At 32.6% G+C, this 142623-nt stretch overlaps 12 protein-coding genes, 1 non-coding gene and 2 pseudogenes across 26 annotated transcripts in view; 4 read left to right on the top strand and 11 right to left on the bottom strand.

Moving 5' to 3' along the window:
• LOC137820175 (zinc finger CCCH domain-containing protein 38) overlaps nt 1-5213 on the top strand; it is a 9121-nt gene extending 3908 nt beyond the window's left edge. Inside the window, exons 2-5 of one of the 4 annotated variants that reach the window (XM_068624079.2) lie at nt 1-1074; nt 1930-3038; nt 3207-4282; nt 4860-5213. The exon at nt 1-1074 is cut by the window's left edge and continues 2542 nt beyond it. In XM_068624079.2, the coding sequence (XP_068480180.1) occupies nt 698-1074; nt 1930-3038; nt 3207-4282; nt 4860-4889 (2592 nt within the window). In that variant the 5' untranslated portion in view covers nt 1-697 and the 3' untranslated portion in view covers nt 4890-5213. The remainder of the gene's footprint in view (nt 1075-1929; nt 3039-3206; nt 4283-4859) is intronic. The other 3 variants (XM_068624081.2, XM_068624080.2, XM_068624082.2) reach the window with 3 other exon arrangements.
• Nucleotides 5214-12952: 7739 nt separating this feature from the next.
• On the top strand, nt 12953-14002 carry LOC137821783 (transcription factor HEC2). Its single transcript, XM_068626536.2, has 2 exons — nt 12953-13675; nt 13763-14002. Exon 1 carries the CDS (start codon nt 12993-12995, stop codon nt 13647-13649), a length of 657 nt encoding a protein of 218 aa, XP_068482637.1. The 5' UTR covers nt 12953-12992; the 3' UTR covers nt 13650-13675; nt 13763-14002.
• Nucleotides 14003-26172: 12170 nt separating this feature from the next.
• Nucleotides 26173-28244, bottom strand: LOC137821737 (SKP1-like protein 14). Its single transcript, XM_068626473.2, has 2 exons — nt 27534-28244; nt 26173-26441 (listed from the first exon to the last, which is right to left on the bottom strand). Exons 1-2 carry the CDS (start codon nt 28177-28179, stop codon nt 26437-26439), a joined length of 651 nt encoding a protein of 216 aa, XP_068482574.1. The 5' UTR covers nt 28180-28244; the 3' UTR covers nt 26173-26436.
• An 8688-nt stretch (nt 28245-36932) lies between these two features.
• Nucleotides 36933-37930, bottom strand: C/VIF2 (cell wall / vacuolar inhibitor of fructosidase 2). Its single transcript, XM_068626685.1, has one exon. The coding sequence runs from the start codon at nt 37612-37614 to the stop codon at nt 37078-37080; it is 537 nt and encodes a 178-aa protein (XP_068482786.1). The 5' UTR covers nt 37615-37930; the 3' UTR covers nt 36933-37077.
• A 409-nt stretch (nt 37931-38339) lies between these two features.
• Nucleotides 38340-42095, bottom strand: LOC137821890 (alcohol dehydrogenase). The gene is made up of 10 exons (XM_068626684.2): nt 41669-42095; nt 41000-41136; nt 40865-40911; nt 40437-40762; nt 40271-40353; nt 40106-40181; nt 39731-39792; nt 39553-39648; nt 39263-39424; nt 38340-38686 (listed from the first exon to the last, which is right to left on the bottom strand). The coding sequence occupies exons 1-10, from the start codon at nt 41706-41708 to the stop codon at nt 38570-38572; spliced, it is 1146 nt and encodes a 381-aa protein (XP_068482785.1). The 5' UTR covers nt 41709-42095; the 3' UTR covers nt 38340-38569.
• Nucleotides 42096-43440: 1345 nt separating this feature from the next.
• On the bottom strand, nt 43441-54492 carry EMB3144 (AAA-type ATPase family protein). The gene is made up of 17 exons (XM_068624786.2): nt 54063-54492; nt 53630-53885; nt 52252-52624; nt 50219-50477; nt 48883-49014; nt 46949-47023; nt 46758-46883; nt 46547-46656; nt 46389-46467; nt 46139-46276; nt 45941-46052; nt 45468-45631; nt 45253-45358; nt 44990-45066; nt 44511-44654; nt 44252-44419; nt 43441-44119 (listed from the first exon to the last, which is right to left on the bottom strand). Exons 1-16 carry the CDS (start codon nt 54300-54302, stop codon nt 44276-44278), a joined length of 2535 nt encoding a protein of 844 aa, XP_068480887.1. The 5' UTR covers nt 54303-54492; the 3' UTR covers nt 43441-44119; nt 44252-44275.
• Nucleotides 54493-57500: 3008 nt separating this feature from the next.
• Nucleotides 57501-63361, bottom strand: LOC137822927 (O-fucosyltransferase family protein). Of its 6 annotated transcripts, none has more exons than XR_016515835.1 (12): nt 63211-63356; nt 62871-63121; nt 62224-62320; nt 61944-62011; nt 61400-61488; nt 61138-61315; nt 60418-60546; nt 59506-59673; nt 59178-59391; nt 58887-59071; nt 58219-58314; nt 57501-57931 (listed from the first exon to the last, which is right to left on the bottom strand). XR_016515835.1 is itself a non-coding variant. In XM_068627950.2 (12 exons), exons 1-12 carry the CDS (start codon nt 63215-63217, stop codon nt 57793-57795), a joined length of 1590 nt encoding a protein of 529 aa, XP_068484051.1. In that variant the 5' UTR covers nt 63218-63361; the 3' UTR covers nt 57501-57792. The 6 variants fall into 6 exon arrangements, 3 of the variants coding, with proteins under 3 accessions (XP_068484051.1, XP_068484053.1, XP_090151991.1); XR_016515837.1 differs by having other exon boundaries at nt 63185-63309; XM_068627950.2 differs by having other exon boundaries at nt 59506-59642; nt 63211-63361.
• A 10227-nt stretch (nt 63362-73588) lies between these two features.
• LOC137820097 (phosphatidylinositol 4-kinase beta 1) lies at nt 73589-89718 on the top strand. 4 transcript variants are annotated; one of them, XM_068623906.2, is made up of 17 exons: nt 73589-73691; nt 73799-75762; nt 76232-76420; nt 76507-76555; nt 78192-78324; nt 78431-78902; nt 79717-79800; nt 79883-80002; nt 81542-81611; nt 82542-82639; nt 82725-82829; nt 83635-83688; nt 83843-83986; nt 84103-84156; nt 84402-84476; nt 88742-88825; nt 88907-89718. In XM_068623906.2, the coding sequence occupies exons 2-17, from the start codon at nt 74290-74292 to the stop codon at nt 89006-89008; spliced, it is 3306 nt and encodes a 1101-aa protein (XP_068480007.1). In that variant the 5' UTR covers nt 73589-73691; nt 73799-74289; the 3' UTR covers nt 89009-89718. The 4 variants fall into 4 exon arrangements, with proteins under 4 accessions (XP_068480007.1, XP_068480005.1, XP_068480006.1 ...); XM_068623904.2 differs by having other exon boundaries at nt 88742-89718; XM_068623905.2 differs by lacking the exon at nt 73589-73691 and having other exon boundaries at nt 73695-75762.
• Nucleotides 89719-90578: 860 nt separating this feature from the next.
• On the bottom strand, nt 90579-97729 carry LOC137822928 (succinate dehydrogenase subunit 7B, mitochondrial). Of its 2 annotated transcripts, none has more exons than XM_068627953.1 (4): nt 97489-97729; nt 97316-97384; nt 96776-96878; nt 90579-90953 (listed from the first exon to the last, which is right to left on the bottom strand). In XM_068627953.1, the coding sequence occupies exons 1-4, from the start codon at nt 97543-97545 to the stop codon at nt 90895-90897; spliced, it is 288 nt and encodes a 95-aa protein (XP_068484054.1). In that variant the 5' UTR covers nt 97546-97729; the 3' UTR covers nt 90579-90894. The 2 variants fall into 2 exon arrangements, with proteins under 2 accessions (XP_068484054.1, XP_090151992.1); XM_090295866.1 differs by having other exon boundaries at nt 97316-97381; nt 97489-97671.
• LOC150025220 (uncharacterized) lies at nt 93166-94302 on the bottom strand (annotated as a pseudogene).
• A 3677-nt stretch (nt 97730-101406) lies between the features above and the next one.
• Nucleotides 101407-106852, top strand: LOC137820549 (uncharacterized). Of its 2 annotated transcripts, XM_090295163.1 has the most exons (7): nt 101509-101648; nt 101750-101891; nt 102069-102214; nt 102298-102575; nt 104406-105137; nt 105822-106102; nt 106418-106852. In XM_090295163.1, exons 4-6 carry the CDS (start codon nt 102459-102461, stop codon nt 106098-106100), a joined length of 1128 nt encoding a protein of 375 aa, XP_090151289.1. In that variant the 5' UTR covers nt 101509-101648; nt 101750-101891; nt 102069-102214; nt 102298-102458; the 3' UTR covers nt 106101-106102; nt 106418-106852. The 2 variants fall into 2 exon arrangements, with proteins under 2 accessions (XP_068480791.1, XP_090151289.1); XM_068624690.1 differs by having other exon boundaries at nt 101407-101648; nt 101750-102214.
• A 924-nt stretch (nt 106853-107776) lies between these two features.
• Nucleotides 107777-110612, bottom strand: LOC137821254 (BTB/POZ domain-containing protein At2g13690). The gene is made up of 2 exons (XM_068625759.2): nt 109651-110612; nt 107777-109115 (listed from the first exon to the last, which is right to left on the bottom strand). The coding sequence occupies exons 1-2, from the start codon at nt 110251-110253 to the stop codon at nt 108171-108173; spliced, it is 1548 nt and encodes a 515-aa protein (XP_068481860.1). The 5' UTR covers nt 110254-110612; the 3' UTR covers nt 107777-108170.
• Nucleotides 110613-114716: 4104 nt separating this feature from the next.
• Nucleotides 114717-129462, bottom strand: LOC137822558 (callose synthase 5). Its single transcript, XM_090295421.1, has 42 exons — nt 129228-129462; nt 128887-128987; nt 126374-126495; nt 126182-126278; nt 125954-126064; nt 125739-125867; nt 125536-125628; nt 125273-125364; nt 125030-125156; nt 124764-124901; nt 124601-124677; nt 124443-124515; nt 124239-124364; nt 124043-124157; nt 123561-123895; nt 123291-123343; nt 123130-123190; nt 122963-123044; nt 122836-122885; nt 122645-122731; nt 122275-122397; nt 122097-122188; nt 121881-121968; nt 121646-121806; nt 121205-121328; nt 121003-121097; nt 120786-120903; nt 120539-120690; nt 119922-120031; nt 119714-119839; nt 119560-119628; nt 119150-119339; nt 118927-119038; nt 118730-118849; nt 118537-118652; nt 118372-118455; nt 117850-117962; nt 117489-117718; nt 116332-117129; nt 115814-115864; nt 115545-115730; nt 114717-115203 (listed from the first exon to the last, which is right to left on the bottom strand). The coding sequence occupies exons 1-42, from the start codon at nt 129406-129408 to the stop codon at nt 114967-114969; spliced, it is 5745 nt and encodes a 1914-aa protein (XP_090151547.1). The 5' UTR covers nt 129409-129462; the 3' UTR covers nt 114717-114966.
• LOC137823240 (small nucleolar RNA J33) lies at nt 119553-119631 on the bottom strand. Its single transcript, XR_011083093.1, has one exon. It is a non-coding gene; the product is annotated as a small nucleolar RNA J33 (small nucleolar RNA).
• An 11268-nt stretch (nt 129463-140730) lies between the features above and the next one.
• On the bottom strand, nt 140731-141480 carry LOC150025221 (uncharacterized; annotated as a pseudogene).
• Between the last annotated feature and the right edge of the window lie 1143 nt (nt 141481-142623).

Raw genomic sequence — 142623 nt, forward strand, 5'->3', positions numbered from 1 at the left:
TAAAGCAACTTGTGGAGAATTTCCATATCCAAGTCAGATCAAGTGGATTTGACTGTACAACTGAATTGTTTCTGTAGTCAATTATATCGAGATGAAGTGCTGAGATTTTCAGAAATTGGTTATGCCTCTAAAACTTTTTTGGGATAGATAGTTTTGCTTCTTTTCTGCTCATGTTTCTTTGGATTGATGCTTCTCACATCTCCTTTTTCCTTGTTTGTTGGAGGATTTGGATCCTCCTTTCTTCAACTTTTCTATTGATTCATTTCTGTTGAAAAGGTCACTTATACATGTCTTTAACGTTTGAAGTTAGATTAGGACTCTTATTAAATCTTCCCACCACTTAGATGGACCTATGGGAACCCCAAGGGGCATGGGGTAGATGGAAGAGAGTTAGAATTAGAAGTGCATTGGGAAGGGATTAAATCCTTCCAACTGAGCACATTGGTACAATATATGCTTTGTCAACTGAACTAACACGCTCTAGCTTGATACTTATTGTTTTACATACAATGGAAGTCTTTCATTTACTTTATAATTTCTGTCTTTCATGTCTCCTAGCATGTTGTAGTACTTTAATGAAGAAAAAAATAGTAGAAGATTCGGGATATAATCTTAGGATTCTTGTGATTTATATGTTTTGTTAATTCAGAGAACACCGCATTTGTCAAAGTGAAGCCTTACAGTTTTGGCAAGTGAGATGAGTGGAAGTGGCAAAAAGCGCTCTTCAAAGTGGGATTTGAGAGTTGATCCTGAATTTTCACCTGATAATAGTAAGCAATTACGGTCTGGGTGGTCCAATGCAGATGTTGCTGGTAGCAATAGTTCAAAGTGGTCATATTTGGAAGGAAGTGATAAATTAAAGCCTGCTATGGGATTTTCATCCAAGGAACCTTTTTCCGGAGGCAGAGGTTCACATAAAGATGATGTTATGAATAAAGAGTATGGAGGTTTGGATGCAACAATGGAATGGGATGAGGATGGAAGCTACAGCAAAAAAATTTCTCCTGGATCTGAGGAATGGAAACCTAAGAGACATAGTCAATCTCCTAAAAATGGTTGGAGCAGGTCAGTCAGGTTTGTTTCTGTTCTTGGTGTGTCTCTGCTGATCCTGTTTGCTGAATATTGATTGAAACTTTATATTTAAGTGTTCATCTCATGTTTTGTTGTGAGAGCATACTGTAAATAAACTTGGTTGTGTATATTATAAATTGCAAATGTTCAAAAGGTCCTACAGTATATGTTTGTTGTGTCCTCTGAAGCACTGTGCTTTAATGTAGGAGCTGTATGCACTCAGGAGAATGCTGTGACACCTCTGAGCCCTCCTCAGCAGTGTTGTTGGGACAAATAATATTTCTGTTCTTAGCTATCAAAGATATTTATTTATTGTCTTAATACTCATTTTCCCCATATACTCTGTTTTCTTTGTCAGACACATGGTGAAAGAAATAAGGCCCACTTAGTTTAGTATTATTGGCCGTTTTATGACATCTAGTTTTTCTTTAATCCCAACCATTTATATGCAATATCTAATAGTCTTTTATGTATTTATTTTCTTATCGACTAATGTTCAGAATGTGCAGTCTTAAGATTTTACAGAAGAGTTTTTTGTACTAAAGTCACTCTTGCCTTGTTCTTATACCATTTTCTGCCCCTTTCTTTAAGATGGGGCCAATGTTTGTATTTCTGAAGAGCTTGTTTCTTATTATTTGCTTTAATTTTTAGCGCATCCTAGAACTTTCTGATTGCATTCTATTTTAGATCTTTACAAAAAAAGTAGTCTTTATTTTCAAATGTTCACTCTTTGCCTAATAAATTTCATGTTAAAAGATATTAGTGGTAATACTATGGTCATTGTTTTTGTGGTGCATAATATTTCTAGCTTCTGTTTGTTTTGTTAATTGTCTACCTTTGGATTTTGCCAATTACTAGGAGTCGAAGCAGGAGCCCTCCTCATAGTTTTAGGTGGGATTCAGGAGTCAATGACAGAAATAGAATGCGGTCTGGAGGATCGACACAACCATGTAGAGACTTTGCTGCTGGTAAATGTAGAAGAGGCAGCCATTGCCACTTTCTTCATGATAGTCAAAATCATGAGGATAGTTGGGAAAATAAGAGCAGGGAAGATGGAGCTCCAAGATATTCTGTTCCCCATGAGGGTAGAGACTATTCTCTTAAGAGTGGCAGATCTAATGAAGCTTGTACTAATTTTGCAAAGGGCAGGTGTAGAATGGGAGCATCATGCAAGTTTGTGCATCATGACATTTCTGATGGACATGTTAAAGTTTCTGTGGATGAATTAACTAGAGAGAGGGAAATTGATAGAAGGCACAGAGATAGTTCTTTTGAGCAGGGAGGCGGGCATGGACCAAACCGTAGTAGTGATACTCTTTGCAAATTTTTTGCTAATGGAAATTGTCGTAATGGTAAATATTGTAGGTTTTCTCATGATAGGCAAGCATGCAGGAGCCCTAATAGAAGATTAAGAGATGATAGGTGGGCAAGTAATCCTGGTGGGGATCACCATAGGCTGGATAGACCGAAATTGAGTGATTCAGATAGTCCTAATAGAAGGCCAAGGGATGATAGGTGGGGTTCAGATGGTAACAAGGCTGATGCAGATAAAGTTTGGGACAGTCCAAAGTGGAATGATACAGTTGCTGTCTCTGATTCAGCAAAGCTGGTTGAGGACAAAAGTGAAAATGTTGGTGCCGCAGAGCCAGGATTCACTCCTTTACCTACAAGGTATGGATGGAGTCATAATTTGGATAAGAGCAGAGTGCATGGTGAGCAACCTTTTTCAAGTGAAAGAAAGGAAGTTGACAGTTGGGTATCAGGAAATACTGCTACCAACGTTCATGTTTCCCAGTCAATAGGTACAGACATATGGTTGGGTGATACAAAAATGTCTCCTGATTGGCATTACAGGGTGGGATCTTCCAACAGCATTGAAGAAAAGCATGAACAAAATAAGCGTGGGGTAAAACAAGGTGGTACGTATTTAGCCACCTCTGAACGTGACAGAATACAAATTGCTGCAGGTACTCATCTATTTGATGTTCATTTGATTGTCATTCCTTGTTAATTGAAAAATCTTTTATCCTGCTAGTGTAACCCAAAATATTTAATTGTCATGCAATGATAAATGTGACAAACAAATCTACTGATTCATGCATAGATTTAAACTTTTCAACTTATGTTTCCTCCAGGACAAGGCATTAATCAGAATGCAGAGAGTTTGAATCCTTTGCATTCTTCAGGCTTGCAAGCAGTTGGGCAAAGTCAGGTACCAGTTCCGATTCTACCTTCAAAGGGAGGAATCATTGATGGTATGCCAAACCAGGAAGTCTCTACTGAGAAAAAGTACACTGCTGAACCAAATATCATGGATGCAGGCTTATCACAAGTTAGTTCGAGAAATCCTCCTCCCACTGAGAATCTGGTAGGCCAAGAACAGCTTGCTCAGCTGACCAATCTCTCAGCCTCTCTGGCCCATATCCTTGGGACAGGACAACAGCTGCCACAACTTTATGCTGCTTTAAATTCTCACTATGCCAAGGACGCATCCTCCCTAGCAAAAGCTGAGGTGTCTGCTATGCCTGTTTCCAATACATTCATCCGCCCTGATCCTGCTGTGCCTGCTTCGAATACATTCATCCACCCTGATCCTGCTGTTGGACTCCCGAAGCCGTATGATCCAATGTGTGATAGTGTTGAGCAAAAGAGTGCTGTTGCAAGTGGGATACCCCCATCCATTCCTCCAAGCAAAAGAGTTGCAGAAGATGTACTGGAAATTCCATTACAGTTGTCCAACACATCAAGACAAAATCGTGGTGATTCTTCTAAGGCCGCTGGCTCAGAAGAACTAGTCAAGAGTGATACTCTAATCCAGTTGCAACCAGGTCAAAACACAGGAGTTGATAAGGATAATAACAAGGAAGTGTTACCTGAGGAAAGACACAAATCTCGAGATGATCCTAAAAGTACCAAAGAGAATGGTCCTTTGGAAAATATGGAGCAAACTGGAGGTCCTGACGACGCCAAGAAAACAAAGGATTTGAAGGGGATTCGTGCATTTAAATTTGCACTGGTTGAGTTTGTTAAGGAGCTTTTGAAACCAACATGGAAAGAAGGTCAAATCACCAAAGATGATTATAAAACAATCGTGAAGAAAGTTGTTGATAAAGTAACTGGTTCCATGCAGGGGGCCAATATTCCTCAGACACAAGAGAAAATTGACAACTATTTGTCATTTTCAAAACCAAAGCTTAACAAACTTGTACAGGTTAGTGGTGGTTAGCTTACACATTCCGTTATTTGCTGAAGAATTCAAGTCATCTCCTCCCATTTTACTTCTGTTGATGAACACAAATATTGATGAAGCTAATCATTGAATTTTTCTGATAGGCTTGGATGTTTATCCGAAGTTGCTAAAAATATGGGATTTTTACCTGAGAAATTTGCTTCCAGAAGATTTTTACGTGTGGGGAAATTTCATCACTAAGAATACTGTCTAATCTTTAACAAAACTTAATCTGAGGACCTGTTTTGAAATTGTTTTTTTGTCGTCAATCTAACAATTTACTGGTATTTTATTTTGTCTATTAAGAGTGAACAAGTATTTCAAATTAACCTTTTACGTCTATCCGTCAAAACCTTCCTGAATTCATCAGACTGGTGCAACTTAACTGATCTCTGTACGATTCTGAACTCTGTTTGATCACGATTGTTGCTGATGGTCTAGTTATGCTATTATGCGCGACGAAGATCTATGTTGGCCTGAGTCTACATCTGCCTCATGGCAATCTGTTTAGCTGTGTTTTTTACAACTGGTCTCACAATTCTTCTCTTTCTGTTTGCAGGCGTATGTGGAAAAGGTTCAGAAGGCTTAGTGCAATTATTTTAATTTGACTGCCAACTCTATCGTTTATATTTGACTCAGAATTGTTGTCTTCAATATGTATACTGCTTCTCTACCTCTGGATTTTTTCTCTTGGCCATTTGTTTTCTTACTTTAGCTCCTTTGCAGCTCTCCCGTACACGCAATCTGGGAGCATTGCCTTTAATTTTATTTTCCCGTTTCTTTGGGAAAAAATTATTTGGTGTTTGTTCCATGAGACGATTGTTCGTAACTCAATAGTTAGACAGTTATGTGGGATTCAATTTATTTTACTGGTTTAATGTAATTACATGAGACAGTTGTATGGTTTTCAGAAGAGTAGTGAGATAGACGTGGAACCGTAAGATGCTGAAGTCCAATTGTTGATTATTTCAAACTGGACTATAAATTCTGATATATGTAGTTTGCGTGCGTTCATAGTAGTTATTCACCCAAAATTACAACCAAAATGACTAGGTACTCTAAATTTATGAAGATAAAGTAAGGCATTTTGTCTTTATTCAACTGGTGTTATCATCAAATCTGCATACTTCTCATTTACTGCCCTTGCATTGCTTAAATTTAATGTAAATATACAGTTGAATTGAATGTAGTAACTATCATTAATGATTAACTAGCTTCGGCAAGATCAAACTATTCACTTTTGCAAGCTCTATTAATTTGTGCTAGATCCTAACAATCCAAAGAGAGATTATTTTACTGGTTGAAGAATTTTTTCTTCTTCACATTTTGCTCTCACCAACATTCAACTAATAGACCTGATCTCAAAAAGAGAGAACTAAATATATGCAAAACTAGATAATAGCAAGTGATTTAAATTATATCAAATTAGAATATATAAATTTTCATTGTCCTCATTAGAGACTTCTCTTTTGTCATTTTGCAGGATCAACTAAAATTATCTTGACAATTTGTGAAAATAATTCTCTCTATTTTAAGGGCTGTCCTACTTTTATCGATATATTTCATATAAACACACATACTTGAATTATTTTAGTCGGAAAATATGTTCCTATCTATCTGTACTTTTATTATAAAATGGTAGTTTTAAAAAATAATTTTTGTAATTTTAAAAAATATCTGGTTGTTATGTTTTAAGTGGAAATTTATGTAATTACTTTCGAGTACAAAAGTTGTGAGTACCTATTTTATTAAATAAAAAATTTATTTTATTTATTAAAGAGATGTCTAATAAAACATACATTAAATTTTTTAAAAAAAAAATGTGTTTCTTTTATATAATAATGGTGATATAGATTCATAATGTTCGAATATCAAACCTTAACATCCAACACTAATTAATTTTATATATACCAGAAACTAATCTGTCTTTGTTTAACAAATGTTCATGAACATATGCTATTATTATTATTTTTTATATGCATAATATATTATCCTTAGAGCAATAGATTTAAGGAAAGTTATAAATAAGTGATTATTACTTGATAATCCCAGACAGTTGGTCAGCTACCTCAACACACAGCACTTCCCTTACCTATAAATAAATATACTTCAAACAGATATGTAAATTTGGTTCCAATATCTTGAATGACAACTTTCCTCTCAAGATGAATATATAAATACAGCAAAGGTGGATCATAGGTTTTCCATTCTCCATTATGTAAATGAATAGGGAAAAAAAAGAAAGAAAGGAACATTAGTATGTTAAGGTATGGTGATATTATGCTACATATTTTTTAATAAAATCTTTTACTTATTTTTTTTAGCTAAAAAGTAAAGGAACACACCAATCTTTCTGAAAAATACATTTTGGAACGTTCAGAAAGTTTATTTTGAAAATTCTGTTGTAGAAAATGTTTATTGTAAAGAAAGAAACATGCATTTAGATTCCCAACACAAATCATGTAACTATCGAAAGCCTGAAGAAAAATTGTTGGGATAGAAGTGTATATTACTCCAAGGAAGAGCTTTCCAGTGGCCATTCTAAGATCCAACAAGAGTAGAAACACTTTTCCCCAACTTTTACCGGAAATAGAAGTTTGGAATTCGTCACTGTTGTCCTGACTCTGAGGAGGCCATTTGAAGAGATGGAGTTGAATTTTGATGACATCCTTTTAACTCTCTTTAGCATGGTGGTGGGAAAGTGAATGCATGTGTTGGTGTCAGATCTCACCCAATATTATCCTCCTCGTAAATATGTTCTTCCATACACAATACTCATTATTCAAACTTTCATTACTAACTTGCTTTCTCTTGTTTTCCAAAAATCCCTTTCATTAACTCTTCAATCATATACAAATTACTCTCAGTTTCACTACTATAGTTTTCCTTCAAATATTTTTTTTCTTCTCCCTACATATAGCCACCTATAGTCTAAACTTCCCTAATTGTTCATGAAGAAGAAGAGCAATAAAATTGTTTAACGTGTATGGTAGGTCCAATGTCATTGTAGCGTTTTAGTTTTTCATACAATTTTTCGGAGGAGTACGTTAATGGATATATTGGTATTTGATTTGTCACAGCCCGTAAAAAATTTAAAACACCACCCAACATGAATCTGCTTGAATATATGTTCAATTCTTACCAATAAAAAAATAATTTACTATAGAAACACACCATAAGAAGTAGGACTGTAAAATTATTCAATGGGATCAAAATGCGCCATATCATTGTGCAATGTGTATTGATGAAGGAAATTATACATAAATTTTATTGGTGGAGGCTATAGACGATTATTTTTTAATATGGTTTATTTCTTCATATTAAAAGTGTCACTGACCAAATTTAAATTGTGAATCACTTTTATATTGTTATGACATTGATGTTAGCAGTTGATTTAAATTATGAATCACTTTCATATTTTTACTAATCGATTTGATGTTTGGTTATGGATGAAGTATTAAATTAATGAGTCCCTTCCCATTTAATTGAAATGCTTAGATACTGATTCATGATAATTTCTAAAGTTACACCATCATTATTAACACCAATTCCCCATTTAAAGAGGTTTTGTAAAAACCTGATGTGGTTGGATGAATGATGAAGTAGTCAAAATATAACTTCAAATATCAATTGTGAGGGACTATCAAGAAACAAATACTAGAAACTTTTGTGGTTTAGCTCACCCCACTCCCCAATTTTGAATAAAAAGAGCCCTTAACATGGATACTATTAGTAGATGGTGCATCCAACCTTAGTGGAAATGAAATGGAAATAATTTTAGAAGAACTCGATGAAGTCCTCAGTGAGCAACTCCTTCATTTTTTTTTTTTTGTTTAAGGCTAGCAATATCCATGCCAAATATGAAACATTTATCCTAGGAATGCCACAGGGAAATGGGATGAGGTCCCTCATGGTGATAAGTGATTTGCAACTTGTCAAATGTCAAGTCTCAGGTAGCTTCCAAGCAAGGAAACCTCACTTGTCACGATATTTAACCTATGTTAAATCTTTAGCTCAATTGTTTTGTATTTTTTAAGTTGATGTATGTCGCAAAAAGATGTATGTTAGGGTTGACCTCTTCTCCAAGTTGTCTAACACAAAACAACAAGAAATCATCGTTCTGGTATCCAAGAGTATTGTCAATGCCTTTAATTTTGTTAGAGGAAATTTTGATCCTACACCTAGAAAACACTCACTCTTGGATGACCCTTATATTAGGTATTCAACTGATGATATTGAACCAACTAATCCAGATCAAGCTAAGATTATAAAAATAAATGCTTCTCATTTTACTATGATTTACGTTTATTTGTTTTCGTGTGGTTTCTCTTTGTCACTACTAAGGTATCTCATCAAGCAACAACTGCATAGGGTGGTACAAGAAATCTATGAAAGGGTTTGTCATTGTTACATCTACAACTGTTTTTTGGCTAATAAAATCATCTTAGCCACATGTGTAGAATTTATGAATGATAAGACACTTTGTGTATCTGCCATTAAATACCTCATTCTTCTTATGGGATGTTCTCAAATGTTTGAGATGTGATAACTTTTCACTTAAGTCTCTTTAGCTTAACACTAAGGGGTTATGTACCTGTAGTAGGTTATGATTGACCTACATCAACCTGAATGGTTAGTCATGAGATGAAGTATCTACCACTTTTATAGGTAGTTTGTGTACTCTTATATAGATTGTGTGAACAAATATAAGATATAAGATGAAATATCTCAAACCAATTTACTATAATTTGCTATTAAGATTTTTTTTTTTAATTTTAAGATTAACCAAAACATGTTACCTATAGATTCAACTACTAACAACTTTCTCTAATTACAACTTCTTTTCCAGTTTAACTACCATATACTTAAATATTGTTGAATAGCACGAAGAAGTATACGAATATGATAACAAATAAATGAACTTGATTATGAGAATATAAAGAACCATTGAAAAACTAGGAAATACATTTTTCTTATAAATAAGCTTTGGAGAGATATACCCACTTGAGTTATTTAATCCATTGCCAAGAAAATAGAATAGAACAACTTCATTAAATAATACAAAATGTTGTTATTTTATATGCCTAGAGAAAAGTTTTGAATTTTGGTCTATCTTTCACGAATAACAATGTACGTATATTTTCCACAATGCGTCACGTATGTAAGTTGAATTATTATGTTTTATTAGATTAACACAAAAAAATTATTAAATAAAAAATAATTTTAAAAATAAAAAATAACTAATTATGATTAAATTATATATTATTTTTAGAGATTAAAAAAAATTGGTATTTAAAATAATTTTTATTATTAGTTTTTAAATTATATTAATAATAGAAATTGTTTTCTAATATCAGATTTTTTTTAAATAATATTTAATTTAATCAATATAATAATTAATTATCTTTTTTTATTTTTTTTAATGTAAGTTATGAGCGTCTCCATATTGAAATTTTAGTTATTTTTTTCTCATATATCTTACTTTTCCTAATATTATCATATGATGAATATGGAAAATATGTGCAGCCAATACTTTTAATTATAGAGAGGAAGATGAAATGAATTTTGCTTCCACTTTTTTAATGTTATTATTTCTTTCCCAACAAAATATCACAATGAACCGATTACCGTGAACGATTATGACCTTTATGTTCTATTTTATTCATTGAGAAAAAAAACATTTTAACGAAGAATCTCTTTCAATTTGTATTAGTTCTTGACACCCACATTTCATATTGTTGCACATTATTTACGATCTTGACTTAATTATTGGTTGTAAATTATGATGATGATCAATTTCTTAACAATTCTTCTAACCAAATTCTTACTTTTAATCTCCACATATTTCTGATTGTTGTGGTTTGTTTATGATTCTAATTTGATTCTATACATAAGATCTTTATAATTTTTTGTTTTGCTTTATGGAAAAATTATCATCTTTTCTCATGTTTGATGTTTCTAATGTTTCTTTTCTGAACCCACACACCTCATCTTCTCTATTAAGTATGCTACTGTTTCTTTCTTAATAAGACAATAAAAGTTAGATAATGAACTAACATTTGATATATATAGTATTTCTTACTTTCAATTTTGAATACACACAACGCTTTTTAAAATATACAAAATGTCTCTCAGATAATTCTTTTGTTAACTTTTGGATTTATTCACTGCCTCTGTTTACTTGTTCGAAGAATTAAACACAGTACTTTTTTTTAGAACGAAGAATAATTTATTATTTCAATTATGTGTCCTTAATTATGAGAAAATAAATCGATATATAAAATTTCAAAGTAATAAATAAGAGAGATAAACAGCTTACTAGAAAATTATAAATAATTTTAATAAAGAGAAAATGTTATTTATTATAACTCTAAATAATATAAATAAAAGAAACGGAAAAAAGAGTATTAAATAGTGACTTAAGTTTTTGTTCCTATAGATGACAGACTAACTTTAACATATATGGTTATTTCTACTCGAATGTTAGAGATGTTCATGAGATTGTTGTGATTTCAAAGTCTGATATTTTTTTCACACAAGTTGCTTAAAAGTTGGTTGAAAGTTGAAAATTAATTAATAACTAAAATTAGTAGTTTGTAGGTAAAAATTATTAAGCTAATTCATTAAAATATAAACTTTTGACAAAATTACGAGTAAAGTAATCAATATAATTTAATACATAGAGTTATTTTCTAATTAAAATTAAAGTTTTATCTTAGTAATTATTAATATTTAATAAAAATGATGTATTGTACTAACTATAGGTTCTGATTATTAGATAATAACACCAAAAATATTATTTGTAAAACTATACGTAAGTTTGGTGCTAAATTATATAATTTCAATTTTATTTTATTAAAAATATATTTTGTTGTATTTATACTTTTAGCTTTTAGTTTTTTTTTTTTTTGAAACTTTATTTACATACCGGTCAGTAGAACATTTTTTTATTTTTAATTATTATATTTTTCATACTGTGTATTTAATATTCATCTTAGAATAAAAATTCAAAATTTTCCAATCAAATTTAAAATAAATTAGAAATAACATACTTTTTCTAAGTGTAACATATATAATATACACTGTGCTAATTACTGTAATGGATAAAAATGAATAATAAAAAAATACCATTACTAATATCAATGTATGAAGTCTAATATAAAAGTAATAAAAAATATTAAGAGTACAATGGTTAAAATAAATAGTGTATTTTAAAATAATAAAAATTAATTATAAAATAAAAAATTATTATATATAACTATAAATGTATTTTTTTAATAGACAAGTAAAAATAAGAAAGTCTTATTATATAAATAAACATATATAAAAAATCGTTATATCAAGTGGCATTTTAAAAAAAATATATTAGAAGTTAGTAAAAGAATCTTATTTTCTGAATATATATATATATATATATATATATATATAGAGAGAGAGAGAGAGAGAGAGAGAGAGAGAGAGAGATTATTAAAAAAAATTATTTTCTACACATTATTAACATTTAATATTCTCATTTGTCTAAAACAATATTAATTACACTTGATGAAAAATATAGTAATTAAAACTTTTAAAGAAGTCTTATCTCTTCATACGTTTTTAATATTTTAGTGTAAAATGATATTTGAGATCCTAAGTTGAAAACAATTTTAATATAAATACTAATATTAATTAATTCAAAATATGTCTTTAATTTCCTATAAAATATGGTCTTATATTTTTTTTAATAATAATATAAAACGATTACTATTCTTATTATGATTTTTATTCCTACAAAATTAAAAATTGTCATAAAACAAAATTATCTCATAATATAGTAAGTTTATTTTGTTACTAACTTTTTAGTTATAATCGAAATGATAAATACATATAATTTATTTATAGTACATAATTAAGCTTATCAACAATATTTCATAGTTTATTTACAATAAAAAAAAATTCATGAAATAGAAACCATTTTTAAAAAACAAAAAATAATTAGTTGCTATAGTGATTAAAACAATTTTGATTTTGGTTTCTAAATTAGTTTCTATTATTGTTAAATGATTTCTAAATTGGTGTTTAATTAGTAACCAATGTTTTTGCTACCAATTATTTAGATTCTAAATTTAGTAGTAAAAACCTTGGTTGCTAATTAGATATCAATTTAAAACTATTTAACAATAATAAAAATTAATTTAAAAATAAAAAATTTATTAGTTTCTAAAATAGTATCTAATTTAGTCACTATAGCAACTAATTATTTTTTGTCTCTAAACATTGATTTCTATTTCATGATTTTCGTATATTCGTATAGTGTTATTGTTCTTTTAAATACATAAAAAAAAGGAAATATTTTTGGTAGATGGATAAATGTTAGAAGAGAGATATGTAACCCTAGCTTAGGTAGCAAGGATTATTGCCCATAAGAACAAATTAGAGAGAGAATCTTCTATTTTTTTTATTCATTATTTTTCATCTCTTTTCTTTTTGCAGGCTTGTGAGTGAGGGACGAGAAGAGAAGAAGCTACCAAGTTAACCCATTAACTAGAAAGCTTCCTTGTTACAAAGCACCCTTTTATGCGGCGAGATATGGTTAGGTTATTTATAACTGTTCTACTTTTCTACCCATTTTCTCATTCCTTTTATAAACCCTTTTAGACTTTTACTCCTCTTAACCTTAAAAACACCAACACAACACATTCTGCATGTTCACATGGATACCAACCTAAACACTACATTCACCAACGTTAACACCACTTACAATCACCAGACCATGCCCACAGATCAACATAACATCACCCTCCACGATCATCATCATCATCAGCAGCATCACCAAATTCCAATGGGTGTTGGAATTTGGTCCAATCACCACCACCCTTTTCACACACACCCCTCTTCCTCTTCTTCAACCAATTTCCTAACGGAGGTGTTGGGAGTCCAGTTTGAAGAAGACGAAGAGGAAGAGCTGGGAGCGATGAAGGAGATGATGTACCAGATGGCAGCGATGCAACCGGTGGACATAGACCCTGCCACCGTCAGAAAACCAAAGAGGCGAAACGTCCGCATAAGCGATGACCCTCAGAGTGTGGCTGCACGCCACAGAAGAGAGAAGATCAGTGAGAAAATCCGCATCCTCCAGAGACTTGTCCCCGGTGGAACCAAAATGGACACTGCTTCCATGCTTGACGAAGCCATTCGCTATGTCAAGTTCTTGAAGAGACAAATCAGGTTGCTTCAATCAACGCCACAAATTGATCCTAACTCTGATTGCCCTTTTGCACCAATTACATCGCACGCTTCCACCTCCATCAACAACCTGCCTCTTGGAATGGATTTCAACGCCACAGTTCATGCCCATGCCGCTGATTGATTCGCTCCACCTTCAACATTCATCAGGTAATTACCAATTAGTGACCATTTAGTGGCTAATTAAGAAAGGTACGTGCATGATGTTATGTGTCTTAATGATTATTAATGTACCAGGGGACAAACAAAACGAGAAAAGGATTCAACTGTTAAGAGGCTGATGATGATGCAGTATTATATATTTTTCGTGAAACGCACCCGTTCCTTATTATACACTTTCAATGTTATTATTCAACTTAGTTTTAGAAGAAAAAGGTACCTAGTTCCAGTGTAACTAAAGAGACTCATGGAATCTGTGTAGTTAAAAACCATATTTTCCATTTTCCAATGTCGTAATAAAGTGTAGTGCTGTTTCAGTTACATTCAACCTAACTTCCCACTCGTTAAATATTTTTCTTCATTTCATTTCTGTTTGTTTATCATAAAGTGTAGTGTGGTGTTCATTTCATTCGTGGGATTTTTTTAATTATTAAGTATTTTCTGTTCTATTATTTACCTCAAATTGTTATCCACATTTTTTAATTTTATAATAATTATTTAAAAAATTATACGTAAAATTATTTTTTATTGACTGACATTATAGCAACTTTCATTACAAAAATACCAAGATATGAGTTCTACAGTTGATTATATTAACTTATCTTTATCTTTAGTTTTTAAGAAAGTATGTGTACTTTAGAGCTGTATTGATTGGTACTTGAATACGGAGTATGATATTTGTTTGTATTAATGCAGTATAGCGTGAGGGAAAAGGTTTGTTTTTGGGTATTCTTCACTAAGTGGCTGAGGAATAAATCATATATAACGCTTGGTTTGGATTACGTACACATCATATATATATAGTAGGAGTTGGCAGAAAAGTTTGTTTGGTCAAAAGACTATCTTCATTGAATAAAACGTTATATTCTATGCTCAGAAATCCTCACTTCTTCCTTAAATCCATATCAGTTTTGCTTAAAAAAAATTATTTATAATATATATGTTAACTTAGCTCTTGTATCTCTGATAAATTCAATATTTTCTGTTCGTTAAACGAGGCGAAGTTGAGTTATATAACTGATGTCTTACTTGAACAAAATCACCAACTCCAACCCCCTGAATACATAAGGTGACAAACACAATTAGATTTTGAAATATGTTATTTTTTTTATGAAAACACTTATCTTCATGATGTACTACTCCCTTGTGATATAACTATTTAATCTAAGAACTCATTTGATATAACTATTTATAGCTCAAGAACTCACCTAGAAAGGAGAAAGATGAAGAACCGAATACAACTATTTATAATAATAGATTTAAAGCCTTTTCTGAAAACACTATCCAGACCTAGTTAAGAGATTAGGTTAGATCAAAATTAGAATGGGTAAATAAATAAAAGTAAGTAAAATGAAATTTGTTTTGATAATCACTAAATTAAATTTAATAAACTACAGAACTTATCCTTTTGAATATAAAAGAACACAATAAACTCGATGCAGTTTTAAGTAAAATACAAGCAAAATAGTATATCAAAGTCGTATAGCGAAGCATATATCGTATTACCTATATCGTATAGCGAAGCATATATATATATATATATATATATATATATATATATATGATCTGATTCGTCATCTCTAGTAGTCTAAATTGGTCAGAATTAAGACTAATGATAATAATTATGTCTTTAAATATAGTTTAATTATCCGTAAACACTAAAAAAAATCATTAAATAGAAATCAATAGACAAAAAATAATTAGTTACTATATTAACTAAATTATATACTATTTTAGAAACTAAAAAAAATATTGCTTTCTAAATTAGTATATAATTAGTTATCAATGTTTTTGCTACCAAATTTAGAATCTAAATAATTGGTAGTTAAAATTTTGTTAGCTAATTAGATACCAATTTAGATACTATTTATTAATAATAGAAACTAATTTAGAAACTACTAATTTTTTTAGTTTCTAAAATAATATCTAATTTAGTTAATATAATAATTAATTATTCTTAATCTCTAAATTTGGTTTCTATTTAATAATTGTTTAGTAGTGAAAAAAAGGTAAAAGTGATGTTGTTTTGGATTTTGATTACCCATCACACCATAGTGTCGATCATAAATCTAATCTTATTAGAGTCGGTCAAGTCATTGGTAAGAAAAGGAAATAAAATTTGGTCAAGTCGATTTTAACATGACACAAAATTTACATTAAGTCGGTCAAAGAACTCTAAAATTATACTACTCTAACTTATTTTGGAAATGCAAAGGTGAACACTAACTAGCATTTAACTCTATATTAAATAATTAAATTGTAGCGTCATAAATTAAATTTGAAAATAATAATTAAATAAAATACAAAAAAGTGTTGTGTGAACTTAATCGATGAATTTTTATTTTATTTTGTTAGTGTCGGCTAAATTCACGCTTTAGTTATTTATAAGGTAATGTTGGCTTGGTGAAACTTATGATATTGGTATAATAAGGAAAATATAACTTAAGTGATTCCATACTAGTATAAAAGTTTCTCTCTCGTATTTTCCTCTCTCTCTTGTTTCGTTGTTTTTTTCTAGTTTTTCTTTTTTCCTAAAATTGATTCGTAGGTAAGTGTCATCCCTTAGATTGAAAAAGTTTAGTCATGTTAAGAACCTTACTTATTGTTTTTTTTTTTTTGTTGAGTAGTATTAACAAACCTTAATATATAGAGAAGGCATTCAAAATCGGGTTGTGGTGAGAGGCAAAGAGCAATTCTTGTTTGGGTAAAGGTTTTTGGGTGGAGCTACAAACCCTTTATTTTCATTTTCCTAAAGATAAGTTCTATGTTGCGATTTTGATTTTGATAGTGTTTTGTATCCTGTTAATTCATGTTTTATGGTTAGAGGTTGCAGCTTCAAATTTGTGTTTGAGCATTAGATATGTGATTAGAAGCACAACTTCGTTGTTCTAGTTTATTGGAATCTTTATGCTTGGTTAACTTTGTTTACAAATCTCAACACATGTGAGCGAAGTGTTGTTGTCACAATAATAAAATCATTTTTAATTGAGTCAAGTGATATAAGAACCAAAAAAACTTGTCTTACAAAAATAAAATAAAAAGTTATGCGAATAAAATTGGTCAATTATAAATATGATTGAGAATTGAAAAATGGCAAGATACAAAAGGAAACATAATAGGGTTCCTTCTTTAATAGTAATCTGCTGGAAACTCTGGTAAACTGCAAGATTATGTTTCTTTTCATTGTCAAATACACACTTCAACTTCGATTTTCTAACAATTCTCACACTTTCCAAACTTACTCGCTCTTGGTCTAACACTAAAAAGTTAGAGAATATATATTCCAAATTGTCGCATTCTTCAATATAAAAAAATTCTTAATTTTGGGAGGCTCACTAAAGAATGATTTTGGGTGCTTGAAAGAACATCATTCCCTTCTTCTATTATATGTCTTAATGCGTTATACTAATTTTTTTTTTTATCAGCAATAAATTAATGAAATAAAAGAAAACATTTTAGGGGTGTTATAATTCGTATAGAGAGACATTCCTAATTAAGCATGCGTTGTAGTAAGATATTTTATAACCTTTAACAATATTAGAGTTTGGAAAATGGATGACATGAAGAGAGAAGTTAGCAAAGGACATCTTGATATTCTAAGGACCTTAAGATTTCATAGTTTTGAGGTCCTTGAAAAGGATATGCGCTCTTCAATTTACTACAATATTTTATTAAAAACTCTTCCAAATTTTTAAAGAACATCACGAAGAGGTATCGCAAAACATCTCTCGAGGGCTATGTAAACCTTCCATCCTTAACTAAAAAAGGGTGGAGAATACAGCTTAAGTTTGAAGCAAACCAACATTGGTGTTGATATTAATATTGTTATCAATAAGACATTATATCTTTGAACACTTTTCAGTGACACGACAATGAATTGATCCATACCTTATGGATCCATGGATGAAATTATATTTTTGTAATATCCCATAAGACCCCTCAAACCAAGGTACGTACTATGCTCTTATAAAGAGATCCTTGATTTATAATGATATTAAATCAAATGGGTCAGGCCAATTTATCAATAATATCTAGATGATGTATGTTATTCCATAATTTTGGTATTCAAAAATTCATTGCTAAGACTTTGACTCCAACAAAGGTAAAAAAAACTCCATACTCGTCTAAATTTAAGATTGCAAAGATTTTAAGATTTTCCAAGCTTTGAAGACACACATCTAATACCGGAGAATCTCAAGTGTTACACAATTTATTTTATAATCGAAAAGATGATATTTTCTTTTTAAAATTCTATAAGGCTATTGTATGCATATCTTTCATGATTTCATCATCTTCCAACACTCTTGATTAAATTCGTGTCCAGTGAGAATCTTTTATATATTGTTAATCTCAAAACTCATAAACAAAAGAGTAATCCAAAAAATATGCAATTCTAAAATCAACTTACATCACATTTAAACCTCCATCTCGAGCTAATTGTTCCTATATGTACAAGACAACTATTTTTATACATAATTATTTAATTATATTAGTTAAAATACCATTATTATATTCTTTCAAACTAATAAATTAAAGTAAAAATTAACATGTAACATGTATATAAATATAGGCAAATCTCACTTTACAATTGCATCATCTAAGTTGATCCTAAATAGAACAACATTTTATTATTATTATTCTATTTTAGCATCATTTTAACTAACTCTACAATGTAACTTTTGTTAAAATTTTTGTCAAGCATGATAGTTTATTACTTTAATTATTTTTTTTAATTAAAGCGCATGGTTTTTACAACTCTAAACTCAATTTTTTATTTATTTATTTTACATAAGCTAAACCGACAGTAATTTTTAATAAATATTTAATTTCTTTTCTTATACGTTTGTTAAGCCGCGCTAACATTCAATAATTAATTAATATTTACTATTAATTTTATTTAACTAACTAGTAGTGTTCTATATTATGTAGCACAAACACTAACACAACACTATAAGATATGTACTGGTTCAAAATGATTTGTTCCTTATTTTTATAATCATAATAAAAATTTATACAATAAATCTAAATTTTTAAAAAGATCGTACTAGAATTGTCAGAAATTCAACAAATATTTTTTGAATTAGATACTTTTTTTTATCAACAAAATGAATTAATAAATATGAATCACTCCAGGGGTGATCCAACACTTATACAATTGCAATTTAATCTCTTCCGCCCTCCTAAGAAATCCCTGGCAAACAGACACAAAAACAGACAAATCCACAAAAACTAAGGAACACAGTCTACACAGTAACTACGAAGAACATCAACGATCCAACCGCATGCAAGCCAAGGGATTCAAACACCAATTAGGATAAGAGAACGACCTAAAACGAGACTCAGAGAAAATTCAGGACCAAACCTTAACTTGGACCATTGTAATAACTTCTGACGCATCAACCTTACCCTTATTAAAAATTATGTTATTCCTGTGCTTCCAGATTTCACTCACCACTCCAACCCAAATTACGTCCCAAAACTCGTTAACCAAACCTGAAGTATTACACAACCCGAACTGAGACAAATTTGACACCGGATCAATGTGAATCACAGTCGTCACTCCAAGCCATTCGAAACAAAGATACCAAACAAGCCAAACAAGACTTTACTTCTCCACAACTTACTGAACACTGAAGACGACTCCTCATCACAATCTTGCCTTAACAAAACATAGAAGGAATTAACTGAATATGTTTGAATTAGACACTCTACCGATATATATCCTACAAGTATCGTACGAGTGTTAATATCGAATACGTATATCATTTAAGAGGAGTGTCTCGGCCTCCTCGATACAATGCCGATGTTAATCATGATTTAACGTCGACTTTTCTATGTTCTTTCAGTTTTTGATCAATGCTAAAACCGGTTTTTTTTAGTAGTGTGTTCTCTACGTGTGAATACAAATTGCATTTATTTAAGTGTATGATCTCTAATTAAATTGTATGACGTTGATCCATTTTAGTAAACTACTGAATCACATGGCCACCAGACAAAGACAACAGTTTGAGTCATTGAGAGTACATAAATACAAAAGTGCCTGTTACAGGTTATCAGCTACTTCTTTATATTGATACTGCTGCATGTGCTTGCAGTCTTTCAATTAGGGTGTATACGTATATATACAAATTCAATAATATTAATTACGGTATTAGTGAATTATTACTCTCAATGAACTCAATTAATATGTTGAAATTTTAAATTTTTAATAATAATAAATAATTTTAAAATTATATCTAATTAGCTCTTAAGATTATAATCTTGATAACTAATTAAATATTAATTTAAAAATTATTTATTAATAATACAAATTAATTTAAATATTAATATTTTTTTAATTTTTAAAATAATATATAATTTAATTAATAGAATATTTTTTTTTCTAAAATTATTTTTTATTATTTTCCAAATTTTCTGATTTAACTAACCCTAAAGTGATTCTTACAATAAATTTAACTACTATTAAGATGGCGGATTCCTGCATCAACATTCTAGACACGTATTCCTTGTCCTGCCTGGGCTTCGTTTTTGGATTAACATATGTAAGTAAAAAGTCCTTGATTTCCTAACTATGAACTTCCTTCAACATAACTATATAAATCAAATAGAGAAATATTAATAATGTGATCTTAAATAATTTAATTGTCAATAAAAAGATAATATTTAAGTAACATTACAAAAAAAAATCAGTATTATTTATGAATTTTTATCCACGGATCTGAATCCGTAGGTAAATTCAACATTACCTACGGATATTATCCACGAACAACATTACTTACGAATATTATCCACGAACAATATTACCTACAAATATTACCCACGGATTCATAATTCGTAGATAATTCAGCATTATCTACCAACTATTATCACAGATCTTATTACCTATAACTTTTACTCACAGATCTTTATTACCTACCAAATATTACCCACGAATCTCAATTACCTACGAATTATCACCCACGAATCTCTATTACCTACCAACTATTATCATAATAATTATATATATAATATTAAAAATATTATTATAATATGAATAATTATAAAATCATAAATAATAATAATAATAATAATCATAACTAATAAGCACACATATTATTAATATTATAAAATTAATAATATTAATATAATTAGTATTATATTAATAATATGAATAATATTATTAATAATAGTATTAGTAATATTAATAATATAAATACTATTAATAAAAATATTAAAAAAATTAATATTATTTCTAATATTAACACTATTTATAATTATTAATAATATTATTTATGAAGATTATATCTATTAGACGACTTTCCACTTAAAGATCTCGTTGAACTTGAGGGAACTCCTTTATCCTCCATAATCTTATCCTTCCAATTGAAATTATTATTATGGTTAGAACTCCTCCTCATGATTCCTTTCCTCTTGAGTTGTTGTTCTACTTGGTTAGCCTTGTGTAACAAGTTCTCCATGTCAACATACTCTTGCAACTCCACAACATCCCTAATGTTGTGGTTCAATCCATTCAAAAATCTAACCATGGTTGCTTCATTTTCTTCATTCATTCCAGCTCTAATCATGGTTACCTTCATCTCTTTAAAATACTCTTCCACACTTCTATTTCCTTGAGTCATTCTTTGAAGTTTGAGTTGCAAATTCCTATTGTAACTTACTGGAATATATCTCTTCCTCATAATCCTTTTCATTTATGTCCAAGATTCTACCATGGGTTCTTCATACCATGCTCCACGTTAATTTCCCACTCCAAGTAAGCATCAGGATCACTCTTCCCTTTGAATGTGAGAATATTTAATTTTATCCCATCAAATCTCAGTTGTATTTCGGCCTTCATAAGGTTAGTCATGTCTTATCTGTCTCGTCCTACCTCTTCTTCTTCTTCAGCCACCCATTATCTTCGTCTCGTGTGTCCCTCTTCCTCTTCGTCTTCATCTTTGTCTTCATCTTCGTTTTCTATTTCTGACTGCCTCTATCGGTCGGTGCAATCCAAGTGTTGCACCATGTAGAGGAGGTGGCTAGAGGGGATGAACCGGGCAGTGGTCAGATTTCCTTGAGGTGGATCCTAAAGTAACCAGAATCACCTCTGTCTTTACGACCGAGAGCTCTATCGATGATTTTTTGGACAGGTTCTAGTTTTGAAGGCAGATGCTAGCCTTAGCTTCTTTAGGGTTGAGTCGTGCTTGCCGACCGAGACCATATGTCTAGGTCGGTCTCCCACCGAGTTACCTTTCTTCTATATGTATTCTTGTCTTTTTTCAGAATTACATGTTTCTTTACCATTCGATAACTTCATGATGGGCGCCCTTAAGGCGCTCAACGTGGCTCTTACCCAACTTCATCCCAATACCTGGGTGTCTATCCAGGCCTTCCACCTGATATGCGATGTTCTTTGTTTGCATCCTACCCCTTCATGTTTTTTAAGCTATTACACCTCCCACCCAACCGAGCCTATTCAGTGGCATTCACTGATCATTCAGTCGGGTAATATCCTCTTCAGCTCCTACACCACTTCGTACAAAAATTTTAAAGAAAGATTTTTCAAAGTGTTCATCCGACCGAAGTCCATGCCATATTTCTTTGACGAAGTTGGTCGGTCAAGGTTTCCTATGTCTTGGACTAGGAAACCTCAAAAGTTTAAGGAGTATGTCCGACCATGGATGCCGAGGAATTAGAGATTCTTTCTCTGTTTGATAAGCTCTCGAGGAAACTACCTACACGGAAGCTGATAACCATGTATGTGAAAGCATCTCGTTGGGTAGCCTTTAAGGGTATGTTGGTTTTCTCTAGTCTCGGTCGATTTCTTTGTTTTTAACTAACACTTTGCTTCTTATTGTTGTAGAAATCATGAACCAAAATACTCCTCAGGCAAAGGGCTTGCTTGACGCCTTTTAAGGAAAGGGTCGCCCAGCGAAAGGGTAAGCCAAGCATTGAGGCCTTGGCGGTCGGGTAAGGGTCGGCCGGTGGTGTTACCCTTCAGAAAAGAGCAAGAAGAAGTCGAGAGAGGGGGCAACAAAGCCACGACCACCCGTTCTCTCAGGGTAATGCCAACACGACACCCTCATCGGCACTCTCCAATCGACGTTGACTCGCCACCAACAAACGACTTCAATCGCCCGATCCCCCTCATGCGACCGAGCGTATAATGGAGGTCTCCATGTCACCCCTATCGATGTTGGGGGTGACTTACAATTTGTGAGGGGGTGAAGATTGGCCTGCTCGAGCCGACCTGAGAGCTCATCTAGGGGTCCCTTCGGAGGACTTTCTCCAAGGTAGCATCGAAATGATGTGTTGAGCACTCGTCCTGGCCCGCCTGGGTTTTGAGCACCATGGTAATCACAACGAGGAGATCTCTCGGCTCGAGCATGAGATTTTGAAGGCTTCGAGGAACCTAAAACAGTCTCTCACGGCTAACACCAAGTATGCGGAGAAGCTTGTTCGAGAGGGCGCCAAACGCGAGATTGCCGAGGGTTGAGCAACTGAGCTCGAGCAATGGGTTGCAGAGATGGTGGCCGAGAATGCACGCATGAAGAAGGTCGTGGAGGAGGCGAATAACAAGATCTCAATGCTTGCCGAGAACTCCGAGTTAGAGGCCGAGAATGGAGCGATCGAGGCGAAGCCGGATAGGAACATTGATGAGACTTTAGAGCTGCTCAACCAAAGTTTTTTCCAAGCCGTTCGATAGGCTCACGTCCTCTACAATGGTTCTCTACTGTTTGGTGAGTTCGATCCCGAAAACGAGGTGTTTGAGGGTCGGATCTTGCTGAGGGCGGAGATTAGGGCATTGAAGAGCGCAACTCAACCTGCAAAGACCAGTAAGTCTCAGACTTTAGTTTTTTCTTCCTGCGGTCGGGATGTGGCATGTTATCACTTTACCTTCGAGGCCGAAGTTTGGCCTCCTCCTATCTTTCTTCATTAATGAAATGGTCGTTTCTTCGCATATTGTATCTTTATTTAAACAAGTTAGGTTCCTCAGTCAGATAATGAATTGAACAAAGAAAAATTGAACAAGTTGTGTTCATCTAACTTAATTGAACAAAGAAAATTTAACGAGTAGAGTAATCAGTCTGATTATTTGTTTTAAGGTGTCGGCAGGGTATGCCGGTTAAGGCTTCATCCAGACTGAACCAAATTTTTAGGTATCGACAAGGTATGCCTGTTAAGGCTCCATCCAGACCTAAACGAATTTTTAGGTATCGACAGGGTATGTCTGTTAAGGCTACATCCAAACCGAACCATTTTTAGGTATCAATAAGGTATGGCTATTAAGGCTCCATCTAGACCGAATCGAGGTTTTGCAGTATCAACAAGGTATGTTGGTTAGGGCTTCATCCAGACTAAACCTTTAAAGCTCTCTACCATACTGAAATTCAACAAGTTGAGTCTAAACAACCTCAATGAACGGAGGAGAATATGTAGGTTGAGGTATTCGAACTAGTTCAAGATTAAATGCTTATTAGATTGTGACATCTCGGCTAACATTGAGAAAAGTGTAGTTTTCATATTTCCTGACACACCTCTTCTTGAAAGTTTGAGTATTGGGAGCTGAAGTGGTAGACTGAGCCTTTGCCCTTTTTTTTTGGCTTACAAGGTTTCTACAATTTTGATATACATGATTGTGAAGGCCTAGATTGAAATCATATTGGCGGGTGGATTGACATACAAAGAGTCAAAAAAATATCTATGGATGAAGTGCTACAAATAGAGAATGTGTGGTCAAGGTCGGATGCAAATCGGGAATACTAGTGGATGCCTTGGCAAACCATCTTATATTGTTGTAGGGACTTGACATCTCCTTGAATGACGTGTTGGAGTGAGACTGAGCATGCGAACATCGGCTTGCAACCAACAAACCAAGTTGAGAACCTCGCACAAAAAGTATCAAATGTGTCTATGGAATTTTAAGGTAGACAATAATATCATTTGATGATTGGTCCTTTGAGATTAGTAGGAAAGAATTGACTATGTACTCCTAAAAGTCTAAATAAAAAAATGTTTGCCTAGATGAGGTCAGCCTTGACATGTCCCTCAGTATCTGAGGATTCGTTGTACTTTTCAACACACAATCACTTCCATTTGTTTCAAAGTCGAGCTTTCATGGCCTTGGGTGCGAAGAGGTGAAAACCAGCTAAGTTGGCTCGTTTTAAGGCACTAGATGGTTTAATCACTATTAGATGGTCTAATACCCCACTAGATGATCTTATAAGGATAATTACGTCTATGAATGTTTTGATGAAAACAAACACTATATGTTGTGCTAAATTTTATAAAAAAGTTGCCTCATGTGCAAAACTTAAAATAAACACATTAAACGGTCTATTGGGATTAAACCTCTCAGACGGTCCTATAATACACCTATTAGATGGTCTCTCACAGTTAAACTCATTAGACGATCTCATTACGTTCAAAAGAGTTAAACAAGTTAGACAATCTCTTATATTTAAATTCATTATACAGTCTCGTTATGTTCAAAAAAAGTTAGACAAGCTAGTTAGTCTTTTAGAGTTAAACTCATTAGATGGTCTCGTTGTGTTCAAAAAGAGTTAGACAAGTCTACAACTTTAATATGCTAGATAATCTCACAATGATTAACCTGTTAGATGGTCTCACTATGTAAAGCATGCTAGACGGTCTCACAGTGTTAAACATGTTAAATGGTCCCTTTATGTTGGACTTACTAGAGGGTCTAAGTGAAGCTCAACTCACTAGACAATCTCAAAGAAATTGTGCTACAAGCCAACGATATTGTTTTAGACATTGATTTCATTCCTCTATAGAATACTCTCCACATGAGCTTTGAGAGCATCCAGGGAAGATGAATCCATCTCACGATATGATGATGTTGATGTGATAGTCTGACTTTTAGTGAGTACTAAGATTTGTGGTCTGGAAATAGTGTTACCTAGATCCCACAGTGGGTGTCAAATGTTCTTATCGAAGTTGAACTAGAACCACTCGAGGTGGATTGGGAAAAACTTAGAGGAAACCGATCTTTAGTCAACATGATTCCTCTTCAAAATGGTTGTCAAACTTTGTTGATGAAACATATTAAGTGGAGATCCATATGCATAAAATTCTATAATGCTCAAGTGAATAAATAATAAAATTATATTTATATGCTTTTTGGACCTAGATTAATATCTAAATACAAATACAAGTATAACTTTTCAATTTGATATAACATATATCAATTTTCAATTCAAATTATTCAAATTTACATGTACTTTTACTCAACTCTCGTAAATACGTAATATAATCTCATTAAGTTTCAATAATGGAAGGTACGTTCGTTATTCAATATTTATTTATTTAAAAAATACTAATTATTTATATTTTTTACATTTTGATTTTATTATTTCTTAAAATATAAGTTTTAATTATGTTTTAATTACATAAAAAAAAAAATCAACTACCTATTCCTTATATTTTTGACTTATTTGTTTCAACAAATTAGTTATAAACTAAATTATAACTTTAGGCTCCCTTAAATTCTTATCTGTAATTGCAAACCATAAAATACTGGGCATGCTTGCATTGTCCAGAAGGGTAAATTTGTTAATACATATATATTTGAGGCCATAATGCAGAGCTTGATAACAGAGTACAAGATAACCCTCGTTTTATATAATCATTCACAAGATTCATAATATGCTGAAGGGTAATGTTGTGTGAAACCAGCTCTTATGATTTATTCCTTAGCGACTTTAGTCCACTTTAGTCAAGAATATCCTAACAAACATTTTCCCCGCACGCTACACTGCATCAATACAAACAAATATCATACTATAGTTACAATTGTATAATTAGCAATGAAGTGCATGCACTATAATATGTTCCAAGTCTCATAATTAATATATATGCACATTATATATTTGTTTGATATAGTGCCATTTGTGATAATAATTATAATACCATTGTATAGTGCTCGTTTCAATATTGATTGTATTATAATATATTTCCCCTTATTGTATATGCCACAGGGAAATAAAGATAAAAAGTATTTTGTGTGCTATGTATGTGTGGATCAAAAGATTAATCAATTAACCATTTGCTTTTTACCTGCATGATAGCATGTCAAGTGTGGAACATGTGAAATAAGTGGTTTAGAGAAAGTACATCCTATTATAATCAAGCAAAACATCACTTTCAACAATTTATTTCACTGAAACTTAACAGGAAATGGAACAAGTTATGGAAAACTATGTGAGATGGGAGATTAGATGCAAAGGAAGTTTTAGTTTTCAACAAACTCAACTATGGGGAGTGACACAGGCTTGGGAGGCAAAACTGAATAAGGAAAATAAATCAAAACTGCAGCATATAGAAATGAAAAACCTGAAAGCAGTTATGGAGTGGGAGTTTCCTTTGGTAGTGAGAGTGGTGTAATCTAAGTCTATTATTTGTTCTTTTGCTGATAAAAGAAAGAAATTGTATTTCAACTACAATATGTCACAGGCAAGGAGTAGATGCAACGGATTGGTGCCCAACTCAAAACTAGAATCAACTACAATATCTTGTGAGTGGAAAAGCATCATGCAAATGTAACACTAATTTCGTTCACCACCATAAATAACCAGAGAAAAATAAAGATAGGATTGAAGAAGAATACGTAACTATTTTTTTAAAATATTTTCTGTTTTGTATATGTTTTTGAGAACTTCTAATACTTTGTTTATATATAATTCTTTTTCTTTCGATAATAAAATCTTGGAGCTATAATAACCCCAGTATTTTCACCTAGCAACCCTAATTCTTAAGTCATAAAGTAGCATTTGCACAATTGTTAAGAACACTAACTTCAATTTAACCTAGCATCTGAGTAATTTTCAGAACGGAAAGGGTAATTTACCTGACTCTTTGTCTAAGTTTTTGAATGCCCATGCGTTGGCCTGACGATACGCCGCCTCCTCCTCCGGCGTATAATCGCTAACGACGCCGAAGAAATCCCGCGCAAACTCAGCGCTCTTGTGCTTGATGAAGTTTGCAATTGCCCTGGATATCACATCCATTAAATGACTCATGTTGAGATAGTTAGCAGTGAGGTACAGTTCCTTCATCTGGTCAGGGGTCAGCTTCGCCATGAACTTTTCGTCGAACTTTCTCAATGCAATCGGGTTGCTGCCAACACGGCTCCGCTTCGCCCGGAATTCGAGGATCCTGCCCAGTTCACAGCTGGTTAGGTTTTGCAGAGGAATGGTGACGCCGGGGCTGGCTCCAGTGGCATCGATCACAGACTGCACCGTTTCCATCTCCTTCACGACGGAGGCTTCCACATAGTAGATGATGCCTTCAGAAGTTTTTAGCTTAACCGTCGGTTCTTCTTCTTCTTCCTTCATGATTGTAAGCTTCTTGAGTTCTTCAATGGGAGGCTCACTCGCTTCTCCTTTGCTCATTTTGTGCGTTTCCAATTCCTCTGCGCTCTTCACCGTTGCCGTCGTGGATGATTCATTTTTTTCAGCCATTTCCGTCTTGGATAATTCAGTTTTTTCTGCCATTGTCACATAGAAAAACAAACATGAGAAAGATCTTCTTTATAGGAGTCGAAAGTACAAGAAAATGACAGAAATTTTTACCTCTGAAATTGAACCGAACAAATGCATTTTTATAGGAGGAGAAACCGGACACACTATTCATTATTTCAATTGAATTTAAATTTTATTTAATCATTTAATGCTTAAATTTAAATTTTTTAATATATTAATTACAAGTTCCTTTAATTATTTTCAAGTTTATTTAATTTTTTATATTTCTGTACTATTTTAATATTTTTAATATTTTATCTATTTTTATATATTTTTAGTTTTATAGATATAATTTCTGCACTATTTTATTATTTGTTAGGTTACATTTAAATTTTTTATATACTAAAAATTAAAAAAATAAAAGTATAAATTTTTCATATATATAAAAATTATATCATTAAAAAAAATTATTTAATAAAAATTAATTTAAAAAAATAGTAATTAATTATTATATTAACTAAATCCGATACTATTTTATAAGCTATAAAAACATTGGTATTTAAAGTAGTTTTTATTATAAATAAAAAATTATAAACTGATTTTTAAATTGGTATCTAATTAATTACCTAGGTTTTATCTACCAACTATATTTAGTTACCAATTACTTTAGATTTTATACTTTGTATGTAAAATATTGATAGCTAATTAAATATCAATTTAGAATAGAAACTGTATTAAATATTAATAATATTTTATTTTATAAAATAGTATCTAATTTAAAAATATAGTAATTAATTTTTTTTATATTTAAAATTAACTTTTATTTAATGTTTTTCTAGTACATTATAAAAATTGTAAAAAAGCATTCATATGGTAGATAAAAAATAATTAGTTTAAATTGACAAATAAAATGTAATTTATGAAATAAATAAAAATTTAAATTTATTAATACTCATTAAATAAAATAGTTTTCATAAAATGACTAATTCAAATTAAAAAAAAAAAACATATACAACTTTAAAAAATAAATATAACATTAAATTTTTAAAAAAAAGTTATAAGTACATAATAATATATTTTTACATAGAATTTTTTTTTATTTGTATGATAAGTTTATATAATTAGATGTTATTTTATATTTATCAATTAGATTACCAAGTTTTATATACTATAAAAAAAATTATTAAATAGCAATTAATTTAAAGATATAAAATAATTAGTGATCAATATTGATTAAGTTAGATATTATTTTATAAACTTAAAACTTATTTGGTATCTAAAATAGTTTCTATTATTAATATAAATTTAAAAAATAACCTTTAAATTGATATCAAGCATTAAACTACTCAGATTTTAGTTACTAATTACTTTAGATTCTAAATTAGTCTTTAATTATAAACAAGTGATTAATTTCCAATCTTGCAGTCTAATGACAATTGGTAATTTTTAATCCAAATAAAGTCCAAATTGCAATCCATAAATTAATAAAAAAAAACATATAAAAATTAAAAATACCAAACATAAGAAGTAATAATTAAAATATAATAGCAGTCAATGTGTTAATGAAAGAAGGTACAAATATTATGTGAATATTACATAATTGGGAAAAAAAGTTTTCAATTTAATAGATATAATGTTTTCCAAAGTATAAGACTAAGTGAGCAATGGGAAGTATATGTAAGAAAAAATAAGAATAGTTAAAATGAAATGAAAGTTATATTTACATAACAATATAAGGAAATAAAAATATAGAACACAATGAGCAAGTAATTTAACTTACACTGGTCATCAAGGAAGGGAGTGATCACCAAAGTCTTCGGCATACTACTGGGGTGAACTTGACTAGTACCTGATGAAATGTCTGCAACATGTCTTTTCGTCATCATGACTAATTGTTGTTACATCAACCTCATTATGTCCTCCAACTCTTTGATTATGGCATTTTCTCAAAAGGGTTTTGAATGTAGACTCGTTTAGTCCTTGCCTGAATGTAGACATATCATATTTGAATTTAATAAATCAAGAGAGTGGAAAAAAACCTATTTATGAATTTCTCCTCAATATCATTCCAATTATTCAAGATTTAATTAAGGTAGGATTTAAGTCACTATTTTGCCTTGCAAGCTAATGAGAAAGGGGATAATCTTAATTACACTGATTCCATATCCCTTTCTTCAAATCCCATGGTACCTATCAATTCATAGAAAGTGGATAAATGGGTATAGGTATATCCTCATGATCCATTCCTGTCGATTTATGACTACTTATTAAGCTTTAAAATGTTGGTTTCATCTTTAATGATCTTGTTGCAGTGGACATGGCTATGCTTAAAAATATTTTGGTCCTTGTTGAATAGCCTAGTCTACCAACTTCATTTTTTCTATTTTCAGTCATTTCTTCAATTTGGATTATGTGGGATTGAGAGTTAGGTGAGGTTGGGGAGGTTGGATCTGATCTTTTTTCTGAATCTCCTTTCTTTGTTTGAGCTTCTTTCTTTCAAATCTCAAAAATTTCTCAATGTTCTACTCAAACAACAAATCTTTTGAAAAGGAGTTGCCTCTTGTTACCATGCAAGTGCAATTAAAGTGATTCTTTTCCACACAAAAAAAACTGAAAATTAATAAAAAAAAAATGAAAAGGGTTAGTGGTTAGAAAAGTTAGTATAATCTAAGAAAAGTAATATGTGATTTGGAGATGATTTACATGTAATATTTATAAATAGCAACTATAAATAATAATAATAATAATAATAATAATAATAATAATAATAATTAGATGGAGAGGTGAAGTCTTAGACAAATCATTGAAACAAGGAAATAACAATAGAGCACAAATGTTGGGAAAGACATAGCTTTGTGCTTTTTTCTTTGTTATTGTTATTTATAAATGCAATGTTTTATTCAAAATCCATGTTCCTTGGTTAGCCAAACCAAGTCGATTCCTCGTGCAAGGTTATATAGAGCAATAAGTCACTTTTATGACTTATCTCCGCATTAGTATGAAATAATTCACCATAGTCTCAGCTCCACGCTCTACGACCATTGAATCATATGACTGGCTAGATAGGATCCATAAACATGAAATCACCATGCCCTATGGACAATCAATGGTCATTCCTCACCATTGAGCATTAAGTACACTACCAGACCCAAAGAATTTGAATATAAAAGAGAAACATGCATCTATAAACAACAATAATTTTGAAATATCACATAGTCATTCAATCTCAACAATATAGATTTAGCAACTCATGATAAGATCTTACAATAATAGTTTAGGATGAGAAGCGAAACACAACAAACACGGATCCTTGAATGTTGTTGATAGCTTGGGTTCAAGTTTTCCTTCTCTAAAGATTGGCCTTCACTTCTTTTGAGGTTTTGGCCTTGTATATTGATTGATTCAGAAGTTTAGACTCTTTGAGTCTAATCCGACAGAACCTCTATATATAAACCTCTTTTCGAATCTCACTTGATCCTCTTATCCTTTGTGTTTCTCCATCTCTTAATACCTCTCTTAATGTCTCTCGATTTCTCGAGACCTCTCGATGTTTTGAACGTTACTCCAAGGTCCCTATTTATAGATTTTAAAATAAAAATTTAGTCAAAAGGATAAATAATTGTTCAGTGAAATGTCCTTCTCAAAATTTTAGCTATTTTAATTTATTAGATGTTTTTTGGAAAAGAATAAAAAAATTGGGAAAATATTTTCAAAATAACTACATGTAGAAATGACTTAAAAAGGCATTAAATCATAAGTGACAAACTACATGATTCTCATATTTAACAAAATTTCCTTTAAAAACTAAAATTAAAAATGCTTAACCTTGTGCTTGGATAGCGCACTCATATTTAACAAAATTTCCTTTAAAAACTAAAATTAAAAATGCTTAACCTTGTGCTTGGATAGCGCATTAGGAAATTGAAATCCTAGAATTTCATTAGAGTAATTGGATTACTTACAATAAAAGAATTTCAAATTTTATCTAAAAGTAAGAATTTAAAACTCTTCATATTCTTAAATTCATATTTTGGTCTATGTAGTTTGGGTTGACTTGGGCCTAGGTAGACTTGGTCCAACCTAATGTGAGATCAACCTAACTTAGTTTGACATTGCCCCAGCCCGAGACCTTGGCCCAACACAAAACCAATTTGACTTGGTTAAACCTAGCCTAATTTGTCTCGATCCCACCTAGGTTGAATCCCAACCTAAACAATGGCTCGAGTTGGACCCAACCGAACTTGACTCAGCATGGGCCTAAGCAAACTCAACTGAACATGATCTCGCCCTAACTTGGCTTGACTAGGACTTGGTTCAGCTCCACCTGACTTGAACCACGCCAACTCAGCTTAACCAAGCATAAGTCGACTAGCCTCGATCGGACCCAAGACAACTCGTCTTGACTGTGCCCAAGCTGACTCGACTCGATTGGGCCAAGGCTGACTCGACTAGACCAAGTTCAGACCGACTTGGCTTAATCGGAGCTTGACTTAACCTGGTCTTGATCAGCCTAGGCATGCCCTGGTCTTAATCAAACTAGGACACGCCTAGGCCTAGTCCAACTCAGCTGAACATGGGTCAATCCCAACTCAGATGAACGTGGACCCACCCTTACTGAGTGAATGTGGGTTTTTCCTTACTCAGCTCAACCTGAGCCTATGCTAACTCACCTCCACCTTGGCCTAGGTTGACTTGACTCAACTAGGCTCGGGCTGACACAACTCGACCGGGCTCGGGTTGACTTAACTCTACATGTGCTTCGGTAGGCTCGACTTAACCTTGTCTTTATCGGGCTAGGCCTAACCTAGTCTTGATCAGACTAGGACCAACCTCAACTAGCCCAACTCGACTGAACATGGGTCACCCCGACTCAGATGAACATGGATCCCCTCCAACTCAACTGAATGTAGGCTTGCCTGACTCGACTCAACCGAGCATGGGTTGACTTGGCTCAACTTGGGTCCAAGAGGAGTCGACTCAATCTTGTCTTGACCGGACTAGGACCGACCTAGGCCTAGCCCAACTCGGCTGAACGTGGAACGACACAAATGAACATTGACCTGCCCCAACCTGATTAAATGTGGGCTTTCCTCGATTGGGCTCAACCTGAGGTGGCTCAACCTAAACTGGCTCGACCTAGACTCAGGCTGACTCAATTCAACCTAGACTCGAGCCAACTCAGCTCGACCTTGGCTCGGGACGACTCAACTCAACCTTGGCTCAGTCCACTCAATTTTACCTTGATTAGGTTTGAATCAGCTCAACTTGGGTCCAGTCAGCTTGACCTGGCCTGGACCAACCCAGATCAACCTAGTATGGGCCTACTCGACTCAACTTGGTCCAAACGAACTCGAAACCTAAGCTTAGGTCAATTAGGCTTGACTCTGACCCGAGCTGACTCAACTCAACCTTGTATTAATCTAACCTGATGTTATCCTACCTAGGTCTGACCCGATCTAACATATCAAAACTTGAAAATAATTTGGTTAACATAAATTGAGAAAAAGTTTTGCAAATATAAAATTAAAAAAAAAACTTGAAGCACTTTGAAATATAACATCAATCAAGATCTATTACAAAATATTATCAATATTGATATTATTTGAATTTTTAACAATTATTTAATATTTAAATGATTTTTTTGAAGTTGGTGGTAACTTAAATATTTTTTTATCTAAACAAAAGAATTAAAATTCACTAAATTTAAATTATATTTTTCAAATAAGACATTTAAAAAATGAAAAAAAATGAGATCAATCCGAATTCAATTAATTTGAATGTCTTAAAAATGGTAAAATTTCCTATCTAAGTTAAAGAAATTATTTTACTTAATGACTTTCTTGTGAAACATATGTTAACTAACATTCAGAGAACAAAACTTCTAGGTTTCAGGAATTGGTTGGTGTTGGAATCTATTGGTGGGACGTAGGTATTGAAATCTACTTTGGCTATGCTTGATAAAGGTAACAAACTTTTAGCGTATTCAACAATGTTTATTGATTGAGGATGTCACTAAAAATCAGGTTGGAGGGACTAATTTGATTGATGGACTACAATTTCAAAGACACTATTTTCCATATTTTAAAAACCTAGTTGACAATATCTCACATACTTTCATAAATGAATTCGATGGTTTAATTAAGATATCTTTCTAAAGGCATAGTTAAAAGGCAAATTGAGCTAAAATATCGTAAATCAACTTTTAATAAATATTTCAATCAACTTTGTTTAAGATCTTTAGATTCTTTATAAGGAGAATAGAGGCAAAACTTCCACAAGCTTCCACAGGGATATCTATTGTGGTACAGTAACTTGAAACAATGATTAAACCTTTTTCATAATTTCTTTAGTTGACTATGACCTAGCACTATTATCTCTCAAATAATTCATACACTTTCATTAGTGGGAAATGAATTATTTGAACAATCCTTATCTACCTTTTTGGCAGCATTAAACAGCTGCAAAACAAGTGGGCAAGCGCTATATAAAGCATGCAAAATTAACCCAATCACTTAATTATTTATCTATTATTATAGTAAATAAAAGTTGAGGCATGAATTTTTTAACTTTTATCATTTATACAGATAACTAAATTTAATACACTTTTACTCTTTAGTTCAATGTTCTTTTAGCATTCCTTTTAACAGTGCTTAAGTTTATACGTAAATGTAAATGAACAACTTCAACCACTCCCAACTTTATCTTTATGTCAGATTTAATAGCTTTTACTTTGTTACCATTGTTACAATAAAACATATTAACAATGGGACAGAGAAAATATGGGAAATGCATGTTCAAAAGGACAGAGAAAAACAAGAAAATATAACAGTGACACTGGTCTTTGGGTTGAAAGTAGTCTGTTTTTTATAGAAATGCTACATATTAGAAAATATTTTGAAGACAAAGCCAAACACAGTTATCCAAAGTTACAACTCAAGAAGAAAATCAACCCTCACTAGAGTTGCTTACAAGTACTTTGCATCTTAATTTGGGAGAGCTGAAATTGTAGAAATATATATGCTTGACAATTAACTTTTGTTCTTATAAGAGTAATTTTGTTGAGTACACATTTTTGAAAAAGATTCGCTTTTGCATAGCTTTACTCAATATATACAGTCTTTTAGTAAATGGATTTGGATACCCCAACTACCCCATTATTAATATTTTTTTTATTAAAACTAATAATAAAACATATTAACTTTTTAATAAGTTAAAAAACTATAACTTAGTACCTTTTATATTATTACTGTAAAAGCTTTAAATCATAATTAAATGTATGACTTTTAAGATAACAACTACAAAAAACTAAAAAAATTAACATATATAACAATTAAAATAATAGCATTTTTTATATTATCATGCATATATTATGCTCTAAAAACTATATGATAATCAAAGTTTCAAGAAGATCAATGGAAATCATGTCATTGAAGAAGGTCTTCCAAAGGTTGTGATGCTTCTTTCATGTATATTGTACCTATTTTCAGACATTGATGTTAAACTTTAGATCATTTATATTTATTTCTCTTATTCAAAAAAATTATTCTGAGTATAAAAATAATGTTTGATCAAGTGGATGTAGATTTAATGCATAAAACTAGAAGGAAGACATCAATTTCGAAAAAAAAAAACATTAATAATTATTTTTTAAAATCTTCCACGTTACTAATATGTACAATTTATAACAGGGTATAGATGTAAGTATATCTATAAAAGGCAATATTAATTTAGAATGCATGAGTTAGCATATATATTGCAAAATTCAATATATATGTAACAATATCCTTTATTTAAAATAAGGTAAGGAAATGAATGAATAAATGTTTGCCATATATTTTAACCTTTATTAGAGAAATTCCTTATTATATTTGTTTGGTTTTAAACTTAAAAAGGATGAGGAAAGTTTATTTCCATTTTTACCAAAAGAAAGGATGAGGAGACATATTAGAAATGTAGTGTGAGATCTTTTATTTCTTTTTGAAAATTATATTCTAACAATAAAGTCAAAGAAAAAGTTTTGTGCTTTCAGGTTATTTAAATCATTTAATCATTCAGTGTTGTTATTAAACTTTATTTAATTTCACTTGAGTCTCAAATTCTTTTTATCACAAAAAACATATCAAGCAATCCACAAACTACGGTTTTTTATATTATTGAGATCCAAAGGACACTACATTTTAGTATTTCTTTGTGTGAGAAGTGGAAAATGTGTATTAATACTAATTTTGATTATATAGCTATTGCATGTAAAGTTTTCAATTTTCAATTTTTTGTTTTTAGTAAAAAAAAAAAGGATTGACGAAAAAGTTTACAACCTTACCTAGTATAAGAAAGCCAAAAATATAAATAGATTTCATAGGGTGTAAGCTAGCTTTCTTCTAACTTTTATCTTTTATTATGTCCTGTATACATCAACTGTCAAGTCTTCAACATACACAATTGACATGAAAGAACTAGATATTCTGATTGCATATTCCATTTTCAAGGGTGGAAAAAGTTATTTTGACTAATTATATGTGGATACTATTTTATTTTTATAGTGATGTTCATATGTAAATAAAATATATGATGCTCATAATTTGTATGTAAAAACTTTAAAATATATACACATATAACATAACATGTTTGAAAGATTGTTTTGTTTGTGTAGTGTGTGCATTGCAACGGTTTTGATACTAAAAGAATGTTAAACTTTGTAAACATGAGTATATAAGTATGAATGTGGATTTTTTCTAATATTTTCTCAAATTTTGGTACTCCGTATATAAATACATTAAGATGGTTAGTTAAATTCAAGTAGACTAATCCTTTTATGTCTAATATATTATACCAAGAACATAACAAGATACAAAGTTGTCAAACTTAACACCAGAGACAGGATATAACTAACATGGTTTTGCATAACAAAGTGCTATACTGAAATGTATACACCTACCAATCAAGATTATCTATAATCCCCATTGCCACATCACAGATATGCTTCAAACCATCTTCTCTACGAGCAAGATCCAGAGGATAAGTCAAACCAGGGTACAGTTTGAAAGCGTTGTGACAAGCATTTGGGTAGTCTTTGGCAGCAGTTATGTGCATGTAAGCATAGTCATAAGCCTCATTAAGCAAATCCTGCACTGAAGCTTGGAGAGCATCACCAGCATATGTGTACTTATCTGCACACTCCTTGATGACCCTTTTCAAGGTTGTGTTGTTGGAGGGGCTAAGCAACTTGGAAGACAAATAGGAAGAAGTGGAAGTGGCATTGGTCATTCCAATCCCGATCATAATGACAGCTAGGCCCTTAGGATCTGCGTTTGGACTACTTGGATCGGATTTGAGGGAAGAGAAGCATAGATTGTAGTACTTGGTGTTCTTGCAAGTTCTCTTGATCAGAGTGGCATCTCCATTCACACAAGCATGTTGATGAGGGTATGCTAGAAAGAGGAGAAACAGGAAGAAGATCTTAGAAGCCATATAGAGTATGGAAGGGTCTTGCTATCTTGAGATTTTCTGAGGGGGAGGGGTGAAAAGAGAGGAGACAATTCATATACAGAAAAGTGGGGCAATAAAGTCAAGAAGTAGAGTTATATGATTCCTTTCTTCTTAAGATCTTATTTAGATCTGCTTTGTCTTGTGTTTTCATGATTACATGTATACTTTACTTTAATCTTTAGGTTTGTAAGGGTAAGGGTATGTGAAATTATCACAATATTTTATATATTGCATATAACAGATGTACAGGGTTTGATCAAGAGTCACGTGATAAGCTCTGTTCGTGAAAGAATCTCTTTGGAAATTATTTTTTGCTTTTAAGTATTTTTTGGGGGGATAGCCTTAAGTTGTCAAAACTAGTTGGTTTTTTCTTCTTGTATTTACTAAACTCTTGATAGATTCAAGGCTTTATTTGGAAGGTAGAAAGTATGGTACTCATAATGTTATGTTGTCTGCTAGCAAACATTTTATAGCCTAGAGTCACGGGTCATAAACCAACAAGAAATTTAGACTCTCAATCCAATATAAGCATGGTCTCAAATGTTCCTGCTCTGGCAATTCATAGTGGATTGGTCACTGCAGAAGCTTTAGCTTCCAATTATTGGGTTCTTTTTACAGAAGTAAAAAGTAACAACTTTTGTGTTTAGTGACTCAACTTTATTGAAAGTTAAATTTTCAATCCTGCATTGTTATTAGCATTCTAGAGATTTTTAGTAGACTGTTCCAACTTAAGATTATCAACTTCAATCCCAGCAATACATCAGTAGTTTGTTTTATTCTGTATAAACACGATATTTACATGAGTACTGAACTTCCCCCATGAAATTTAAAGCAAACTTATGAAGATTGTTTCGTTACAATGACCACAGCTAAAGACATAATCAATTATATTTTATTTACTTATTTTCCGACTATCAAAGTAGTTGTTTGAATAATTCTATGCAGTCATGCGGATTATGCAACGCAGGCCCTCCCCTTTAAGCATATATTCAAAGGCTTTGTTGATTTCCGAAAAAGGTACTTCATGGGTGATAAATTTCTCCAGTTCAAGTTCCTGTCACATTTGAAACAATAAAGAAGAAAAGGAGTAAGTTTCCAAGTCAGGAGCAGTTACAAAAGGTTGACATGAAGTATCAGAAGAAAAACAAACGGAAGTTTCCCACTGAAAAGCTATGAGAAAAGGTTGACAATACATATATTTTAGTGTCTAAATCCAACAACAGTGCCATTTAGTCAACGAAAGCTACTTTTCACAAAGAAATTGCTATGCACTGTTTTTCCAGCATGCTTTGACTAAAGAAACTCTCATGTGTAGTCATTAACCACAATGACAAGGTATGAAGAAAAGGTTGAAATTACCGAGATTGATCAGGTGACAGTGTGGCATGTAACATGTTCACATGATTAAGATGGTTTCCAATCACAGAAAAACCAATAACCATAACAATCTCGAATCTCAACTAATGTGTGGATGCATATTAAATATAAGTGAGTCACTAGTTTCAAATTCAAACAAACAATGATAAAACATATAAGTGAACTCATCTTATCTTATAAGTTACTAGTTTTATAAGGTTGAGTTTTAACTTAAATTCTACTAAGAATCTTCCTAAATGATGTACCCACTGACCTTATTCATGTACATCTCCACCACTGATGGGAGGTCAGAACGTGGTTTATAGTTGCCAAAGAAAGTACCCTTGAGAGTCTTTTCGTTTAGGATATTAATTGGATGAGTTCTGAAAGCATCGTCTTTATTTGGCACACCAACAAGTACAGCTATACCCCATCCCTAAAGAGTTATACAGAGGAAGTCAGAATGAGAATTTAGGACTTAGCATTTGAAGACATCCATTGATACACTGCAGTTAAAATCATGGAAAAATCAAATGACTTGAGAAGAAGCTTGAGGAACATTACATCGTGCACACATTCAAATGCTGAGATCATAGCACCGACACTGCCAGTACACTCAACACTTCGGTCCACTCCCCCGTCAGTTATTTCAGCAATCACCTGAAATGAATTAAAGAGATTCAAGTAAGCGTAAAAGATGTGTATAATTTCATGACTGGTCAGTTAATAGTTGGTGACAAACCTCTTGAACTGGCTTGTCATAATCTTTTGGATTCACAAACTCAGTAACTCCAAACTTCTTAGCTGTAGACCAGAATAAGCACATTCAGAACAGAATCAATGCAGAGTTATTTAAAGTTCTTGATGTATCAGGATCCTGAATAGCAAGCTGATTAAGGTGTTTATGAACATATCTGGAGAAATAGTTTAACTACGCATATATTTAACAAATTCTTATTAAAAGTGATGTGAGTCTATCAAGCTTATCAGAATAAGCTAAAAGGAGATTTCAGAAATATGATGAGCATCTTCCATGAGTTCAAATAAACTCTTCCTAGTGCGTATGTAATGTAAGCGCATGTGTGTGCGGGTACAAGGTTTTTTAACTGTTACTCACCTTCAGTAAATCTCTTGGAATTCAAGTCAACCCCAATTATCCTGGAAGCTCCAGCAAGTCTAGCTCCCTCGGCAGCCTACAGAAAATGTAAAAGCAAAAACAGTTACTGAGCAGTGATAGATGCACCAAAATTTCCTTTTATTGGGAAGAGGCAAGGCAACTCACAGCAAGCCCCACTGCTCCCAATCCAAATATAGCTACTGATGAACCTTTTCTTGGTTTTGCAACATTCAGTGTAGCACCAAGACCTTCAATAACAAAACCAATGATATACTTAATTGAAAGAGAAAGTCTACAATTGACTAAAAGAGCAGAATGTAGTTATTCTAACCTGTTGAGATTCCACAGCTCAGAACACAAACTTTGTCAAGTGGGGCAGTGGGGTTGATCTTGGCAACACAGCCAACATGGACTACAGTGTATTCACTGAAAGTGGAGGTTCCAACAAAGTGGTATATTGGTTGTCCTTTGATTGAAAACCTTGACTTGCCATCATTCAGCATCACTCCACGGTCAGTATTAATCCTAAGGAGGTCACACATGTTACTTTCCTCTGATTTGCAGTGATCACACTCCTTGCACTCCCCTGTGAAGACTGGAAGCACATGATCACCAGGCTTGAGATCTATCACACCCTCACCAACACTTTCCACGATTCTGAAAGCAAAGAAAAAAACAAGGTTTAAAACATAAGATATATACAATCAAATTTGAGATTAAGAAAGATGCTGTTGTTTTATAAATGGAAATTGTGCATACCCTCCTGCTTCATGACCAAATATCCGTGGAAATAGAGGTGTCTGTCCCTGTAAAACATCCAATCTAACAATTTCAGCATATGTTCAGTTATACTTACAGAACTACTATGATTTAGAAATTAGAACCATTGATTACCTTGGCTTCCCAGAAGTAGACATCAGTATGGCAGAGTGAGGTGAACAAGATCTTCAGACGAACTTCATTAGCCTGTGGTGGAGCTACCTCAACTTCCTCTATCACCAGCGGTTTTCCGGCTTCCCATGCCACCGCAGCTGCAATGTAGTACTATTAATCAACTCATGTATGATCAAGGTTATAAGTTAAAGTCTTAGGGATGAGTAGCCTTTTTAAGTAACCACTTATGTGAGAGCGCTACCACTTTGCCATAAGAGAGGAAAACATATTATTTAATCACTAAAAGTTACAAAAAAGGAACATATTATGTGTATTAAGAAGAAGCAGATAAGACAAATGCATGCAACGCAATTAAAGAAAGTTGATGGTTGCATGGCTCAACACGAACAACTGGGCAAGCATATGAGGAAAACACATTGGAAGACTCATAATTAGGGAAAAAAGTGGAAAAAGAAAATCACAAGACTCATAAGATTTTTAATTGTTGGTTATACTCTTCACTGTAGTATCTAAAGTAAACACTCCACAAATAACTCTTAGTATAGGCATGCAATCTGGGAAAGCAATGAATGGATATCTTAGTTAGACCATTTGCGCAGTAAAAACTAAAGCAATAAATAAAATAAAACAATTGCAATGCAACAGGTACAGTTGTAAATATGCAGTTACCTTTGCACTTTATGACCTTTCCAGCAGTACTTGAAGCCATTTTCTTTGCTTTTAAACTCCTTGATTGACTTTTTGATCAGTAATCACTTGCACAGAACACACAAGTACTTTTCTTTTTCAATGTACAGAAACGGGTTGGTTTCTGTGGAATATATATAGTGCACCAATGAAGAAGAATTGTCATCTCCGAGGTTTAAAATTATCAAAACAGTAGGAGAAAGAAAAACCATGGAATCCACTGGTTTTGGTTCCCTTGACTAACAACAAAAGTTTACAAACAGCGGCGCCTTTGGTCTTTCTAATTCTAATGTCTGGTTTCTGGTGGTTGAACTTATGTATGATATAATAACAAACCAAATTGCAGATATCCTACAACTTGTGAAACCTCACTTCTAAAGGCTTCAATTCAATAGGAACTGAACAAGTCAAGCAGGTTGAGGCCTAACAGACTACATAACATTAGACGCAACTTGTAAGGTTCTTAATTAAAATATTGACACAAACACACTTCGTCCAATCTCCAAAATGTAGGACGGTGACATATTCATATAGTATATCATTATGAACAAGATTAATCAAATATAACAAAAAATAATCTAATTCATCTATCTAAAATTCAAATATAACAAAAATAAATCTAATTTATCGGTCTAAAATCTAAAAAGTGAAAAAAACAATATGATTTATTTAAGTCATTTCATCCCTTTCTTTCATTGAAAATAATATTTTAGTTTAAATTTATTTAAAGACAAATTAACAATTTTAAAAAATTTCACATTATATGAAGATATAATAAGAGCTTAAATAAAAAAATTCTGGATAATACATATATAATCTAAATAAGTTTCAATTTTTTTGAAATTGTTACTTATTTCTATAATAATAGAAACTTATACAATAAATTTTAATTTTTAAAAGATTATTATATTTATTCTCTTAAATATTATATTTATCCTTTTAAATATTGTTTTTAAATGAATTTAAACTAAAATGGTTTTTTATGATTCTTAAACCTAAATCCTAAATCATAAAAGAAATGATGAAATTAACAAATCATATTTTTATTTTTATTTTTGGAAGTTAGATTTATTTTTGTTATATTTGAATTTTAGATAGATGTAAGAGTAACACTGATAAACGCCTCAGAGATATGAATCTCACTATAAGCATTCTTTGTAAAGAAATTAACACGTTGACGGACAGTTCTAGGCCTCGTAAACGTCTCACTAATCAATCATGAAATTGATTTTTAACAACTGGTAATTAATCACTTACTGAGGCAACAGTTGAATAAAAAATGAATTTACAGTCATTAAAGGTAATTATTTTACAGTCATGTTAAGATTTTGTAATTATTTTGAAAATCATAGAATAATTTTTAATTACTAAACAGTATAAAGTAGAAATGTAATAATAAAACTCTGCTTCAGCACCCGTTCTCATTTCTATGCTATAAATAATAATAACTTTCAGAAAAAATTTAAAAAAGAACATTGTTTTTCTTACCAAGAGTTCTAACAAGTGATTCATCTTTAATCGTTAAATTTAATGAAAATAAAAGATGAAGATAAAGAGTAATTTTTAACTTGATCTTCTTTTAATAATTGTTGATGTTACTATTATAAGTGTAAATTATAGAGTCCAAACAGTGAATACATCTAGGATTCAGAAATGCAAGGCCCTAACTCCAGAATGGAGTAAATAATACAATGCTAAAGAGGAGGGGCTGCATGGTATTGCATAGAATCAAAGATGTGTATACAAGACAATCCTCAACTCAACAAAGTGATTGGTATATATCAATATTAAGAATTGTTTTACATGAAGGCTACTGGATTAATAAAATTTAGTGTACTAATGTTGGCACACCACTATTGGTAAACATCACTACACTTTTACATCAGATCTAAAGCGGGAGATCTACATGAGTTAACTGTTGTCTGCGGAGCAGGGTTGGTGATTCAAAAAAGCATGTAAAGGAAAAGTGGTGCAACAATTTTTCCACTTTAATTTACCATTAAAGAGTACGATCGATTACAATGAAACTATTGAAACAATTTGATAAATTTACAATTCTCTCAAAAATCCCCGTGAGAAATTACAATGTGGGTAGTAATGCATTTCACATAACAGCTCACACCAAAACCCTCAGAGCTCCATCTGTGGCAAAAAAGGTATCGCGTACACAAAATTGAATTATTTGAACATTTTTCAGTACCCTTCAGCTTGTTCAAGAATATATCAATCTTCCTTTTCATAATATGCATCCCAAGTTGATATTCATATTGAAAAGGAACAGTGGGCAAGGGCAGCTTCTCAAAGAACAGGGCAGCACGAAGTTTAACCGTGCAAATTAGATCAGATGAGAGAAAACAAGCTTAATTAGGTTAACCCATTGTTGCTATTTCTGGACAAGATTGATTGTGTTCTTTTCCCAATAAATAGATGCATCTGTAAATGACAATTGATGTTAAATAAAGCATGCTCCAATTGTCACCTTATTCAATTACTCACCACAACCAAAACCAAAATTATGAACACTAAAGATAATTGAAGTTGGAATATAACCAAACGCTAACAAACCTGAATGTCAAGTTTAAGTCCCTCTCAAAGAAAATGGCTCGCCATTAAAAGTTGTGGGTTTTCCTTCTCCTCTTCGATCACCTTCGTAGCTTCATCTTTAATGTTTTGAACCTTTTTATCCCAGATATCATCAACTAGTTTCCAAGTTTCATCACTAACCATTTGTGTCTGCAGTAAAACGAAGGAAAAATGAAAGAGCACAAATCAGTTGTATGACAAACTATGGCACCTTAATATAAAACAAGGTTTCGACTTGTACCTCTGTAGGGCGAGGTGCCCCAAAGGTCGAAAATCCAACGTTGCCTGGGGCAAATGTAACCCTTCCAGGAAGACTGATCCCATGGATTCCCCATCGTCCAGCATAAATCAGTGCTCCATATTCATCAACTGGACTGACAGGAGGCTAAACAAGACTCGGAAAAAAATTGAATCTCAAAAGAGTATCATTTATTCAACCAAGAAGATAGATATTAGAAAAAGAAAGAAAGAAAAATTGAGGATAGGCCTGCTATACAAAAGCTTTGTAATGCGTAAAAAATCCAACAAATGACACAAGTAATAAATATATGCCAAATCACTTGTTGAAATGCGAGAATACTTCCAAATCGTGCATTAAATACCAAAAATGTGTCATTAGAAAATCTCAATCCCACAGACAAGCACAAGTATAACAATGGTAATGGCCGGCAAATGATAAAACAGGACAACGTGCTGCTTTACTTTAGTTTAAGATCTAACCTGAGCTACACGAGGAGCGCTCTTATAGATGTCCCAAATCTCCTCAGCTTGGATTTTACCCTTTTCAAGCAAAATATCTGCAAAACAAGTAAGCATGTAGCAATTTTTGCTGTGCACCTCTTCATGTGAAATTATCAAAAATTGCTAACTAATGCAACACAGTAAAAGTTAAATTCTAAAAGCAGGTATAAATTATCATGAACTAAATAAATCCCCCAAGATATGGTTCATTCGTTAACAAAAAACTCACAAGAGAACCAGACCTGTGATTGTTTCAACTGCCAAATGGTATTCTTGTAGCACCGATGAACACTTCTCTGTAGCATAACGCATATACTCATCTCGAAGTGCTTCAAGCTTCATTGCAAGCTGTATAAAATGTTCAACATAAGTTGTGATACAACTATACTCATCAAACACTTCTGTTAAGCGAAAGAAAGTGTATTAAAGCACAATCTGTTAGATCCCATAGACATACATTGGGCACAAGATCACTATAGTTTTTGTAATATGCTTTCCCAAAGGCAGTCATTCCTGTCTGCAGAATTAAAAACTCTGCACGCCTTGAAGCTTCTAATGTTGCCTTTGCAGAGATCCAACACATGTTGTCAATCCCAAACATCTCCTCCTCAATTACTCTTGCTACAAACAAATTTTAATAAGCAAAAAAGATCAATAAAAGTACCAATCTTAGATAATCATCTTGTGGCTAGCTACATGAAGTTCTTTGTATCCTTCTGTTAAAGTGTATATGAAATACAAATTTAAGTTTACATTAAGAACCTGGACTTCGGTGGTTTTTATTTAATCTACTATAATTATTATTAAAAGAAACAGAATTTGAAATGTTTTAAAGAACAATATCTAAATGATGAAAGTCACATAAATCAAATTACGATCAGATTGCAAATAAGACTTTCCAAAATGACCTGAAACTCAAAAACAACTTACGAGCACAAGCACGCACTATAGAGTTTATGTAATCTGATTTCCTTGCAAAAACCTGACCAGAAATTTCAGTATAACGCATATTTGGCTGGCTACGGATGGAACTTATATCAGTCTGTAAAAGATAAACACCCAGTGACAAGGTTGAAATAATAATATATCCACACACATGGAACTTGCTATAAAACAGAGATCAATGACCTCTACAAAAGGACGGTGGGGCTCAGGAAAATAACATGCAAGAACAGCAACAGCTGCTTCTCTGTATGCCAATCTCAGTTTTAATTCTTCTGGAATATCAGTACTATCCTCTTGCCCAGTTTCAAATGTTCCTTTTTGCTGTAAATCCATAAGATTTATCAGACGGTATAAAATTGAACCAAAGATGATTCAAAATGTCATAAGAAATAATATTATTGCCCAACTACAACGAAGCTAAGAAAACACCTACCCTTTTTAATGCCTCAAGCAGTTCATCTCGTCCAATGTAATCCAAATCCTTCCTAGCTGTCAAAATTCCAGCTTCATTCCTATCAATTAGTTCAAGATAATATCAGCCTATATTCTCATGACAGACTAGTAAAGCAATATCCCAAAAAGATTACTTACAGTATATTTTGTAGCTCTGCCCCAGTAAAATCTTCGGTCTGCTCGGAAATTTCCTTCAGTAATGTATGTTTTTCCTCCTCTGAGCGAAAAAATTTATTCCTAGCATGCACCTAGTGTGCATTATAAAAATATGAGAAAAAAGAAATTAAAGATGATGAAATACTAGAGGAAAACAAGATCTCGGCAAATAACAATTGCAGTGGTAAAATACCTTCAAAATGGCATATCTTCCATCCTCGGATGGCAAACCTACTCTGATGATCTTGTCAAAACGACCCTTCCTCAATAGAGCAGGATCAAGAATATCCAACCTATTTGTGGCTCCTATAACGAGCACCTGAAATTCCAATTCAGTGTATCAAATAACAACTATATGATCCCAGCAACGAATTAAAAACTTACTTGTGCTGTGGAAACTTTGAATCCATCCATCTCAGTCAGTATCTGAAGTAAACCTTGCTCCCTTTCAGCACCTCCCTACATAATGCAATTCCAGATGTTTCATTAGAAAAGTCAAGAGAACTGGAGAAGTAAGAAAAGAATAAGCCATGTCCTAGCCTAGAAAAAATGTACAGGTTCTGCCGGGAACATTTATCAACAACCTTGCATGACATAAAATCATCAGAATAGCCCCAAAAGTACCAAGAAAAGGTCTTCAAATTACATTGGATTAAATTCCAACATCACTCTACTTCATAAAGCTGATAGCTAATAAGAAAATTTTAGTACCTTCTAAAGATGTCTATATTCAAAATCCATTGAACTACAGACAATAAATGTCACAAATCTGAAGACACGGAAATATGTAGTTTTCTTTGCTTTGTTACTTACCATGCTGATGATTCCTAGACGTAGTTTTTATACTGTTAGAATAAATTGTTAATATTAAACACCTGTTTAATGTGTTGTATTATTGTATTAGTTGTAACTGACTCATCGATGATTAGTACTTAATACTTAGCTGTAACTTAGGACATGATTTCTCTTGTGATTAATGTAGTAGAATAAATGTGTACCTGCAAGGACTGATTAACATATAGTTTTCCCTCAAATCCTCTTCTAACTCTATATGGTATCAGTGGTTTAATAATGATCCTTTATACCAGTGGTTTCGTGTTCCACTTTCCGAAGATCACTTTACAACAATAATCATGTGATCATAACCCAGTAACTGAACTGAATGGCATAGCCAAACGAAAATCAACATCTAGTTGAAATACCTTATACCTTGCTCTTTCCCTTCAACATACCATAATTTTGGGGGTATGCCATACTCACTACATGCTATCTGATCAATTGTATGCCACCACCCATCCTCCAAAACCAGGTGAGCCAGTTTCTATTGTTCACAAAGCAGGACTTCTATTTTCTTCTTCTTTACCTCTCCATTCACACTTGTTTTGTTCATGCCTTAACTCCGATAAAAAAAAAACTGGCCATGAAATCCCATGTCATTTCTTGGATAGTCTCAATTGCAAATAGGTTAAAAGTGCTACTATTAAGATCACAACAGATATATTGATTTTGCGGTTATTAGACTTTTTTAGGCTTGTCCTTTCTTCCTATTCACTCCAGATGTGTTTCATGACATTGGTAGTATGCTCCTAGTTGGTCATGGTTTCTTTTTGAATTATTTCCACACATTTCTCTACACTGAACCCCTTTGTTGTTTACAAATGATACCTACTACTTCTGACCCAATTGTTTCCCATCTTCCTAGAGACACATCTCCTACACCATCAGACTCTCTCCCTTTGCCTCCTTCATTGGGATTGTCCATAGCATTACACAAAGGTATCAACTTTGCTACGCTCAATATCCTGTCCACTTTATGTCTTCCCTTTAATAATTATCATTTTTCCTATTAACTTGATACACGCTGCATAGGTGGAGAGTAACTTTAGCATTTATTAGTATATATCTTTAGTAAAGCTGCTTTGTAGGAAAAGAATATGCATTTGGCCTCCATGTAGGAGCACAATGTCATTTTAAAAGGGCATAAATTGCAAGTACGTTAAGGGATTGGATAGTTTTCCTATATTGATGCCTTTTGTTCCTTCTAGGTTTCTTTTTCACTTCTTTTATTTTAACAGGTACTCTTATCCTTCTTTCTATATGTATTCTCCTTCTGCCTTAATTTCTTCTTTTATCCAAAAAGACAAGCCTTACGAAAATTGATAATATCTTATAGGACACTAGAACTTTGACAATTTTAAGTCGATTCAAGATTATTGCTACAGAAACATAAAATCTGTAGTTCCCTTATTCCCACACAAACTTCTATATATCGATTTGGGAGTACAAAAAAAGCAAAGTAAAAGTAGTTCATATCTTACTCCACCAATATCAGGTCCTCCACGTTTGCTACCAATAGCATCTATCTCATCAATAAAGATTATAGAAGGTGAAAATGATCTTGCATTTCCAAAGAGGTCCTTAACACGGGATGCAGCAACCCCTACAAACATCTGGGGAGAAAAGACAGATTAAATGTGTCAATTTCGTTTAGCTGTAAAGTTCCAAAGAAATAAGATATAAACAAAAATTAGGACAAGCCTTATCGAATGCAACACTTCGCATTCCATGGGGGCATACCATCATGAAGTCCATTCATTTAGACAAAAAGAATATTGTGAAGCACATGATGTAGATACAAATAGTTCGCACTTAGCACACTCTAATAAGTGTCAAATTTATCTCATTATCTGTGTATAACTGATTGAAAGAGGAATACTATATTCCATATTATTAGTTAATGATTAATATGTTGATGTCACCATTTAACCTTGTTAATTTAAATAAAAAAAAACAAATAATGGTCCTTTAATAATAATAAGTCAAAATGGCATCACTTTGGTCCTTTAATAATAATAAGTCAAAATGGCCCTTTAATGTTAATTTCTGATATAGTCCAATTTGAAGGACCAAATGATGTAAAAATAGACAATGAATTATCATCAGACGTTTTTTTTAAACTAGTACTCAGCCTGGAATGTCACCCCAACTTAACATCTCTTAGATTGAGGTAACCCTTATGGTTCTTGTTCTTGAGAAAATTTAAAAAAAGGATACAAAAGGAAAACTTGTTTCTTTATTTGTTTGAAAAATGAAGTTTATTTTTTTTTTGTGTTTGCTATTGTGTTGGGTGTGGGTACAAGTTGGGGAGGGGGGAAGAGGAAGGGGTTAAGTGTAGTTGCAAGTGGGGTAGTTTACAGTGCGGTGATACAAATGAAGATGCAACCTAGGATTGCATCAGGTGGGGTAGGGGGAAAAAGAGATTGGATGGGGAAAAAGAGATTGGATGTGGTGAGAAAGGGAGGAAGTGCAGTTGAGAAGTTGAGGAAGAAGAGGGGGGCAGGGAGGAGGGAGATGGAGGTTGGGATGGTGGGTTAATTTTAAATGTCAATAGAGTTAAGTTTAAGCTGAAGGAAGGACCATTTTAAAAACATAAAGGACTAAATTAAAAATTTTAAAAGATAAGGGACTAAACTGAATAAAACGTAAAACATAAAGGACCATTTGTATAATTTAGCCTAAATTTTATCTACAATCTCTTTCTTCAAAAATATAATGACTATGTTTGGATTTGGACAGTGAACCAAATAAATTCCAAAGTTCTACTTGCAAATTTCAATTCAATGCATATGAACATCTTTGGAGAAGAGGCAGCACCTCTACAAAATCTGTGCCATTGGCTGCAAAGAAAGGCAATCCTGCTTCACCTGCAATGGCTTTGGCCAGTAGGGTTTTACCAGTTCCAGGAGGCCCATGAAGAAGTACACCTTTTGGACAATAAATTCCTTTGTCTTGAAACTCATCGTCATTCTTTAAAATTCGAACAATCTCTTGTAGTTCTTTTTTTATATATTCCTGGCCAGCAAAATCATCAAATGTAACACCAGTTCTTTCTTCTGCGGATATAAATTTAGCCCTGAGGGGAAAACATAATAATGAGATTCTGGGTGTAAAGAAATTGGCTGTCAAAACCTAATGCTTTTTTCTTTTTATTTGAAGAAGTTGCACTAAAAATTTCCCAACAACATTTGAAACTTAACTCATTTCATGAGCCAGACACCACAAAACCACATTTCTTATAATGTACAAGGTTTACAAATATAGCTGCCTCAGTGTGTACCCCTCAACATGACCTAAATATCATCATAAAGATAAAGGAAAACAAAGACCCAACACATAGCAGCAACAGTAGCTGTCCATATATCAAGCAAGAAAGAAATAATAAATAATAATGGTTGGGCAAATTCAATCCTCGAAAGTTTAATTGAAAAGTACATATCGTCTAAGTTCTAAATAATTTATGCAGTGAGTAGAGCTAATACCCACATGTTTACAGTCAAGCAAATGCAAAGCATTTAGGATGTGAACAGTAAGTGGCCATATCCAGTAGCCTAGACTATTCCAAAGTTGGATAAAGATTTATGAAACAAAAATAATAATAGTAGATAATTTTCTGACAGCAGTGATAAGTAGTCTAGCCACCATTTAGCTAGAAAAACTTAAAAGGCAAAGGGCATTACCCATAGATTCTACTACAATGTCAATTTCATATTTCCCTTCCCCACAATTTAATTCTAAATCTCAAATAAAAAACTGTCCAGCCCAAAAGCAGTAGCTATTTGAGTAAGGCCAAATAATGATAAATATTCTCTAGCAAATCTTACAATAGAGATTTTTGTAGATCGTGGTTATAGATGTTTGTGGCTAGAATGTGACTCTGCCTTGGTTTGTCAAGCTTTTTCTTCTCCTCAGAGTGTACCTTGTGTTCTTAGAGGAAGATGGATTAAGTGTCTTAAAGTTGTGATGCTTGGACTTTAAGATTTCTCACATTTATCGCGAAGGCAAGCGTTTTGTTGACAATAGACTTGGGTTAATGATTTTCCTTATAGTCTTAGTTTAGATTTTTTTCGTAATAGGTATCAGCTCCTAGATTTTTGTTTTGCTTAGTTGTATACTTTGTGGGAGTGTAGCATGGGTTTGGTTTGGTTCCCCATGTTTTTGTATCTTTTTTCTCCCTTTTGTGATGCTTTCCATGGGATGGCACATGATTGTTGAATATTTGGGTATTAGCCAGTTGGGGCTATTGTTCATAATAATACATGTGAACCTTTTTATAAAAAAAAAAAATTAAAAGTTGAATGACAAGTATCAATGTCACTATTAGGAAGTTGATTTTAAGTCTAATTGGGCTTCACAAAACCTGATTAGTAAGGTGAGGTCTACACTCGCCTATATATTATATTTTGGTCATAACCCTAGTCGTTATGGGATCTCTAACACATGCCCTCATGCCGAGGACATTGAACATGGGAATAAAATCTAATATGTCCTAATATCAGCTTAAAAAGTGGATTTTAAGGATCTCAATTCGATGTGAGATCTCCAACGGTTACAAACCAGAATTATTCTATTTAAGTAGAGTAAAAAGAAGGAGGAACAAGTGATCAATCTCTCCTCCAAGGGTTTCTTACTCACAAAGAGCTAATGCTCAATTTACAAATGACACCCCAAAGAATGAAATCATTTCCATCCTCCTACTTATTAGCCCCTAACTAATTGATATCCTGATTGTCTTAACTAACTCCTCCTTTCCCATAGTCCTAACAATCAGCCAGCTAAAAACCTGTCATAAATGACATAACTGAAATTCTAACAACCAACAGGAAACATACAAAAATTTATCCACTTACCGACTCTGTCCTAGAGATCCAAGAGCACGACTTCGGAGTGGCTGGCTAGTCGTTTGGCTAGGAGTTCCCAAATCACAAGGTATCAACTTTGCATATATTGGTCTCATCAAATTATCGATCCACACATAAAAACCAACAGCCAGAGCAAGACGCATAGACCATATGACAGCAACTGCAACAGTTGAGTATATTTCAGCAGGCACAGCATCCACATTAATGACATCAACATTTACAATTTGCTGATGTAATTTTCTCCATACGTCATTCCAACTATCAATTGGCATTCGATTGACTGGATGACGCCGAAAAATAATATCCTCAGGATTCCCTTCAGTTCCTATCACTGTCCCATTTTTGTAATATGGTAGAACAACTGCAGAAACATGGGAACAAATATGAGCAAAACAACATTTCAACCAGCATACAGCTTTACATAGCTGGGCTGAAAGCAATAGCATGGACCACAGTGCAGCGCACCAATACAATAATTTGTAAAATACACAGCAATACAAATTGTAAAATTATAAAATGCCAGATAGCACATGCTTTCAGAAGTTTACATTGCCTGATGTGAAGCTTACGAAACCTTCAAACTCAACAAAACAGAAATTTAACAAACCTAAATGCAGAAGTGCAGATTGAAGGACCATTGATATTATTATGCCATTCTGCGGTTAATTCTGCTGACTCTTCTTTGTTCTACCTTCTTTTTCTTTTCTTTTCTTTTTTAATCGGCAAATGTTAGTTGTCAATATGTTAGTTTTTGCTAGTGAGGGGATTTGAACCAATGCCCTATCCTTCTCTCCCTTCAAATTCTACCACCAAGCCAACCTTGTATCTCCACCTTTTCTTTTCAGGAGAAGAAATGAAAAAATGACATCCCTTCATCTTCATTACTTAATAGGCAATAAACAAAAACAAGATTGTCTCAAACCGACAGCAAATAAACGGCAATAAACACAAACTAATTTCATCGACCAACTAACATGTTCAACCCAACACTAAGAACTTCTCATAATGCACCGAATTAAACTCAGGAGTGACAAAAATGCAAAAACAATATAAAACAGAGTCTTCTCTAATCTCTTTCAGCTAAACTTCTAAACACAATCACATTTTCCGCATTAACTATCATAAGATCCTCATTCAACATATTCAAATCACCAAGCCAAAAATCAAACTAATAATACCCACTAAACATCTTCCTCACAACTAGCAAAATAGTTTCGTGTCCGGCAAGCACAAATTTCTCCACAAGCACTTACGAGAAAAGAAAATAAAAACTTAAAATCAACTATGCAATTAATTTTTATAGAAACTTTTTCATTTAACTATTTTTTCTACTCCTGAAAAAGAAAAGGAAAGGAAAAAACCCCACCTGATACTGTTTGACCGTAATTAGAGTACTCCATAAACTGTACATTATTAGAGTCAAGAAGTCTCAAAAAATCGCTGAACTCTATCCCGTGTGAGTTTTCAGGATCCCACTCAGTCCCCTTGAGTTTTCCACGCATAGTCAACAGAGCTCTGCTCCACGAAGAAGCCATCACAAGCTGCCTCTCTAACTGCACGTTCGCCTTCTTGTCAAGCTCTTCCAACTCATCCATTCTCTTCCTTTCCGCCTCCTTCAGTTTCTGTGCACAGTTCACTTTTCTCATCAACACACAAGTTCCAAATGAAATAAGCACACGTGCATAAATATCAAAAATTGCATATTTGCATTGCAGCATAGTGCCCACAATCTAGATAACGCTGAATTCTCAATTTCCAGAATTTCCTAAAATCGTTCTCTTTTTCCTTCTGTGACAAACCTCGAATAGTTGCGCGGATTCAGCGTCTTGTTCTTGCTCTTGCTCTTTGTTGGGTGTGTCGGAAAGAGAATTGGAAGCGTTGATTCTGAGTTTGCATCGATTTGTGAAGTTGCGAGGGGGGAATGCATTAGTGAGAAAGCGAGGTGAATAGATGGAAAATTGGGGGAAATGGGTTTTGGAAGGGAAGAAGGGCTTTGGGAGTTGGAGCCAATCGATGGTGTTTGCGATTGAAGAATTCATGTTCTGCGATTATCAAATAAGCAAAAAGAGTTTCAGCTTTTGGCTATGTTCATATCTTCTTATCACCACACTTCGCTTCAGCTCACTCAACAATGTCTCCCAATTGCAGAGTGGTTATCAAGTTTCTGCATTTTGAAGTTCATGTTGGGGTTTAGGGGAAAGAAGATTATCGTTTTATTTATTTATTTATTTATTTATTTATTTTACATATAATCTTATTTTGCTTACTGAATAACATAATAGCAAAAAAATAAGGAAAATGGTAAATAAATAATATTTTCTTATTTAATATTCTTCTTATATATTTTTATTTTTATTTTATCTTTTATTAGAAGAGCTCTTCACCTTTATGAACACCCAGTGTCCAAAGAATTTTATTTATACACCATGGACTCAATCTCACTCTAGTTAATTTACATATAAAGTATAAATATATATTTTTAGTTAATTTTAGTTCTGTAAAATTAATTATTTTGACCTTGGTTATTATCAAAAAATTATATATTTTTTGGTCCTTTTAAAATAAAAAATTATTTTATAAGTTTTTATATGTTATAGCATTCATTAGTTATATAGATTAGATTATTATTTGATTTGATTTTATGTGATACCTTTAAACACTTTTTTAAATTTATAAAATAAGTATAATTTATTATTTCGAAATGAATATTGAAAAAATGATTTCAAAATTTGAAGACAACAAAAAAAATTATTTATAAAAAAAAATTATAAGGAATAAAAACAATCATTTTGAATAATGAAAGTCATATTTTAATTTGGATCTCATAAATTTAATTTTTTATAATTGAAGTAATTACGTTGACTATATCTAATATTATTTACCAAATTAATTCTTATTAGAAACACTTTTACACAGCAAACTCACTTAAAGAGCACATTTCTAAAATTCACCTTAAATCTCATTTTTATTAATAAAGACTAGATAGGAAAATCCTTTCTATTAATAAGACAATAAAAAATCTTTAAATTCTTATATTTATTATTATATTGATAAAAGAGATTGTATTTGAGAAAAATGAGTGTCTTATTTTAAATGTAATTATTTGCAACCCAGCAGTTGTGCAGCTTTTGTAATATAATTATATAATAAAAAATGTATATTATCATATGTTAATTTTATAAATAAATTAAATTTATTATCTTAGTTTATATTTTTTTTTTTGTCTAATTAAGATGTGCTATAGGGTGAGTTTTAATATAAAATGACGTTTTATTAATAGTCAATGAGTGATAGAATCGTAACACTTATTTAGTAACCAAAATAAATAAATAAACAACAAACATATAATTAATACTTTACAAATATAAGCACACTAAAATTATAAAAAGAAAGTCACGGATTTAACTAAAAATATTAAGCAAATATGATCAAATCTAATGAAAATATATCTGAAACATTTAAATTTGTATCTTTCAAAATTAAGTTTTTCTCATCTTTCATAAGAAATGAGAAGTAGAGAGTATATTATTGGAAAATTTATTAAAATAGGTCTATTCTTTAAAAAATTTACTGAAATTGATAAATTTTTAAAAAATTATCAACATGGTAAATTGTGTTAGTGTGACAACTTCATCATAAACAACTTGTGTTTAGATAATATGACTTTCTGAAGAAGGCTCATTCTCAAGTGATTAGCCTAATTCATTTTTGTTTTATATTATTTATCTTACAGTGAAGAGTTTTTGCAAGGGGCATAACTACACTTCAGCAGTCATTTGAACTAAAGTTGCAAGGGACATGACTTCAGTTGGCAATGTTTGTGTTGAATTAGTTGATGATAATATTCAACAAATTTTAGAAGCTTATTTGGTAATATTTTGTAATATCTATAGATACAAAAGTGATTTGTTAGGATTAGTATAGAAATTAAATTGTAATATTTATTTAGTTATTTTGTTGCAATTTTAATTTTTTACTTTTTTTTCATTTAAAGTTTGCTTTAATTTCAAAATATTTGACAAACTCACCATGTTATAAACTTCTCAAAATTACCAAATAAAACTTCTATTTTTAAAAAAAAATATTACCATCACTTAATTTAACACAAATATTATCAAATACATATTTATATTTATAGATAAAAAAATTATTTCTATAATTATAATTTTCTTTGAAAACGTTCTTACAAAAGTATATCTTAAACATAAAATTATAAAAAAAAATCTAACAGATTATAAAATTCAAAAAATATCCTAAAACTAAGAAGTCGTGAGCTTAAAACACGACTTCTGCTTTACAAATACATATTGAAACCATGTCTCACTTGCTTGACTTCACCTTAGATCACAATACTAAAATTGTGTCCCCTCATGCACTAGTTTAGTTTAAATGGTATTGAATTGAAGTCGTGTCTCTTTACATGATTTTATTGTAAATAAAAAAATAAAACAAAAACAACTCAAGTTAATTAAATTTGTATTTGTGCCACACGATTTTTTCTGCAACACTTAAGTCATTTTGGCCCATGACTTCACTTATGCTCTATTTGTTTCTGCGGATGAGGTTGGAGTGAGGATTGGTGAGCGGGTGACTACCTTGTTTGTTTCCACTGTTTTGGATGTACCTGTGTGAATGGAGGAGCGAGTAGATAGCAAATTGTCATATTCACAAAAATGCGCAGATTTGAGAGGATTAAATGTAGGAGCATACGTTTTTACGTTGATACCCTTGCAAACATACATTTTACACCTTTAAAAAAATTTATAAATTCCTTCCAACTATCATATATTTCACAAATTTCAATAAATCATCCTTACAAATTTACTCTATCATCCCTCAATCCAAACAACCTCACATTCTCACACATCCTCTTTAATCTTCATAAATCTACTCCCTCCCATCCTCACAAATCTCAACCAATCCAAACATAGCCTTAAAGAATCAACTATTATGCTACCTAAACGGAACTTCTTTATAATAAGGAAGTGACATATAAATACAATTTACTCATATTGGTAATTTAAAAAAATATTTGTTCATTTTGGTAAAATTGAAAAGAAACTGCACCAATTTGATAAATTTTCCTATATTCTTAGATATTTTGAAAATCACTATTTTTTTATCAGTTATGATGCTTTTATATTTATTCAATTTTGACCCCTACTTTCGGATCATATCTTTTTCCGTCCCTGTTCTCTCTTTTCCCTGGGCTCACCTTGGGTCCTACAGTTCATATGTAAGCAGCAAAGACAATATATTATATATCTACGAATATATAATGTCTTATAAAACCTGCGTGATCCAACTACAAAGTATTCGTTTCTTGGGTTCTAAAATTAATAAATGCTAAATAAAGATAATTGTTGGCCAAGCTGCCAACATCACGTGTTCGTGATCATGGGTATAGATAGGGCACAGACAAATCAGGCAGACCAGATATGTCTAATTAGAATTACTGTTCGTCAAAACTAAATTTACATATTAACCTGTCTCTCAAAAAATAAAAGATAACTGCAGTTTGGTTTGTCGTCATGTTATTTGTAGTTTGCTTATAGAACCACATATACACTCAGGATATGGATTTTCATAAAAGGACTCTTCAGTCCTAAATCTTGCTCGGCCTTTGACTCCTGGTAGAGAACCATGCCTTTTCCTTGGAGCTCCTTGCCTACGAGTATAACATTGCAAAATATGTAAATTCTTTTATTTTAATTACAGGGGAAATGAAATCAACTAAGGTTGCAAGGGGAAAGAACTAGTAAAGCATGTTAGATGGAACGGAGAATAATTGCATATTAAAAGGACAAAAGGAAATATAATTCTAAAATAAAAGAAAAATGAAGTTTGTAACCAATTTTAACTTCTAATCATCATGTCATCTTGATAATTGGATAATAACGTCATAGAGGCACCAAAGGGGATTGGAATCTAAAGAATGGTATGCAAGAACGTTACCTGTTCTTGTGCAATCGCTGTACCATATGCGACAGTTCCCTTCCTTCTTCAAGCACTCCAGTTTCCAGCTTATCAAAAATTCCAACCAGACCTTTCCTGAAGATCAAATGAACAAGAAATTAGAAAGGGGTAAAAAAGAGGAATAGAAGGTATAAATTCAAGTATGTTTCTACATAAGTGAAATCCAGAATGAGATATTAGATCATTAAAACTTCTATGGCATAACAAACATTATCGTTAAGCATGGTGCACTAGCCTGATACAAATTAACATGTATCAAATGACAGTGTAAGAAACAGGGACAATAACAATGACCAAGCGTCTTCTCACTAGGGGAGTAGCTACCTGAATCAAATGATGCCATAATATTCTATTATGAATCATTCTATATGCAAATAATTAACATCTAAATCCTTCTAGATGGTTTTCCTTGTTACACATGTCCAATGCTGAGATTCTATCAATTTTTTACAACAAATACTATCCAGCATTGTCTCCAATGCATCCATTCCCAACCCCATATTGTCCAGTATGTCCACTCATCCAATGCGAATAGATGTAAATCATGTAATTATCAGAAAAAAAAGAAAGAAAAACAAGAATGGATACCTACAGATGGTTAAAATGTATCCACGGGCCACAGAATTTTAGTTCCATGAATTCAGTACCTGTCTGGATTGATTGTCTTGCGGTGACCTAAGAATCTGCGGTGTCCCTCAACAGCTCTTGCCATATTTCCTGAATATGACGGAACAAATACATCACTCTCCACACATATTATGTAATCAAGTGCAGCAGATTGGGAAGCGTGATTAGTGAAATCTTTCAGCTCTTCAGGAGTTGCAAGGGATTCCTGTTGCCATTAACCAAAAATTAACCAAGTCATCATTACACCTCACTCGCAAATTATGTGGCGTTGGATTACATGTTAACACAGAAAAACATTGATTTTTACAAACCTTAAAGATTAGATTAGGGAAGCGGGATGAGAGCTCCGAAAGAAGAGTATTACCACCATAGATCTCTCCAGCTGCTATGTATATTGGTGTAGATGGGGGGTATCCAAGAGCACGAAGAAAAATGCCCACCTCTTTTGGTGTCAGTGGACAAAATCCTCCAATTCTCTGTTCTGTCGAATTTATCTTTTTTACTTTCCAATAATTTGTATTCTCCCTAGAAGAATTGAAACATTTTTTGAAAACTGATTGGTTATTCTAGAGTTTTACACAAAAACGTACATTTTTTTTCAACACATAGTAGCAGATACACAATAACTATTCACTCTACCTCAAAATTCTAAGCTCTTCAGATTCTGCATCTGTCAGACCATAAGCACAACCCGTAAAAGACAGCATATCTTTCTCATATCTCAGATGGAGAGCGATATATCTTCCTCCATGTGTTCTCAGCCGATCCACCAACCTCTGTTTTGTAATCGTCATGTATGCTCAGAACCTAATTTAACACGAAGCCCCATGTAGACATCTTAAATGCATCAAAAGTGAAAAGGACATCTCAAACCTGGGACCATATGCATCATTTTCTAGCATGATGTACAAAAATACTGGACTTAAATCGTCAAAATGTTTAACCTAACAACTAATGGACATTCAAAATACTTAAAAAATTCAATTTTATATTCCAATACTTCTAATACTATATTACTAAAAGATGAGACATCTATGTCAGTCAGCCCTATATACCCCTACTAAAAGATGAGACAACTACGTCAGTCAGCCCTATATACCAAATTTCCCAAAAAATCCTAAACTAACAATATTTAATTAGTCAATACTCTTTGTGCCAGCAAATCCTCTAAAATCAACACTTTTCCATTTGTGCACTGTTACACTCCGGATTTGTAACATTTTATTATAAATATGAAACCAATAATAGACCAAAGAATGATATGTCTTTCCTTCACTTTTTAATGTCCAACCATTTCGCCTTTAAAATCTCAGATATTTAGGCACAAAATAAAGAAAAACTCAATTGATTTCAATTTGTATCCTTGCCAATGCATTCTTTTCTTCAATCTCTCTAAATTGCTTCTTTAAATAAAGAAAAAAATCAAAATGAAAATTGAATCACTGATTACATCATCATTTTATCAATTACTAAATGCAATATGACAACGTACACATAATATTTTTGCAAGATGTTTAGGATGCTAACTACACCACTGAAAAAAAGCCAAACCTTTCCTAAATTCTCTATAGGAGGAGAAAATTGAAGTGCCTGATACATTGCACGGCATCTCAACCTCTGTATGTCCAGAGGAAGATCATTGTTTGCAAGTCGAGAATCTGATTTTGCAACATGTATCACCTGGAAGATCAAATCATTATTTGTTCAATACATTTTAATTATAAACAAGGTCCACAACCAAAAAGTGAATTTTAATGATCATGGAACAATGACAAATACGATGATCACTTCCCAATCATGAACATAAAATAGAAATTCCCTTCACTGAGGAGAAGAGGCATTGAGTTTGTACACACTCCACAAATAAGTAATCATCAAATAGAGAGTAAATTTAATGTGGTCGTTGATCAGAAATTTAGTATGATCATTCTATATTCTTCAATAAAATATGAATCACAGCTTTCTTTGACTGTTTCTTTTATATGTTATACTAAAATTTGCTCGAGTATAACTATGAATTCTTGTAAGAACATTGCATTTTTCTACTTCTCTGGTGATTAACTACATTGAATACTTCTAGAATATAACAATCCCCGAGGGCTATACCTACAATTCATTTTCTAATTACACCTAATTTTTTTCACATGTTCAAATTTGAGATTTAGATCTAAACAAAAAATCTATTTAAGGGAATTAGAAGTTTTACAATGAAGCCACTCCAGAAATGAGAACCACAAAGAAATTGAAGTCATATAGGAAAAGCTTGATTACCTGATAGTCACTCCATAACCTTGTCAAATCTGTATAGTAACCGACTCCAGCCCAGGAAGTAAAGTGTTTCCTGGCACGGGGGATACCTTCCAAGTTTTTGGGAAGCTCATTAACAATCCTGATATCACCTTTGAGGGATTCAATGAAATGAATCTCGTCAAATATATCTGAAAATACACTGTGCACACATCCAACCCAATGAGAAGATTAAGTTGGAAAATGATACAACACACATCTTAGAATAGTGTATAACAAGAGATACCTTGAGTCTTTCCAGAATGAACGTTTATCCAATTGAGGTATGACTAAAGTTGCATTCATCATATGTGCCACAGCCACCATGTCTGATATCTATAGACAACTTAATTATTACTTATAATGCAAATAAATTATAGAAGTAAAACAACAATTGGTTTCACTCAATGACTACCAATCTTAGAGTAGGCGCCATCAGTGCAAACAAACTGTAACCCTTGTACATAAAAGACAAAAACAAAACTTGAACTGCATTCCACCATAACAACCCATCCTATTTAACAAATACAATGAACTGCTGAAGTATTGAAGGAAAAGAATAATGAATAAAGACAACAAATAAACATTAAATTCCAGCCTCTGATAACAAAAAAGTAACTCAAACAGCTAGACAGATACAAGAAAACTAAAATAGTAACTCTTCAGTACTGAAGTTGGAAACTGTAATTGGATCTAAATATTTGCTATACATGCAATTACGAGTATAAGGGCATGATTAAGCTATTAAATCCGAGTTACAAGACGGTGCAAGAGAGGAAAAAGTGACTTACACCGGTCCGCATTTGATTTAGTCCTCCATTACTTCTCACAGTTAGATAGCGATCAAACCCTTTGGCAGCTGACGAAGTAGAAATGTGGAAACATGTTTTAGAGAAAGGAAGAGAGACAAAAATGCAAAAAACAATAACAACACTGTTCCGGTTGCCAAACAGCCAACTATAGAAGTGGCTGAAAAAAAAAACACTTAACTGAAACAAATGGAACCAAGTGAAAGAAAAAAAAAACTAAACAAAAAAGACTATTACAAGAACAGATGTCAGCATCTCAAACCTTTATATTTAGTTGTTGGCTCGACACACTGGTGTAAGCTATGATTGAACGGAGAATCCCAAAGTTGCTTCGCATAGTGCGCATGTAACTCTGGTACCTGTAGCGATTTGAAACAAATGCAGCACTTATGGAGTGTGAATAAGGGAGGAAAAAGAAAAGTGAAGCCTGAATTGACAGTGTGCTAGTTAATATATAGCTAGAACCAACAAACCTAATGACAAACATAAAAATCGATACTCTTAAATACGTAAGCAAACAATCACTTTGCGCACACATATTACTACCTGCAATGGTTCTGAGAAAGATAAATATTGGAAGACGTGTATGAAGAAAAAAGATGACAAGCACACATGCTGCCTATCAATTATCAAAACGGTCACAATCCACAACTGCAAAAACGCGCCTCTCTTAACAGAATTTTATTTTTCGTTTGTTGGATGTAGAAATTCACTTAAGACAATTTGACAGAGCCAGTTCAATTTACACAAATCAATATCTGATTTGAATCTATAATAACAGCAATGCAAATCAAGATAAAAGGATCGAATAGATTGAGGAAAGCCAGGAATTCCTTCCAGATTCTTAAATGAGATTCAATTTAATAGAATTGAAAAACAACGCAGAGAATAGATGAGATAGCAGAGTACCTGATGAGGATTAGATTGTCGAGAAAGCAAAGGGCGTCGTGGATCTTGATCAAGAGTGACGTTCCTCGCGTAGAACAAAAAGAAGAAGATGGAGAAAGCAAACATGATGATGGTATAGAAAGTGATGACGCTTGGGGTTAGCTTTCTAGCATGGAACCTACCAGAGAAGAGGCCGCCAGAGCCATGGGAGCCTCTGTTTACCATCTCTGCCCTAACCTTTCTCTTCTTTACCCAAAGTGATGAACCCAAATCTGCATGAATCAAATCTGACAGGGTTATTACTGTCCAGAAAAAACAACAAACAAAAACTATACCATGCTTCAAAGTCTATGGCGATCACCAATCATGGATGACGAGTTTTTCCAGTAATATGAAAGAGTAAATGATTATTTTGCCCCCAATATGACACGGTAGATGTTGTTGTGACTTTTAAACTTTTTAGGTTTATTTTAGAAATTTTTCTATGTGAACCTACACGCACTCCCAAATACACTATTCCCATAACATCAAATGATCTTATCACCTCAAATCCCATTACTTCAAATTAGTGAAGACCCACTCGCTAAATTGTTTTTTAACTAATAATAATAATACATATCTTAAAAGTCATGTTAAAAATTAATAATTAGTTTAATTATAAAAAATGGTCTTTATCTATGGGACCAATGAAAACACATATGCATATTTTTATTATATTAAAACAATATAATTTTATAAATTTATTATTTTTATGATTAATTAATTGAATAATACGAGAATTAAAAAAAAATTAAATATATATATATATATATATTTATATTTTGTAAGAGAAGTATTAAAATATTTATGTATTAATGATTATTTTTAAAATAAAAATTTATTTTATTATTTTAAAATGTAGATGAGTTATTCAATTATTTAATAAATAAATTACTTCTTATTTATTAAATGATAAAATTGTCTAATTAAAAAATTAACAAATCTTGTTACCAAATGGTTTTAAAAGCATAAACTTTGTTAAATCTATAGATTCGCAAAAAGCTTCAAGAAGAACTTAGAGAGGTTACTCACTATATTGAAAGATACAATCATCTCCTAAAGACCAAAGAAAATTATTTGAATTAAGATAAAGAATATAAATCTTACACTCTTCAACACAAACCTTATTCAGAAGTCAAACTCTGCGATCTGATGATCATTCAAACCCACAATCTTCATATCTTAACCATAAATGACTGTTTGGAAAATAATACTCATTAAGTCAAGAGTGAGTTTGATGGAGTTCCTTCTTCATGATTTGAAAACTAACACCAATTGAAGTGTAGATAGAGACGAAAACAATGAAAGAGAGAAGTCAAGGAAGAACTCAAAGAGTTCTCATGGAGCTTGGAGTGTCGTGAGGTGTTTTGGAGAGTAATAAGTGAGGCCTAATCACTTGAAGAGGGAGAGACGATCAACAAAGGTGTCTAACCTAAAGAGAGGCAAGACAAGGAGAGCTTTTGCTGCAATGTTGGCAGCATAACTTTGATATTTTTTATCTAAATTTCAATGAGCCAAACACCTTCATTTATAGGTGAAAAGTCTGGCCAAGGCAAAGGAAAAAAAGTGGAGGTAGTTTTAAATTCAATCTAGGCGGCATTTACAAGTCACACTTGTTATGTGAATGCAAGGTGTTTCATGTGCGCCAATTAGTTTACCATGATCGACCTAAGGTTTAAGATGAGCCATAATTGAGCCCAATTAAATCCTATGTGGGTTTATAAACCCTAATTTTAATCCTAGTCTAATTAAGGCAAACTACAAGCCAAAACCTACTTGAACAAATTTATTTTGCAAGGAATTAAAATCCTATTCTAATTTTTACAACTAGGTCATGGCTTTTCAAAAATGTATAAAAGTATGTCTTTACTTGAGTAACTAGGTCTCACTCTTCTTGTATTATTCTAGCCATTGCCCTGGTGGTTGGTCCTTTGTTATGGGCTCTGCAATCAGACTTGGTAAAGAATACTCAAGGAAGTAGTCAGGAGTGGCTGGTGTCCAAAGAATACTCAGTTAGCCAATAGTGACTTGGTAAAGAATACTTTGTTGAGTCAAAAATGACTTGAGAAATCATACTCCTTAACAGGGTTAGTCAAGAATGATTGTGATCCGGAAGAATACTTGTTGAGCCAATATTGGTTTGGGAAAGAACACGCAACAAGGTCAACCAATAGTGGTTGTGAACCGAAATAATACTCAGTTAAATTAGGAGTGACTTGTGTCGAGAATACTCAAGGGATTGACAAGAGTGACTATGAGTTCAAAGAATACTCGAAACGTATTTTGCAACATTAGTCTGCCTAGTGGAACTCAATTTGTTGATTGATAATTTAATGTACTCTATTACGATAGATGAACCAATAAAAAATATTGTGTGTATTTCTCTCTTTTGTATTATTTTTTCATTATATGTTATTATCATTTGTACTAATCAAGTACAAAGAGTTATTGTGAAAACACATTTGAGAATTATTTTTATTCAATCGTTATACCTATGGTTTTAAGTTGCATCAGTCCTCATCTATCAAATGCAAGAAATACAATTTGACAATTTTTTAAAGCAAACTATAAAAATATCTTGGGCAAGTGTTCGATTGAGTTACCTAAGTGCATTTGATATGATCCATCAAATCAAAGAATTATAATCTGATCACTTGATGAATTAAATAATCGTCTAAATATTTTTAATCAGACAATGTTTACGAAAAATATTTAAATTTGATAAAAATAGAATTCAATCATCAATTTTTGTGTTTGTCCTAATTTTAACAATTATCGTGTCTATTAGATAATAAAGTATTGATAAAGATGACTAAAATGATTGAGAGGTTATAGGGTGAGGATGAAGTGATAAAAACTCATAGTGGTGGATCTTATAATAATAAAAAGAGATATGGCTAAAAGAGTCTTACACTAAGTCCTAACTTCACCAAGGTGATGATGTATTCATCTGGATGAATTCACATACTTTGTGTGATCCTATTTTGTATCTAAAGTCCATTAAGATGATTTGCACTTATTGTCTAGTACCAATAATTATATATCCACCTTTGAGTAATGTTTTTAAGATTCAACTATCATTTCTTAGGTTGATTAATTTTGTACTTCAACAATGGTCACATTGTGTCTTTCTTAGAAAGGACAATGAAACACTACAAGAAAAATTCATTTTAGCTGCCAAAAAAATGTGAGGGTTATAAAAAAAGGCTAATATGAAGGGTGAAATCTACTCAAGTTAGACACAAAAATAAATGTCAAATATTGTGTCCACAATGGACCTTTAACTCACTAAAAATTATTAAAATAATAATAAGTTAGCGTTTAGAATGGGGAAACAAAGTAGATGCAATGAAAAAAATTAAGTGACATAATAATATTGAGTCTAGATTGGGGACACAAAGTAGATGCAAGTTAATTTTCTATTACATTTAGCGTAGGTATAGGCGACACTAATATTTGTTTCTCGGGTAGTGTCTCCAATGATGACAATTTACTCACATTTGTTTTCTCATGTCCTCAACGGTGACGCTAAGTTTAATTATTGTTAGAGATCTCACATCGACTAGAAATCCCACATCGACTAGAGATTATGACATTTCATAGTATATAAATGGATGTAAACCTCACCTTATAAGCTGGTTTTATGAGGTTGAGTTAGGCTTAAAGTTCACTTCTTAATATGATATCAGAGTCATTTCGAGTATATCCTAGCGATTGTTTGTTGGGCTTATTGTGTCCCATTGAAGGTCGTGTCTAATGCATAACCACCAAAATATTAGCTTTCATTTCTATTGAGACACTAAGCTCACACTAACCTCATGTTGTGTTTCTCTTTTCCTCTTTTTGGAATTCTACCATCATTATTTCTTGTAGTGAAAGTATTTACATGTTAAACTCATAAATAATTTAGCATTCACATATCTTAATGATCGATTATTTTACAAGGATTAAATTAAAAATAAAAAACAATCACTAGTTAAATTGTTATATATGTAAAATTAAAAAATTAATTAAAGATGTGAGATCCACATAATCATTCTCGTACCACAAATAGAAAACACATAATTGATTAAAAAATAATAATAACTAGTTTTTTGTTAAAATTGCATTGCTTAAGTCAAATATAATAAATACATTAGGAATTATAAAAAATATACGTAATAAATATCTTTGAAGTCATACCAACAAAATCGTGTTCTAGGAGTAGAAAATGGAAAATTGTCACTCTTAAGCATAACATGTAATATATTGAAAATTTAAAAGAATATTTCTATATATTTTTTAAAAAATAAACACTTGTACATTCGGATAAATACATTTTTTAAGTAAGAAAAAAAATCCTAAAACACCCCATAAATTTAAAAGTTATTCCTTTTTTGTCATTAAATTTTTCCATGGATATACTTATCCTTATCAAATAATGTTATTTCAAACAATACATTGTGTATTAAGAAAATAAAATACTTATTTGCAATGGAAATATCATTCCTTTTATTGATCACTTACTTTTTGTTGATAGCTTATGATGATTGTTTTTGTTGATGGGTTACTATGATTCATTTTTGTTGATAGCTTATGATGACTCATTGTTGACAACTAAGTCATAAAGTAATAAGTTTATGAAACATTTATAATTTTTTTTTTAATTTTTATTTTTTAAATTACAAACACTATGAGAAAGTATTGATCATTTAGATGTCTTTCTACACTAATAAATAATTGTCCACAAATAATTGTCCACCTAACTTGGTCTTAAGGTGACAATCATAAAAACAAATTAAGGGATGACATCTTATTTTGAATGCTAAATTTGCTCTTATAGGCATATGTAGAAACTTCTAAATCTTATAGGCACATGTAGAAAACTTTTAAATCTTATGCTTTTTTTTTCTCTAGTCTTGGCATTCTTAGTAACTTTAGTCTCTTTAACATTTAACATTGAGTGTTCAAGGATAAATTCTTTGAATTCTTTCACATGAGTGAACTTCATGCTCAACTTTGAACTTAAATTTTTTATATAGTAGTTTCTTCTTGAGTCTTTTTCTTAGGCCTAACACATTCTGAATCTCTACTTTCCAAAATCATCCACATTATAAAGGACAAATGTACTTGGACTAGATCCTCATATACCAACATGGCCACCATTATAAATTTCACCCCTTTCACTACTTGACACACATATTCCACCAATATATTTCCACCAACAACACCTACACCACCATGAATAAAAATAACAACATCACTTGTTTGAATATCATCTTTAGGTGTATCCTTCCCACTATCAAGTTGCATTCACCATCTTCTAAACATGCACTTTTTATATGCATACTAACATACAATGTGAAATGCGCATCACCATGTAATTGAAATTTAGTTTGGTGCACATTCTGCACTTTGGGAATCAATTAGAGTCAAATGCATTGCTCCTTTCTACTCACCAAATTCATGGATACCACTATTATGTTAAAAAACATCATCGAATTTGTTTTTCCTTTATTCTTTAGACTTATCTAACTACACATCCTTCATGGATTCACCATCCATGTTACCATCCTTTTTGCCATATAGTTTAATAAAATTATCTTAATCATTATGATCTTCACACTTCATGTATAAGTCAATGATTGTTAAATTAGTCATTGCATAATTTAACATCTCTAATGCATGATTTTTTTTTATGTAAACTCCTTGAAATGACCATTTTTAGCTCCCACCATAATTTCGTAAGGTTGGTGTATGCAAAATTCACTTTCATAATACCACAGCCTAAATAATGATCGCTTGTTAATAACTTGTTTCAATTTTAACAAAAAAAATCCTAATATGGAACCACAAAATCCTAATGCTCAAAGAATAGGTTTTATAAGTCAAAGTTTTCAATAATTCGAAACATTAAAAGATAAAACAAAAGTCATTACACCATACTACCAAATATAAACTAGGTTAATAGGGACCACTATTACAATACAAATGATCACAAAATGACAACAAATACAAGTTAAATAAATGAAAAAAAGGAAAAAGGAGATTACTTACTACCTTGGAATGCACGAAACCAATTCACATGGCTTCTTTAAATGCCCTTTACTTTATGGATACAATGAATCTACCATGTGTACATACCATCTCTAACAACATAATACACTTCGGACTCTATTGAACATAACCAACAAGGTCTTCAACCACTTACTAATGGATATTGTCATTACAAAATTGAGGAAGCCAAAAGAAAAGGGGGAACTCATAGGAGTAAATAAATGAGCCTTTTTTTTACCTTGTCAAACATCAACAATATTTATTTCAAAAAGTAAAAAAATATATTAAATAAGAATGAATAAAAAATAATATATGTGACATTTGTGTGGATAGGTGACTCATTCTCTCTATAAATACATGAAATTGACATCCTAAAACTACCATATCAACACTTAACAATTGACTAATGGTGAAAGCTCAATTTAAAAATTATATACATAAAATAAAAAACATTTCAAGACAAACAAAAATCAATATATTTTGAAACTAAAAAATTAATTAAAATAAATTAGGAGTGACAAAACGAGTCAATCTCTCGTTTTGACCCAATTCGCTGCCAAAAGCGGGAGTAGACCAGACTAGCCCATCTCTAGGTTATATGAGTTGTAATTGGTAACCCGCTCCATCATAGGATGTGTTGACGGGTTAACGGTTTGACCCGTCACTTTTCAATTTTTTAAAAATTCTCTGTTTTTATAGTTTTTTTTTTTGTTTTTTTTTTTGGACCTATTTATCTGGTTGTAGTAATTGATATTATTTTTTTACAATAAAAATACAAGGAACAACAATAAAACTTTAATATTCTAATAAAACAAAATTTTAATGCCTAACAAAAAAGTAAATAATGAATAAATGATAAATAAAGAAATTAATGTAAATAAAATTTCATATAAAATATTGGCAACCACTAATTTTTTATTCTAAAAATATGACATCCTTCCTAAAAAACACCATAAATAAATGCGGATGGACTAATGTCTGACCTGTCTTGCCCCGCTTGTGGCCAAACGGGTTGACGGGTTAGGCAAGATGAACCAATATAGGTTCACAAGTTCAAAATGATGACCTATTCCACCTAAGTGGCGATGAGTTAACGGATCGGTCCACTGAGTTTGATCCACTTCGTCACCCCTAAAATAAAGTTGTATTGCTCCTCCGTTTGATAAACTATAATTTGATTCAAAAAGTTAATTTCAAATGATAATGTATGAATAAGTTAATAAAGGTATATTTAATTTTAAACTATAGTAAAATCATAGAATAATAAGTTTATGAACAATTTATAATTCTCTTTAAATTTTATTTTTGAAATTGCAAACACTATGAGAAAGTATTCATCATTCAAATGTCTTTCTACAACAAAAAATAATTGTCCACCTAATTTGGTCTTAAGGTGGCAGCCATAAACACAAACTAAGGGATGACATCTTATTTTGAATGTTAAATTTGCTCTTATAGGTACAAGTAGAAACTTCTAAATCTTATAGGAACATATAGAATCTTCTAAATATTAGGCGTGTAGTAGGTGAAGACCTTCCTAACTAAAGAAAATAATAGCAACTTCTTATCTTTGTGCATATGACCATAGTTGTGCATTTCATTTTATAATCATCCTCTTCGATGTCAGTTGTAATTTTTTTAACCTTCCAAGTCTTTCACATTCCTCTTTTCAAATACTAATTGGAAATCTTTATTTCACTTAAGTTATCCTTCAAGTTAATGTTAGGAGTAGTCGCCTATATTTTTTTTAATCAAATCTTTAGCCATACTTGAAGTTGCATTTCTATTATCAAACACCCTTCTTCCACATGTGTGTTTTGCTTTTAAAATGTTGAACACGTAAGTTTTGTTGAACCAAGTGGTGTTCATGCTTTGAAGAATCCAAACCCTTTGAAGGATGATGAAGCCTTTGCAGTGCTTGGTGTTGTTGTGCTGGTTTAGTATAGTTCTGGGGTAGTTTGAATATTGTAATCCACCCATTGATCGAATCTAAAGCATAAGCATCTCAATCTTTGTGAAAGTAAAATGTTTTCAAACTAAGTTAAAACAACCGATTATTTTGTCGAAACAACCGATTGTTTATACTTAGATGTTTTTAGAAAAGATTGAAAATTGTTTTTTAAAATGGTTGAATTGTTAAGAACCAAAACAATCGATTGATTCGAAGAAACAACCGATTGTTTGTTTTGGGACCATAACAGAAAAATTGTTTTATGTTTGACTGAGCATTAAATGATTTGACCAATCTTTTAATGCAATTTAAGTGTTTGTTAAGATTTGATAACTAACTACATCTTTGAATAAATTCAGAAAAACAGATTTTGACAGAAAATCTTTGACAAGTTTTTGCTAAGAGTTTTTGAGTTTTTCAAAGAAGTTGAGATTGTTAAAAGTTTGTGATTGATCAAAGTTGTGGAATAGGATTCTGCTTGTATTGATTTCAGATTATCTTCTGTAACAAGTTTAATCCTTGTACTCTGTGAAACAAATTTCGTTTTTGTGTTTGCTGAGATTGGCTGTGTGTTCTTGAGGGGATCAAGATCAGCAATCTTAGTGTTGGTGTGTTGGCCAAGGAGAGTGTGTGTCTTGAGGTGTTCAAGGTCATTCTCTTGGTTGTTGTGTAAGTGATCAAGTTGTGATTGCTTAGTGGATTTCCTCAGGGTTTCTGAGAAGACTGGATGTAGCTCTGGGTTTGGAGTGAACCAGTATAAACATTTGTGTACAATCTCTCTATCCCTATCTCTTTAAATTCAGTTTTGTTTGTTGTTTACTGGTATAAACAACCGATTGTTTATGTGAAACAACTGATTGTTTTTCTGGTACTGCTGTTTTGTTTGTTGTTTTTGGTAAACTGAATTTCTTATCAATTGTTTCCTGAGATAAATTCATTTTTGTTTCCAAAGTTTGCGAAAATCTTCTTTAAATAATTCACCCCCCCTCTAGTTTAAAGTCATCCATTCTAACAAGTTTAAGTACCAAAATATGACATCCCTCCTAAAAAAACACCATAAATAAAGGTGGGTGGACTGGTGGACTGACCTGTCCCACCCCACTTTTGTGGCCCAACGGGTTGGCGAGTTAGGCTTGAGGAACCAATACAGGTTGACAAGTTCAAAATGTGGCAATTTCTCCCTAAACTATATCATTTTTTACATGCACCCAACATAAGTTTTTAAACCCAACTTTGCCCTTGTAACATATTTGCGTATGAATGTCAATATCCAGAAGTCACATATTTGCCTACGGATATTGGCATCCGAAAGTGATAGTTTTGCCTACGAATATTGGTACACGGAAGTGTCATGCTTGCCTACAGATACTGTCATCCGAAATTGTACTATTTGACTGTGGATATCCATATCCAGAGCAAAAAATTAACTATAACCTTCCGGACATAAGCATATGGTACAACCTCGAATATGCACGTCCAGAATAGAAAAAACAGTTTCGGATATAGATATCCAGAAGTCACAAAATTTGTGAAAATTTATTGCACTGCATATCAGTTCCCGCAACCACAACTCTTCTCCTCCTTCGTGAACGACAACTCTTCTCCTCCTCTCCGTCGTCATGCCTTAGGAACTCAGTGGTGTGTGTTGGATGTCGTTGTGCCTTAGGTAGTTAGTGAATGTTGAGTGCATAAGGTTGAGTATAGGGGATGCATTGTTGTAGTGGAAACCTAGCTTTCATTTCATTAATGATACAATAGACATTTCACATAGTTCATTAAGGCACACAACCATTTTACATAGTGCGATTGGGTGTAGGTCAAAAGTGGTATGGTGTAGGGAGAATCTGCCTCAAAATGTTAACCTATTTCACCTAAGTGATGATGAGTTGGCGGATCATTCCGTCAAGTTCGATCCACTTCATCACTTCTAAAATAAAGTTGTATTGTTCATCCACTTAATAAACAATATAATTTGATTAAAAAAGTTCATTTAAAATGATAATGTAATGCATAAGTTAATAACATTAAATTTAATTTTAAACTATAGTAAGAAATTATACTTAAATTAAAATCATAAATAAATATATATTGGCTAATTTATTTAAAAGCATATTCACTTATTTTTTTTAAATCAATTCAAAATTTAACATGCAAATAACAAAGAAAGTATGACACGAGAACTTTTAAACTTAAAAAAATCCTATAAACATGTTTATTTTTATAACAATTTTAGAAAAAGGTTGACATAAAATCTGTAAGTTAAATTCTCACATAAAAAAACATTGTTATGGATAAAAGGAAAGCTTTTGTAAGTTTGTTGTCTAGAATAAAATTATCGCGCTTGAAGAATACACGTGATATAAATAAATACGCTATAATAATTTGTCTTGGCGTGTAGTGAAAAAAATGACAAATATTTCCACTTCTTTTGTTTTTCCTTACATCACCAAAGATGAACACGTCACAGCTTTTTTCTTTTTCTAATTCGTATATTCACAATCACATAGTAAGTAATAAAAAATAGAAACTTATTTTAAATAAAATAAAATATCATTTAAGCACACAAAAAAAAAATACTATTAATAACATTTATTTTTTAAGTAATTTAAATATAACAAAATGTATATCCGACGCTTTCAATTTTGAGTACCAATAAATAATTTGAAGCTTTGTTTTAACTTATTAGGAAATAAATGGTTTCACACTTAGTATATGAACATAGAGCTCCTTGTTTTTCGTAAACTTCACTTTAATTGGGAATGGAGGGAAATAAGTTAGTGCCCCACGATCTTAGGACTAGGACTGTGCATGTTACAGTTAAGCGCAACTTATTATTTTATTTTTTCTTTTTTTTTTGGTTTTCATTTTTATTCTTTTAGTAATTAACTTGCACCTCCCTTTTGTCGTTCTCTCTCGAACAAAGACACGACGACAACCACCACCACCACCGCACCATTGCCACCGATCAAAACGCCGTCGTTTTGGACGTGGTGTGGAGATTCATTGCGGCATTTGATTCAATTTCACGTTCTCGTGCGGTTAGTGCCAGATTCACATTTCACGCAACTTAGGTACCTTCATTTCTTCCAATTGAAGTTCCGTTGCAATTTCGGGGGGAAGATTCCACGATTGTACCTGCTACAGCTTCAATTTTCGATGCCTTGATTAAATTTTATCACGAAAATACGTGGATTGTGTTGCAGTTTCGTTTTCACGATTGATGCAAGGGTTTCTCGGAATTTGCAGTAGACGCCCGAATCGGATAACCGACGAGGGTGGTGGTTTTGATTCGTGTGTGGATTAGGGTTTTCGGGGAAGGTTTTAGCATTTGTAGGGTTTAAGTATGCTTTAGCTGGAGATCTACTTCAAATCAGCGCGTTTCCCCTTGGGGGGAATGATTATGGTAGGTTGAGAATGGTGAGGCTCTTAGGATTGACTCGTGGGGAGGTTGAAGAACCCAGGGAAATTGTGTCGAGGTCTAATTTGACAAGTGAGTCCAGTGAAAATGGATGGCTCATCAGGTTCTTTGACTCATCGTTCTTCTGTGAGTGGATTGCTGTTAGCTATCTGTACAAGCATGACCACTCCGGGGTGCGTGATTACCTCTGTAATAGAATGTACACACTTCCCTTGCACGGAATTGAGAGTTATTTGTTCCAAGTATGTTACATGATGATACATAAGCCAAGTCCATCTTTGGATAAGTTTGTCATAGACGTGTGCTGCAAGTCGCTTAAGATTGCTTTGAAGGTGCATTGGTTCTTATTGGCGGAGCTTGAGGACTCCGATGATAATGAAGGAATTAGTAGGATTCAGGAAAAGTGCCAAATTGCAGCCACCTTAATGGGTGAGTGGCCGCCCTTGATACGGCCTCACACTGCTTCTACAACTCCTGCTGGCAGGAACCAAGTTTTGAATAAGATATTCTCATCAAAACAGCGATTGTTGTCACTAACATCTTCACCGCCTACTCAGAGGTCTCTCTCATTCTCACCTTCATCAGGGAACCATTTTCAGGAGGATGGTAGTGTGCAATCTCCTGAGGAAAACAAGTTATTTAAGAAATTTATACCAGGTCCAAAAGTTAGAGATGCTTTGCTCTTTAGAAAGTCAGTGGAGAAAGATGACGATGAGTCTGAAAAAGATGGTTTTTTCAAGAGGCTTTTAAGAGATAGCAAGGGTGAAGAAGAGTTGGGTCAGAAGATTCGTGATGCTTTTCTCTTCCGTAAGTCTTCTGAGAAGTGTGACGAAGATTCTGAAAAGGATAATTTCTTTAAAAGGTTCTTAAGGGATGGTAGAGGGGATGATGAAGAATCTGAAAGGGATGGTTTCTTTAGAAGGCTCTTAAGAGACAGTAAAGGTGAGGATGAGGATTTGCCCTCTAGTTCAGATGGATTCTTTAAGAGATTGTTTCGTGATAGCAAGAATGATTCTGAGGATAGAACACCCAATAAGGTAATGGAGGATGAAGAAAAAGAGGGTTTTTTCCGAAAGTTTTTCAAAGAGAAATCTGAGGATAAGAAGGATGGGAATGATGAAGTAGATATTGCAAATTCTGAAGAGAAGTGTGCAAAGCCTGCTGAAGATGATGAAAAAGAAGGGTTTTTCAGGAAATTCTTTAAGGATAAATTTGATGACAAGAAAGATACTAGTGACAAAATTGAAGATGGTACAACCAATGTTGAGGAAGAACCTTCTGAATTTTCTTTGTTCAAAAGAATTTTCCGTGTGCATCCTGAAGACGGTAAAAGTAGTTCAGCCAGTGAAAACAATGGTGGGTTGTATGAAAGTAGTCCAGGTACAGAGAATTTTTTCCGCAAATTGTTTAGAGACCGTGACCGATCAATTGAAGACTCTGAGCTATTGGGGTCAAAAAAGCAGAAAGAGGTGTGTTGAACGTACATTAACCATTAACATTTAGTTTATCTGTGTATTAGTTTAATGTAAAACCAAAATCTGTTAATTGAACACATCTTAAGGCACCCCAAATAACTTTTTTTAGGCTATACAAATTGCTTAATGCCAATATGACATCTGATACAAATCATTTTACAGTATCCATTTCAATTTGAACATCCATTACATTTTTAGCAACCCCATTATTGGCTACCTGCACACCTTATCAATAACAGTCATATTGTGGGCAGGGGTGCACAACATTGCATTCATGATGGGTGCTTAAGAGATGATTGTAATTGTGGGTTAGGTTTAGAACCTAGAAGTGTAATATTAGTACTAATGCATCCTGAACTCTGTTTTCACATTCTTCATACTTTTGGTGTTTTTAATATTAGACACATGGTAATTTCCATATAAATTTTATTCCTTCACTGAAATTTTTATATTACTTTGGCAGAAGCATCCTGGATCGCCAAAGCATCAAAATGAGAAATCAAGAATGAAACCCCCGCTTCCAATTAATCCATCACAGTTCCGGAAAGGAGCTTACCATGAATCATTGGATTTTGTGCTAACATTATGTGAGACATCATTTGGGCTAGTAGATGTATTTCCAGTAGAAGACCGCAAAGATGCCCTGCACGAGGTTATCTCCTTACATTTTCCTTTAATGTTTTTTTTTATCTAATGCTACTGACACGTACATATTCTTTGTTATTCCTGTCTTTCAAGTCACTTGCAGAGATCAATTTACATTTAATAGATGCTCACAATACTGGAGGTACTTCTTAACTCTTAATGGTAGTATTTAGTGATGTTAATTGAACTAAACGGATTCCACCAATATTTTGTCATGCCTTTCATCTTAGCATATTACATGTTATTGCCAAAGAGTTTGAAAATTTTCAGAGGCAGTATTTTAGTCCCAAAGAAGATATATTGATACACTTAGCTCAGGGTAAATGAGAGATTGCACTAGGTAGTCAAGGAGAGTTGGTTACAGGGAATGAAGAAATATAGGAAGTTTGCTTGCATCATGGGGGAGGGGGATTGATTACAATTTTGTTTTTATCTTTTTAGCTATAACCGGGCTGAGGTATTAGTCACCCCTGAAGGAGCTATGCTCTGGGGATTATAGGAGGATACTCTTGTAATTGGTCATAGTCAGTAAATAGTACATCATTTCATACCAATTTGTCTTTTGCTTCCGAACACAGTGATGCCACCTTTCGAGGTGAAAGATCGAAAGAGCTTTTATGTTTTTGTCTTCTTCTTTGATTAGAATATAACCGTGATAAATCAAGCAGATTGGCAGTGTTTTTCTTTTTGTGTGGTGGAGAAAATGGTGAAAATTTCCATACATGATCACTTTTTGTGTTTCATATCTCTATGAGTTAATGTACAAAAGCTAATGTGATATATATTTTTCGTAGAGGAACCAGTGTTTATTAGGAGTCCATTTCTTAGAGGAACCAGTGATATATAATTTTATATTATGTACTGGAAATAATTGTCTCGTATAGTTTTTACTTGTTATGCTTGGACTTTGGATTGGTGCAAAGGAGTCAAATGTGATACTAGTTTCCATTGTTAGAATTTCTTAAAATATAATGGAATACATTCCATCTCATTCCATCCAACACCCTTTTTTTTTTTCTCTCTCTCCATTTTGGGGGATATATGGTGAAAGCATTTTCTGGCTCACCATAAAAGTATCCTAAAAATGGACTGGTAACTTTTTTTCCATTTTGTTCCTCTGCCTTCGAGGATGTAAACACTCCTTAGGAGGCTTAAAAAATCCTTTTTATAACTTTTCTTTTACTAGTCGGATTCACAACTTTACTGCAGTTGCACTGGATTCCCATGCTCTAGTAAATTTCGTGCTCAGTTTCCAGTGCTCCAGCATCTTGCAATTGAATATTTAAAGACTATCCTAGGCTTCAACATCAAATTTTCAATATGATATGACATCAAGTCTTCATTGTCATGGCCTATGGCACTGGATCATGCTTCCTTCCTTTTCTTTGATAATTAGCTTTCTTGAACATAAGTATGAAATTCAAAAGCATAAAATATCTAAACTTAAGTTATGATGAAGAAAATACTAACAAAATAACCAAAAAATAAAAATCAATGGAAGCAAACAAATACAATAACTATTGAAAACTGGGACAAGAGCTAATTACTAAGCATGAAGTATCATCTTTGAACCTAATTGTTATATGTAAAATGACCAAAGTTTCTAATCTAAACATATTCCATTCCACTCAGTCGCTCACCAGTAGATAACCTAACATTACCTAAAAGTATGCAATTTTGATGTATCATTTCTGTTTTGTATTCCCTTTGCTGGTTTGCTTTCAGCTTTCATTTATCCTCTTGCTTGTATATGAGTCTTGTTTTTCCAATATTCCTAGGAGTTTGCTTTCCATTAGGAAAGGGCATGTATCGTGTGCTTCATATACCTGAAGATGAAGCTGTTCTCTTGAATTCTAGGGAGAAGGCACCTTACATGATCTGTGTTGAAGTTTTGAGATGTGAAATGCCAAGGTAATACTTGGATAATATTCCTCATGCCTTGTGGAAAATGTTGCGCTTTGTAAAATACAAACCATATTTCTGATACACTGCCCTTCCTGCAAAACACTTGTTATAGCAATTCCAAGGAGACATCTAGTTCTCAGAAACTTTCAAAAGGGGGGATTCCTTTGGCAAATGGAGATGCTTTCTTTCAAAAACCACCCCCTTGGGCATATCCATTATGGACAGCTCAAGAAGCATATCGCAATAGCAATGATAGAATGTCCAGATCAACTGCTGAGGCTATTGACCAGGCAATGACCCATATGCCTGATGCAAAAGTCAAATTTGTTAGTGTGAATCTTTTTGTGGAAGCACCATTTCGTAGTCGGTCAGAGAATACTGAAGCAGATCTCTGTGGTCCTTCAGTTTACAGAGACCGTATACAAGAAGTGGCAAAGTCAGGTCATGACAGTGATATGGAGTGGGTACAAGTAGTGTTGAAAGCTGATCCTGGGATAAAAATGGAAGATATTGGGGATCAAACCCCAAAACGGAGGAAGGAACATCGACGTGTTCCAAGTACAGTGGCAATAGAAGAAATAAAGGTGAGTCTTTAAGTGTAATTTAGGGATATTGGTGATGATATCCCATTACATGATAATTTAATCAAGAACATGATAAATTAAACTATGCATGCATGCAAGACACAAATTCTTAGTAATATAGTAACCAAAAGTATGGATTATGTAAAGTCATTCTGTTCAGTGAAAGATTCTGCTTTTCACACCATGACGTGTAGTGTATGTTTGGATTGGATTATGTTTAGTGGTTATTTCAGTAACCCATTATAAATATAATTGATTATATGAAATAAGTTTAGGTTTAAATATATTGGTGAAAAGTAAATCTATATAATCTATTTTGTTTGGGTTGTCTAAAATAATTGTTTTTTAATAGTAAAATTACAGGAAGGGGTAAGAAGTTAGTTGTATGTATTTAAATTAATCAATTAATCAATTGTTGATAAAATGGGAAAGCAAAAGTTAATTAGAAAATAATCCCTTATCTTTTAGTCTTAATCTCCCAAATCTTGCTTATTTGAGTTAACATTTTTCTTTGTAATAGGAATAATCTAAGATTAATTATATAATTTTCACCAATGGTACCAAACAAAACAGAATACGATTATAAACAGTTTACATATATGTGTGTGTGTATAAACACATACATACACAATATAAATATATGATAGATTTGACACGCACATATAGAGAGAGAGTGTATAATCTCTGAAACTAATCAAATCCAAACTTATACAATATAAATATGATATATTTGAAATACAAATTGATTGTTCATGTCTTTATTTGGCATTTCCCATTTCAAATTACTATTTTTTTAACATTTTAAATTTGCTAGGCTGCGGCAGCAAAGGGAGAAGCACCCCTTGGACTCCCTTTGAAAGGTGCTGGTCAAGAAGATTCATCAGATGCACCAGCAGGGGTAGGACAATATTGTTGTAAGTTTTTTTTGTTTAGCCATAGAAGTACGAAGTTGTTATGCATAACATGATTCCTCTAAACAGGCTAATGGAATTATCCCTAAAGCTAGTGATGCATTGTCTGGTGAACTTTGGGAGGTAAAGAAAGAGAGGATCCGTAATGCTTCTGTCCATGGCAATGTACCTGGTTGGGACTTGCGATCTGTATGTATATTCATCAATCCAAAGAATTTGCTTTATTTCTCATTATTTTGTAATGTCATGAAGACCTGAATTTAATAAAATAGAAATGAAATGCATGGCCACACACATCACCCAAAGAAAAGTGTTTTCTTTATTTACTAGTTTTCTATTGGAACTGTTATCCAAGTCAGAAAATAATGTTTTGCAATTGTAATTGTGTATGAATTATAGTTTCTAGCAAGGTTGGTTACAGTGTTGCTAAATAGCCACTATTGCTGCTTTTGCATTGTGGAATTCCGCGGTTCTGTGATTGCAACTCTGTCCACTATTGTTGGCTGTGACATTCATTCTGCATCCTATTGTCATCTCTGGCGAACCTCTCTCCCATTGAACTTGAGTTAATATTTGCCTGTTTTTATGCATTTTATTTTTATTTGCATAAAACAAAATCTGTTTTAACATATGTAATTGATATATATATATATATATATATAATTTATTTAATTTGCTTTGACTTCTGCTATTTGCCTGAGGTAACATGTATTGGCTTTCCACCATTTCCGTGATTCACATTTGATAATATTGGCTGAGAACTTTGTACTGCTATACATTATATTTTTTAACCTAGTGTAGTGCATTTAATCCTTTTCTGAAAAATATTTCAATCAAATAAATTTCTAAAATAACGAACCCTTTCTCTCAAAATTATGGATTTCCCTTAAGCAAAGTATTGGGTTTACTCTTGTGTAACAAGTAATCTATGCTTGGAGAGCTAACTGCCATCATGCTGCAAATGTTCACACCTTGAACATGATAGCTTACTGTGGAAGATACTTGCGGTCCTATACCAAATAAATGGTTTGTAAAATTGGATTTAATATTATCAATGAAAGAATAATCTAAATGAATATCTATGGATGTGCAATGCAACTATAACAAAGTTCAACAACTTCTTGACAAGTTATCTTTTTGTAAACATAATTTTTTGAGTGGGAATTTGGCTTCTCTGCAGTAAAATCATGCAGTATCCATTGTGATAAACCATTTATATTGGTCCCCATAAGAAAATAATCATGTATCACACCAAATTCAACCTTGCTATGAAATTTTCTTTATCAATTTTCTGTGATAAGGTTAATGATTAACTGTACCAAATTCTGCATGGTTTCTCAACAAAAAAATTAGTCTGGCACTGAAGACTCTTGTTGGGACAATGGGCTAGCCATGGAAATGTCTATACATTTGGCAATAAAGAAATATTTCCTTCATTCTTTGTGTATTGTTAGAGATTGTGAAATCTGTTTTATGCATATTATGACAGAATTCACATTCGAAGCAAGTAGGAGAGTATATATTTATATAGCAATAAAAACTTTGATTTTTCCAATTTGTTGAAGGCTACGCTATTACATTCGTGTCTTTATATATCAACATTGTTTTGTAGAGTAAATTGTGATCAGCTTTTTTCAAGATGAGTTATTTGATTATTCGATTTGAGGATGTGTGCTTTAAGATCACAAAACTTTTGAATATGATAGCAAAATTTCCACTTTATCTTAGGTTATTGTAAAGAGCGGGGATGATTGTAGGCAGGAGCATCTGGCAGTTCAACTTATTTCACACTTCTATGGTAGGTGGTCTCTTTCAGACTTTTCCTATGCCCCCTCATATTCTGAACTCACCATTCCTGTTCCACTGTTGTTCGCTGTGCTGCATGACAAGTACTTTTGCCTTTTGTAACTATTTTGTCTTTTGGTGTTTGTTTTCCATGACAAGAATATTATTTATGAATATGGTTTTAGAATGTATCTTATATTTCCCTGCACCCTGCATACCGATTCTTTATAGCATGGCTTCCTTTTTTGGATAAAATTTCATTTTTAATATCTGTTGATTTATAATTTGCCTATGCTTTCGTGTATTGAGTGTGCTCTGAATGACAGAAATAGGGATCTTTGTTTAGCATGTGTAAATTCTTCTGACTAATAACCTGTTATTTCATTGGTTATGCTTTCTGCATTTGCTATGAGCATGTCATGAGTAAAATGACCTTGCGATGTAAGGAGGAGAGAGGGGAATGTGAAAATACCTAAACTATAAAACTCATTTTGAGTTACTCCTTTGTTTCCTTTCTATTCACACTCCTTTCTGGATCCAAAGCAAGCCTTTAAGCAGCTGAACCTGCTTTACTTCAGAACTTTCGTTCTCTTTCCATTTGACTGTTATATAGGAAATCAAGCTAAAACCAAGTCATGGAAGATCCTATTCTTCTACAAACAAATGTATGTCATTGTGATCTCTGTTTAAGTTCCATTTTCAATGTGAACCTTGAGACATGTTAAATGCACTTGATTATAGTTGTCAATGCAGTAGTTGCGAATTGATGTGGAAATATGTAAAATCAAGAATGGTATTTTGTAGTTGCACCTAAGATTTGTTGATGATGCATTATTGAATCTTATTTTACTATATTCTTATACCAGGTTACTTCAGAATGATGCAGCAGTTTCTTCACTGTGTTTCTTGTTATGTTGCTTACTATCATTACATTTTATGCCAGATATTTTCCAAGAAGCTGGCCTACCTCTCTGGCTGCGCCCATATGAAGTATTATGTACTTCTTCTTACACTGCTCTAATTGAAACAATTCCAGATACGGTGATTCCATGGTTACATACTTCATATATATTAAACTTTTACACTTTTTGTCTTCACTAATTATTAAATGTATGTGATTTTTTAGGCTTCTCTACATTCTATAAAGAGTAGATATCCCAACATCTCAAGTTTACGTGATTTTTTCATTGCCAAGTATCAAGATGATTCTCCAAGTTTTAAACTTGCCCAGGTAATGTAGAGATTCAAAGATTCACTGTATTATTGCGGATGATCTTGTTCATCTTATAAGTTGCAATACTTAATTGAGCTTGTGTTCCACTTTCTAAAATACCGTTTGTCATTTAATTCCATGTTTTCTTAAGTAGACAGATAAAACTTTCACATAAAGAAAATAGCTTAATTGAAATATGTATATCCTGGTTATTCATTTTCCTATTAGTTTATCTGGGGAGGATTTTTATCCTTCTTTGTCACAAGATCCCAATCCACCTCATGATCCATGACTAATGCATACGCTAGGTATTAAATTCCAAGTCAACCTAACTAACCTGGTCACCTAAAAATTCCAAAATACTAACTTTGCACAAATATTTAGTTTACCATATGTACATCTGTCTTAAGAAAAGGATTCTATTGACAAACATCCCAAAACAAAATCACAGTCATGTTATTAACCAGTGGTGTTCCTTTTTTTCTTTTCTTCTCCTAGGTAATCCTGTCTTGGATGTACTATAGTAAGTTTTCTTTCAGTACATTCACTTACAAAATGCATTGTACCGTTATTTGTTACTTCTTCTGTCCCATCTACCCTTTTTCCTCCGGCATAATTTTCTAGTGCAATTTAGGGTTTAGGGTTTAGGGTATTTAATTTAAAGGGTTATCCCCGTACTCCCCTTTTTCTTTTGAATGTTGTTCCTTTCATCATTTAATAAGCCTGTTATATAGTGACAACACCTCTATTTTATGTTAAAAATACAGGAGACAATATCATTTGATTCAATCTTCAATGATTTATTTACGTGTTTTTGTTTCAGAGGAACTTTGTAGAAAGTATGGCTGGATATTCCCTGGTTTGCTACCTTCTGCAGGTCTGAAACTTTTTATTATGCACATGCATACATTTTTTAAAACTGGTGTATTTCCTGGTTAATTGCAATTCAAATCATATTATTTTACTTTTTGTTGTTATTGAAGATTTTGTACCCACTTCTCATCTTTTGCTGTTTTTTTAATTTAAACCAGGTGAAGGATAGGCACAATGGGAACCTCTTAATGGATGAAGAAGGTCATATTATACATATTGATTTTGGCTTCATGCTTTCTAATTCACCTGGTGGTGTTAATTTTGAAAGTGCACCTTTCAAATTGACCCGAGAGCTTCTTGAGGTAAAAGTGAAATTGTTTGCTGGTTATCTACACCTATACTTGAGTGTCAATTTGATTATTTAGACACTTGCTAGCTTTCCTCTATGCACCTAACAGAAATAATATAACTGTGCTAGGTCATGGATTCTGATGCTGAGGGAATTCCCAGCGAGTTCTTTGATTATTTCAAGGTAAGGCACGCGCCCACACACACACACAACACACAGAGTATATAATGCATATGTATATTATATTGTGTGTGTGTGTGTATATACAGATAGAGAGAGTTAAGTGTTAATTTTGGCATTAAAAGCATACATGGATTGTTAAGATTATATGGGTTAAATCTGTCCATTTTAATTGTGGTCAAGATTTATGGTTTTTTAGTTGCACTGGCTCTTAATTTTGTCTGGTTCTGTTTCGTGATGTAATCCAGGTTTTATGCATTCAAGGCTTCCTTACCTGCCGTAAGCATGCTGAGCGTGTTATTCTTCTTGTTGAGATGTTGCAGGTAATGTAAATATTAGCTCCATGTGGCCAATTGTTGTCCAATATTTACCATGCCTGTGTTCATTGACAAAGTTCCAATTTCTCGTAAGGGAACAACTGGCTGTTATATTCTATTGTAGTAATTAAGAAATAAGACACACCTTTAGAATTACAGATATCAAGATCGTATCTTTATAATTAGAAATATCAAGATCATATCTATATATTTATTATTAGAGGATAGCAAATATCCTCTATTTATTTTATAATTTTCTTTTTCTCAATATTAATAAACCATTTGTGCTGTCAAAGAGACACACGGTTTTAGTCCAATGATTCTATTTATCTTTACAGTTTAACATGGCATTTAGAGCCTTTTGGAACCTGTGTTTTCCTCGTGGATCACTATCCTTATAGGAGATTTCTTGGGCAAACCCTTAGTTCGCTCACTATCCCTTAATGTCTCCCAGGTTGCATCGTCCCTATCTGCCCAACCATACAAAGCATGACACGAAGTACCCATCCAACTCCCTCACGTGCTAAAACTCAATGCAGTATGCTAGCCTTGCTGGCAGATGTGGTGTCTAACATTTGTCCACCTCTCTCCTAGTTCGCCTTCTTTGTGCGCCCTCACCCTTGTAATGGTGGCTCCATCGAAGTTGATTTGGTGGTTCTCCCTTATTTTTCTCTCTCCTGTGATTATTTTGACTTTTTGTTCGTATCTGATGAAAAAAAATATAGATTGGAAAAATCTCTTCTAATACCATGCGTCCAACAAATTCTCCCATTTTTTTAACCATATTGTCTTCTAACTCAACTGTGCAGTGTTCTCAAATCCAATATCCAGACCTCATTCAAACCTATCTAACGTTCTCATGAGGCATGTGCATCAGTTAAGAGTGAGGTCCATGCCCTCTATACCAATGACACCCAACACCTATATTGTGTTTGCCAAAACCTCCTAACACTACTTGCATCATTATTCCGAATGGAAATGCAGATTGACCCTCCCCGCATTTAGCCTACAAAAAGTAGGTTGGGCAGCCTGCATAAACAAACCTTAAGAAGAATCTATATGCAATAATAATTTTGTTTTAATGTTTTACATCTTTGTTGCACCCATGAGTTTATCATTGACAATAAAATTTAAATAAGCTAAATAAACATAAGATTAACATCTACGTCAAATAAATATGTCAAAGTTAAATCTTTCATGAACAAGGAAATGTAGAAGGAAATATTATTGTCTAAGCTACTAAAAAACTATAGTTATTAATTATCACCGTGTATTGATTTCAAAAGCATCATTGTTGTTGTTCCATTTTAATAATATTGAAATATTACTGCGGGTTATGCGGGCTAACGTACCCCGTCCTGCAGGTTATGCAAAACGGGCCTAAGCGGGCCATTGAGTTAAAATACTAAGTCCACCTTGCACTTTTTTCTACATGATGGCGGAGTGATCCGTATGATCCAACCCGCATTGTCATTCCTAATAATCATGATTTGATGGCCTATGTTTGTTTACCTTGGATGGGTTCATGTTGCATTACATGATTTTAATGAGCTCCTACCACCCTTTGTTTACCATGGACGAGTTCATGTTGCATTACACGATTTAATGAGCTCCTACCACCCTTCACAAATTTAAAGAAGGAACATGAGAATAAAAGTACTTCTTTATGACTTTAGGTTTGTATGACTTGTCTCTCAAGAGTATGTTGCTACACATGATCAAATTTTGGGATCACCAATAGTTCCTACTGTGGCTTCTGCCCATCTGCACTTCTTGGTATTCCTCTAAAGGCTAACATGAAGACTCATAACTCTTTTGTTGGGGACACCTCTACATTTTCTCACAAAGCAATAGTCATGGGCACTTTCCTCCAATATACTAACCTAAGCTATCATTGTCTCTCCCAATTCCTAAGTCCCTAGCTGAAGATTTTTCTCACTCAGAGTGGCAACAAGCTATCAATGAGATATGAGCCCTCCAAAGTAGTGAAACTTGAGAGTTGGTTTCTCTTCAAGTTGATAAAGCAATTGTTGTGTCAATGGTTGTACAATCTTAAAATTGGTCTTGATAAGAACATTGATCACTACAAAGCTCATCTGCTTGCCATAGGATATACGCAGATCTACGAACAAGATTACACTGAGACATTCTCCGTTGTTACTAAAATGGCATCTATTTGCCTTCTCTTTTCCATGATAACTAATAGTCATTAGACTTTATTCAACTTGGTATCACAAATGTGTTTCTCCATGTAGATCTTAATGAGTAAGCAACCTCCTAGATTTGTTGTTCACGGTGAGGCGCCTAAAAAGGTGTGTTGTCTTTGCAGGTCCCTTTATGGCCTTAAATAATTGTCTTGTGCCTGGTTAGATGTTTTTCTAATTGTCATTCAAAACTTTGGAATGATACAGAGTGAAGCTAATCATTCATTATTGTACCATCATTCTCCCTAAGAATGTATCTACTTAATTGTATATGTAGATGACATTGATATCACAAGTATTGTATCTTGCTCAATTTCAGACAAAATGCCTTCGTCAAATGTGGTATTTCCTTGGCATTGATGTTGCTTAGTCCAAGGGTGGTTTGGTCATATCACAGGAAATATGCTTTGAATATTTTAGAAGAAACAAGGATGTTAAATGCTAAGTCGGTAGACACACCCATAGATCAATATCGAGTCGTATCGTATCGAATGTGACTCATCCTGACATTTTCTTTGCAAGGTGCGTAACAAGTCAATTTGTCAAAACCATTGGGATATAGTTTTACAAATCCAAATATTATTAATAATGTTCTTCACAAAGGCCTTACTTATGAAAATGAGGGGAATACTCAAATTGTTGGGTATTTTGATGTTGATTGGGTAGGCTCACCTAGTGATATATGCCCTACTTATGGGTATTTTGCTCTTGTTGGGGATAATTTAATATCTTGGAAAAACAAGAAACAAAATGTTGTGCAAGATCAAGTGTAGAAGCAAAATAAATGACAACGACTTTAGTCACATGTGAACTCATGGCTAAAGCAACTTCTCAAAGAACTTTTATTTGAAAAAAATTCCGAAATGCATCTTGTAAGTGACTTCCATGCATCATCACACACTGTCTCTAATTCTGTCATTTATGAAAGAACTAAATACATAGAGGTAAATTGTAATTTCATAAGAGAAAAACTAGAGTGAGATATCACTAGTAGACTTGTCAACTTTAGTGAACATTTGACCTACATATTCACCAAATCTCTAAGATGACCTAGGATTAATCACATTTGCAGCCAGTTGATCACATGAATTTTATGCCCCAACTGGAGGAAGAATGTTATAAAAACAGAAATAAGGATCGTATCTTTATAATTAGAAGTATCAAGATCATATTTGCATTATTCTATGATCATATCTTCATTATTAGAGGGTATCAAATCTTCTCTATTTATTGGGGTTTAGGGTTTAGAGTAGAGCTTTGTGATAGAGGATGAGAATCAATCTAGCAATTCTCTGTAGATGGTGTATGTTCTAAATTTTTGGGTTAAGGAATGGTGGATCAGTAATATCCAGCATGACTGTTAGCTCATTTGAATAAACCATATAGTTATTAGGCTGTGTATGCAAGATTTATGAGGTCACAGTTTAATCTAGAAAAAAAATTTAAAAGAAAAAGTTTGCTGTATCCTCGGGAATGTTCTTCCCTCCAACCCAAACATTCTGGAAATGAAAAACAGCCTATTTCTAATAAAATATTGTGCAAAAGGCTACACCTTTGACCCATTACATTGTGCTTTTCTTTTTTTAAAAGAAAAGTTATTTTTAATTAAAGAACATGTTCAAAATTATAACATTAAATAATTTTTTCATGAAAAAAACTAGAGCATAGTTGCTTTAGTGTTTTTCTAGAAGTTAAAAATAGTAATAGCTAAAAGTAGCTATTTCTGAACAGTGCCTCCTAAAGTTGTTGCATCAGATAAACACTTTTTGTGGCAGCTTAAACAACGGCTCCTACATTTATTTGATCTAAGGTTAGAGAGATAGAGGTTCGAGGTTCCATATGTCCTTGCCTTTGTAGCCGGATGTAGCCTTATTTATTAATCTTAAATCATGATCCCGGATTTCACCTATATTGTAGCCGATCTTTTTCTAGTCTTGGGATTCAATTATGTGTACATTTTTTGTTGTTATTATGAACGTGGATGGGCATGCGAGGAGAAAATCAGGAAAATGCTTTCCCATTCATGCTTGATTTTCTAAGCTAATAGCTTTCTAATGTTGTTATCAGGACTCTGATTTTCCCTGCTTTAAAGGTGGTCCACGGACAATACAGAACCTACGAAAGCGTTTCCATCTCAATTTAACCGAAGAGGTTTTAATATTAATATTAGTTGCTCTCTTGACTAATAAGTGTTTTTGCCGGTTTGCTATATCTTTTTCTTTCTCCTGGCAGCAATGTGTATCTTTGGTGCTTTCCCTCATTAGCAGCAGCCTGGATGCATGGCGGACAAGGCAGTATGACTATTACCAGAGGGTTTTGAACGGGATTTTGTGAAATAGTTTGTCAATGGTGATCGTTTGCTTGTTCCCTTTTGACTAAAGCTCGCACGGTGATTGTTCATCAATTAAGTATTTGCTTTTATAAGTCATTGGAGGATGGTTGGTTCACTTATGGCTTTAGAGTTTCTGAGAAGTAAGAATTAATAGGTGGCAGAGTGCGGCTTCTATTTTCCTTGTGAGGGTGGGAGGAAGATTCTGACGCGCAAAACTTTCCAGTCTTATGCTAAATTTACTTGAGCAGAATCTTTTTGATTTTTTCATCCTTGTTTCTTGTGAATGAAGCTCTACTGCCTGGAGAAATTGCATAAGCCCCTTAAATACTGAGATGGTGCAAATTGTACAGATATTTTAGCGGGAAAACGGACCAGATTTATATTGGATGTGGATATGAGTTCTTTGTAAACTGTTTGATTGATTCATCAAGGTCTTGGGGTTGCGTTGAGCTGCTCAGCATATACTAACCTGTTATCATTTTGGATATCTGTTAACATGGGCAGACCATCAGTAGGCAAACTGCTGTTATCTTTTCTGATCTCAGCTGATCTATGACGTCTGTCTTCCCAGAGTTGATTCTTCAATGCTTAAACTGGAAAATTGTTCTCAAAATTCTTTAATGATATTTGATTGTATCATGTGTAATCGATCCTGTTTACTATCACGGTGAAATTTGTTCACCTCCATATCTATCATAAAGTTTTCGTGGCATACTGTCTCTGGAGCTACTTTTCACTTTTCCTTTATCATAATAAACTATATTTACAACTTTTGATTTCACAAAGCACACTGTTTTGGAATTATATTTGTTGTTTATGCACACTTGGCAAATCAATCATTATTTAGAAACAAAGTTCCGTAACAGGTTCAAGGACATTCAAAAAATTGCTTATGATGCCTCAATTCGATATATTTGGTTTTGGAATATTTTATTTAGAAATTCAACAAAAATATCTACAATATAATAAAGAGGACTATTACATAATAGAATTTTAATGATGATATATAAAGAAAATAATGCTTGATGATAGAAATATCTAACCTTCAATCTTGGGTATTAGGAGAAGGTAGTCATTATTCTAGAAATATCTATCTGACACCCTAAATCCTAGATAAAGGGTACACAAATGCTTAATTACTGTAGTTAAGTCAGTCTTAAACTCTAATTTTAAAATTTAAATCTTAAAATTCTAAAAAGAATCTTGTTTAATCATTCAAATTTATTGTTTGAAGATTAAAACAATAGCTAGAGATTAAAATCATAATTAAACCTAATAATAACCATATCCAACAAACAGTATGTTTTTTGTTGAACGGAGTTTTCTGGTAAAAGAAAAATCAGTTGTTTTAGTAAAGCTCTGAATTTTTCTATTTCTCTTTTCACTTAAAATTAATTAATAATTAATTTTTAAAAAAAACATTTTTACAATATTAAAAAGGAAAACTTGCTTTAAACCTGAAAAATGGCTAGGCAGAAATCCAGCCTTTCCTAACAATGATGGGCAAATGCTAAAATATATTGGTCAAGCACCAGTTTGCAGTCCCATTAATACGATTTGACCAACACCAGATTCAATTCCAATTGATATGATTATCAGATTCATTAACATTTCAGGAAAAGCTTCATCACACCGGACACCTCAAATAATTGCTCGCCCTCAAACTTGGTTGAAGGAATCCTATCTGTTTCTCAGAATGAAGCCATCAAATTATAATCACTAGACAGTACTTAAAATAGTGAAAAAACTACTGATGCACAGATAATTTTAGTTCAAATACTTTTCTGCTTATTCTAAAATGGCTAATAATAGCCCAAATTGTTGCCACAAACATCCAACAAAATACAACTAACTCCCAATATTTGCTTTGTCAAGAACTTTCAGAATGTTACTGCTTTTGTGCTTCCTCTCGTGTAACAGCTCTAACATAAATTTCGTAACAGCATCCTGAAACATCATAAATAAGCAAACAAGAACATTGAAAAGATGGAACACGAAGAGAAATTAGTAAGATTGTTTCAAGAGAAATAACATACTACAAACTAGCATATATTCAAATACACATGGATATAGGTAATGCAAAATATTAGTGTGCGCAGAATCGTCAATTAATGAGTGCTCTCATTATATTATTATTCACACATGTTCCTAGTTGTGAACAATGCCAAAACACAGTAAAAGGTGTCCATGAAAAGAAACTGAGAAATTAAGATTTCAATAAGCTAAAAAAATTTAAGAAAATCTGAAACATCTTAACAGATAGCAAATAATAGAATATTTTGACATGGCTGAAAGTGATTATATATGTTGAAATGTAAAGTTTTCTGATTCAACTCCAGTCCCAAAACATTTGCATAATCATTTGGATCACCCTAGTTCATCAAAATTGAAGATAAGTTTTAGATACTGAATCTTGTCTTGTAGGAAAACATGTTAGATCTTCTTTTCCCAAAAAGTGTCAAACATGATGTAGTTCTGGTTTTTCTAATATTTATTTTGAGTACATGTTAGATCTTCTTTTCCCAAAAAGTGTCAAACATGATGTAATTCTGGTTTTCTAATATTTATTTTGATATTCGGGGATCAAGTCGTGTCACTTCTTTTGGTTTCATAACCTTTATTGATGAATTCTCTCAATGTACTTAGGTTTATTTAATGAAAGACAAATATGAACTTTTATCCATATTTATGTCTTTCTTCAATGAAATTAAAAACCAATTTGAAAAGATAAATAAAGTTCTCAAAAGAGATAATAATAAGGAATATTTTTCTATTGTGTTTTCTTCATTCTTATCTTCCGGGGAAATTAGATTAATCAACATGTTCTAGTGTTATCGACATTGAATAACGGAAAATATCGAGGACCCCACAAATCTTTTATGAAATTATAACAATAACAATAACCATAACGAGTTATGGTGGAAACATTGTGATCAAAAGAAATACAATGCAATATATATATATATATATGTGTGTGTGAATTTAAAAAATATACAAAAATATATTTGTAACGCAAAAGTAATGAAAAAGACAACCATAATTAATGATAATATTATGTTTAGAAATTCAAATCATGATAACATCAAATCAAAACACCACAAATTTCAAGTTCAAAACTTAAAATAACAACAAAACATAAAATAAGTCTCTTAAAATCTTTAATTATTTGATTCTTCTTCAATCCCAACATAATTGTCTTCAATATTATCCAATAGGATACATCTCTCCTCCTCTTCCCTTCTAGATAAACTCTTGTCAAAGTTAAGTAATTTTTCAAACTTAGAATAAGAACTATCATGCAACCCATTCAAAACCCCAACTTGAATCTTCTCTTTACATTGGGTTGAAGTTGCACTCCACCTGAACCTTTCTTAGAAGTATCGTAATATTCAATAACAATACCACCACTTGATGGTTGCTTTCTTTTATTGGTTGCTTGTCTCCTTGTATAAATTATTGTTTCTCCAACACTAACTTCATAAACAGTTGCCCAATTAAGAGTGGGATCATCATCAAAAACCAACTTATTTCCCTCATCTTCATTATCTACTTGTCCCAGTAACCACTCATTACATCACCAATGTCATTTAGTACAATAGATTCTATTTCATCCTTAATATTGTATCTTTGAGCAAGTTGTTAGTTATACTTTATGTAAACCAAATCATGCAACATTTTGTGATCCAACCTATTCCCGTTTTTTTTAATGAAGTTGCATTATGAATAAGTAAAATGTGAATTACTTTCTTTTTACATTCTACCAAAAAGATAATATTAACATGAGTCATATCATGAACAATAATTAGAACTTGCTTAAATACACTCCAGTTGCGCTCACATCACATCTCAATGAACTACACGTCAAACTTAAAATCTTGATTGCTAGCTTTTATGAGGTGGAGTTGCGTGCCTATAATCACCATTGAACTATAAAAGCAAAGAAAATAACATAGAATGTAACCATTAAAGGATATAATTTATATCTTAATACAATTTAAAAAGTATTTAAGTGTCTCCCTTGGGACTGTGATCTTCCTTGATTATTTGGCAAAGTCATCACCAAAGAGTCCACTTCCATTCTTATAAAGAGGCAACTCAGTTAAATTTTTTTGTTGTACAACTTTATTTGACACTAACCTCTTGATGCAATCATACAATCTATTGGTAACTTCCAAATCATATTCAAAAAGTGCCCAACCGCATGCAAGGGGCAATGAAGTTGGCATGTTCATCTATTATCAATTATTGTAAACACATCCTTGTATTTACTTCCATTGTTATTGAATGACTTCATTTTTGTTTCCTTGACTTTCTTCATTGCTTCATATATATAGCCCATAGTTGTTTTTCTTTTCCCATCTACCAAACAAAATACATGAACAAGAAGAGTCATGATTTTGAAAGTAAATACATGATTCCAAAATGAAGGCATAAGAACAATTTTTGTAGCTTCCCTCCCCTTAGCTTCCTTAGACAACTTGTTCTTGCTTTATTCATTTGATGAAGTAAAAATCTTTCTCAAATTTTCCTTCTCTTAATGCAACTTTTGTAATGATAAATAAGAGGTAACAAACCTTGTAACTGGGTGTCTTACCAATTCTCTTATTTGTAAATTGTCTCAACAAACTCAAGGAACTACAATGACTATAGATAAAATCAACAAGACCAACCCTTCTTTTGTATTGTCTTCTTTATCAAATGAAGTTTTCCAATGTCTTCAAGCATCAAACTTATACAATGGATAACACAAGGAGTCCAATAGAGATGAAGTTTTTTCTCTTCCAATAATTTACCAACCCACACATAATTGTTTCCATTATGTGATAACTTAAACAACATTTTCTTCTCCAATCTCCTCCACAAGAATATCAAGCATCTCAAAGACTTTTTCCCATGTCTTCACAAATTTAGAACCATCAATGGACTGGAACAAACATTGTCCCTACAATGGAGCTAACCAAAAAGTTAATCAAACATTGTTGCTTTCGGTCAGTCTATGCATCTGACATAATAGAACAACCATATTTGCTCCATTATTATTTATGATCTCTCAACAACTTTTCAATGTAGTCAACCTCCTTGTTGAAAAGTGGAACTATAATTTCATAATAAGTAGGAGATGGCAAATTAGGTCCATAAGCACCTATAGCATCAATCATATCTTGAAAACTTTTCAATCTTACAAGGTTGAATGACAAGCCTGCTTTTTACCAAAATCAAGCAACATATTGATTAACTCATACATTTAAATTTGTCACATGCTTCTTTGATATTAGATTTTCTTTTTTCTCTTCTCTATTGCAACACTTGGACTTCTACAAAACATATATATTGGTCCTTTTTTCCACCACTAATTCTCCCCTTATAATTAGTAGATGAGGAAATCTCAAATTTATCTTCACTCTCATAATTATAATAAGCCGCACTATATACATGATTGATGGAAGGGGTGGTTGTTTTTTCTTTAAATAATTTCCAAAGTTCTTCTCTCACATTTTTTTGGAATCTTGGTGCAAGCAACAACATTACCCTTCTTTGCCATCAAATGTTCTTTCGCTCTAGTAATTCCTCCTTTCATAACTTCCCAACAGTAATTACATAAAATATATTTATGTTTGATTCATCCATCGGATGACCATGTTTCAAGCCTAAGTCATTTTTATGGGATGTTCTGGAAGTGTCATAGTCATTGACATTATTGTATACTTTTCAGAAAATAATTATACTGGAAGTGGAAAAAAAGAAGAAAAAAATTAGGAACTGAACAAAAATAATTTGAAACAAGAAAAACACTTGCAATCAGCAGTGGCGATGGTGGTGGCGGCAACAATAGGGACAACAGTGACAGAGGTGTCAACAATAGTGTTAGTGGTGGCAATAGCCGGACCGTTTGCTGCAGCAAGCGACCGTGAATGGCAACGACATTGGCAAGCAGTAACCAGAGTGAACAAGAAATAGGGAGAGGTTGTTTTGATGTGGGTAAAGTATTAGGTTAAATTATAATATTTGAATTAGGTCATCCCAACTCCTTTTAACAAAATGAATAATAGAAGATTAAGAGAATAGGGTTTAGGGTTTCTATTGCTATTGCACATTAGGGTCTCATGTGCACAACCTCCTTCGTTTTTGGATGGGTCTCGCGTTGTTGCACCCTCCTTCATTTTCATATAGGTTTCGCACCTCATACTTCTTTTGGGAAGTGTGTTTATCTTATGGTATATTTTGAAGAAATTGTTATTAAGGAAATGATATCACTAGAGTTGCTCAATTAAAAAAGCATTTATTTACTTTTAGATTAAAGATTTGGGCTATCTAAAACATATTTTTGGTATTGAAGTGGCACAATCAAAAGGTGTCATCATTTCACAAAAAATATGCTCTTTGATATTTTGGAGATTACAAGCCTGACAAATTTCAAGCCGATTGATAGTCCTATGGACTCAAATATATATATTGAGTGTGTATACACATTTACTGATGTGTATATATATGAGTGTGTGTGTGTGTGTGTGTGTGTATATACATCAATAAAAGCACAGCAGTGTAGGTTCAATACACTGTATTTTATCATCTTATTTATTGAAACATATAAATAGACCTTTAAACAACTATGCAAGTAGCCCATATTGCTCAATGCTACAGTTGCTAACACTTGAGGAAATGATCAGCATGGAAGGAACATGTACATAGATCTCAGGAGAAATATGTCCTATTGGCTCTAACTCAAACAAGCCCTGCAACTATGACAATATCCTAAAGCCAAAAGTTACACACTCAAGGGAATAAAGAGTACTACGTCCTCTTTTCCAAAGTTGCTATTTCAGAAAAAAAAAATCATAATGTACTTCTGATAATCTATCATATTCACTAATCCAAATTTACTTGTGAAGTAATCATCTTTCAGTAATCAAACTGCAAAGGTAATGAGGCATGCTGTATTTCCAAATCACTGAGGACTAATCCTAAGCCAAACAACAAATCTGGCTCAGACCATTTCCAACTAAGTTGTTCATAGGTTTGACCTCAGAGAAACCAATTTTAAACACAGATTTGAACAATTTATTTCTTTATTGAAGCTTATTAAAAGAAAGACTCCCTTATGTGCGTTTAGCTGGTTAGTTTGGTTTGGAAAACACCACCAAGACCACTTCACCTCACACACGCCCTCCTCAAAAAACGAGGTAAGATTCAATCATAAAAGAACTTGCAATATCTTATCAGATAAAATTTAATCAAATTCTCAACTTATGCAATTACATGGATTTTTTTTCTGAACTTGTGCAAACTTAGAATCAACAGAAGCTATTGATTTTGGAACAAAATTCACATGTCAGGTACCTGCTTTGAGAACTTAAAAGAAAGAATTGAAAAACCATAATCTAAGTTTTGTTTAAAAAAATTTATGGTTTTCAAAGTTAGTTTATTGGGACTACAAGGATAAACTTCACATTTAGAATGATGTGTGAACGACAATAAGCCAACAAATTTGAAATGAAACAAAAACAATATTCAAAGATAAATCATGAGTCCGGTTCAAATGATTTAGAAACTACCAGACTTGATATTCCAGACTGCTTCACAAACACATAAACTGTCACAACAAAGTCCAGCTCATTAACAAACGACTTCAATCCTTAAGAGCTAATAATAAAGAACTACTCACAGTTTCATTTTTCAAATCAAAGTCTTTCAACTTCCATTCCCAAATTACAATACCACAAACAAACACTCACTCCTTCAATTAAAATCAGAGTTAAAAGCCAACATACCTGCAACAACAACAACTGTGAGAACATCCCCGATTCTTTTGAGCTGTTTTACACTCTTCTTATACGATTTGAATGGTTTCAGAACTGAATCTTTTGCTAAGAGCTGCAACAAAATGCAAGCAGTAAAGATGAATGCACAGGCAAACAAATGTGTGCCAAAACCGTTGAGCATGTTATGTTCTACAACAAATTCGCAAAAAGCTAAAAGAAAATATATTAAAAAAATACAAAATACTTTCTCTATTTCTTTCAAGGACACGACAAATAGCAAATGACAAATTCGTGGAGACACGACCAAAATCATATTTCAGAAATTTGCCTAACACCGAATGCCAATATTTGTTTACAAAATGAATCCATCAAAAGAAAACCCTCCATTTTTATTGACTAAGTCGAGAATGAGGTTTTCTTAAACCCCAATTCTATTGTCAAATTAAATCCAATTAATTATAAGTAGAAAATATGTGATCTAGATGCACGAAATTACTTGAATCATGAAAGGCAATAACAAATCTAATAATAATAAAAATTAAGCCTTACAGCTTTTTCACGATGCCCAGGTTCAACGTGGAATCGACGGCGCGGAAAAGAAGCGGAATCTTCAGTCTTCTGATTTCTCAAAAGGGATTTCAGTATAAGATAAAGCAAAACCCAAACGTTAAACGAAATTAACAACATATTCAATATGCGATAGAAATGAAGTATGGGAATACCTGGGAGTGAGATACAAAACGGGAAGCAATGGTTGCTTTGTTCAAGAAGAACGCCATTTTCTTGAAGCGCTTTGAAGTAAAACGACGTTGGTGAAGTTCAGAGCTCTGGGAAGCAAATTAAAACGAAGCAAGGTGAAGAGAACTACCCCCACTCAGATTCCAACTCCTCTCTATTGGATCAATACTTGGAACTATACTTTAATATTTTATTTCTTTATTGTAATTTTAATTTTGTTAATATGACTTAGTTATGTTTTTAGCTTTGAATTATATTTTTAATGACTTCATTTTCTTTTTAATTCTTTTTGTTTAGTAGAGGTACATAAACCATGATATTTGATATTATTTAACTTTGATACAAATCTATTAAAAAAATTGTCTATTCAAACATTTAATACAAATGCTACAATAAATCATGTTAACCTGTTTAAAAACTAGGTAGAGTTCACATCTTTATTTATTTTTTATTGTTTAATTACTAAATATTTTTAAAATTATCATCAAATTTACAAATGTCCGTTAAATTAGGTTAAATTAATCCAATCAGACATAATTTAACCTAATTGATTGAATTGTGTTTTATTTATAATTGAATTAAATTTAATATAAACTAACTCTATCTTATACAAGTTAGGTGATAAATTTAATATAGAAAATATATTTTGATTTAATAATTTATATTATATTTTTCTTTTCATCTCTTTAATTAGTTTGTATAAATTTATTATGAATTAACTTAGTTAAAGTCTTGAATAAAATTTTATAATAATTATGTCATTTTTAGATTAGATTAATACTTAAAATTACATTTTTAATAAAAAATTCAAAATTACTCTGTCCAATCTAACTCACTAAAAAAGAAGTTCGGTTGGATTAAGTTTATCGTAATAAAAAAATAAAAAATAAAAACTAAACCAATATTTTTGTAGTTGGTTGAATAGTGAATTTGTGCAAATTCTATCCAACTCAAATCATGATCTCCCTTAATGAAATCATGTTTACAGACTTTTTTTTAATGATAGACTATTTTTGCTTAAAATAAAATTAAAAGGGTGTGAGTAAACTTTATAATTTTATATCAAAGTTTAATTTATAGAAATCTACAATAATTTAATACATCTTGTGTAATAACTTATGTTAACTTTTTACAAAGGAGTTGGGTTCACATCCTTGTTACTTTCTATTATTAGATTATTAAATCTTTTTAAATCATCACCCAATAATGTTTAAATCTTTTTATAATAATAGACAGTTTTCTCTTATAGTTTTTATCTTATAGTTTTTATATGCTGATAAAGAAAATAAAAAAAATATTTTTTTAAATCCAAGGAAAACATTTAACCAAATAATTGATATATTACCAGGACATTTAGAAGAGTTTATATGTTTGAGTTCATAAAAATAGTTTATGATTTCTATAAAAAAAAATTGAACTTTCTTCAGAAGAGTTTATATGTTTGAGTTCGTAAAAATAGTTTATGATTTATAAAAAAGAATTGAATTTTCTTCAATAAGTTTGTCTTTAAAACATTAAAATATGTTTTCTTTTTAATTTGTTTTGATAAATTTAACGCTAAATGTTATCCAAATAATTGCATATAATTTTTTAAACAAACTCATTCGTTGACTAATTTTTCTCCATTCATTAATAACAATCACATGTATATCAATGTTATTAAGACAATTGTATATCCTTTACCGACAAACTCATTCGTTGATCAATTTTCTCTTCATTCATTAATAACAATCACCTGCATATCAATGTTATCCAGACAATTACATAAAAAAAAATATAATATTTATTGTATATTTAAATAAATTAACGGATTTTACATCTTATCAGAAACACTTAAAAAGAATAAAGTCCAATGCATTATAATGTCTTCTATATCTTTATCCTTGAGTGGAGATGAATGATTGAATAACTAAAAAAAAAATGACTTAATTAACAAAAAAGTGAAATTCACAATTAAATAATTAAAGGTATTTTAGTAAATTTTTTATTACCTCTCTCCATTAGTTAATAATGTTTGCATATATGATTGTGTCCATGTGCTTCATTAGATGATATCCACACTCACTCATAGTTTCCTGATTGATGTGAACACGACAAATTAAAATATAAATATAAGATATATTTTATATCATAATTAAATAGTGGTGAGACAAATAAGTTACATTGGGTGCAATTAATTGTATCTTCTTTTTAGCTAAGTGTGGAAGGTCTTGCAATCTCAAATGAGTCTCAAAATCCCTATAAAAAGTATATATTTGTTAATTCATATTAATCATTAAGGTAGGAAATATAATACAATAAAAAAACTTATGCATCTAGTAAATGTTTGATGGTCAAAGTGTTAATTATACAATAAACACAAGAGAACCATGAGAAAATGACGAGAAATAATGACCAACAACTGTCAATGACTGCTACAAGTTATAATAATATTAATAATAAATAATTTCTAAATTAATTAATTATAATTTAAAATTATATACTTACTGATGCAAGTAAGGTGCTAAATACACTTTTTTGCATGTATTTTAAAATGTCTCTATTAAATATGTTTGCACTTCACTCGCTTTATTTCCTACACTCTAGATGACAATTGGATCAAGAAATCCATAAATATAAGCATTATTCTTTTTTGATGCAGAGATGTGATGTAAATACCTTGAACATTGAAAAAATAATGTTAGAGTAAAGTATGAATATATTAAACTATTTTAAAGGTTAATGAAAGTATACTTACAACAACCAAAGTTGTAGAACCAATATATATAATCGATCAATACTAGTAACAATCTTACAAACATCCTTACGACAAATAAAAATATGAGAGGTTAAAGACTCTGGCTACAACATCAAGAGTCATATCTAATTGAACAATTTGTTTCCTCCATTGTCACCACTTCACCAAGACGTTAGAGAAAATCACACTTTTGAGTGAGTGATATATGATTTTTTATTTAAAATAAATAAATAAAATAATTATTTTTTTAGTCCTACCTTATTGTTGGTCCATTGAGATTATGTGAAACGAATTCATTGAGTTAAATTAATAAACTCGTTGTACTTTTTAATACCTTATGTAGCACGCCCCACCTTACCTTAATTGAATATGACTAACCTCAAAAAGCTGACATTTTTAAAAATGCTAGTAAGCTATTAAAAAAAATATTTTACTAAATTCTAGTGGTGAAATAAATTAAGCAAAATCAAATGACCTTGAAGATGATATAATGTAATATAACATGATGAGATAATACAATAACACTATATAATATATATATATATATATATAATATAATAGTGTATAACATAATATAATATTAATATAATATAATACATATATCGATGTATACATTTGATAAATATATAATTTATTTTTCATTTAAAAATCCAACTTTATTGTTTTATTTAGCATATGGAAAAAAATTAATAACTAAATTTATGAATATTTTTAATATAACGTCCAATTTTATAAAATAATAACTTATGATTAGTTATTTTTCAACTTTAATTTATATTTATTTTTTATTAAAATAAAAATAAAGTCTCAAATTTTGTATACATTTCTCTTTACTTAAGGTAAATAATCTCATTTTTATTTCCTTTCATTCTTTACTCTATCCAAATAAAACAAAAATAGATTATTTTTTTAGAAAATAAGACTACATGTAAATGCATTTTACAATACACATATATTTTAAATTAAATATTTTTTAGTATTTATTTATTTTTAATTCAAACAATGTGTCGGACATGTATAGTATAAAACCATATCAAAAAAATACTTTTTTTTTCTTCTATAGTAATAATGTTTTAAGAAGTGTTGTTAAGTTAATAACACAAAACTCAGAAAGTAAAAACTGGTTATGCTGTGATACAATCAGTAGAAGTCCTCGAAAAGCCACATTTTTGAGTGTGCAGAGACTTTGCCGCGTGCTCTTTCTCAGTTTCTAGTTACTTAATCTTTCACAGGAAGGAAGAGCAAAATATAGAAACCTCTTATCCAAGAAACATTTTCTTTTTAAATTAAATTTTGGGGAATAATAATTCGGACCACTATAAATACGACCTTCCCCTTGGAGTATCCGAAGACGTCAACAAAGGTTGTTGAACTCTCAGTGCGCGCTCACTTCTTCCACCTTCTCCGGTAAGAAAGAACGAGCTACTAATAACTGTGAACCCTAATCGAGAATCCTTGTTTTTTGTCGATTATGATTTTTCTGAGATGAACTGCATTGGGTGTATTAGGGTTTCACTGCGCCGATGACTTTTCTTCTGATTGTAAAGGGATCGTCATCCATCGTGTGCCATTTTGCCTGCATGAACCGGGGCAGGCTTTGGCGTTCTTGGGATTTCTTCCGCCACTGGACTTGACCTGACCCCAATTAGGGTTATACATTCACTCACTCTCTTCTCATTTTTCCTTTCAAACTCCTCCTTCCTCTTCTCTTCCTGTCCACCTCTTTCTCTCTCTTCCATTGCTTTGGTTTGCTTCACAAAGCGCTTAATATTTCGCTTTTTCATTTTCATTTCTTATTATTTTTGTTTTTCTCTGGATGGCCCGAAGAAATTCCACTCCAGGGTTTCGGTTCCGGCCCACTGACGTTGAGTTGATTGAGTTTTTTCTGAAGAGGAAGGTTCGGGGTAAGGTAATTCCCAGCGGAGTAATTGCTGAGCTTGACTTGTACAAGTATGCTCCGTGGGATCTTCCAGGTTTGCATTTCATTATTGTTTCGTAGAGTACTTTTATGTGTTATTATTTTTTCTCTGTGTTTTAATGGGGTTTTGTTTTTCAGATAAATCTGCCCTCCAGAGTGGGGATTTGGAGTGGTACTTCTTTTGTCCGAAGGGGAAGAAATATTCGACTGGAGGGAGGTTTAATCGGTCGACGGAGGTTGGGTACTGGAAGACTACTGGGAAGGATAGAGCGGTTGAACACAAGAATCGAGTTGTGGGGATGGTTAAAACTCTGGTTTTTCACACCGGTAAAGCCCCTAAGGGAGATCGGACTGATTGGGTTATGCATGAATTCAGAGTTGATGACAAGGAGATGGTTGACGAAGGCAGTTCGCAGGTAAAAAACTTTGACTAAGCAAATTTGTTATTGGATTATTTGCAGTTTCTAGGGTTTATATCTGTGAGGATGTCTAGAATTACAGGTTTTGTTGGATACGACATCAAAACTAGAATTTCCTCTTTTTGTGTTAACCTCAGCTGATTTATGGCAGTAGGTATACTTTGCATGTGCTTAAATTTGTATGACATGGAATGCAACCTTTCTTTGTTTGCTTGTTGCTATGCATTGACTAATCTGGCATCCCTTAATGCTTCCTGCATTTGGTTTAGGGATGACAATGGATAGGGTTCGAGTAACGTACTGATAGCCATTATTGCAATTAGGAAAAGTATCCGTGCCCGTCTCTATACTTGTGCGTTAGCAACTTTAATCTTCATCCATACCTGGTTCTGAAAGTTCTAAAATGATACATCGACTTTCAAATTTGTTGAACAATTCCCTTTTAACCATTGAAACAACTAATCTACAAGGATACAATACAATGCCTTCTATGGAAATTTAAACTCAACCATGAAAGACATTTTTTCTCAAGATCCCAAAATCATCAAGGTATAGGAATAAACAACAGGAAAATGTATTAAGAAGTTATTTAGCATTTTCAAGAATCTTTAATTTATCAATTTTTTGCTTTATGACCGGGGTCATTGACTTTCTTCAGTTCTACATGCCAGAACAATTTTATTATAAAGAAGGTATAAATAGAACATATGATGTATGACAACTTTTTCCTTTGACCCCCCTTATAATCCAAATCATTCACCCTCGTCAATCACATAAACAATTTTTGTTTTTTAATACAAGATAAACAAATCATGTACACAATCATTTTGAAACACTTTAAAATTCATATGAGAATCCACTTATTTGCTTGAACCCTAAATCCTAAACCCAAAAAATTGGAACAAATGATCTATAGGACAACAAATCATTGCTTTAAAGTTCACTAATTGTGGAGGAGACTTGTCTTTCCCTTGCATCAAATGGAGCCTTCAATGGAAGAGAGGCTCCAGTAGACAACCAAATTACACCCTCACCTGTTAGATAATTTTGTTAACCCTAGTCAAATTGACTAGGTTGTTTAGTTAGGTGTTATGAATCAACTTGCTATATAAAGCATGGTTGATTCCCATTTAAAGATAGAACAGAACATACCTTGTATTCGTTTCCCTCTCTTAATAACAATTTATGGTGAAGACCTACAGTAAGGCTTCCCTTTTCTGTAATCTTTGTGCGTGCACCTAAATTTCCTTCTTCCTCTCTCTTAGTCCTTCATTCTTTCTGATTCCCTTCTGCAGTAGACGATCTGGTAGAGCTCTGTGTAAGCCTTACCATAACACACTGGAACAAACACAAGTTGATGTGGGTGAGACAAAAAGAAAAACTAAATGTAACTGGGAAAGAAAAGTGCAATTCACTGGAATGGAGGGTTTGTTGGTCTTTAAAACCTCATTTATTGATTAAGATGCCAATTGGAACAAGGGTTTGTTGGACTTTAAGATCATTTCTGGATTAAGACACCAATTTGAACAAAGGTTTTTTGAAACCTTAATTTTTGATATATTAACAAGTTTGGGATGGAGGGGTACTATAGTATTTGTAACTGTACCTATCCCCATTAAAATTTGTGGGTAAATAAATACCCGTTCCAGACTCATCCCCAAGAGACAGGTATTTACTCTCCATTTCTTGGTATTTTTAAGGGTTGTGTACACTTTGCCATCTCCAGTTTGGTTTGTAGACTTTGTTTTTACTTCTTTGTGGTTCTTCTAGTGAATTCTTCTTGTGCATTTATTTAACTGTTCTACTGGTTTGCTAAATGTACTGCAGGACTCCTATGTAATTTGTAGGATATTCCGAAAGGAAGGTCCTGGTCCCAGGAATGGTGCACAATACGGTAAACCATATGATGAGAAAGAATGGGATACAGATGAGGAAATTGACTCTGTGCAATCTGAACGTGTTGCTTCTATGTCGACACCTGTTCCTATACAACCCAGTGAAAGTCATATTTCTATTGCAAATGACATCAATCCCTCTACAAGTGGATGTGCTGGATTGACCTCTGTATCATGTGCATCAAAGTTGATGCCTTCCTGCTCAGCATATTGTGTGCCTTCTAACAATCAAATTGACTCTGTGTCATGTGTATCAGAATTGATGCCCTCTTGCTCAGCACTACCTTTTTCTCCAAACTGTGCATTTGATTCTGTATCAGGTCTATCAAAAGTGACACCCTCTTGTTCAACAGTTCCTTTAACTCCAAACTATGATGTTGACTCTGTATCATGTGTATCAAAATTGATGCCCTCTTGCTCAGCATTTTCTTCTGCTCCAAACAGTGAAGTTGACTCTGTATCTGTATCAAAAATGCCTTCTTGCTTGCCACTTGCTTCAGCTCCAAACAATCTAGTTGACACTTTATCATCTGTATCAGAATTGATGCCCTCTTGCACGGCACCATCTCCAAACCATCAAGATGATGAAAACATTTTATCTTTGCTAGATTATTTCAAAGAAGATGACGACACAATGGCTGTGAATGAAAACAATGGAATTAAGGTGAGAAATCTATTTCTTATTTGTATTTGTCGATTTGCTTAGGAATCTTGGCATGATTGTTTCTCTTTTTAAGGATGGTGTCAGATTCTCCCCAAGACATTTTTGTTATTTTATCTTTTACATTTTGCAGTCAGCTACTCAGAAATAGCCTTGTTCTTGGTAGATATCTATGAGTGAGAACTAACCGTGGTCTTAGTAGAAATCTTTTGAAATTACTGGGTTTGTAATATCTTGCTGTGGGTTCCTTTACACTTGTTGCCTGTTTCATTCTAGGATTTACCCTTCTCCTCTTCCTCTCTCAGAAGACTTGCAAATTGGTTGTTATTTTTCTCAAAGAAATAAGCTCTTTCCTGCTACTTTTGTTCCGGGATGTGGGGATTTAGTTTTTATTATGTTTTAATCAAGTAGTTGGCCAATTTTTAGCTCATTCTTGTAGGCTTCCTGTGAGGCTCGCAAAAATGTTTCACTGACCTTAGAAAACTGGAAGGTACTCTTATTGAATAGTTGAAGCTACTAATCATGATGTTGGAGTATATAATGTAAAATAAATTTTCTATTTCATAAATTTATTTCAAGGCGTTTTTGTTAGATTTTGTTATTTTGATCTTATAATATGTACAATCAGTTTATTCTATACTTGCTTTATCTTCTATTTATGCTAATTTTATGATTATGGGATGACAGAAGGTTGACCCTGATCAGGCGAACAATGCTGAATGCGCACCATGTTTGGATCCAAATGTGATTTTTGAGAACCTAGGAGACCTTGACAGCTTGGTTGGATTGGGTGAAGGCAGTTTTTCCTCTGGCCAGAAAAACGGACTTTCTACAAGCGATATGTTTTATACAGGTGGTGATTATATGCTTGGGTCTTGGGAACCCCAAGACTTTTTGGAGTTGACGGACCTAGCGGGGCCACAGCCCTGGCAGAATAAGCATGGAAGTTCTGGCGAATATAAGTAAAGGTTAGAAAATTGATACAACTAAAGCCACAAGTAACTAATGTGGACCCGAAAAAGCTGCGATTCTCGTTTTTCATTTAAAAACTACCATGACCAGATATGCCTATTTTAGCATTAGTTTCTGGAATTATTTAAACAATCTGTACGGATAGGATGTTGATTAATCTAGTGATGTTTGATCAAGTGTTATATTTGATTAAAATCTAATTATGCTGCAATTTGTTCCAAAATCTACGTTAATTGCATGTTTTACCTTGAAGATTAATTAATCTCAATTGCAATATGAAAATGCTAATACATAAGGAAATTTTAATGCAGATCCATTTTTTCGGGGTGAGGGTGGAGTTTGGTGGTGATGGTCTTTGAGTAGAAAATTGACATTCATAACATAATATTTTATCTTCCTTGAGTTTTTTATTCTCACATTCTAACTGCCTAAGCCCAATAAGAACAGCGACTATTCAAAGGCAAAAGGGAGATGCACGAGAAGGGAGTCCCAGTAGCATCATCTTAGAGTCATCATAAAGCAACACGATTAGAGAGGGGAGGGCTGGAAAACATGTGCAATGTTGATTAAATGTTTTTTAACTTATATGTATATAATTTCATTTTCTAGATGTGCAGGAGAAGTTAGAAATAGCTTCCATGTATATAAGGTTTCCATGTTGTGTTAGTTTTAAAGTCTTATAATATAAAACCTTAATTGTAATTTTGTTTCTCATTTTATAAAATCTGTACCTTTTGTTTTTATAATTATTTTTCAATTTTATTCTTTTAATTTTTAATTTCATGACTTTGATTTTGATTTTTTATTTAAACTTATTTTTTTTTTAAATTATTAATTACTAAGTTTTAAGTTGATAAATATGACTATTTTCAATTGAGTGATTAATCTGAATTTTTATGTTTTTAATTAAATTTTTGCTATTTGATCATGTCAGTTGAGTCAACTTATTTCGCATCACTGTTACTTATGTGTTTTTACATGATTTTTTTTTTATTTTTAAAATGACTTGTTAAGTTTTTCATCATTATTACTTTAGTGTCTTTTACATGAAAAATTAAAAAAATACTTGAAGTTTGAGGTTTCTTATGAAATTGAATATTTTCAATTAAGTTCTTATTAACAGTTTTTGTTATATTGAGTACAAGAAATATTTGTGTTTCATATTGAGTTAATGTGATTGTTTGATTTTAGGATAAAAGTTATCTTAAAAGCTAATTTATGGACTAAAATAATAGAAAATTAAAAATGAAGAGATTAAAGTTGTAGATAAAAGCTAAAACTATAATTAGGTTAAAATAATAAAGTGAGAAACCTGATATTTTGTAATTACTAGTGAAAATAATAATGTTTCTGCAAGTGAAAGCAGTTAGTCACGAATTTTGGAGTGATACAAATCTGAGGGCTAAATGTTGGTATATTTGGGTCTGATACTGTCAGCTTTCTACAAGGTAACACGTATTCTGTTAACTAAGAATACAAAAAGAAAACAGAATACGTGCGCTTATTAATATGAGGTAAAGCAAAGTTTTAAATCCTTATTGTGAAGACTTGAAGCATAAGACTTCTTAATTTCAACCGCTTGCGTGATTCTTTCGGTCCTTATATAAAGTGAATCGTATACAGTAACTAACTTAATAAATGCTTACTTCTCTATTTGACTCAATCATCCTAAGAACACTCCATTCTCCTTTTTTCATTACAATTGAACTCTGGACAAATTTACAATTATCCATTTTATCCAAAACATTATCCCATATGACTGAAATTAAGTCACTTGGGCCTGGTCCCAAGAAGCATAACAAGAATACTTTGTGTCGTGACTTAGTGACAACTTATTACTTCACTAATGCATTTCACTCATTAACCTGAACTAAATTGGTGCCATGGAGCCACTCGAGCAACAAACAAGGAAACTTCTCCTACTATTTAGGCATGAAATGATCTCCAAAGATCTATGAAGTTTATCTATGTTATTCAGTGTACACAATCCACAATCCCTCTCCTAGTTGCAACTCTTTACACAGTACACAAACAGATCAATTGACAAATGGTGGCACGCACAGTTTACCTTGACTCAATGGAATGAGTTTCAGAGCCTCTTAAGAAGGACCTGCGCCACCAAATTTGAAATGCCTTGCTTAGATTTGGACACTCAGTGCCATGGCTTGAGAAGTGTCGAAACCATTCCATGAAGAGCATGTACTGTTGATTTAGAGGTAGAGTAAGAAGTGTCTGACCCATAGCCTCTTGCAAAACCTTTATATCAAGCCCTCTTCTGCATCTCTGAAGCCAACCAAAGTCCACTAACATTGGCCGGAACCATGCCTGAAGAAGCCCTGATCGTGCCTCCAACCGGCATTGCAATTTTCTGGTAGCCATGGCAATAAAGAGAATCGCTGACACACGACTTAGTTCATATCTAACCATTGGGGATGCACTATCATGCATTTTAACAAGTTGGTGCTGATCTGCCCATATGTTCACAAAGTCCTCTGCTATTTGCCCATCAAGCAAGATTTCCAACAACCAATTGATGTTATCAACCTGCCTTGAGATGCGTTCAATTAGTGGCTTATTCTTATCTTTCTTTGTTAAGTTTTCAGGAGGGATGGTATCTGATGCCTCCTCAAAGAGGCTTACCAGTGAGTCCAAACATGCGTGACAAACAGAATACAGATCCTCTTTGTTGAGGTCAAGGTGATTCTTCTCATACACTGAGCTTTTGCAAAGAAGACCCTTCATCAGTGATTTTAGTTCATTTCTTGCATTGGCATCCACACAAGTGGTGATAGACCATACAAGCTGTCGAGCTACATTTGGCTGGTAAGAACAATCTACCGAGTCCTGCAAGTACAGCCTTCCTAGGATGTCTCTCGTTGTTGCTTCATCAAACTTAAATCTCGTGAATAGGCTTCTCAATTTTTCTTCTTCTTCTTCAGTCCAAGGCACAGCTTCAAGGTATTGTAAACACGACAAAACACCCTTGGTGAACATTATGCCTGCTGAAACCTAGTAATGCAATCAAACAACCATGTAAGAGACTAAAGAGGCGACGATGTGCAGGCTCAACACAAAAGAGAACAATAAAAAAGATTCTTCAATACCAAAATCACGTAAAAAGTTCATTTTGAAGCACATTGTCGTCTTAATACCTTCTTCCAGAAAATACAACATTCTGTTCGAATTTCATGCAGACTCATGGAACTTTTCCCAAGGGAAAAATACATATCCTCAAATGAAGCAAGAACAAAAAAATGATAAGACTCAGGACAAACAGGATGAAACTAGTTCCTGTTATATAAACAGCAGCAAACAAGATCAAAAAAATTCATCAAGGTTTTCTACTTGAAAAAGTTATGCAATATTGTGCACTATAATACGTGAAATAAGAACAAGAAAAGAGACTGAAACCAGCAATCAAAGATCCGAAGAACTAATAAGCACGAAAAGTCATCCAAAGGAAAACAACATAGACCCAGAATGTAATGTAATAAAAAAAATGTTTTCTTTTATTTGTATATAGAAAGTAAAGTGAAGTGTGAACCTCCAAAACATCAATGCATCGAAAAACGCCGACGTTAAGAAGTCTTTTGGTGAGGCAATCGTCGGCTTCAAACATGAGCTCAATTGTCTCTCTGAACACGCCCAAGTTCTCAACTTCAGGAACCTCTATTCTACACATTTTGTTACTCCCACTCCAAGACGCAACCCCTTTCTTGTAATCCTCTATCAACCCCGCGAACACTTCGGAATTGGCGCACAGAACCCTGGAGTTCACCTCCAGAACCATGCACCCGCCGTTCTTCCCTCTCAGACTCATCCTCACATCCCTGTCGCCGGCCACCGGCCCAGGAGATCGTGGAAGCGGCGGTTCCGGAGAGGGGGAGGGAGCGGAGGCAGCGGCGACGGGATCCGAGTCAATGGGGGAGACTCTTCCCGGAGAGAGGATCCGGCGAGGGTCGATCCGAGCGGGGATGCGGGATTTGGGGGAGGTCGGGAGGGAGAACGTGGGTTTGGAGTTGGGTTCGGGCTTGCGAGGTGGAAGAGGTTTGGAGGCGGTGAGGTTGTCGGGGCTAGAGGGAGGGACGGCGAAGGAGCAGCACCACGTGCGGCGGCGGTGGCGGCGGCGATGTTGGAAATGATCCATGTTGTGTTGGGTGCGTGAGTTTCAGAAGAAGAGCATCGGGGTGTGTGTGTGAGAGACGATGATAGTTGAGAGAGTGTGGTGTTGCTTTTTTTAACCCTTTCTTTCTTGAAATTGGAACCTATTTTTGTTTTGTTTGTTTCCTCGAGAGTTGGGTCGGATGAAGAAAATCAGCAAAAGCTTTCATGGATCAATTGCTAAACATTGTTTTCTGTTAATTCCCTCCTCCAACATCACATCTCCACTTTATTATTTCCATCTCATTATTATGCAATCTATAATCTTTTTACTTCTAAATGCATATCTTTAACCCCTTTTTCACAGTCAGATCTCCCTAATCTTGTCTTTGTTGTTGTTCCCCATAAGAATATGTGTAAAAGCCTGTATAAAGATACACAACTCTTATTCATTTCTCCATATTACATCTTTTAAAAGTAAAAAGAGAAATATTTTATTTTACTGAATTATGAATTATAAATTAATGTAGAAAGATTTTTTTTTAAAAGTTATAAACGGGTGCATTATAATGAAATTTTAAAATGGATAATATTTTAAATATGGTGATGGAAAGTATTATTCAAATTAATATGAGTTTGGAATATTGGAGTTAGAAAAGAAAATTTTATATAAAAGAGTGTGAAAACTATAGAAATATGAAGTAATATACAACTAAATAAATAACTCTTCATAAGCAAGATAAAGCTTTCAATAGAAAAATGTTATTTTGATAATGTAAATTACAATTATGATATGATGCAACACGTAAAACTATTTTATCTCTTTAGGTGAGATTTATATATTATTTCATCAAAATATTTTTTTTAATTAAATAATAAGGATGCAAATAGTTTAATGAGGCAGCCGCAAGTAGCATGATTCTGGGAACTAGGAAAATAGTATTATTATAATATTTGAGTATAGAATATATGAGTCTTTTTACTTTGCTTGTTGATAAGGGAAGGAATACTCCTCTTTTGCACTCCATTCCAATCATTCATTCCATTCAAGGATCGTGTTTGCTTCCACTTTTAATGTCTTCTTATTATTTTGCTTCACTCTTAATCTAAACACCATTTGAGGATGCCTTGTTTTCTGTTTTACGCACCAGCATTGGGTTAATTAAATAAGGAAACTCATTGATTTGTTAACTGATATAATATAATTTAATTTAATTAATAGCTATTTAAATTTAACCAGATACATCTATATTTAAACTATCTGGTTTAGATTTACAGATTATAAATTGTAGATAAATTATCAGTTTTTTTTTTCTCTTTTCAGTAACCAGAATGAAGAAGATGAAAGATTGAAGTTTGGTTTGACCCTTTTGTTTTTGAGGGAGCGAGCTTAACATGGATTGTGGTGAGAGGTGGAGTGGAGGCAAAAGTAAGAAAGAGAATGGCAGCATGGGAGAAAAATTTGGATTCATTGTTGGCATTTGGAATCTTAGATGGTCACTGAAGAATGACCAGAATTAAAAATGTTTCAGAAAAAGAAAAAGAAGCATAAAAAAACAGGTTTTTTGAGTTTTTGAGGAAGACACTAGCTGCGTTTCTTGTAATGTGTAAGTTGTTGATTTCTAGGTTGTCTGTTGGGGGTATCACATACTATGAATCCCAAAATTGTGGAGTTGAATTATTGATAGAAGTTGAAATACAGAGAGCATGGAATTATTTGCAATGGAAGAAGAGAAAAGAATGATAATGTGGGCCAGAAGCAAGAAGAGGTGATTGGAAGAGAATTTGAGATAATGTGTTTTAAATAATTCATTTATTGCGTTGCTGGAAACAAACACATTTACGTATGTGGCTCAGAGATCACAACATGCACATCACTCACTTCTCCCATCTCATTCACCTCTCATTTTCACCCTATTTTTATTTATGGATTTTCATCCTTCACTTCATAAATAAATGTGCCCACAATCTATTATTTCTATAATTCAATTAATTTAAACAAGATAATGCAGCCAGATGTTTTGTTCAGAATTTTTATTTAAATTAGTTTTTATATAAAATAAAAAATATTTTGAGCATCCATCATCATCTAAGTGATGATGCACAACAAGTTTCAAAAGCTTTAACTTGGTCATGAAAGTGTCACTTGAATGTTGACATATTTAAAAAACTATGTAACACCAATTAAATGCTTAAGTAACTGTGTTGTTGCTTGAGTATCATCTCTTCTAAAGGAAATAGAGTAATAACGATACAATACTCCCAAAAATGATATTAAAATCCAAGAGCATGTAACTCTATCATTAATATACTCTACTTGGTTATACTCAATTTCATAACTAACATACATATAAATATACATTTCATGTATATATAATAAACATGTTAATACCACCAACACATCCTTACACATGTAAACAATATCAAATTAAAAATACTATCATCAACTATATTTATCTGTGGGTTAACAAACTAACCTTAATTTATTTCTAGAAATTTGTACAGTTACATGTATCAAATTTTATACCAACAACATCTTCCTTTTACAAATTCTCAAATAAAAGAAAAAAAATTGAATCCTCGACAAGGAGTGAATTACTTATCCAAGTTAATAATCTCATTGGTTTAACTTAATTTTCATTTTAGTATCGTATCAAAAATACAATTTAACAACAAGAATATCCTTGTGTACACAAAGATATTCAACAATGAACTTGTATTACTTATTAATATATTTTCATTTATTTAGTTTAATTTTTTTATTGAATTTTTTTATTTATTTAATTTTGTGGATGTCATGGTTGAACTAGTAGCTGGTTTGAATCACCAAGGTTGTGTTTGGATTGAGGAGTGAAAGAGTGAAAGAGGGTGGATGTGTGAGGATTTGAGAGGAAAATGTGAAAAAAATTAATGTGTTTGGATTGAAGTATGTTAGGGTGGATTTGTGAGGAAAATTAATTAAAATTTGTGAGTGATGTAATGATTGTGAGAGTATTTTTATTCTTTTAAAGATGTAAAATGTAAGACTACAAATTTACCATTGTCTTTAAACAAAATAAAATAATCAAATATTAATTATTTTGGTAGTGTAAGGAAAATTGTAAGGGGGGGGGGGGGGGGGGGGGGGGCATTTGGGTAGGTATTGTAAGGAAAATTTGGAATCATACGAATAGGGTTATTTTTTAGAATGGGCGGGTAGATCTAGTGGAGGTCTTTATTGTGGTACAAAGGAAGACTTGATCTTGGATCACGGTAAAATAAATGTTTGTTGCTTTCTCTTACTCAGACTCGTGTTTGGAACCTCAGTGTTGTGTGAGATATTTGAAAGATTGATATTTGGTGTTTCTTATTTAATGTTTGTACCCAGGTTTGGAAGTTGTGGTGTGTTTTGTGCAGATTTCCTTGACTTTTTCTACCCGGCAGGGATGAATTGATGTGTTTGTCTTGGATTGCGATTGGAAGTTATTTGTGATTTGTGCAGATTTTTCTGGTTATGTTCTTTTCACGCAGGATCGATTATTGTCTTTAACAATTAGTTATGTCGTAGGTCAGATTGCTGACAAAGATCTTCTTGAGCTGTTGGATTTTGTGTTTGTTATGAGGGTGTGTTTCACTGGTGGGTTAATGTATTTGGGAATTTTGTATCTTGTTCTGATATGTGATTTTGGATAATGTCATGTAAGGTCTGTGGATCCTTAGCTGGTTGGGTGCAAGAAAACTTGTTTTAGTTTTTTGTATAAGAGTTGAGGTACCCTGAAGTACCTCATTTTATTTTATTTATTTTTTGTTGATAAAAAAAAGATAACGGTGAAGAATCGACAACTTTTATTTATTATTTTAATAATTTATTTTATCTTTACTGTTAAAAAGTTAAAAAATTAAAAAATTCCTTTTTAACTTGACCGTTAGCATTAACCTTGGTTTTGGAGATAGTTTAAAACTATTTTTCATTGGATTTACATTTGAATTCATTGAAACTACATTCTACCTACTGTTAGAGTGAACCAGACTAAACAATCTATTTGGACAGTTTAAGTTTAATTGTTTAAAAATCTTGATTTGAATTGCAAAAGATACACATCAAATTTTGGCATTGTTATCAAGGAACTCTATTTGAATTCGGTTATCATTCCTTATCTTTTTCTACATATTTTTTTTTTCATTCGCATTTTATTTTTATTTTCTGCATATCTATCTTTAGTTTCTTTTGATTAGTTTTTTTCATTTATTAAAGTGATAAAAAAAAGAAAAAATATTTATGATATTGAATCTTATTTTATTTTATTTCCTTCACAATCCTTAAAAAGAAACTGTGATACAATTAGTATGATTTTTCTTAAAAAATGATCGAAAATTTAATTTCAAATTAAAGATAACTTGAGATGCTACATAGTTTTTAAATAGGTGTAAAAGTAATATTTAAACGTTGGGAGAGTGAGAGTGACTATTTTATTTTTTAATACAAGTTTAACTTCTTACTAGAGAGAGGGGAATAACATGAAGAAGGGCAATTGAATAGAATTTCAGTAGTATGGAATTTGGATATAGTTCTCTTATCCGTAAGTATACAAATATTTTATCACGGACACTATAACAAACATGATGAGCCAGATTTAGGAATTTGATAGAATACTGATATATTCACACACAGTCCATATGCAGTATATACTCCATAAAAGATTTAGCCTTGAAATCTGTGTGTCTGAGCTTTTATCTCAACTTTGTGCCTGCAATTGTAACAAATAGCAACAGGTTTGATTCAGTTCTTCTTATCCTTCTTGCCGCCTGCCAGAATGCGCTGGATTTGAAGCCCTCGGCTGAATGCTTGGTTGAACAGCAGCCTAGTTTGGAATTCTGAAACAAATGGGAACCAAGCCAATATGACCACCGGGGCAAAAATAATCACTCCCATCAAGTATTCGTATCCTCTTGCTAAAGCTTTGACAGACCCCCACATTCCAATGCCCTTCACGAATGGCCTGCATGCTTGTGCTATCTGCACAATATATAACGCCACACCAATAAAAAAGAACCGATTTTATATTCACTTTTTCACTTCTTATACATGACTTGTAATCTAATATTTAAGAGTATAACAATTAATTGAGTTAGACACTGCCATGATATTCGAGTCAGACAGATGAAACAAACCAAAATAAAGATTGATACAGAAGATGGTGGCCGGTGATTTACTAAATAGGCACCCAGACAAACTTTCGAATGTTCTAACATATGGTCAAATGTGTGGGACACAAATTTAAGTTTTGTGCATGTTTTGCATGATAAAATAAGACAAAAAAATAACGAAGCAAGAGGCCAAGACCTCTAAGCACGAACCTGAATAAGTGCCCATGCTGTTGGCAAAAAGGCTAGGAGGCTCGCAAATATGTCTCCAATTGTGAGACTTAGCAGAGTAAACATTAAAGTTAGAACGACAATGGCTCCAACGAACAGAAACAATTTGACAAGACGAAACATCAACTGGAAGTCTGCGCTGAACTGCTTTCTACCCATGGACACAATCTGCAGTTCAAATGTAACAAATTAATCAGATCATAATCTATCACTTGCAGAAAGAACCTACTTTTTTATCACATGATACCAACCTTAAGGATAACCATGACAGCTACCATCACTATCCAAGACAAAGCATAAACCTGAAGAGAAAATGCATGTCAGAAAACTTTTCTCCATACACTCATTTAAATTATTATTATTATTTTTCTTTTATACTTTTTTGTGGAGGGGAGAGGAGATAGTGATTTATAATGAGATCATGGTATTTAGAAAAGGGCTAAATTCTCCTATATTCAAGGGATTATGATAAGAATCTGAGTATTATGAACAGTTTGAAGTCCTAAATAGAATAGAATGTTTAGTGGTATATTTAGGTATTGAATTCTCTTTTTTAAAAGCTAGTTTTTGAGGTGGGTTCCAAATGCTTGAATATTAGTCAATTTGTAGCTGAGACACTGGTTCTCTATATATCCGAGTTAACAACGCTTCACTCACCCTCAAATACCGGAGTTTGTAGTATAGACATTGGTGTTAAATAAGTTAAACCCTGTTGTGTGGCTCCAGACATGAAAACATAAAATGAAATTAAATTAGCTAGCATAATTACCAAGATGCTCTTGTCACCTCTGGCTACATTGAGATGATACACAATTCCATATTGATAGACAAAGAAACGCAGGTCAAGAATAATTTCACATAACCGCCCCAGACACCCAGTGTTCTGCAGATGATCCTGTTCTTCATTCCACCATGACTCCCAACTCTTGTTTGAAGGAACACCAATACCACCTCGAATACTTATCCACTTTTGCCAATCATCCCAGTCCTCAACTATCTTCTGCCATTCAAACCCTGATGGATTAAATAGGAAAGGTGAAAACAAAAATGAGCAGACCAAAAACCACATTGACGACGAGAGAAGGCCATATGTTGTTGGATCTGGTGCCGCTGATCCATAAATCCTATAACATATGAGCAAAATTGCGAGCTCAATCCCTTTAACAAAGTGACTTCTAGAGTACAATCTGTAATTTTCAGCAAACTTCTCATGGCGAACAACAAAACCACGGCCAGTTGCTCTATACTTTGCCCCTCCATGAAGAAGAGTGCGCCCAAAATAGTGCAGCTTTGTCCCTAGGGAGAAAGTGAAGAAAACAGGTGCTAGCTGCAACTGCATTATTATGAGATCCCCTATAGCAGTTCTGAACCCTCTCTCTAGTCCAATTTCCATGAACATGGGCAAAGTCATTACGAGTCCTATTTGAACAAGGGATTGGGAAGCTAATGCTGCCTGTAGTGCTACATTTCCCTTTCTCCTAGCCAACTTTACTATTGCATCCTCAAATCCACTCAAACACAGGTATAATTTGCCATATAGGAATGCATAACATGTGAGAACCACAATCTACGAATCAAAAAAAGAAAGATTTACTGCCATATGCAGAATTACAAATCAAGAAAAGGAAAAACAAAGACATTTAAATAGATAAATAGCTAAGACAAATTAAATAGCTTCCCTTAAGAATTGTCAGTTATCACTGTAACAATACTCAGTCAAGTTCTCATTTTGTGGGAAACACATAAATGGTTTAGTGTTCGTGTGATAAGAGATTAATTTCCACATACATTAATCATATTAGGATTGATTTGTTTTTAAATACACAGTTAGTGTTGGTTTAATCTTAATGTCAAAGATTTGAGCAAAAGAATAATAGTAAACAGCAAGTACTGCTTTTGTAATATCCTAAATGCATTAGCCATTACCATTGAGCTTATATAAAATCCAATGGTCGTGAAATAGCATGATAACATGCGGAAAAAGTCAAAACGATGCCCCAGTCTGTAGATATCTCTGCTTAATGTCTGTTCTCCGTTACCACAAGCCACTTTTGCTTCAAAAAGTGAGATTTGATTGAGCCCAACGTCTCTACCCTTTCCGCACTGGATATATTCATGATGAGTGATATTTCCGCGTCTTAGTGTGGAGTTGAATCCTGCATAGGCAAAAGCATATGATGCAGCGTACCAAAAAACGCACATGATGCAATGTACCAAAAAAGATCATATGATGCTTAAAAGGAAATATCCAATGTCAGTACAAAGAAAGATTTTTCAAGAATGGTACCAGCAAAAATATCCTCGCTCAAATTGATGCCACAAGAAGCCTTGCTAAATCCTCCTCGAGTTATGTGGAAAATTCTATCAAAAACATCTGGATGACCATAGTGGAATCGCACCCTAGAATTCAACAAATTTAGTATAAGCCACAAAATGTATCCTCTGCATTATATTCATTCTAATAAATGTCTTGCAACAACAGGAGAAAAGATGCTAAAGTGAAATTTGAGAGTTCTCTAATTATTGTCTCCGAAAATTGAAACAGCATGCCCTATGACACTCAAACAAGAAGAGCAAAATAGTGGGGGGAAAGGAAGAAATAAGCAAAGCTCATAGTATAATCTGAATAATACTTAATTTGATTCTAAACATTTATATTACATGTATTTCCCTTTTAAATAAAATCACTGTTTTAACTTGGGTGAGATCTTGTATTAGCCAATTCTGCAGTAGGTTCCTGATTTATTATAGAAGTTAAACAGGTATTTACTAGTCAACCATGTCATGAAATCACTAGAGGAAATCTTACTTCAGTGGTCTTGCAAGAACTCTTTGACCAATTGTGACAAAACTTGTTTCTTGATTTGACATAAACCAAGCCAAGGAAGAGACACTGTAGCAAGTGATAGAATTAAGTAATATGGTAACTTAGCATGACAAAATGCTCACTGGATGTGAATAAATTTCATCAGACCTGCCAGTAAAGATATGTTCACGAACACCTAATATTGTAGGCCGTCTCACCCCATGATCTTCACTAAACTCTTCCAAAAGATTGCGCATTTTTAAAGCTTCTTCCAAGTAATTATCCTTCAAGAAATTTGCACCGTTTCAACAGGTCAAAGTTTATAATGTTTTTCGCTTAAGAAATGTTTATAATGCTTTACCTGGTTCATGTCAATAGTCTGAAGAGCTTCGCCTCTTGTAAAAATGATGGCATGATTTTGATTTTCAGGCTTCCCTTCTCCTATCTTTGCTGGACCCGGCAGTTTTATCCGAAATATTTCCTTCAGAGAAAATAATAAAGCCATAAATTCTATGTTAATCACAAATTAATTAGCTTCCTGAATCGTTAGGCATTTACTTGGTCAAGATTGTCCACAGCTTTGACTAGTACAGAGTAATAAACTTTCTGAACTTTCCCTCCCTCTCTTTCTTCAACTTCATCAATATAAGCCACACGAAGTGAGGGATTGCTACAAATGAAGAACCGGATATTATATTCTTAAATGAAGCGGACTTCAGAAACCAAAGGCAAATATATATTGCATTTGAACTAAGCTCAATTCATGAATTGGAGAACATACTTAACCATCAAATTCAAAATGTCTGTCGCACGGCGATCTCCACTACGCTTCTGATTCCCATAGTTCTGACAGGTAGCGACGTATGTAAATTTCATGTCTGCAACCGCCTCTAAACTGGCATATAAGGATCTATGGCTCTTTTTATCTTCCTCGGACGGGGCAGTAACAGCTTTATAGCCGTCAAGTATCTCTGTTCACAAGATAACATAAAACCATAGAATCATCTATTCTTGGTAGCGAACTACTTTTTTGTCTATCACCATGAAGAATATAAATAAGTAAAAAATTTCATATAAGTGATAGTTGTGCATAAAGCCTGGCCCAAAATTCAAAACTAGCTTGCGATTGCCACAGTAGCAAGCAACTAGACTAAGCTCAAAAAGCTTGGAATAAAAGAAAATCACATTTACCCTTTTCATTTGCCATATCTAGAAAAGCCTGAAGCTTAATAGCTCGCCGGTAGTACATCATTCCCCTAACTGCATTGATGTACACGTACAAGAGGAAAAATATTAATCACCAAATCCTGTTTGTGGGGATGGAGAGGGTAGAAGTCACTGTTACCTGTCCTGCTAAGAGTTTGTCCTCGTAACGAGGCCCAGTGACGTAGCTGTAATATGTGTTCATCTTTCTCCCATATCTCGCTATCTTTCTTACAACCAAGACGTTCCATTAAGTTATTCCACTCATCTGAAAAGATAACTAAAATTTAGCCAGTCCTTTTGCAACTAGCAAATTACAGTCAAGATATATAGTGATAGTTGTTACAGACCAGGGTAGATCTTTTGCAGGTAATATATGATTGACACGCCATCTTCATTTTCAACCTCAAGGTCATTCTTCGAGTAGACAGTCTCTTCACTGTAGTATGGAGTTAAGACACTGCAAACAAAAAGCAAAATGCTACTTATAAGCTCAAGATAACTTCGGAACACATCGATTCAACACCAATGCATCACAAATTGCTTTAGAAATAAAATATTAAACAAACCAGGAAAAGATAATTTGCGTAATAAGAATTAAGAGATTAACCCTGATGACCACAAATTCTCTAAACTCTGGAAGCATTTCATTATTCAATATGAATAAGTTACCAGAATAGGATGTTCTTGCAGTTTATTGTACATGACATGACATATGCATACATCTTAATGGCCACAAGTTCTGTACAAAAACAAGCATCAGACCTTATTGGAAATGGTTTCTATTCCAAGGGATTTAATGTCTAGATAGCTGAATAGACATATAGTGACTTATTATTTGCCTAGGGAGTTACATTTATTTTTTTATTGCTCTTAAATGAAACTCATTTCGAAATTATTACAGATACTCCTGCTGTTCAGTGGTTCTGCACTCAAGCATTTCACCTAAATCCAGTCTTCAACTAACCTGAAGGATAGCATTTTTCGAACTCGTGGAGCACGTGGCATATCCATGAACAATGAATTGGTAAAGAATGCAATCCTCCTGCGTGCTTCAAGGTTTGTTGGAACCTCAATGGCAGATTCCTTCACCGTCAAAAGTAAATAAAGACGTCTAATCTGAAAATCCAAAATTATTCGAAGTCACATAAGTATCTGAAAAGTTAATAATAACGGAAACTGTAAATAATAATTATTATTATTATCATTATTACCTGTTCGTCCCATTGTGCTGTAAGTACAGGAGGAAATAATACAGCTGGTCTTGCATCTGTACCAGCAAAAAGTTGCCTTCCAGTATCCTTACTACTATGATAAAGTTCTGCCAATTCACTGAAGAACATCACAGTATGAAAGCACACATTATTATTATTATCGGAAGAAAGATACGAATTATTAAATTCCAAATTCAGTGCAGTCAAGTTAACCAACCTGTTCTCATTTACCACCATATCACGTGTAAAGACTTCTAACATGTCTTGCAATAAGACCACCACTGTACCTTGCTTGGATGCATCTGCATCTTTCTGTAATCATAAAAGGATATGTAAGCAGATAAACAGGATAGTTACAAGAAACCGTTTAAGAATACAAACAAAGGTTATGTATGATTAGTTTTCTTTAGATAACTCACCAAGATTTCCACAAGCTCCACGAACTTCTTACAAAGGGAAGGTAAAAACCCCATTCGGAAATTTGTGAGAAGTGTATTCTTAGAGATGCTGTTTTCAACTTCCTTAATAATGACAGAGATTGTCCTGTTCCATCACAAAGAATTAAGCCTATTGATAATGACATACGTTTTAACAGAGTGAACCATATGTTCCTTCATTTATCTCGAGTCAAGTAATCCAGACTGACAATTAAAATATAAAAAGATAAATAAATGAAAAGTATATGTACGTCAAACAAGACTCATTGCTTTTGTGAATTGGAAATAGTAAGAGCCAAATTTATAGTCTTCATAAAAAAAAACATGGTTAGGATTATTTATAATCTTACATTGACAATGCTTCTTGTATGAACTGTAAACTAAAATGGACAAACATCAATAGGGAAAGATACTGAAAGCTACCTCTTCTCAGCTTCTCCTACTATCAAAGCATGCAGGATGTTTTTAAATGATTCATAGCATTCAATCACAGCACATTTCATATATTCATCTGCACATATGCGCTTCCAAAGATCGGAGTCCTTTCCTCGAAATTGAGCTGCCATGTCCAGTGCTATAGGAATCTGTAAATGTAGACAGTGAGCCAATTATATGAACTGGTAAACTACAAGCATATTAAAAATTGAATTATACAGACCTTGCTTGCAAGCAAAAAAGGTGGCCACTGAATTGTTTTCAAGCTTGGATCTGATGAGTATGGAACCATCAAAAGATCCATCTCCCTGGAGTGATACTATCACAGGTTAGTCCTTAGTAGGTGATGGGTTACAAATCAAAATATGGAGGAGAAAGAATAGAAGATAGGATTTATGACAAAAAGCAATTAAAGAGTTTGGTTCTGTGGCCTTTCCTATCACTTATGATATCTTCCTCACGGAAACTACAAATAACTTCATTCCATAATTGAGCAAACTTAGCAGCTTCACTCCTTCTGCTTGCAGAAATCTATACAAACACGGAAACATAAGTGGGGATAAATAGTTATATTTAGTTTACTGTAGTTAGCAGCAAAGTGAAAATGTGATAGAAACCTCGTCAAATCGCTTCGATAAAGAAAATTTCTTCTTCTGCTTCATGTCAGTAGGAACCAAGTATGTGTTGAATGCTCCAGGCAATGACTGGAACCTCGATCTCAGCATGGTAAGAGTGCGTATCTGTGTAAGCAAATTGATAACAACATTAACTGGTCGGTAAAATAATGTGATTTGAAGTATTATATGTATTTTATTACGTGACTTTTCCAATGTCAAGTTCTTCCAGACAATTATTTACTCTTTGGAAACTTCAAGATTTCATAAAAAAATATTATGGATACATGTTTTTCAGAAGTAAAGAAAACCAATAAAATAGCTACTTCGTAACTTCTCTCCAGATATATAAATAAGATATATTGACAGTAACCTCTCCTAGACGATCAAAGGCTCCAATAACACCACCGCAAATAGTTGAAAAGATGGAATACCAAATTTGAGTGTCCATGAAATAAATCTGCATTCAAAATGTAATCTGAGATGTTTACACTGAAAACTTTATCCCAAGCAAATGAAAAGATTAATATACGTGAGTATAACCACCAAATATAGCATACACACCATAAGTACAGGGGCCCAGAGTGCAATAACTGCACCGTAGTTATTTTGAGCTGCATAGACCAGAAATACTAGATCAATAAAGTTAACAGCAAGTTGCAATGGACTAAAAAAATGTGAAGAAAACTACCTTCAGGGAAAAATTCATGCCAAGCAAAATCAACATGCCGGATACTCATTATGTCCTTAGTTGGCTGAACCAGAGGTTTGATCTGAAGAAAAAACAGTTAAAAGAGGCTCAACAAATTCACAAGACATTATTAAGAAAATAGCAACTACAACCGCAGTAATAATTACCTGTAGAAAAAAGCTGAATGAAAATTTAGCAGCCAAAAGAATCACCCAAAAAAGAGTGTACCTGTAATTTTAAAAGAAATAGATGATGAAAAAATTTCAAACAAATAACAGGAGCACAAACCTTAAGTAACTTGGATAACATAGTATTCTGCAAAACTCACTTTAGGAGAGCAAATTGACTCTCATGCATTCCTCTTCCCACATATATTCTTGGCTGCATGATGATTATCCATTTATGTTAGAAATTTAATCAATGATTCAAAAAAATTGCTTCCTACTGATTTCTGTAATCAGGTGGGTGTATGCATTAATTTCAACATTGAAACAATAAAGTACACTGAAACAAGCATCATACCACTAAAATAATTTCAATTTATAATGAAGAGGAATAGTTAAATGCGAAGTGAATATGAAATCAGAAGACACACTACCTGTGACCACCATAAGAGAAACCTAACTATGTGCCAGTTTGAGTTTTCAATCCAACGCCTAAGCATTGGGAAAAGAAAGAGAGCAGCTGCTAGTAAATTTGGAAGCAGATAAACTGCAACTGCAAATATATACAATGGTGGAATCCCCTTTATACGATGAAGAAAGGAAAGCAGATCCTTCATAAAGTTAGGGGCATCCTTGAAGGAATGCACATAGAAGAGTGGAAGAGCAATGACCCAAAAAAGGCTAACAACGACTTTGAGAAAATTTCGTAGGACATCAGTGAATCTCCAACGATGATAGCCTGGAAAGTTCAAAGCCAGGTCCAAGATACCTAAATAAAAATAAAAATGAACAAATGCAATGTCAATTCTTCAACTACTAGCTTAAACAAAAACCAGCAAAAAAAAACTCCTAAAACTAGTGCTTCTGATAATAGTATGATAAATTATACAGAGAAACTTGAGTCAATATATCATACTTTGAAGTAAGCGCAGAATGGCTGCTGTAATGAATATGCTAGAGAGATCATATAAGACCTCTTTCTGAAAGATATCCAACAATGATATCCCTTCCCAGGCAATAATGAACATCATCTGCAATAAGAATGTTATGATCTTGTGAGAGCAACAATCAAGGGACATGATGACATAATCACTTCTGTTGAAAACAAATACCTGCAAACCTAGCAGATAGAAGGTCCAAAGACGATCAAAACTGCGGAAGATGTGCCAGAATGATCGGGTCTCAACAAAATTTGATTTGCCAGTTCTTCCAGGTGTTTTTTGAGCACCCTTCCTTCCCTGATATGGAATTCATATAAGCATTGTACTAAATATATATCCTGCATTCAGGCAAGCAACTCCTAAGAGAATAAATACCTGTGTCATAGTTGATCTAAAAAATTCACCATCATCGCGCATGGGCCATCCAAGTGAAAAGCAATCAGGTGACCTGAAACCAAATGCATTGGAAGCTAAACCAACAGGCCAAAGGAAGTCAGTTTCAATAAGAAATAAAAACCCAAAGGCAAACGAACCAGAAATATTCATTTAGATCATCATAGTTGCACCAGGCTGAGTGAGGAGCTGCTCCTTGTCTGCTCTTCTTGGCTTCCTGTATTGATTAGCAGGGTAATAACTCATCACCGAGAAGAAAAGTACCTGACGTAAGTTGACGATCCAATATCAGAAAAACCATACCTTTTCTATTACTCGGTATATAGGAGTTATAACCTTGCGCAAGAATGCCTCATCATCACCACCATAAGAAGGTTTGATGTTTTCACCAGTAACAATGCTGACATTTCCAGCCAATAAACCATGAAGTTCATAAGCCATCTGAAGTTATAGTTGACTGTTATTAGTACGTGCAGAAAAATAACTAACAATAAAATAAAAACGTTACAGTTCATCTGCTAACACATTCTGGCACAAGATATTGTAACACTCGAAAAATATGTACGCACATTATGAAATATGTAGCAAAGACACTCTGGCATGAAGCGAACATTGGATGCTTCACCCCATATGAGAAGATACAAGCCCATATAAAGTAACTTCCTTTGTTGTATCTCTTGATGACCTTGAGGATATCTGCACGAAAGAATACCATAGTCACTTTAGCATAAATATTTTCAGATTTATTCTTAAAAATATGATAGGAAAAGGTAGGAAAGTTGTTTGGCGAAGGAGATATAGTTATATCTTACCGTAAGCTATGTCTTCGTCCCAAAAATTTGCACCACGTTTTGTAATTCTTAAACAGATTATTCATCACTGCATCAATGGCTCGATCATCAAGCTGCAGTTGTTTAAGAAAATCAAAATACAGTGAAATTTAGCTAAGGCTCAATAGCAAAACAGGCTACCTGATAACTAAATGAACACGGGAGTTCTCTTTATTTCTAGTTTATCTCTATTAAACCTATAAATGATTTGCTAAGTACAGAAGATGCAAGATATAGCTACATACCTTGCTAAGGGGCTCAGATTTGGGGTTTAGCCTTATGTGAGCGTTAGCAAGAAGTAGAATTAAATGCTCTCTCTGGTTCCTGACGTTGTCCCTCTGAACCAAAATAAACCAAAAAGATTAACAAATTGCGGGGGCTATAAAAAAGATGAAGCAAGTTATAATCACTTTTCCTATCGATTTCTATTTGGGAGTAGAATACATACCTGGAACCCAAACATAGCTCTAAGCCAATCAAGCAGATCCAAATCACCAGTTCTCTGTCTTTGTTGCTCAAATAAAGTTGGCCAATTCAGGCCACGAGTATTCCAGAAGGCCGAAACAGCTGCCTTAATCTAAACAGTGGAAAGATAACCAAAGAATTCAGTACAAAGCCAAACAAAATACAAACACTACAAATCAATCGCGGCAGAAGGGATACCTCTTCAAGCTGCATAATAGGTTGAGAAGCCCCGGCTGAGTTCAACGGAAGAATGTTGAAAGGTGCATATATCTCCGTCTTTTCCTGGACATCTCTAGCTGCCGCAATGATCTGAATGCACAAAAATTACTGCTGTCATTTATAACTTCCAAAAAAACTTATGCGGCAAGGTACGTTTGTCCACAAGATGAAAATGAAAATGTACTGTACATATTAATCAAAACAGACCTCAGGAGCTACTTCTTCGACCTTCTCAGTCTTGTTAACAGCACAAAGAACTTCAAAAAGCACCCCGGCGGTCTGGTAAGCTTTCCCGAGCTGTGCTCTAACGTTGAAAATAAAATAAAAAAGATACATAGGAATGTTAAGCATGGAGGCGAAGGAGGTGTCCTTATCTTAACAAGACATATATAAGTGTACCTGTCTGCCTGTTCTCCTTCGTCAAGAGCTCTGACATAATGCTCATAGTATTGCTGATAATAAGCCTGGATTTCCCTTGCATCTGTCTTCTTAACACGAAGGGCAAGACTTTGTCCGTTGTCCTAGAGTCGATAAATCATGTGAGAGAAGTTCGAGTAGGAGAACCAAAGTGCACTCTTTCTATCTCCGTTTTAGTAAAGGAGGAAATAATAATAATAATCAATAAAAATAGTAATGTAAATTTTAGTTCACTTCCTTCCGAATCTCACACTTCTTTTCTTAAGAAACACATAATGCTTCATTGTACTAATAATTTAAATAAAAAAACTGATGAGTTGTAGTTTATATTACTAATAAATTAGTAATGCATTATAATGAGAAATGAATATGTCTAGTTAATAAAGTTCACGATCAAACAAAATATAAAATTGTCAATACTTCTAATTTAATTTAAAAATATATTTATTTATTTCTCATATAAATATAAAGTAATAATAATGATGATGATGATAAATAATAATAAATTTGATTTGACCCCAACTCATTTTAATCATATGAAAAATATTCACAAACCACAACATTAAATGAGAAATTACCACAATAATAATAATAATAATAATTGATTCACTTTAAAAATAAATATGTAATAATTAATTATACACATAAAATATATTATTGTTTTAGTAACTGTTATGATGTGGACATCGCCAAAATGGCAAGAATTCAACTTTGAAATGTTTAATTAAGAGAGACAAGCCAGATTTGGTAGAACGACATGCATATATTTAATCATGATTTTTTATCTTTAAATTTTTTTAGCTATTTACTGTTAATTTTAATTTAAGTATATTAATAACATAATTTACTGTAATCTAGTTAAGTATGTAAGATAAACTAATTATATTTTATAATAAATACTTTAAAAATAATACTTATATTGATTTTGTAATAGTTCACAGTTTAAATAACCTAGAACATCCACAATACATACATGGTTACTTAAACAAACTATTTATGTTAATTTTGTAAGTCTTACAATGGCACATATAGGTTTAAGCATTCTATACGATTTACTTCAATATGGAGGGTGTTAAATTAAGTCTGTAACCCAATTTAGTATATCTTATAACTCATTATTAACACTTAAAATATTAATTTTCTCATTAAATGTATGCTATTATATTTAAACAATATTGTTTTATAGAAATAAATATACTTATATAAGTAATTTCACAATTTTTTTCTGATAATAAATTTTGTTAAACAATATCGGTTAACTTTATTCCGTCAACTTATATGATTTTGTAAAAGTAAAACTATTGTTTCTATTGCTTTTTGGTGTGTTATAAACTTATAGGATTAATCTCTCACATTGTGTGAAATAAGTGAAAAATATATGTTTGGGATATGAATGATTTTTAAGAGAGAAAAATAAGAAAAAGAATGAAATATGTTTATTTATAATTTAATTAAAAGTAGAGTATACATAAGTTAAGTTCTCTTGTTTAGTTTTTTTTTTAAAAAAATATTTTGCATAAAATAATTTTAATTAATAGAAAAAAATGTTATTTTCTTCTTCTGAAAAATGTATGGATTTTTTTTCTAAACAAATCCTTGTTGGAAACCCTAACTAAGGTGTTCCATTGGTCGTTATTAGTCTGGTTATAATATATATATATATATATATATATATATATATATAAAAGAATACTGCGAATTTCAGAATAATAAAGAAAGAGTTTAATAAGTTAATTACAGATAAGGTAATTATGATGATAAATTTATTACATGTAATATGGTTTATGCTGGAATGTTCACCAATTTTTTTCATGGAAAAGACGAAACATTTTTTAACGAAAATAAATAACGATTCCCATTGAGTTGATGGTAGTTATGCGAAGGACTGCGCTTTAAAATACAAGTTGTAGAAAATCGTTAGAATATAATTTCTCATAGTTTAAGTATTACTACTAGTGTTGTGTATAAAAAGGTATTACTGTTATTACTTTAGAAAAAAAAAATCTGTACAATCATTTTACGTATTTTAATCATTTTTATATTATATTATAAGTTTTTGGATAGTTTAAAGTTGGAAGCATATTTGTTTTACCCAAATAAAATGGAACTTGATAGTTTTACCCTTCATATTTTCTGTTACATGTATTAAAAAACTATATATAATAATAAAATATTAAATTAAATTATTTAATTAAAATATAAATTAAATTAACTATCATGTTCCAAAAAGTAATACTATTTCTTGAATAAAGTTAAATTTTTAATTTTCAAAATGATACCATATATCCATTAAATAAAATATATCTTTAACAATTTAAAATAATAATGTTCTGATTATGTTTAATTTATTTTTTAACTTAAATCTTAATATATGTATTATTATTTTTTATAATGGATGGTGAAGTGGTAGTATTTTTTTTAAGGGTATGAAAGTATTATTTCTGTTTTTGACGTGACAGTTGGAGACATGCTAGCGAAAAGAGTTAGTTACGTACCCTCTCCAATCGCTGCAGCAACAGCGTCTTAAATTGCCTCACACCACGTCCGCTGGAGCTCTGATCCAACCGGTGCGCCTTCTCGAAAGCATAGAACCGACCTTACAACAACCAACAAACCAATTTCAGATTCAGAGAATTTTCTATGAGATTTCATACAGTAAATTTTACTACTAAATAAAAAAGAAGAAAAAAATATTAGATGTAATAAATTATGAAGGAGATAGGCAAAAATTATTGATGTATGAATTGTTGCCATAGAACATTGACGACATAAAACATTGAAGGAAATGAAATAGAGTCTGTGCTACTGAGCTAAAGCAACATTGACGACAACATACATAGATAAGCAACCCTAGGGCGTTCGCTTTCGATCTCATTGGCGACTCGGAGAATCGGCGAAATGGAAGCGAGCGCAGACGGAACAACCTCATTGTCGAAAACCTCCGCTGAGAACGTCGTGGCGGCACTTCTGGACGGGCGCCTCGTCAGCGTGTTCGGTGCCGCATCCAGACCGGGCATCGTGGATCACCACCCCGACGTTCCCTGCTCTATGTCTTCTACTTCACCTCTTTCTCCTCTGTTCCAATATCATGTGAACAAAATTAAGTGATTAATTATTAAAAAAAATATAAAATGAGGAGTAATTGAAATGCAGTGGTGATGAAAACCTAGAGCAGAGGAGAAAGACGGTTTCAGAAGAAGCTGAAGCGGGAGGCAGGCTTCTGCGAAAGGAAAAGCAGAGAGCGAGAGAGAGAAAGCGCGGGAGGAGAAAGACTATGAGAGAGGAAGAAGGAGATGACACGTGGGAGAGGGAGAAAGGGAAATGATTGGAAGAACAAGGTTTACGGAAGCAACACAAAAAGAATATGATGAGAGAGGAGAATTAATTTTTAAGGAACTTTCTCTCTTTTCTTTTATTTATAGTAGCTAGGGTAGCGGAACGCTGCTATCTAGGGAATAATGTGATTACTCCAACAAATATCACAGCTTAATCTGATGCATTTCTGTTAAGTGAGTCAAACTTTTAGAAAGATGAATGATACAGCAAATGAAAAACATAATCTATGTAATAGAGAGGGACTCACACGGAGGATAAATATAGTATAAAGAGACGAATCTATATATTATATAATTATGATTTATATAAATTGATAAATAAATTTATAAAGAGACGAATCTATATATTATATAATTATGATTTATATAAATTGATAATAAAGATTTATGTATACAAGTATTTTTTAGATTATTTTTTGAAACTAAAAAACGGATTCAAAAGGATTTATTTTTTATTTTTATAATCATATATAATGTATTTTTTTTTAAAAATTATGTTAGAACAATATTAAAATTGTCAAAAATCTAACAACTACTTTTTGAATTAAACACTTCATACTTGTCATATCTATTATATGATTGTCTAATCTTCATATAACATAATTCACTACTATTGGGATGGTCGTTATCATGCCTCCTTCGTTGTTATTATTTTCAATACAAACCATGCTTGTCTGCATCAAATATACATGGATGCATCATTAATCAAGAGCATGATATTCAGATTGCATTGCACGAAGCCATTGGGGATGTTTCATAGCTTGTTTGTAGGTGGACGGCTGAAACGAGTCATTAGTCACAACAGTATGGAGAATTTTGGGTTTAGATATACCTGCCTTAGCACGAGTTACCATGGGATGAAGATTGTTAACTGGAATAGGAGAAGTAGTCTGACAATGATTATTAGCAGTAGATATAGGTGATGACTGAGTGGGTGTAGGTGTAGGAGAGGAACAATTAGGAAAAGAAACCACAGTTATAGGTGAAGAAGAAAAGGAAGAAGCAGTAGTATTGCTCTCATTATGAATAACAAAAGGATTATCATGTTGGGAAAAGGGAAACAAATATTCATTGAAAATCACATGTCTTGAGATGATAGTCTTCCCAGACTGAGTTAGGCAAACATATCCTTTGTGTGTACTGTTATAACCAAGAAATAAACACAAAGATGACTTAAAATCAAACTTATGTTGATTATAAGGCCGCAAAAGAGGATAACAGGCACACCCAAAAATACGAAGAAAGGTATAATCAGGTTTAGATGAAAACAACTTTTCATGAGGACTTATATTATCTAAAACAGGCGTGGGTAAAAGATTAATAATCTGAACAGCAGAGATAAAAGCCTCACCCCAAAATTTGAGAGGAAGAGAAGCAGCAGAAAGAAGGGCCAAACCTGTTTCGGCAACATGTCGATGTTTGCGTTCGATAGATCCATTTTGTTCATGAGTATGTGGACAAGTAAAACGATGAGAAATACCATGATCATGCAAGACTTTTGTTAAGGAAATAAACTCCTTAGCATTATCAGTTTGAAGACTTTTGATGAGAAAACCAGTTTGTTTTTCAGCAAGTAATTTGAAACGCAAAAAGACAGCAGTAGCTTGAGATTTTGAAGTTATAAGATACAACCAAGTATACCTAGAAAAAGCATCAAGAAAAGCAATGTAATACATAGATCCATCACGTGCAGTAACATGGGAGGGACCCCAGATATCAACAAAAGCTAACTGAAGAGGAGCAGTATAAACAGTGTGTGAAAGAGGAAAAGGCAATTGATGACTTTTGGCAATAACACACGAATCACAAAAGAGAGAATTTTTATTACACAATATATTGTTCATTCGCATTACACATTGAACAGTCCTAGATGAAGCATGACTAAGTCTTTTATGCCACAATTCGTAAGGAGTCATAACAGAGTTGTGAGAACTAATATTCACAAAGGGTAGCAATGAGCGATGTAATGAGGGAAAAACATACAAGCCATCACGTATGTTTCCTTGGAGAAGAATCTCCTTGGTATCCTGATTTTTGACAAAGCACTGATTAGGATAAAATTCAAAGAACACATTATTATCACGTGCAAACTTAGAGACACTAATAAGATTTTTGTTAATGGAAGGAACATGCAAAAGGTTATGTAAACGAAAGGAAGCATTAGAACCAGAAGAACACAAAGAAGCAGAACCAAGATGTTGAATATTCATACCTGACCCATTTCCCAGTTGCACAGTATCATTACCAGAATAGTTCATTTTCTTGGAGAAAACAGAGGAATCATGCGTGATATGATGAGTGGCGCCGCTATCGGGATACCACAGAGGGTCAGTGACGATGGAAGGGGTTCCCAAAACTGAAGGTTCAGGGTCACCTACAGAGGAATGCTGAAAACTGGCAGTATTAGCAGAAACATTGGATGGTAAAATAGGAGCAGACCTGTGCCAGCAATGAAGAGCAGTGTGGCCAAATTTGAAACAGAGTTGGCATTGAACCCGAAGAGGTTGAGAAGAAGAAGAATCGAAAACCCCACTCCATGAACTCTTCTGTGAATCCCGAAACTGTGGTTGTCGTTTATTGAAGGAATGACGGGCAGAGCCACGGCTGCCACGCAAATTGGTTCCACGAAACGAAGATCGTGAAGGGGCCGAAGGGTTCCATTGAGTGGATGCAGTATTAGCTTGAATGAAAGGACGATCAAGAGACTTATGTTTGTCAAACCTCTCTTCTTGAGCCAGGAGCAAAGCTTCAATGTCCTCAACAGTGTAGGGATCAAGACGGGACGTGACAGAGGTGATGAACGAATCATACTCCTCAGGAAGACCATCCAAGATGGCTTCAAGATGATCTTCGGTGGAAACCTTAGAGCCAACAGCCGCAAGAGAATCGATAACCCGCTTGATGTCAATAAGATAAATGCTGATAGACCGATCCCTCTTAGGGGTTTTCAACTGGGTTTTGAGCTTGCGAACACGCGCACGGGTATTGGACGCAAAATAGACATTCAGCTTGTCCCAAATTTGATATGCCGGTCGTAAACCCACCATTTTGGTTAACAAAGAACTCGACATAGAAGCCAACAGCCAAGCAACCAGAAGATTATCTTGTTGTTTATGTAGAAGAAAAAGGGGATTAGGGTTTTCTTTGCCAGAAGATAGAAACGGCGGAGGAGTGGAAGACGATTCCAAAAATTTGAGTAAATTGAGGCCTTCAACCTGCGCAAGAACCTGTTGACTCCAAATCAGGAAGTTGTCATCGGTGAGTTTCAGGGAGAGAGACGTAGGAAAGGTATGAAGTTGAGAAGAAGGAGAGGAAGAGGATGAAGGCGTTTCGTTCTCGGAAGCAGGAGAAGATGAAGAAGACATGATCAGATTCAAGAAAAAAAGGAACCTGCTCTTGATACCATGTAAGAGGAAGAAGATGAGTAAAGGTGAAACTGTAAAAGAGTGAATATTATTCAGTAAAAGTAAAAATTACATAGGGCTGAACCCTTTAGTTATATATGGGAAGGGCCTATGTAAATAACCCACTACAACAGAAACTAACTGCTAAGTAACAGCACTCCCAGTATTATATCTAATCTCTATATGTAAGACAGAAAATGTTCAATTTTTGGTGGAAAATGATTGGGGAATATAAAAGTAAGGTTGAATCAAACAAATTTTAATTCTTTATGCACTACATATTTATTGGCAAATGTTTTTTCTCAATTTATTTTAAATTTAAACAATTATAATATCAAATTAAATAGATGGATTAATTGTTTGAATTTAGTCTTCATAAATTCACCTGTTTCACTTACTTTTTTTAATCTCATATTTTAAAACTCAATTTCATCTAATTCATTATGATAGATCAATTTGAGTAATTAATTCTGGGTAGAAGAATCACTCATATATGTGTGAGAAAGTGCCCAAGAATAGTCACCTCAACTCTTATAAAAAAAAAGGTACGAGTATTAAGTTAGGGGATGATGATTTGTAACTATCACTTTTTTTATATATTTAAATTAAAATTCTATAAATTATTATATTTTATTTATATTTTTTTTATTATTATTATTTTAATATAATATTTTATTCTGAAAAGTATTTGACAAATGAATGTAGCTAGAAAAGTAGGTGTCAAAGGATATTTTTCCAATAAGTTAATATAAAAACCTAAAGAAAAGTGGCACATGGTTAAATGGTTGGGTTGCCTAAAATTTAGGCAAATGCTCAATCCACTAAAAAATATATAACGTTAGGTTTTTATATATATTTTTATGTTAAACTCAATCGGACCTAATTCATTTTTAAGCCAGTGGGGTTGGGTTGGTCAATTAGATCAAAATATTTATAAAATTTCTTTGTGTTGTTAAAAGTTATAATTCAAAAATATTAATTTAATTAAAATAAAATAAAATAATATTTACAGAAATTAATTGAAGTATTAAATTAAGTTAATAACTCAAGTTATAACAAGTTTGTAGTTTGTGTATATTAATTTAATTCATGAATCATTATAAGTTATTATTTCAATCAATCTCATTACTTCATCTACTATCTTGGAAAAAATAGAACCTCTACAACTGCTTCATCTTCTTTGAATTTATGTATAAACTTTATCATTATGCTTATTAGAATTCAATATTTTAATTAATTCTATTATTTCATATATTATCTTCAAAAATATAGAACCTGTGTGGTCATGGCCGATCCTGAAGTCTTTTATGTGGTCATGAGCCGACCCTAAAGCCTCTTTGGCTTACGCTAGAGGCTGAGAGGCTGTGTGGTCATGGGCCGATCCTGAAGTCTCTTTGGCTTACACCAAAGACTGAGGGGCTGTGTGGTCATGGACCAACCCTAAAGCCTCTTTGGCTTACGCCATAGGTTGAGGGGGTGGAGGAGTAAGAGTGTTGAACAATATTGATATTTTAGGTCAAGGATTATTTGTCTTAGCTAGAACAAAACTCATACAGTTGCTTAAGTCAAATCTTTGTGTTCAAGCAAAATATATGCATTTGGATAAGCTTATTAAAACCATGAACATGGTCTTTGATTTTTAATGTTGTTTTGAAATGAAAGTATCTAAATTGTCTCTAAATTTTTACAACATTGAAAATAACTTAGATCGATTATTAGATTATATATTTATTATATTCAATCTTTAATTAATTTGAACGAAAATAATTTGAATATGAAATATCAATTCAAATATTCAAGATTTATATCATTCCTCTTATCATATTTCTCTAAAAGTTTATATCTAAATTTGAACAATTAAAACGTTTAATTAGCTAATTCAATAAAACAACCGTTACTGAACTAGAAATATAAATAAAATAAAAATATCACTCAATCTTATTTGTACCTAATCATTAAATAAAAATTCAACATATTCCTAATCTGATTATAAAATAATAAAAACGTAGTATTTACAACGTGAATCCAAAACAAGAAAATTGATTAGTTCCTTTGACTACTTGGGCGTAGGATAAGTCCTTCTTTCTCCAAACCTGTTTTATATTTTTTTGTTCGTTTCATCCTCTCCACCCTATCTTGAAATTGTGGCCTCATTGTTCTTTGGTTTCTTCTGTATTTTTGCACATTGGCATAACTTCGTATTCTCAATCTTGATGCTATTTAGGTTTTTATTCAACTCTCATTCGTTCTTGACCCCTAGAAACTAGAAAAAATTGAACCTTTTACCTTTGCTATTCAATTTCTGACTTTTAAAATCTCATGCATTGCTTTCCATCTTTCGAAGATCCTTCTTATCTCTCTTTTGCCAAAGTTGGTCGGAAAGTGCGAGAAGAAGAAGGATGTTCCGTGATCCATTCTTGTCATTGTTTGATATGATTAGATAAGGTTAAATTGGTTTACATTTGATTTGTGTTTTGGAATTTAAAGTTCAACTCCCATATATTTCATCCTACCAATTCAGAATAACCGAACATATTTTTTATACATATCAAGCTTTCTTCCTGCACCACCATAGCTTCTACTCCACCTCCATAGGTCAGGCAACCAGACCATTTTGTCCTTAAAAAATACATTTCAAATTCTATAATCAAGAATATTTTTTTCTTTAAAAAAATACATTATGGATTACAGAATCTGGAAGGTATTCCCTGATCCATAAATATATTCTGAATTATATAATCTTTAACACCTCCATATTATAATATGTATTTTGAATTGTACAATTCGCAAGGTAAACTCGAATCCAAAATTGCCTTTCGGATTGTATAATCTAGATCCATAATTGTCTTTCAGATGGTATAATCCAGATTGTATAATTCATATTGTATAATTAAGTTCAAAATGTATTACAGATTGGACAATTCAAAAGGCACTTTTCAAATCCAGGCTTATCTTTCAAATTATACAATCCATAATACATATTACATTAACGGATGTTATGGATTGTACAATCTGAAATAAAAAAAATAAAAAATAAAAAAATAAAAAATAAACTCTAAAAATACTATAAAAAAACTTATTTCAACCATCAATATTCACGACGACCAACTAACGAAATACTACTTAAAATTGAAAAATAAGTCACCACACATTCCACCAATATAAAAACTCAAACATATACTAAGAATGGTAGGATTGGAATTTAGAAAAATATAGAAGAGATGAAGATGGAGGGGAATTTGTCATCAAGCAAATACTCTGATTAAAAGAAAAAAAAAATACTAGAGGAAGAGAGTGAAAGAAAAATATCGAAAACGTTAAACCGTTTTCAAAATCTTAAAACAAGAATTAAAAACATTTCTCTATTTTTAAAACGAGTAATACTCCGTTTCAAAATTCAATTGGGTTTTATTTTCAAAATTAAATTTAAAACAATAAACTAAAATCTTTATCACCACCCGAAATACCTATTAGTACTATTTTTTTTTTGCCACTGTTGGGCTTACATTAGGCTATTTTTTCTTGTCCATAGCTTCTCGGCTCATTCATATATAACACAAAAAATCATTTTGTTTTAAAAAATATATTTTTTAGAAAATATTATTTTTAAAAAATTCTAGATTTTACAATCCAAAATTTTTAAATCTGGTAATAATCCATAACACTCCTTACGGTAATATATATTTTGGATTGTACAATCTATAAGATATTTTCAAATTTAAAAATACTTTTCAGATTGTAAAATATGAAAAATAATTTTAAAATGTATTATAAATTGTACAATTTAAAAGATATTTCCAAATGCAAAAATACTTTTGAATTGTAAAAGATTAAATATATATTATACTAAGGGAGTGTTATGAAATTTTATAAAAAAAAAAAGTGAACGAAAAACCTTAATAAATACTCATAAGCGTAAGGTTGGAATTAAAAAATATATGAAGGTGTAGGAAGATTGGGCTTCTCTGCGACTTTGTTACCAGCCCAGTAAATATAATCTTTTCTTGACTGTTACTTTCTGCACCTTCATAGGTTTTTTTGCCACCCCTATACACAACATGAAAATACCTTTTTAACCTTCTTATGCCACCCCACAAAGTAACTTCTGGATTATGTAATCCGGACACACATTTGAAAAGAGACTTCCGGATTATGTAATCCGAAAGCTAAAAAAGACTTCCAGATTACATAATCCGAAAACTAATCGTGCATATGAAAAAAAGCTTTTGGATTATGTAATCCAGAAGTTAATTACGAATTTGAAAAAAGACTTTTAGATTACATAATTCAGAATATTATTGAGGAATATTTTTGAAAATATAAAAGTTTATGGAGGTGAGAAAAAAATATATGGAGGTGCAGGAAGAAATAACCCCTTTTCTTTCTCTGAAGTGACAACATCAGTATGTTGATTTTTCAGAGAAAAAAACATTGGAATTTAAATTATACAAATTTTAAAACTAACAAAAAAGTTTTGATATTTACATATTTCATTGACGTGTATTGATTTCCTCAAAATTCATTTGCATCTCTGATTTTTATACTTCCAATAATTAATACTTTTCTGTCCCTACATAAAAAAAAATGTTACCATAAAGGTGAAAAAGACAAGGAATTACGTTGGATCTGAAGGAGTTTTTATAAAGTGTAAAATTAGTGAAATGAATATAAAAATGGCAGAGAGAAAGCTAAAAAATGTGATGGGTCCATAGTAAGGGACGCTGTTGTGAATGCGCTTTACTTGCAGACACCACCATTGCAAGTCATTTCAGTTTCAATCATTCTTCCTTTTATTCGTGGGGAAGAGAATCGAACGTGACAAATATGATACACGCTATTCTATTTCTCCAAAAAGGTGCACATTGCAGAAAATAGTTTTAAAACTATTTGAAGAAAAATAAAATAACGAAGGAGAGTAGTAATGATGCATGTATTTTATTAAGATGAAAATAGTATTTATTGTAAAATATAATATTCCATGACCTAAAGACAAAAGTGATTTGGAAACACATGCAATGATGGATGCCCATGCCCATTAAGCTCCTTCTAAATAATATATGTTCATTATTTGTTATGGGTATGTATGCATATAAGAGTAGTTAAAAGGAGTTGGTGGAATGAACATAATTTAGATTCAAAAATGGTTCACCCACACCATATTAATTCTCCCTTCCGTGAATCCAGCTGCTTTTGTTAGTAAAATAAATATGAATAAAATTAATGCATGGATCACAGCATGATATATACATGACTCATGCGGCACCTGTCATACATATTCATGACTTCTGAATTTATACCCAAAAATAAATAAATAACCTTCGCTCCTCACACTCAGAATATTGTAAAAAATAAATACAGTATTGTGATTTTTATATAATATATCAAAATATTATATAATAATAATAACGTATATTTATAATATTAACAAGTGGGTTTACTTAGAAATGTATATGAAGTTCTAGAAACTAACAAGAGGGGTGGAAGTAGTCATTGTAAGAAAATTCCTGACACAGTCCAACATATAAAAATATGTCAGACTTTATTCTTTAAGTAGTCTTTGTAAATTGACCTAATTAACTTTACAAATAATAAGCATGTGATGTGAGTATATAGTTAATTATTTAATTAGTGCTCCTGTATTTCAGTTTAGTCTCATCAATTCTCTATTATATTAAGTCATATATAAATATTTGTTTATTATAATGTAACTGAGGTAATAAATTATGTATTAAAACATGTCACCTTTTTAAATACTGTATATGTCTCTAAGTATAAAGGGCCTTGGAATCTTTAAAAAGGAAAAATTATTATTCAAATCATTATATTAAGATTAATTAATAGGCTCTTTCTCTCATATTAACATTCTCAAATATAAGTAATCATAAATTATATCTATCTGTTTATATTTAAAAAAAAATACTTTTAAGCATTTAAAATAAACTGTAAACATTTTCCAAATAATAAAATAGATTGCAAGTTGCATAGTGAGGACCTACATTTGGTTAATAGCTGACAAGTAAATTTTAACAAGTACAACCAAATACGTTATATTTCATATTCATTGGACCTAAAAAGGGAATTTTAATGGTACGCTTATTTAACTTGCGTTGGACTCACGCTACCAATTTATATATATAATTTATTTATTAGTTTTTAAAAAAAAAGATGTTTCGAATTTAAAAGTTAAAAACTAAAAATATGATTTTATTTATGTTACATATGAGGTTGTGGGATACGTAAAAAATGAAAATTTAACCTTACAAAATAATAAAATAACAGTGTAATTACAACTAATAATTGTCTAATTAATCAACTCATACATAAAATTGGGTATCAAGAGGAATATTTTGTTATAACCTCATAGGTTTAGAAATGTGTACACTGTTGGGCCCACTTTGAGATTTGGAAGATTTTTTTTTAGTGAGTTCTTCGGAGTGGATAATTTTGGTTCAACATTTTTTATAATTTTGTTATCAAATAATGAGTCAACAACAAATGAAATATCACATTGGCATTGTAATGCTATAATCTCACATGAAATTCCAATTATACTTATTATATTTGTGCACATCACCACTTTCATTATTTTCCTCTCCCTTTCACATCATATTCACTTTGTCTCCTAATATCATTAATGATTGAAGACATACATAACCACCTCACATTCCTAACCTCTAACAAATTAAGTCTGTTATTCTTTATGCATAAGTAGTTGGGAGTTTAGTGTGACATCTAGATTATGGTTTTGTCATTAGAATGGTAAGATTATATCAAAATAATTCTATAACAAATCACTAAAAAGTTGTAAAGAAGGTTTTTAAAGAGGTTACAAGGTACAAATATATTTTTTTTTCACATAAAAAAACTCATATAACTATATTAAATTTAATTAATGATACAACATTTTAGAAAACTTTCACTTTAGTATATTTTAATAAAATTGAACTTTAAGTTTAACTCAACCTACCGACTAAGATTTGCACATAAAATGTCCATATTTTTAGTTGATGTGAGATCTTAAACACACATTCTCATGCCAAGACTCGAGTTTTAGACTATATATTTATGGGTGGTATTAAGAAGTGAACTTTAAGGCAAACTCAACCTCATAAAATTGACTTATGAAGTGAGGTTTGCACCCACTTACAAAGAGTAAAATATCTAATATCTAGTCGTTGTGGGATCTCCAAAACACCTCCCTCATGCCGAGAGTGACAACTCGTGCGTAAGACAACATATTATGGGTGGTCCGATAACGGTCTGATAGCGGGTGGTCTGATAAACCCAACAAACACTCACTAGGATAGACTCGAAATTGACTCTAATTATACTGTTCTTGAGAAATCTGAATGTTAGAATTGGGTGGATTAGCCTCGGAAGGAGTAACATCTTCTTGAGCATTAATGGATGCAGCTGTATGAGCAGATTCCGTTGGTCCTTGCTTGAATTTGTAACCTGGTGGGAAACCATGTTTATGATAATATGTATTCATTGTATGATTATTTTTTCCACAATACGTACAAAAATGGGAATTATTTCCCCTTCAGCCTCGTCCATTAAAACTACGACCTCTGCCTTTACCATATCTTCCACTGAAATTTCATGGATCAACCACAACATTCATCAACACCTTGTCAGGATCATTGTTATCAGGGAGAAGTGGGGTTCCAAATTCCCGTTCTTGTTGAACGATTAGAGAGAACACCCATGTGATATATGGCATGGGATCCATTAACATGATTTGAGATTGAATTTGACTGTATTGTTCGTTGAGACCCCTTAAGAATCGTATAATGTAGCCTGTGGTTCGACAAGTTCTAGCACAAGTAACAACACCACAGCTACAAGGGTTTGTACAAGAACACTTCAGCAATGGCTCAAACATCTCTAATTCCTCCCAAGATGTTTTTAATCTCGTGAAATATTCTGACATCGTCATATTCCCTTACTTCAACCCATATATCTCTTCTTGCAAGGTCGCAATGCGAAAATTATCACCTTAAGAAAACCTATTGCGCACATCATTCCAGATTTCAACAACGACATCCATCCACAAAACAAATTTATCTATTGAAGCTGTCATCGCACTGCGAAGCCAAGAAACCACCATTTGATTACTTTGATTCCACGTTTCGTATAAATGATTGCCGATGGGTGGAGACAGAAGACTTTCGTCAATAAATCGCAACTTGCTCTTAGATCGTAGGGATGTTTGCATATACTTCGCCGATTCATGATAATTGTTTTTGGTTAACAAGGAAGGTACGAGAACCATGGTCGAATTTTCATTGGTGCTGAGATAGTATGGATTGGATGGATTAGTAAGATGATCTAGGGTTTGGCTCGCCATGGTGAAAGAGTAATGAGCATGATGGAGAAACAAAAAAGAGATGGTTTGGAGCTCCTAAAAACTTTGATACCATATTAAGAAGTGGACTTTAAGCCTAATTCAACCTCATAAAACCGACTTATAAAGTGAGGTTTGCACCCACTTATAAAGAATGAAATGTCATAATCTCTAGTTGATGTAGGATCTCCAATAGGTGGTCCGATAGCGACCCGATAGTGGGTTGCCTGATAAACCCAACATACTTTGCTATGATATGCTCTAAATGACTCTGATATCACATTAAAAAATAAACTTTAAGTTTAACTCAACCTTATAAAATTAGTTTATAAGGTGAGCTTTGCACGTTATATACTATGAATCTCTAGTGAATGTGAGATCTCCAACAAATTATATAAGAGTCATATAAAAGAATGCAAAATAGTTTGTGATTCTCACTCTAACGAAATTAAGTTTGTATGTGCTTTGATCCCACCGTTCAAACATTGTAGTTGTAATATTATCAAACTATAATTAAATTATTAAAATTTTATTATGAAATTTGAGTATATTTAAAGTATCTTTTAATTAGAGAAATGCACATAGAAACAAGAAAAATAATAATGAACAATTGAGCATTTGGTTAAGGTTTGCTCTCATGCCATTTGTTGATAATGTTGAAAGGGTACGTAATAAATATGTGCCTATTGCATAATGGTGTGATGTGTATATGTAATTTCAATTGGAATGTTGATAATTATGTCTATGTTTTTGTATGCATTATTCAAATTTAATGTGGAGTTGAAAGGACATTAAATATCCAAATTTAAATACTTGATTAAAACTATTGGGATTAGGTGATTTTCCGATAAATGACAAAACTAGTTATTGTATAATTTACCATCCTTATAATCTAATCATTCCAATTTGATCAAAGATGTTGAATTGATAATTTTAATGTAGAAATGCACATATTTATAATTCAATATTGAATCTTAAAATCACCCTATACAGTATTATTAAATTATTTTAATAATTAAAGAGACGTGTATAATCGTATAAATGATTTTAAATTTCAAACATTTGTTGTGATTATCTATAATTTAGTGACTTTAAATATTCTAAAATTACATCTATATATAAATAAATCCATCAATTAATTAAATT

Source organism: Phaseolus vulgaris, chromosome 9, assembly GCF_051622355.1.
Source record: "Phaseolus vulgaris cultivar YP4 chromosome 9, ASM5162235v1, whole genome shotgun sequence".
Lineage (NCBI taxonomy): Eukaryota > Viridiplantae > Streptophyta > Magnoliopsida > Fabales > Fabaceae > Phaseolus > Phaseolus vulgaris.

What these genes read in the sequence shown, in the direction of transcription:
- LOC137821783 (XM_068626536.2), top strand. Translation starts at nt 12,993, where the DNA reads ATGGATACCAACCTAAACACTACATTCACCAACGTTAACACCACTTAC.
- LOC137821737 (XM_068626473.2), bottom strand. Translation starts at nt 28,179, where the DNA reads ATGGCAGAAAAAACTGAATTATCCAAGACGGAAATGGCTGAAAAAAAT.
- C/VIF2 (XM_068626685.1), bottom strand. Translation starts at nt 37,614, where the DNA reads ATGGCTTCTAAGATCTTCTTCCTGTTTCTCCTCTTTCTAGCATACCCT.
- LOC137821890 (XM_068626684.2), bottom strand. Translation starts at nt 41,708, where the DNA reads ATGGCTTCAAGTACTGCTGGAAAGGTCATAAAGTGCAAAG. An exon ending in TTTGGTCATGAAGCAGGAGG is followed by an intron (nt 40,763 to 40,864) that starts GTATGCACAATT and finishes CTTTGCTTTCAG; the next exon opens with AATCGTGGAAAGTGTTGGTG. An exon ending in TGGGAGCAGTGGGGCTTGCT is followed by an intron (nt 40,182 to 40,270) that starts GTGAGTTGCCTT and finishes CATTTTCTGTAG; the next exon opens with GCTGCCGAGGGAGCTAGACT.
- EMB3144 (XM_068624786.2), bottom strand. Translation starts at nt 54,302, where the DNA reads ATGAATTCTTCAATCGCAAACACCATCGATTGGCTCCAACTCCCAAAG. An exon ending in TCAAAGTTTCCACAGCACAA is followed by an intron (nt 46,884 to 46,948) that starts GTAAGTTTTTAA and finishes TTGGAATTTCAG; the next exon opens with GTGCTCGTTATAGGAGCCAC. An exon ending in GAAGATATGCCATTTTGAAG is followed by an intron (nt 46,657 to 46,757) that starts GTATTTTACCAC and finishes AATGCACACTAG; the next exon opens with GTGCATGCTAGGAATAAATT.
- LOC137822927 (XM_068627950.2), bottom strand. An exon ending in GACAATCTAATCCTCATCAG is followed by an intron (nt 62,321 to 62,870) that starts GTACTCTGCTAT and finishes AAATCGCTACAG; the next exon opens with GTACCAGAGTTACATGCGCA. An exon ending in TCCCTAATCTAATCTTTAAG is followed by an intron (nt 59,072 to 59,177) that starts GTTTGTAAAAAT and finishes TAATGGCAACAG; the next exon opens with GAATCCCTTGCAACTCCTGA.
- LOC137820097 (XM_068623904.2), top strand. Translation starts at nt 74,290, where the DNA reads ATGGTGAGGCTCTTAGGATTGACTCGTGGGGAGGTTGAAGAACCCAGG. An exon ending in CATCAGATGCACCAGCAGGG is followed by an intron (nt 79,801 to 79,882) that starts GTAGGACAATAT and finishes TCCTCTAAACAG; the next exon opens with GCTAATGGAATTATCCCTAA. An exon ending in ACTTATTTCACACTTCTATG is followed by an intron (nt 81,612 to 82,541) that starts GTAGGTGGTCTC and finishes ATTTTATGCCAG; the next exon opens with ATATTTTCCAAGAAGCTGGC.
- LOC137822928 (XM_068627953.1), bottom strand. Translation starts at nt 97,545, where the DNA reads ATGGCGTTCTTCTTGAACAAAGCAACCATTGCTTCCCGTTTTGTATCT. An exon ending in GTTTTGTATCTCACTCCCAG is followed by an intron (nt 97,385 to 97,488) that starts GTATTCCCATAC and finishes TTGAGAAATCAG; the next exon opens with AAGACTGAAGATTCCGCTTC. An exon ending in CACAGTTGTTGTTGTTGCAG is followed by an intron (nt 90,954 to 96,775) that starts GTATGTTGGCTT and finishes ATGATGTTTCAG; the next exon opens with GATGCTGTTACGAAATTTAT.
- LOC137820549 (XM_068624690.1), top strand. Translation starts at nt 102,058, where the DNA reads ATGGCCCGAAGAAATTCCACTCCAGGGTTTCGGTTCCGGCCCACTGAC. An exon ending in TGCTCCGTGGGATCTTCCAG is followed by an intron (nt 102,215 to 102,297) that starts GTTTGCATTTCA and finishes TTTGTTTTTCAG; the next exon opens with ATAAATCTGCCCTCCAGAGT. An exon ending in ATGAAAACAATGGAATTAAG is followed by an intron (nt 105,138 to 105,821) that starts GTGAGAAATCTA and finishes ATGGGATGACAG; the next exon opens with AAGGTTGACCCTGATCAGGC.
- LOC137821254 (XM_068625759.2), bottom strand. Translation starts at nt 110,253, where the DNA reads ATGGATCATTTCCAACATCGCCGCCGCCACCGCCGCCGCACGTGGTGC. An exon ending in GATGCATTGATGTTTTGGAG is followed by an intron (nt 109,116 to 109,650) that starts GTTCACACTTCA and finishes TTGCATTACTAG; the next exon opens with GTTTCAGCAGGCATAATGTT.
- LOC137822558 (XM_090295421.1), bottom strand. Translation starts at nt 129,408, where the DNA reads ATGCCCGGTCTGGATGCGGCACCGAACACGCTGACGAGGCGCCCGTCC. An exon ending in GAGGAAGATATCATAAGTGA is followed by an intron (nt 121,969 to 122,096) that starts TAGGAAAGGCCA and finishes ATAGTATCACTC; the next exon opens with CAGGGAGATGGATCTTTTGA. An exon ending in GAACATATCTTTACTGGCAG is followed by an intron (nt 118,456 to 118,536) that starts GTCTGATGAAAT and finishes CACTTGCTACAG; the next exon opens with TGTCTCTTCCTTGGCTTGGT.